This window comes from Schistocerca cancellata, chromosome 4 (assembly GCF_023864275.1).
Source record: "Schistocerca cancellata isolate TAMUIC-IGC-003103 chromosome 4, iqSchCanc2.1, whole genome shotgun sequence".
NCBI lineage: Eukaryota > Metazoa > Arthropoda > Insecta > Orthoptera > Acrididae > Schistocerca > Schistocerca cancellata.
The window spans coordinates 708,910,803-709,054,981 of NC_064629.1; the positions used below are offsets into that span (position 1 = coordinate 708,910,803).

Consider the following 144,179-nt stretch of genomic DNA (forward strand, 5'->3'; position numbering starts at 1 on the left):
GTAACTACGCAAACTGATACCTAAAAAAGGAGATATTTTGGTCTACTTATTGAAGTAGGCTACTTCATTTTTGTATGTGTTTTGGAGTCCTTTTGATTCCAGAGAGCAGAGTTTATTCCATACATGGTAGCAGGCAGTGTTCTGCCTGTCAATAAATTTTTTAGCTAATCAGGTACGTGCTAATATATCTCATATGAATATGTATTGTTGTTAGGTTTATGTATGAAAATGAATCATAAGTTTTATTTGATGGTGCCTTCGACCCCAAATAGGGACAGAAATGTTTCTCTTCAGTTTTGTGGAGTTAATTGATTATTTATCGATAAAGTATGTCTGTGACTCTCAGTAAGGTCTGCTTACTGTAAGCATATATGATTGCTCATGAAGTTTATTTGAGTTATCACAATTGGTAACTGAAGTAGAATTAAAAAAAACCTATAACACTTTAGCGACATACTTAAGGCATATTGAAACTGTAAGCAATTATTATAAATAACAAGACACATTTGCTGCAGCTTCTGCATTTTATTACAATTAATGTTACCTGTTAAAGTATTCTGCTAAAGAGGACATGAAATCAAACCCTCACTCTGAAGAGTCAGAGAAAGATTCTTCCCTTCTTGCCAGTATGTTTGTGGCTTCTTATCGATTAAAAAAATTATAGTCATCATACTTAACGTTTATGCACTATTGCACTCAGCTGTGTAGTCTGCCAGATTGCACTCACTACAGTAGCATTTAAAACCTATGCAGTGTATGAGACTCCTTACCTGAAACTGATTATACTGTCCTATTTGATCTCATTAAAATGATAATATTACACGTTTTGATGTCAAAGAACAAAACTGGCATATACTTTCACATTTCCACTTTGTTTGATGGCTATTCATTGATTCAGATTTATGTAACACTAACCTTCTTCATTTTACATATCTATTCCTAGTCACTTTATACTGCTATACTGATCTGAACATCTTCTAACTAAAACAAAAATTGATCATGTATTTATTCACGAATCAATATACTCTGATATAGTCAAAACATTACTTAATAGTGCATTGGTCTGCATTTGGAACTCAATGCAGCAGAAGTTCTGTGTGGTCTGGATTAGACAAGTATTAGGTAGATTTCTAGAGGTGTGTGTCATGAGATGACTATGCATGGACCACAGAGTAACCATACATTACAGGCTGGTGGTTGTCAGGTGTGAAGTTGGTGCCCAGTGGTATCCTAGATGCATTCTACCAGGTTCAGATCGGACGTACTTGGCGCCTAGACATTATAATGAGTTCACTACCATGCTCCTCAAACTAATTGCACACGATTCTGGCTTGTGACATGGACAGTTATCCTACTAGAAGATACCATCGCCCCCTGTGAAGACACCAGTCACATAGTGATACAGGTGGTCCACAATGGTGCTCACATATTCCACAGCTGTCATGGTACCTTCTGTTACTAGCACCATTCCCATGGACGCCCTGGTGAATATCCCCCAAACAATAATAATGCCCCCACCATCCTGTGTCAGTGTTGCAGTGCATGACAACACTTGTGATTTATCTGACCTGGCAATAAGTTTCTGTTGATCAAGCGTCCAATCTCGATAATCCCATGCCCATTGCAGTGATAACTGACAATGTTGTTGGGTCAGCATGGCAATCCAAAAGGTTGTCTACTGCAGAGCCCCATGATCAACAATGTGTGCTGAATGGCGCATTATGAAACATTTGTACCTGCACCAAACACTGTACTCTGTCATCAGATATACTACAGATCGCAGCCTATACTGCTTTAGAGAGCGGGAAAGCCTTCCAGCGCTCCCGTTATCTCATACGACATAGACGTCCAACACCTTGTCACCTACTCGTTGTTTTACTGTCCTTTATCCGCTTTTCCATAGGTGCCCACGACAGTTGCATGTGAACAGCCGACCTCTTTTGCACTTACGTCTGGGGACTGCAAATTGTGGAGCCATTCAGGTGAACTCCGCTAACTTCGGTTCGGTTGACTTCGGGTCTGCTGCATTCATAGTGCTTCTGGTGGCAGACGGTAAAAGTTTGACAGTTTACACTTTACAGTCCCTGTTACTTTCGTCTGTACTGATCGTTACCTCGCTTGTTTTTGTTGTTGTTACTGTGTTGTTCTTATTGTTGTTGTTATTGTTATTGTTTGGTCCGGTTCTCCTTAGAAATATGGAGCAATACAATTGCAACAATAGAAACTTACATCGCCACATCCGCTGCAAGCACCCGGCTGCTGTTAGTGACAAATTTACGTGTGATTTGTGCGGGTATTCCACTCCTAGAGCAGATTCTCTAAAGTGTCATGATAATGCTGTACATAAAACAGAATGCAAAAATATAGTACTGTGTGCTTTATGTGAGTTTGGCAGCTCAAATAGAAACGAAATGCTTCAACGTTATTCATTGCTCCATGATCTAGTTATCCGCGAAGAAAATCATGAATTTTGTGATCAAAGTAAATTTTATGAATGGAAAAGTTTATTAGAAAAAGATACTGTGAACGAATTTGTACATGCACGAGGACAATGTAATAAAAGTGCTGATGGAAGCAGTAAGTTGTATCTTAAGCGCCACGGTGATGGAAATTACAAACCCCATGGAAGCAATGAGCGTCAGTTTAAACTAATGGGCAGTAATAAAATTGGTGGTCACTGCTCATCTAGAATGGATGTGACACTTTATCAATCAGGCCAAGTGAAAGTTATCTTTTGTAGCACACATGTGGGTCATTAGCAGGAGATGGGCTGGTTGAGGCTTTCGAAATTTGAAAGAGAGGAAATAGCAAAGAAAATTGCTATGAAAATTCTATTTGATCGCATTCTCAACTCCCTTAGATACCCGATTCAAGGTAGTGGTTTGCAGCGTCATAACTTGCTGTCAAGAAAAGATATCCACAATGTAGCACAAAGTTACAACCTGAAGTCTGAGGCTATAAGACAAAAAACCAATTGTACTGGTGTGGAATCGTGGGTGAGGGAGATGTAGGAAACAGGATCTGTTGTCCAGTACTACAAACCACAAGGTGTGTAGGGTAAAGGGACACGAAAATCAAGGGCAAGTGTATGAGCTAATTAGAACATTAATGGAGTACAACAACCGAGAAAGTTTTCAGGGAATTTTAGAAGAGGCTATACACTACATGAAAACAGAACCGGACCTTTCGGAATGTGGGATGTATTTTGAAAAAACCTACAAGGCCTCATATACGAATTGGGCATATTGTTACCAACAGCACAACACTCCGAACACCAACATGCATTTAGAAAGAATGCACGGTCTGATCAAATACGTATATTTGAAGGGAAAGAAGCCAAAGCGACTGGATGTGGCCATCCACGCACTTATGCACTACTTGCAAGACAAGTTGGGTGATAGGTTGATTCATATGGACAAAAGAAAACTGACGACCAAATTATCAACCATTGGCAATGGCATCTATCATCAGAGCAGTTGAAACCTGGAAATGTTATTTGTGGAGATAGAGAGTGGGAAGTAGTATCAGCAAACAATGAGGAGACATACATTGTAAAAAAATTGCAAGACAGTCTATGCAAATGTGAGCTACGTTGCTCTGACTACAAAGTTTGCATTCATGAATGCAAACTGTAGTTTTGTTGATTCAGCTATCAAATTCAACATGTGCAAACATATTCATTTAGTTTGCACATTTACAGCTGAAAAAGTTGGCAGTGAACCTGAGTCCTCGGACACTGACTTGATTGTCTGTGAGCCAGGTAGTGGCGATAATCAGCACATCATAATAAAGGCGCTGCAAAACCCTGTCACATCGAAACACTTTTAAAGCCTGGAACACAAGCAAGAAAATCTTTTGCAACAGTTTAATCTATGTTTGAATGAAGCCACATCTGAAGAGGCATGTGAAGTCATCAGCAAATGTCTTTCCTCTCTGATGCCCACTCTTCAAGCTATGCTATCTACATCAACTAAATTACCTGTCCTTTCGTCAAGTAAAGTTTCTCAATTTGAGCCTCAGAATAGGTTTGTGCCCACCAAAAGGAAACGGGAAACAATGTATGAGCCAATCATGAAGCCTGACACCTCGGAAAGAAGAAATACTGTCACTGGAATATTAACAACACATCAACATGAGGGACTGAGCAGCGACTGATATACACTTTGCAGGAGGGGTCTAGAGCCTTTAATGTTGAGACTTGGAATGGAGACAATACACAGTTCTTGAGTGAATGTTTAGAACCTTATTATTCTTGAATTTTTTTTAATTGACTGCTGCACTGATCTTTTTCTCATATTTTGGAGATGAGGAGCAAGATCAATTACCTCCTTAGCCTCTCCATTTCTGATTGATGAAATACATATCAAAAGCTGGGTAATTCTTCATTTTATTGTATATACCAATACATACCTGCAAATTTTTACAGCACTCTTGGAGGTTTTTTAAAGAGGCACTCCATACGTAAATGGAGTGGGGGAAAATCTAATAATCAGTACAGAGGGTTTAACCTCTGTCATACACTTCACTGGCTTGCAAAGTATGGAAGAATGAAAATCAACTGAGAAGCTACCAAGTATACATTTGTTTTATCTACAGGGCCACACTACTGATTTTATTTCAAAATCAATCTCCTTGAACATAATTGTGGATGTATCAAATGTTGCCATTAAAGAATTATGTTGACAATGATATACCAACGTACCAAACTTTAGGCTTGTCATGCAATGCAAACCAAATTTCATCAAAATGGTAACTGATGAAATTTTAATAGATATTTGAACAATCTGATACAGAATGTCTTATGTGCAATTTAAATTGCATATCTGAGGCATTTAAGATTACAAATATTATCAAAGAAAGATACTATCTTCTACTTCACCATTGTTCAAACCACATAAAAATTGTAATTTGACGGTTTCCTTTACTTTTTAAAGCCTTTATCATTAACAGCGATGATTTTCATTTTTTTTTATTTATCATCAAAGAACACAAATGGCAATCAGAGCGCACAGGCAATTAATGTTGTGAACTTGCACTGTTATACTAAAATACTCGTAAATTCCTGTAAACACAGTTTGCACTTAACTAGCAATTTCGTAAAAATAAATAAATAAATAAATAAACCCGAAATATCTTTAGTGAGTAAATTTCCTATGTCACTACTACTGAGATTATAGAAACAGAACGCCCAATTTTTAAAATATTTCGTGTACCAACAGGTAATGAATAGATCTGACTCTAATAATAGGCTCATTACGCTAAATACCTTATTTCATAAAGCCTGCCAGTTGTTTCTGACTCTTCAGTCCAGTACAACATATTAATAAATACTTCACCTCAGGCTTATGAAATAGCGATGTCGAAAAGGCTTCCTTCGAATCAAGTTTTAAATTTAGGGCATTCCGAGAAGAGCAGACCCTAGGACAGCAATTGAGGACTGAATAAGATAATACTTTCTGATTAAAACTTGAAAATAAAAAGTAAATGAAATCGCTCAAATGTTTTGTGAAATGATTTATTATCTAAAAGTAAGAAATAAAAAGATTAAAGATACATTTGACATGCCATGAATGTCGCGTGACTTCATGTACAGCAAATGAGGCATATCAAATGTACTGACAAATATACTTTGAGATGCGCTCTAAAAACTATGGATAAAACTTTGTACATAGTATATATAATAAGGATTACAACGTAAAGAGTTAAAAAAAATTTTGAAAATGATCGATTCCGCACCAGAGCGCCACTTCAAAGTGCAGCACAGAATTTGCAGACGCTTCCCCTACGCTACCTATGTCTCGAGTGTAGTGTTTTCACATTTTTTTACTTAAACACTTAAGCGGTCTTATATATTTGTCGGCTATTGAGAGTTTGTGGTCAGCTAAGAAATACGTGTCTTCACTTCACTGACGAAATAGTCAAACGTTTCGGTGCACATTCTCATACATTCGCGGAATTTGTTTGTGATCCTCATGGTTGATGGATAAATTCAGGGGCGGCATTCTTTAGAAACAGCTGGTCGGCTATGGTAGCCATGTTGTAGCGGGAGCTCGTCGTCTGCAGACCCGAAGTCTGCCGAACCGAAGTTAGCCGAGTTCACCCGATCGGCTACACGATTTGCAGTTCCCAGACATAAGTCTCTTTCGCCAATTCTGAGATGCTCGTTCCCAGATGCAACACCACAACAATCTGCCCTTTGACAAACTCGTTTATGTCAGTGTATTTCCCTATTTATGGCCAATATCGTCACTATAATGATTCTCCATTTCTCTCTCCTTAATGCATCATGTGCCTGCAATGCCACCAGGTGACATTCAAACTCTTGGTGGACAATACTGATGATTTTGGCTTATCAGTGTATATATGACATTAAAGTGGCGGGCATTACTGTTTTACACTTAAAGGCAAATACATTTATGCAAGAAATGTGCTTAATGAGAATTAAAGGATCAATTAAAATGATATTACTGGTGGATATTCTCACCACATATGAAAAAATAAAAATACACTTATTACAAACGTCTTATGCCAGCTACACACAAAATTCTTCCATTGAAATTCCAGGTACATGAAATGAGATATGCGTTGCTACTTCAAAATTAAGATTACCGTGTGCACCACAGTTCGCGAAAACATCGTTCCCATGATATAACACGTCATGCATAACAGGGTTTCACAAGATTAGCTGTCAATAAGCAATGCATGAGACAAACTGACCACAAGCACATCAGGTGTCGCTGCAGTACGTAGATTCCATTAGTAAAAGTCAAATATGCAATTTAAAAATAACCATGATTCCAAATATACACATATAAATTATTCTGAAGTGTTTATTCTACTCATTAGATGATTTTTTGGATATAATCAGTGGGTAATTTGCCCACTCCCCACAAAAAAAATTAAAAATATTAAGTGTCATGTAATATTTTGTAAAATGTAATATCTTGTATCGGCACCTTTTATTTACCTGACACATTCCATATCATTACGAAGTGTTGTATTCATGATCTATGGAACAAGTACTACTCTAATCTTATCTTATAAAATATTTTTGGTGACTTCTTCATGACAGAATACTGCTAAAGAACCCTAAACATCATGTTTACGATACTTGGTTTATATCATTACAAAACTGCAAGTACCAATGCTTTGGCGAATTGTGGCGCACATACTAACTTTAATTCTGACATGCCAATGCATCTCTCATTTCACGTTTTATGTACGTGTAAATTCAATGGAATGATTTAGTGTGTAGCTGATATGGGATGCTTGTAATAACCTTTATGATGGTATGTCGTCATTTGGTTCTTATATGGGTTAATGTTCCATTATTTACATAACAATTTGTAGCACTTCTTGTAATTTTATTACAGATCTAAAGATTGTAACTTAGTTTTACCGAAACTGGTTATCTACAATGAAGTTTTTTGTAGTGATCTCAGCTAAGAAGTTCTTCCTCTCCTAAGTAAACACTGCGGATTGGCCCTTTGAGCTAAACATGAATAAACTAATAGTATGTTTTATGTTTACAAAACCATTCCCATACCACTTTCTAACACCACAAACAGCGTTACTACAAGTAAGAACAGCCCCTTTCATGAAAGGACTCGAATAAACTGATTTACAACAACAACAACAAAAACTGTACAAGAATAGCAGAAGTATAAATGTGATTTGGTGTAACAAAAGAATTATTTAACTTAATGAAACAGAAATAAGGACAACAGTCGGATTTGTCCTTAGGGGCATTATGGATATTATGGAAGGATAGGGAATTTTTAGCATTTGTCAGCAAATTTGATAATTATGAAACATGGTAAAGAAATTATTTAACTGTAGAAGTATATAGAAACTCTTCATTTCATAAATTCGAGCAAAAACAATTTCAGTGCATCTTTTGAGGTAACTAAAACACTTCATCATATGACTCTGAATGTACATAGATATACATATACGTAATTTGATTAAAATGTTTATGATATTTATATTTGTCTTAGATGCAAATATTTCTGTACAAAGTTCCAACCTGTAAACTATTTAATTAAGTGGTTAGGTGGATACCACTATTCACAACGATTTGAAGATGAGTAAGTATAATAATAATAGTAGAAAAAGTTAGAGATGTGTGAAAATTTGACAGTGGAAAAAGCAGAAATACCCAATGGTAACTAGAGGTTATAGTGACATGGAATAGATAATGTACACTAAGAACATTGGTCTGTAATTTATGAACATTTATAGGAGATGTCGTAATATTTGATCTTGTCACACTAGTAGTTGAAGAAGTGACAGAGCGTTATTAAAACATGTCTAAGATAAATTTTTATTTCATTGGCGACTATCGAAACATGATTGAATGTGTCCTATTTTATACAGTGTATTTCATTTATGTGTGATATGTATATTCTCATACTTGAGATGAGATATACGGCAAGTCAAGGAACTATATATTCCCATTTCGGTTACTAATAACGGAAATATCTTTTTTTGACAAAATAGTTTCGATGATGCCAATTTACTCTTCTGTAACTTCTAATGGCAATTATCACTGCTGTTCTGGCAATTATTGAAACCAAATTACTTCAGGTATCGAGTTTGTGTTTAATACTGCCCTCTGTATGAAGATCCGAATCCGTAATATTGTTCTTCTATATTTTTGAGGGACTTAATAAAGTTACTGAGCAAAAAAGAAACTCTGCTTTGCAATATCTGGCATACAGTCACCCTCGACGGGAAATGTACGCAAGAAGTGTCTCACATTACACTCGTAACATCGCTGCTGCAAAGACATGATTTGACTGTCAAATAATCAGTGACTAACAAGAATACGGACCTCACTAATAATGCAGATTAGGTGTAAAATTTTGAGTTAGTGGAGCATGATTTGTTTGTGACGTTTAAGAAAAATAAAGAAAGTATTTAAAAAATAGATATGTGATCACATTTTGCGTGTGCATGTTTGTACCCAACACCTACGAAAGATGAAATAGCTGTAGTAAGTCCTGCTGCTTATAATGTCATGAAAGCTGTCATATGGTAAGCTCACGACAGTTCTTATAATTACTATCTAAAGCTGGCATACAGTAATTTTCCACAGTTTAGATGTGCTTGATTATTTTACGTCATTTGCTACAAAAGTTTAGCAGATAACAGAACGTCGAAAAATGTAGGTGGTTAGGGACACACTGATGTGGGAATCTCGTCAGTGAGCAATTTATGCCAAGTGACACCTTTATCCTTGGATCATCGGTTTGATATGTTAATTCTGTGACATCAGCGTAGAGTGAAAAACTGGATGTACAGCTGCTACATATTTAATGATGATATTGTACGTATCCAATCAGAACTTAACTTGGATTATAGCAGACCAACCTAATATTTCCGAATTAACAAGACGTTTTACGTGTTTTATTAAGGGAAGATGCATGACGTTTGGTTACTGAAATGCAGGTCTGCTTCAGCTGAGCTTCATAACTATTCCTGTTGCCCGTATGCTAACTGAATCGTCCCGTTGTTACGCAGGAGAACAAGTAGAATACGGAAACTATATTTGGTGTCACTTAATTCATACCACTTATTGCTGAACCGTTAACTAGTTAAACACAGCTCTGAGTTATAAGAAGAACAAGCCACAGGTGACTGAAGACTTAAAGTATCATGTGTCACATGTTATATCTCACATTCAGCATAGCTGTTACATTGTTAAATGCCAATTGTATAAAAGCTACGTAGTACTTGTGAACGGCAGCATATTGAGTATTCACGTAAGGTGTGCGTTTCCAGAAATTTCAGCAAATAAAACTTTGGAAGATTTATTATGTAAAAACCTTTAGCATCGTGTGTGCCAGGAAATGAAAGTGACATGAGCGCATTGCAGTTAGAGCTTCCGTTCAGTTTCATGAGAGAAACATTTGTACTTCATTTTAATTTACACAATTTTTTTATGCCATACTTTATTACTTAAAAGTTTAGTAGTGTCTACTGCACATCAAGGACATTATTGTTACTGTTACCTTATTAACAGTAGGCCTATATAATTTCAAACTGAAATGTTTGTAAGGTGTTAAGTGGGGTTATACATTATAGGTCCATGTAGCCTAAGTGTATCAGTTGTTTTATTGGTGGAATAATTATGTTGTGCAGCTCAATGCTTACATGGAATGTTCATTTCAGAAAATGTGCAGCAGCTAGAAGTGTCTTATAGACAGTTTATGCATTGGCCTACTGACAACATCCTTACAACATTTTTACAAGGAGCACATATTTACTTTGAGGCGGCACATATCCAGCATTGCTGGTAGAAACAAAAATCAGGTGCAACACTCCTAGCTTTAGGAGCAATTGGTTTGTTCTTAGAGGTGGTATGAGTTGTTGGTTGGGTGAAGTTGTGTGTGTGTGGGGGGGGGGGGGGGGGGGAAGAGGTCATTTAACCCTTGTTAGGCACAGTTTAACGATTTTCTGAATTGGATTTTCTTGTTTTATTGTAGTGTAGTTACTCCTCTCTAATGTTATTAACAACTGCTCTGTTTAAAAACAGTGACATTCATAAAGGCATGGAAAAAATGTTATCTCCATAAATTGTAGTGTAACCAAAGATCTCAATTATGCAAATAAAAAAATTGTCACTCTTCCCCAACTGAGTAAAATTTCTATCAGACAATAAGTAGAGTTTTAAAATTACATGGAAATCTGTATGACAGTTCACAGTTCCTGCCACAATTCTTGGGTTCATTCATTAATTGATAATTATGTATGTACATGAGATTTCGGTCCAACTGCGTGAAAGGTGCATATTTCAAAATCTCCTCTCTTCACGTGTAGCTTGTCACTTCTATATAGACAAGCATGATTATCTCATAAATGTTCCATAACATAATACATATATTTCAATAATACTTATAATGAAACTTGGGATTTCTGGACTTTCAGAAAGTTAACAGTTGCCACCTGATTCCCTGAAGGAGAAACTGTGTCTTGAAATAACGTGTACTTGTATAAGGTTGTTGACAGACTGTCATTTAACTTCTGAAAATGTCATGGTTATTGAGTTTCTATGTGATTTGGATTATTTATTCGCCCAGGGATCATCTCACAGTGATATAGGATTTGTTGTTGTTATACAATGAAAATAAATAGATCAAAATAAACACACACAAATAGTATGTAAGTATGCTTCTATGAGGCAAGGATATTTAATTGGCAGTGACCCTGTTGAAGGAACCATCCCAGCATTTGCCTGAAATGATTTGCGGAAACCTAAATTGGGATGGCTGGACAGAGCAAACTCCATCCACTGTAATATGTCAGTGTCTTAACAAGTACATTGCCTAATTTGGTTTGTTTCTATTGTATAATGTCCTTTAATTTATGCACAATTTGCTCCTTATAACATAAAACAAAACATAATTTTACTGTGCAGTAAGAACATCCACTAATGACTGCTGGACCTTGGGCATGCTGCTATGCCCGTTCTATTAACTCCAGTGTATTTAGAAAGCTTGCTCTGGGCCCATGAACATGCAGCTAAGTCCAATGCATGTCTTCATGTCCTCCCAATAGGCTACCTGAAAAACTGAGTTGGCATATTCCTATGGTAAGTGGGATGTTGACCTCAGGAGAATTATAAGACATTACTGTTGCACATCATAGGTCTTTTATAGTCCCTTTTTTGCAAGTTTAAAAGTCATGTCCATCTTGTACCTTCAATCTCTAGTAAGAAGTCCCATGGCCAAGAATTGAATGTATATAGGAACGTTGCCACAAGACAATGACTGTTACAAACTGATGATAGAACTCCAATTCCTTCACCCGAAGAAATTTCTAAGTGACAGGTGTCTGAGAAGGGGTGGCATGTACTTCGACTAGGCATAATGATGCTTATCGCAGAACATTGGTGCAAAGAATCAGAAATTAATCATGTAATCTTAAAGGTTTACGATTTAGCACGTGCTTACAGCAGAACATCTAAGAAGTATGGGGGTAGTTGTATTTATGTAAAATAGAAGTGTCCGTTTAATTCAAGAGTAAATGTAAATGTCGTGTAACTAGGACCTCCTGTTGGGCAGACCGTTCGCCGGGTGCAAGTCTTTCGATTTGATGCCACTTCGGTGACTTGCACATTGATGGGGATGAAATGATTATGATTAAGACAACACAACACCCAGTCCCTGAGCGAAGAAAATCTCAGACCCAGCCAGGCTCCTTAAGATTGACAGTCTGTCGCACTGACCACTCAGCTACTGGGGGCGGACAATTCAAGAGTGATCTATGTGCAGTCAGTGAAGAGAAGCATTTTGAGTTGTCAGCAATAAATTAAGGGACCAATATAAGTGTAGAAAATTGACTATTGTATGTGTGTACAAATCTCCTAGCGGAGAGAGAAATATATTTTTGTTTAAACTAAATAGGGTCTTGATATGATATCTACTCCAAAGGACAAGATCCTCACATATGGAGACCTAAATATAAATACACTGAATCGTGATACCACCTGTAATTTATTCTTAAGCATCAGTCAGTTTCAATTTAGTGTCAATGGTTAGCAACAAGAATAACAGACCAATCAATAACAGTTATTGATCATGTTTTAACAAATTTAGACAAAGAAAACTGTAGTGTGGGTGTAGGAGAGCTAGGGTTATCTGACCACTTCAAGTCAAACTGTAAATATGGAAGTGGCCACAGCAAAAACATTGAAAATCCATATTTATAAATGAATATTTTCTAAACCAAAAAGGTATGACTTTTTCAAACAAATAGCAAATCAAACATGGGAGTAGTATACACAGAGGTAGATGCAAATGAAAAATTCAAAAATTTCAGGACACTGTTCAAACTAAAATTCAAAGAGACTTTTGCTAAAATTCATTAGCATCAGTGGAACAAAACATATGGACAACAAAGGGCATAAAAAAATCACCCCAAACACTGAAGTACCTCACGTCCATAAACAACAGCCAATCTAATACAGCTTTCTCACACTTTTATAAACAGGATAGGGAAACAAACATGAAAGTTCTGCTTACAGCAAAGAGGGCTCATAATTCCAAATACTCTCAGCTGAAAACAAAAACAAATATTTGGAATATTGTAAAGGAGGTCACAGGTACCAGAAAGATGAATAAGACAAACGTACAGATCCGATACAAGGGACCCTAATAGCTCCAAAACCTTTGCAAACTATATAAATAACTACTTCAGCAGCAGAGGAACAAAATTACAAGAAAAATTTCAAATAGCCCCGTATGTCAAAAAGTCCAAAGGCTGGTTTGATACAGCACTAAATGGTACTCTATCTTGTGCAAGCATCTTTATCTCTGAATAATTAGTGCACTCTACATCCTTCTGAATCTGCTTACTGTATTCATCTCTTGGTCTCGCTCTATATTATTTGCTTCCTCCCCCCCCCCCCCCCTCCCACACACACACACACACACACACTTACTCACTTCCCTCCAATACCAATATGGTGATCCCTTGATGTATCAGAATGTGTTCTATCAACTGATCCCTTCTTTTGGTTAAGTTGTGCGACAAATTTCTTGTCTCCCCAATTCCATTCAGTACTTCATCATTAGTTAAATGATCTATCCATCTAATCTTCAACATTCTTCTGTAGTACATCACTCCCTTCCCAACCATGTCCCCTTACTCTTATAACTGCCATCTGGTTTCTGCACAAGTTGTAAATAGCCTTTGCTCCCTGTTTTGTGCCCATGTTACCTTCAGAATTTCAAAGAGAGTATTCAAGTCAACATTGTCAAAAGCTTTTTCTAAGTCTACTAATGCTGCAAACACAGATTTGTGTTTCCTTAATGTATCTTCTATGAGAAGTCGTAGAGTCAATATTGCCTCGCGTGTTCCTACTTTCTCAGGAATCCAAACTGATGTTCCTTGAGGTCGGGTTCTATAAGTTTTTTCATTCTTCTGTACAGAATTCATATTAGTATTTTGAAACCTTGACTTATTAAAATGATAGTTCGGAATATTCACACATGTCAGCACCTCCAGTTAACAAACTGAAAAATAAAATTTCAGCAGGTTTGTATGCTGTTCCAGCTTGTCTTAAGGACTGTGCAGGGAGCCTAACATCACAGTTAGTTGACATTATAAAACATTTGTTCAAATAGGGTTGCTTTCCTAACTATTTAAAGTATGCAAAATTACTGCCTCTCTTCAAAAAGTGACATGGAAGATATACACTATTGGAGGCCACTTTCACTACTCTCATGCTTTGCAAAAATAATAAACACTATTGTGAAAGATAGATTTATTAACTATTTAAATAAATACAACCTCCTTTCCAATGACCAGTTTGGTTTCTCACCAGGAAAAGGTACCGAATTGACAATTGAGTATCTCTCAAAACATGTTGTAGAAGCATTGGGTACAGTACCTTGTATAGTCCTCAGTCTAACTAAAGTATTTGACACAGTCAACCACAAAATACTGTTAATTAAACTAGATGAATTGGGAATAAGGGGGCTGGTGAAAAAATTGTTTCAGTCATATCTATAAAATAGAGTGCAGTTAACTGAGGTTACACATTTATCAAGTAGCAGTGAAAATCTCATTCTGGAAACATCCCCTAGGGTGTGGCTAAGCCATGTCTCCGCAGTATCCTTTCTTTCAGGAGTGCTAGCTCTGCAAGGTTCGCAGGAGAGCTTCTGTAAAGTTTGGAAGGTAGGAGACGAGATACTGGCAGAAGTAAAGCTGTGAGGACCGGGCGTGAGTCGTGCTTTGGTAGCTCAGATGGTAGAGCATTTGCCCGCGAAAGGCAAAGGTCCCGAGTTCGAGTCTCGGTCGGGCACACAGTTTTAATCTGCCAGGAAGTTTCAGCTGTAAATATATTGAAGAACATACTCTTGACTCTAAATATATAAATATAGGCTTATCACAGGATAGTGTGCTAGGTCCAGTACTGTACCTTATTTTCATTAATGATTTATCACAAAGTATCAAGTGTGGGCAAACAATATTGTTTGCATGTATAATGACCATGAGTGGAAGCATGGATCATTGCCTCAAACTTTTTAAAATGCTGCAAATATTAATTTTTCCTTGTCAATATATTTTAGAGTGTTATGTAAAAAAAAATGACTACTATGTTAAAAATTGTTTGGTACATGATTATAAAACTAGAAACAAGTTATAATTTGCATCTGGAACAGAAAAAAATAAAGTTAAAGCTCAGCAGAGTTCATTGTGCATTGGCATCAAATTATGTAATAAAGTACCACAACATATAAAAGACATAGAAACTATTTGCTCTTTCCAAACAGAACTAAAAGATTATTTACAAAATAAAAGTTTTTGTGTCGTAATGGAGTACCAGAATTGAAACAATTACCTTATTTAAGTAGTACTGTATTATTTATAGTAATAATAATTAACTAAGGTTAAAAAACAAATGTAATTAGATTAAATGAAAAGTCATTGATGACTACTATATAATAGATTAATTTTAAGCTGTTAATTTTTCAATGTTTTGTATGATGAAATCCCTACAGTGTAAATTGTTTCACAGATTAATAAAGAAATCATTGAAAATATCATAACCTGCTGATGAGATTCTTTTTGCCAGTAACTTTGTGCGCTCATTTGACATTAATTGAATATCTATATTCACCCCTAAACACTTCGTATTTGTTACACAATATTTAGATTTATCATCTATGCTTAATGTCGCAGAGTTATTTCCCCTCTTTATGTAGGAGTACATACTCTTTAGTCCAGCATTAGTTTACTGCATAAAGCCCAATCATAAACATCCTTGAATGTTTTCTTTGCCTTTACTAGTAAGAGTTCTGGTGTTTTATCAGTTGCTGTGATGTTGCTGTCCTCAGCAAAGAGGATTGCGTCTTCATGTTTCAGACTGTCTGCAAAGTCATTGATAACCATTAAAAATAGAATTGAACCTTTGATATCCTCTGAAACCAGAATCGAACCCAATATGCTGGTACACCCATGTTTATACATTTCTTCTTTGACTGTTGTTTTACCAAGAATTTTTCATCAGCAGATGTGAAATATCCCTATCTTTTCGACCCTTTTTTCCAGATAAGACTGGAACCACTCTACTGAACTTTTGACAATTTTCCTTTAGTGTCAGGGAACACTAATTTTTTTACAAATAAAGACGCACTGATTTGCCAAAATTTAACGCATAAACAATCGGATTAGGTCTGAAAAGTTCATGCAACAGTAGACTTTGTTACGGTAATGAATTTTCTTGCATAATTTTGTGTAGCTGGCTTGAAATCTGAGCAGTGTATTGTCATCTTGTTATAAAGGAACTAACCCTTACAAAATTTACTAATTTCTCTTGTGAATTTAGTGCTTATCAGCTTCAAACACATAGTGCTACTTCACTTCTCTTATTGTTGTTTTTTTTAAATAGTAAAATGAAAATATTGAGTTATTTTTGGAGTAATGTGCTCCAAGCCAGCAATCCCCATTGATATGGATGCTACTTCATAAGTACAGTCATAAATTAAAATAAAAGGTGAATTATTATTATTTATTAAATAATCCTTATGATTGTAATGGACATTATTACTCAGTAGGTAAGCAAAATAGCGTTATTACTTAATGTACGATTTGTTACTTCCACTATATTTATACAAAGACACTATGTCAGTCTTTTGTTGAAACTTGTTACATGCTTATTTTTTTGTGTTTGCTTACCAGCTTCATAATAAATGTCAGTTATCCAAAGGTAGGTATGTAGTTTTCTCCATCTTGTAAATGACAAGCCTTATGACATTTACTGATAAACAGAAGTAAGTAGCAGTGATAGCCTGTCCTCTCTTACGGGGTCAGTAGTGGGGCATGTACACATTGTGATGCACAAAAAAATTGTTAGAATTATTCAGGAAACTTTGAAGTGACATTCAGCTATTCTGACGTTTCCTACAACTAGCCCAGTCAACGAAGGAAAATTAGGGGAAAAAAATTTGTGTAGTCGCAAGCTTTTATAGAATGGTAGGGCGAAGTGTAATGAAAAACATATTAAAAATCCTGAGCTGTAGGGTGTGAGCATTGTGGGGGGGGAGGGGGGGGATTAAAGGGCACTTGTTTATTTTTTCCTTGAATAACTCGAAACCATGGCTTCTAACAAAACTGTTTCCCAGTACAAAATTAAAGTACATTGAATTTCCTACAAAAAAACTCCTATTAATTTTTTCTCTAGGACTACTAGTTTCCGCATTACAAGGGGTGTAAAAGACACAATTTAAAAAAAAAAAAAAAGAAAAGAAAAGAAAACAGCGTTTTACTGGTGTAAATTAGTGTTTAATGCCTAATGAACTTGAAAATAACAGAAAACATACATTGGTTATTATAAAACATCATCTTATCTTCGATTTGTAAATTTCAAAGATCAACAACTGTATTGTTATCACCACCACCTTCTCCTTCTTCTCCTTCTTCTTCTTCTTCTTCTTCTTCCAGATCGAGCCATGGTGCACTATTTGTATGTGTACCATGACACATGCCAAAGACATCACCACATTCTTCTTTAACTGTTTTATGTCACCAAAATTACAACCAGCAAGACTCTGCATGGTTCTGGAACCAATTTCTAGGGCTTGGTAACTATTTATTTTTGAGTTTCCGGTTATCCCTGTCAAGAGAGACATTAGTGAATTCATTTTTGAAAAAGGAGGATGGTCACTGAACCACTCATAGACCTTTGCCCGGCCTTGCCCATCCCTAATTTGCCATGACACCCGGAGATCAACATGCTGGTTCCCACTTAATAAAGTCACTCCAGTAAACTCCTCTAATGCTGAGCAGATGGTGGCCGCTCCAGGAGATCCTCCAACCAACTTTGCTAGAACGGAGTTAGTTATGACTCCTCCTCATGCCAAACCACCTGAGCTTTTAATGGAGCATGTTAGTCTGTTCTATGGTTGTGTCTGACCAAACCCCTGCCCAAGAAGATGCAGTTCTATTTATGGTGAAATAATCCTTAGCTGCAAATCCTTGAACGCATCTGGCCGGCTAGTTTGTAATGCTATCATATCTTGCATGTAAAGATGTGCACATTTTGCATACTGAAAATTACCACTTGCGTGAAAGAAAGGTATCATTTTGTGAACACGTGCCAAATATCCATTCCCATTACCATGACATTCAAAATCGATTAACTTGTTCATTAATGAAACGTTATTGAAATACTCAACCCACAAAGCAGCAATAGGTCCATTGTCTGTGTGACGAGCCAGCTCATTTTTAAATTTATTTGAAAGTGATGCCAAACAATCATCTCCCTCAATTTTTTGTACAGTAAGATCTTCTTTGTTGCTAAAAATGCTGATAAAACTCTTCTTTCCTTCCTCTGAGACACTGGCATCTTCCTGAATGATCAGAGATAAAACACTTGAACAAGTAGGTGTTCTCTAATACCTATGTTGTAAGCATGTCCAGATAACATCTTTTCAACAGAATTTGCGGCGTAAACTAAGCTTAACACTTCTTTCAGCCCAGACCATGCCATTGTGTGATCAGTGCACCCCACAAACGATTTGAGTGTATGAAATCCTCCAAATCTCACGGATATTATCCCACACTGGATTTCTCGAGCCTGGTCGAAAGTAACGAGACAAATTATGGCACCTTGCAGCTGGCTATTGTTAGCAGTGTATTGTAAATCTGTGTACACTGTATTGTAGTCATTTGGTGGTGAATTGATGAACGTGAGGAAATTTTCTGCACTTCTTTCAACACTAATTGTGTTACTGAGAGGCTGCATAAATCCCTTTCACTGGGGAACTGTTGACACTTGTGGAGTGGTCTGCACAGAATGAAGCCATTTAACACACATCCACAGTATATCTGACGTGGTGGGTGTTAATATGTCAGAGGGAATGGGATCAATTATTTTAAAGTCAGGGGCAGTAATGTGCCATAATGCATTTCTTCTGGGGTGTTCAAATGTTTGAAGTTCCACAACACCAAGTTTGTCTACTGCTGTGGCCAGAGAGAGCCAATTTAACCTTTTGGACCTCTTTAGATGGTGGAAGAGCTGAGGCTTGGGTGATGCATTTCATTTGATGCCCTCCCCCCCCCTCCCCCCCCCCCCATGCCCAAATACTGTGGAAAGTATTCCAGCTATCGATAGTGGAGACATTGAAATTGGCATTGTCAAATACATACTGACAAAATGTTCCACTTGGGACAGGCTTTTCAGTGTGGCAGACAGCTGATAGCTCTAGCTTTGTACTTTCTAATATGTTCCACTGAATCCGAAAGCAGCTAGTAGAATGATCAAAGTTTTTGATCCGTACTTGCTGTGAATGAAGAGAGTGTCAGCATGTAGTATAGGTGATAGGAATGAATGAGGGTGAATGGCAGCAATGAGGGTATGGGATATAGGTGTCAGCTTTCTTTTAATTTTCTGTTTTGCCCCGTTTTTTTTTTTCACCAATATGCAGTCCGTGAAGACATGGAGTGTACGAGGTATCATTTCCTCAGCTTCACTACAGAATTTGTCACTGGGTGGAGAAACAGAAAATCATACACCATTAACTGAATATCCTCTAAGATTATAGTGGCAGCTGCCTTCACAGTTCTTTCCTATTCTGCTTGTTCATTTGGCACTTTGAAGAATACCATGCATCATTTAAAATTTTGTTGCCTGAGCTACGAAAGCACACAACAGTTTTTCTGGTGTGGACTGTGCTGAAAACAATAGCATCCCCATACTTTTCTCTCTGTCTGTCCTTGACTGTCTTTATGTGAGGTAATGTTCCAGAAACTAGCGCCAACAGCTCTTCTAAGGTGAACTGTCAGTCAAAATTCCCCTCTATGTAATAGAATATTTCCTCTATTGATGCATTAATTTCTTCATTCTCATGGCGTCCACTCTGTCTAGATTTAGGCACTGAACCGATGAAGAACCTTTTGTAGCAATCCTCATGATACTTTGCATTTGCAGTGTGTAGATCTCTAATGGAACAGATATGTCTTTGGATGGTATCTCCCCATTCATCCTTCCTCTTCTGTGCATGAACTAAAATTTTATTATAATAACTGTAAACCTTCCAATGCCATTTTTGGGTTTTTTCTTCTGTTTATCAAAAAAATTCATCAATTGCTTCTGCACAAAACAGACAGTTAGTTTTAAAATCAAATTTTGCTTCAGCTGAATGCAGTTGTTTGACTCCAGCTGATGTTGAAGGCTGTTCCTCTGAAAGAGATTCTCTTAAAAACCTTTTAATTGAATCACCTATAGTGTACTTTTTCCTGCGAGATGCATGAACAACACCGCTTGTTTCGTTTCTCAAACCTTCAGCTTTCCCATCTTTCCTCAAATAACTGGCATTTAGCAATCCACATATTCCTTTCCCAACAACATTGCATAGGTCTCCGACGTCATCACACTCACAGATCAAACACTTCTCTGCAATTGTGTATAGGAACATATTTCATGTACAGTCTCTCTTAATCATGGTAAGTAACTAATAACTTAGTAAAATGAATTCCAAATATAAGACAGTCTCTGCTAGAATATTTAATAAGGAATGACACGTTTCGTGCTCTTAGTGCACGATCATATAAACTGCAACAAGTAATTATTACATGAAACTTTTGATTTGTGAACCTGTCTAAGCCATTAAGTAGTAGTATAAACAAAAAGTGGGAGGTACAAACATACCTTCTAAAGGTAGAGGGAACCACTGAACTCACTCAACAGTAAAGTTGTTTTGTCGACTCACATGAAAGAAGTGGACATAAAATGCCATGTGTAAATTGAAGAGCGAGCAGTTCTCATGGTGGGGGAAGGGGTCTTTCCCAGAAAAAGCCGCAACAAATGTACAGTGTTCCCAGCAATCAGTTTCCCATCTACTGGTGCAAGGTGGCGTGCAGAGATGTACATAGATTCTTTTCAAATGTGTAGTTCTATTAATAACTAATATCTGTATTCCACTTACTGTTAATGCAGTTGTGGAAAATTAAACACTTCCTGCATGTGTCATCGTACAACGCATTTTGTGAAATATCAAAAATCTCCAGCTGTGTCTGCGCACTGCGTCACCAGTGATTTGCAAGGTGCGCTGTGGAAGGGTCAGTATAACTTGGTAAACACCCTGGAGTTGGTCCTTGGAACATAATGGTGTAGGTGGAGTGAGGACTCACTAACATGCTCTTTGTTTTGCAGACGCACAAATAAGGGAAGTGCTTAACATCGTTCCACGTCATGTGTTCCATCATCTTCTACCCTCCACCACCCATCCCCCTCCTCCTCTCTCCAAACCTCCACCCTTACTTGCTGCCACCTGTTACATCATCAGAGCAATATTTGTCCATAAGTACTGTTCTACTACGTAAATGAGTTAGAGCCATTTAATATCTGGTCTTAATCAACTTCATTTAACAATAAACATTAATTGTATACCATTAAGGCATTGTTTTTCTAAATTTGCAATTTTTCACCCCCTTGTAATGTGAAAACTATTGATCCTAGAGAAAACATGAATTGGACCATTTTTGTAGAAAATTCAGCATACTTTAATTTCGTTCTGGGAAACGTTTCCACTAGATAGAAGCCACGGTTTTCAAGTTATTCAAGAAAAACTTAAAAAGAAGTGCTATTTAAATGTGCCCCCCCCCCCCCCCAACAGACACACACGCCCTACAGATCAGGATTTTTAGTACATTGTTCATGACATTCCCCCCTTAACACTATACAAAAATTTGCGACAACATGAATTTTTTCCCCTAATCGTCATTTTTTTGTCTTCGTTGACTGAGCTATATGCTATTTGGCAAGTGCAAATTCCACAGATTATCAGTTATTGGATTGCTTATAGTAGTGTTAGTGAATAAAACAAAGTTCAACAGAATACCAGTCCCTATTGATAAAATTCTCTCTTGCTTCCAACTAACTCAAGTAGTTTAAAATTCATGAGCTTGTGACTGAGTAGTGCTTGGCTATTGTCAAATGGTGGCTGTCATGATGATACTGCTGCCATCCTTATACAGGGTGTCCAAGTTGAAATGGTCAGTACTCAGGAATATGACAGGAATGATCAATGGAAGCAACAAAGTAAAGTAAAGTAAACATGGACGACTAAATCGATTGTTTGTCTCCTTTGGAGCCATCTAGTCTTTCCTGTTACTGAGCCACATAATGGCAAAAATATGAGCTGCTTTGTGTCATCCTAGTCGGCCAGTGAAAGATAATACAGGCCTCAGAATGCCAGCATACCAAGTAGGTGTGGATAGTTTTGTGTTGGGAAGACTGTGCGCATTGTTGGTGTTTCCGCCTATGCTTTCCTAATAAATTGGTGGTAGCACTGTCTCTATTGATACATATCACTAAACTGAATTTTGTATTGTACTAACTGAGAGACCCAGTATAAGGATGGCGACAGCAACCGCACGGCAATCACTACTTGAGAATGGCTAGATAGTGCTCTTTCAAAAGCTCATGGATTTTAAATGACATCATTTTGCTGGAAGCTTGAGAGAATTTTATCATATTGCTGTAAAACCATGCATTCATATACCAGTCCCTTTATTTTGTAAAATAACTCAAGTAATCTTACTGCTTTATTGAAATGTGGTGCTCCAATTGCCAATTGTTTTGTACCAGTAGTTTTGTTACTGCGACTTCTTCCCAGCCAATTGAGAGTTATTCTCAAATGCTTTAAATGTTTATTCTGAGGACAGTGCAATTATATAAAAAATGTATAAATTCAGACACACAATTGTTGTCTGGAGTAAATAACCAACTACGCTGACATAACTAACTAAGCTGAAATTTTGTAACATTAGTTACCAGTCGATCAACTGATACTGATATTACATCAGACTTTCTGTAAAATTCTTGTACTTGCCCTCCATTTTGTAAAATGTGGGAAACTTCTTTGTCAGACTTTAAGATGGAGCTGAATAAAGAAAACATCCCTAATCTGAGGACACTTCTAGAGAATCTTCATATTTTTAACAGTGTCTGGCTAACTGAAGTTACAAATTGTCCTATTGATCTACAGTATCTTCAGTTCTATCAAAAAAATTAACTGTACCTTTTTTATGCTTATACCAATTACTGATTGCTTAAATTCTGGTTATCAAAGAATGAATAAAAGCAGTTTACCTGGATTTTTACTTGCACAGCCTCTTTATTTTATGTACTTTGTAAGTTATCACTACTTTCTTCTTCATCTCATCTCAAAGGTTAGAGTGTGTTCTCTGAAATACTGATCATGTTGACAGACCTATCTGTAGTGTAGCCTAAGGTGTAAATTAGCCTGGATGCTTATAGGCCTAATTTAGTGAGTTGGTGAAACCAGCAAACATTAATGCCAAACAAAGGTTATTGTAACGGATTGACCTGTAGCATAGCCTAATGTTTACATCTGCACCATGTTTAAAACACTTCGTAATATTTAACACTGCAAGGTTGATTCAGGAAACCTATATTAGACAATAGACAAGTTTATTTTGATGCATATTTTTTACACATCATACGTAAACTACCAAAAAAATCTGGGAGGGATTCCACATTGTAACTTTTGCTCATATTCAGCTGAATAATCTAGTTGCTGTGGTTCTGAACTAAATATATGTCTGAGAGTAAATTCATGGTAACACTCTTTTTAGGTATTTTTGTGTGTTGCTACCCACTTGGCCTTTATTCTTTTTATGTGGAAAGCAGCTCCTGATTTTCATTTTTGATGTGCTGACACGTATACGTATGTGTCTGCCATTAAACCAAACTGTTTCTGTTCCAGATGGAGAGGGTGCACAAACTACATGAAGTGCGCCCATCTCTCAGCCAGATCACACACACAGAGTTCCATCATGGCCACAGCCGTCGATATCTACGATGTTTTGTAGCATGTTTCGTGTTCTTATTCTTTCTGTTAATGCTGTATGTCCCAGCATATCATCAGACTCGTACACGTGAAGACCAAATACACATTGGTAAGTTCTTTGCATGATGTTGTCTTTCTAGGGTTTAAGGGTGGTATATCTTTGGAATATCTTGTCTGCATCTGGAGGATTTATACAGACAGACAACTGAAATCAATTCGCAAAGAGTATTTAAAGAGCCACATTGTTTGATCAGAAATGCATAGTACCTAAAATAAAAGATTTTCCCGATTATGACTTGAAGTTGTACAGTCTACTCTAAAAGTTTTGATAAAGTAATCAGGTACTTTCTATAAAGTTATGTGCACAGTGCATCTCCTCATAACATTAACTGAAAACTCCATGATATGCCTCCTTATGTATGTTGTTCAGGAGAGCTACAAAGAAACAAGCTGATTCTGTGGTTTAAAAGTCACTGGTCGGTTTTTTTTTAAATTGAGGGAGGGGGGGGGGGGGAACAATAAGAATCCATACAGGGTAAGAATCAGATTGTAAGGTAATAGCTGAAATGCCTGTGTTGAGGAAATCTCAAGAAATGCTTACATGTTTTGTTAGCCAGTGAAGCACATTGTCACGACACATTATTTTGTGCAGGCCCACAGTAACTTCCTGAATTCGTATTAAAAGGTTTGACAGTTGTTGTGCAGCTTATTAATCTGTGATTACTATCCTTATTTCTTAATGTAATGGTAACAATTCTGACCTTCAAGAAAAAAATAAATTGAGTACAGTGTGTGTTCTGATCCTTGACTGGACAATGTAATATCAACTAACTGCATTCCTGAGGTGAAGACTTTAGTACAAAATCTTAGAGGCATTAGCTGCTTGAATCCCAGGAGTACTCTATGTGTGTAGGTAAGGGCAGTGATCATTCTCCAAAACGACAAATGCGCTTTTTGCAGAGTGCCACAAAAGACAGTAGCTGTGGGAGGTGAAAAATCAACAAATGCACCCACAATCAAATCCGTATTGAAATCATAACAAAGGCATCACAGTCATGCTCCCACTTAATCTCTATGGTTGACTGTCATGTGGAATGTCACAGAGATAGAGATGATGATGATGATGATGATGATGATGTTGATGTTTTGAGGGGGGGGGGGGGCAGTCCAGCCATGCAATGCTTGTACAGAATACTACATATAATGTTGCTGTTGTTTGTTGTTCCTTAAAGTGAACAGTGAACCAGATTTCACCCATTTTTAAAATTTTTTGTCTCACTCGTATTAAACCAGAGTCAGAAATAAATTATAGTAATTTTAGTAAAAATGCTCAGCGTACTGTAGCCCTGAGACAGATAGAAATAAATCCAATTTCTCTTAAATTGAGTGGTCTTTTCTGTGCACAGCATATATTTCAAGACTGAGAATAATCAGTGAAGTGTAGATGTTGAAGATTTTCTAAGACTATGCACATACCAGTAGGCTTTAGTTTTGAGGAACAGAGCCACAAGTGAAATAACAAAAATCGTGAAATCTTAATAACTGAAGATCATGCAGTAGTACCATAAAAATCTTCTTGCTGTCTGGTTGTAACCACACTGAAGTCCAAATAAAAAAACAGGACCATCAATGAAATACAACACGCTAGAACTGACAGCAAGTTTATTACCAACACCAGCATACAGCAAGAACAGAATGCAGAGTGCAACGATTTATACAAAAACTGAATATTCAAGACTATACAAACATTACAAACATAATATATGTCAAGAACATTCCAGAAATGATATATACTAAATATCAAATAACTACTGGTGGTGGAGTTTGAACTGATGATGTGCAACATGCCAAACAGTGAGGATAACCACTGTGCTGCACTGCATGCACCACAGTGCATAGCATTGCTCCCTCTCCAGGAGAAACAGGAACCCACTGTTTCAGAAGTTCTCACTACATCCTGGATTTAGATTTTGCCAATGGCCTTCTGTATCATGGTGCTGGTATATTATAATGTTCTGGCCTTGATGTTACATCCTTTTCACTGTGATCAGCATTGAAGACCACCACTCACGCCAAAGCTTTATCGTTGAGCGGTTGTTCTGTTTCCTCGAACCTTCAACTGTAGATCTGCACCTCTCAGCTGTAGTAGGACTTCATATAGAGGACATGCACAGTGTCTCTGTGCTTTTGGTGTGAAGAAGGATCATAATCCTAGACTTCATATGTGACACCCAACAAGCACCTAAGGATGCAAAAAAACTCAAAGTAGCACTTTAGTAACTTTTGTGATAGCTCTACTTGTCGCAAAGGCATAAAAATCCATGCCAAGTCTCCTGGGCTGTACCTCACAGGCTGGTGCTGGCTGTTATAGTGCTCTCGGTCTTTCTCCTGGGTGTTCAAATCCCAATACTCATATCTGATAGACTGTCAAAGTATAATTTTATAACAAACCTTTCAAATCACTTCTTTGCATATGTTTGTGAAATGTATTCTGCCTCTGAAAACATGTATGATTGAATTATTCATAAAATAGTGATAACTTAACTTGTTATCCTCATTCAATATTGTTGTTGGCTCTGTAACTAGAAGTATAATCAGTTTTGGCTAAACTGTAGGTGTGACATAATTTGTTTGTTCTAATATTTTTGACGACACAATTGTCAGTATTGAAACATCTTTAGTGGTAGGATGTTCCACATAGTCAACATGACTATTGTCCAGTAGAACTGGGGACAGTGTAGCTATTGTCATAGCAGCTTCATGACCATGGACTGGAAAGAATGGTGTGAAGCCTGTAGTGTGTTGCTTCGCTGTGTTGTATGCTAATGTCACAGTGTGTAGCACTGTATACCAGTCTCTCTGTTCAACATCAATGTGTATTGAGAGCATATCTGCCATTGTCTTATTAAAGCATTCCGTGAGGGCATTCATCTGTGGATGGTATGCAGTTGTCATGCTGTGGGTGATGTCACAATGTGAAATTACCTGTGATACTAGTCTTGCACGGAAAACTTTCCTGCGATTAGATATTGTCACACTAGATGCTCTCTGTTTCAGAATGATATCTTCTGCAAGGAATTTTGCAATTTCTGGGCTTCTGAAGTTGGCACAGTGTTGGTGACAGCGTAGTGGGTGAGATAGTCAGTGCAGACTGTTATCCATTGATTGACATTTGTCAGCTTAGGGAACCTTCTCAAGAGATCGATTCCAATTTCAGGAATGGCACTGCTGCAGGTGGGATTTGTACCAGATGCCCTGGAGGTAATAGTGGCATGTGCTACTATCATTAGCACTCCTTACAGTGATTCGGATAGTGTATAACAGATCGGTAGAGACCAGGTCAGTGACATATTCGGGGCAAACGGTTTCTCGTCTGTTCAAATTCCCTTACAATTGTTGCAGGCTGTGTACCCAGCTGAGAAGTTGGCCCTGCTGGTACAACACCAACTATACTTGCTCCAGTGGCAGGGAAAACAGGTGTCATTCTGCTGGCTCCTCCTTTTTTATTCTTGCAGTCAGCCAACCTCATTCATCTGCTATATTGTTTTAGTTCCTTATACCCTTTTCCTCCTGTTTAGTCAGTGTTCTAATATTGACGCAATACTTCGTTCCGTGCTTCTGTGCGGGTACGCATATAGTTTTCTGACTTCTGTTACTTTTATTTTACATGCTGTTTTATACTCCTGTTTAGTGTATTTTACCGACACTTGTCTCAAACAGTTTTTGCGCGGACACTGAAGACCCGTACCAACATATCCACACACACACACACACACACACACACACACACACACACACCAGGCCAGTGATATCTGCATCTGAGTTTTTCTGGAGTATTCACAAATCCCAAGTGACCGGATGTTGGAGTGTCATGGAAATACTTAAGGATAGGTCACCACAGATGAACTGAGATGATGAGCAACCATTTCTGCCCCATCACATTGTAGGTCCTCTTGTATAAAATTCTGTTTACCAATTTTCATTTTCCTTTCGTCAGTTCCTCATTCATCAACACTTTTATAGTTTTCAACAATGCTGGATCTTCATTCTTTTCAGCAGCAGTGTCATTTAATGCAGTGATGACTGAGATTTCGTCTGTGCTGCTGTTTTCTGACAAAGAATTCTTTGAAAGGCAGTCAGTGTCCTTACATTTGCATCCCTTTTTGTATACTATTGTGACGACGTACTTCAGAAGTGGTGCCCAGCTCACCAGCCGACATGAAGGATCCTTGAGGCTAGTCATCCAGCAGAGAGTGTGGTAGTCCATCATAACAGTGAATGAATGCTTTGCTGAATAAATATGGAAAGAATTTTGTTGATGGCCCACCATTTTAAAGGCAGTCTTCCTCAGTTTTTGGGTAGTTCATCATAGACTTGTAGAATATTCAGAAGCATAAGCTATCATCTTTTCAGCGCCTTCCTGAATTTGTACTAGAACTGCCTCTATCCCAAAACTGCTAGTGTTGGTGTGAAGCTCTGTCTTGACATTCTCATCATATAATGCTATAATTGGAGATGATTGTAGCACTTCCTTAAGGACAAGGAAAGGTCTTTCTTGCACTTTGTTCCAGGAAAATTTGGTGTCTCCCTGCAGTAGTTCTTGAAAGGGAAGTGCCTTGGTACAAAAGTTCTTTATGAAATGCCAGTAGTACAAACAAATTTTGAGAAGACTTCACACATCATGAATGTGCCAGGGGATCGGAAAATCTATGACTGCTCTTATATTTTCTGGACTGGGATGGACTCCATCATCGTTCACTCACTCAAAGATTTTTGTTTTGTGAGTGATTTAGAGGCATTTTTTCCAATTTGGGAGAGCTGCAATCTGAGCACATTTTAACATCTTTGTCAGGCATTTTAAGTGTTCTTCAGATGTCTTTGAAAAAAGATGGCATCATGCATATAGCAAAGATATATCGTTCACTTAAGGTGTCGAATCAGGTTGTCCTTCGTACATTCGATGGTGGCTGGAACGTCAAATAGTCCAGACTGTGTAACTCCTGCTGTGTCATCTGAACAAGACACAGCCAGGGCAAAAGCTCCACAGGCACAAAGATGTGAGCTGATGCCAGTGCCACTTGCACAAGTTCCACCAGTGCCACGGGTGGTGCTGAGGAAGAAGACATTGACTTTGCCTCGGCCAATTTCTGACTGAGTGCAATCCGCTAATGACCAGACGACAACATACAGAAGCCTACTTGGAAGATAGAAGAGCAGCTCATGCTCACTGGGCTACAGACCATCGTCCAGGGCTGAATTAGACAGGGAACGTCATTTAGTGAGCTGTTAGATGTGAACAGACAGTTGTAAATTGTATTTGCTATGTACTGTGAAGCTTACCTACAATTATTTGCTCTTAGCCTTTGAGAGCCTTTTTTGTGTTATATAATATGCAGTGTTGCAGACTTCGTTATTTGACAAGTCACAGAGATAAGTAAACCTTTTTAACTCATTTGTGTGACTTTGTTCCGAATGTGTTGGAGTGTTGTAGACCTGTGTTCTCCTATCCTGTTACCTGACCCTGGGGCATAGCTATGTAATAGGAGCAGGGAGAAATTGTTGTAGCAGCATACTGCACCAGAAGCTGTTTCACGAACTCACAAACTGGCTGTATCGTAACAACAGTGGCGACTCGGCCTCCACTGCAGTAGCAATGAGGGTTTACAAAAACTTTGAACCCATAGAGGCTGTCAGTGTTGTCAACCTCTATTTATCAATAATGTCCATAGATTATATACTTTGCTCCTTTCAAGCAGTTGAGGGCGTTATCCATGCGGGGCAATGGGTAGATATTTTTCTTAGTGATTTTGTTCAGTTGTCATAGTTCAAACAGAGATGCCATTGCTGTCATCCTGCTTCACAGGACCACAAGGGAGGACCAAGGATCTGAGAAGGTTGAAAGATGTCGTCTTACAGCATCTTACCCATTCCCTTCTGGTTTTTCCATCATTCAGGTGGTGACACTATATGATTGCTGGATAATTGGTAAATAATCCCCAACATTGATATTGTGTTTTACCGTGGGCCACTTGGTCTGGCTTTTCTCCTCTCCAGAATTGAAAGCATCCATACATTAATGCAGAATGGCTATCACTCACTGACACAATCACTGACATTGCTCAGATTCAGGCTAGATCCTATTGGCAGTTCAATAGTAGATTCCTCCCCTACACTGTCTGTAGTGATATCAAAGCAAGATTCTTTGCCCATGACACTAATCTTCCCTTCCTGGTCTGGTTTGGCTGTCCCTATGCACACACCTTCAGGGCATATCTTGTGGCATATCTTGTGGCATAGTGGTGGTGGTGGTTTATATAGGGCACTCAACAGCTAGATTATCATAGCCATCCAAAAATCACTTTCTTTCTCAAGCAGTAGCGTACAATCTGTCCAATCTGTCTTGCAATACATGTCCCTGTCAGGTGGATGTACTTGCCATTTTTGATTATCAGTACAATCACTTTTGTATCATGGAACATAGTTTTCTTTAGCTAATGATCATAACCATCTGACATAACAGGAAAGGAAGCCCCTGCGTTGACTAGTGCCCAGATAGGCTGATCATTGATGATATCAGTGAGATTTCTTGACATTTTGGTGACTATAATCCATGCCTTTTTTGCATCGGTGATGGCCTCACTTCCATAAATGGTCACCTTATTTTAGTTTTCCTGAAGTCATAGCTAGGCAGCAGCTGGTACCTCTGTACAGCGATGGTAAATGGCTCCTTTTTGTTAGGGAGCGGCATCTTCTGGGGTACAGCAGTGGACTTCATCCTGCATGTTGACTATAATCACCTTCAGCTGACTGGCATGAATAGCACTGTTGTGATGGATGATATCTTGTGGCATAGTGGTGGTGGTGGTTTATATAGGGCACTCAACAGCTAGATTATCATAGCCATCCAAAAATCACTTTCTTTCTCAAGCAGTAGCGTACAATCTGTCCAGGGCATCGACAGTGGAAACAGACCCTTATGTTGTCCTCCATCCGCCAAATGTCTTTTCTTCTCTGGGACATTTTATTTGGTGGAGGAGTTGATTGTACCTGTATTGGTTGGATACTGGGTTGTTGGTTGAGGGTGATGGCATAAATCTGCATTGGCAAAGTCCACTCTTCCTAGCACATTCGACTGGTTGTGGAGATTGGTGCCAAACATTGGTAAAGCTCTTCAACATATTCTATCACCTCTTGAATTATGGGGGTCGATGTTTGATGCGCTCTCTCTCTCTCTCTCTCTCTCTCTCTCTCTCTCTCTCTCTCTCATATGTATACAGTCTGACCGCTCTGGCTGCCATAAAATGCTGTATCTCTTCTCCTACTCCCGGCCATTTGAGAGAGGCAGGATTATGGTGGTCTTCCATAGCTGCCATAGGGACCACATTCAGGAGATGATCATAGCTCCTTCATCCAACTCTTTTTCTGTTGCATTTTCTTGATATCCTGGCGCCACTTGATAATTTTTTCTGTTGTTGTGACGTCCTTTGTTAGATTTTGTCGGCTTCTGTCATATCCAGATTCACAATGTTGCAAAGGGTCAAAACATTCTGTGGGTATGACTGTGTCATTTTGTCGTGATGTTGGGCCCTGTTCTTTAATTGTTCTTCTGCGAAGTAGGCTTGCTGTTGATTGTCACCAAATGTTTTCTTCAGTTGGGGCTAGAACTTCTCCCACCTATTGAGCTTCTCTTTGTTCTCAAGCTGCTGCTGGACTGTGCTACTCAGGTAAAAGTATACATTTGTCAAATGCATTACATCATCCCACCTATTGTATTTGGCAACTCACTTCAATCCTTTCGGCCATTTTGTTAGGTCAATGTACTGCTTGTATTCTGGTTCCTGTCCATGTGGGTGACTGCTTTTATGTTGTCTGAGTGGAACCATGGTGATGTAAATGTTTTGAAGTATTCGGCATCTCCACCAGTGTCACATCATAACCACACTGAAGTCCTAATCCGAAAGCAGTCATCAGTGAATACAACACTTACAACTGAAAGCAGGTTTACTACCACAACAGTGTACAGCCAGAACAGAACTGTCCTCCTGGTTGGAGAGTGCAGCTATTTGAATAGCCATTGAATACTCCAGAATACACAAACATTACAAGCATTACAAACATTGAGATATTTCAAAAACTCCCCTGGAGCAGTGAATACGAAGTAACAAATACTTACTGGTGGTTGGGTTGAACCGGCGATCCACAGCATGGCACGCAGTGAGGTTAACCACTACTCTATGCTACACTACACTGCACTGTATGCATCACAGCTTGTGACATCCCCCTGCGGGTCTGTGGGATAGAATAGGCTCGAGGTATTCCCGCCTGTTGTAAGAGGTAACTAAAGGAGTCCCACACTTTTTGGCCCTATGAGTTCAGGTCCCATGCTATGGTTGGACCTGCCACTTTCAAAATTCTACAGAAGTGCGGGCCATATGGGGAAGGATGCCTTACGTCGTGCACGAGTTATCCATAATGCCCTTAGATTTGATCTCCTGAATCTCTTGTCATGGCTTTGCATCTCCACCAGCGATTCACCTATTTGGGCGAGGACACTTTCTGGGGTATGTCATCTTCTTCCATTGTCTCTTGTCCTCTTTCGCCCCCATGACAATATTGGATTTCTCTGCGCCCAATATCCAGCACGGTAGCCAGTCCGTTGTGGTGGGGCCATCGTGTACCCATTTGGTGGTAGCCCCCTGACAAAACAGGGATTGTACTGCTGATGCCTGAGCTGTAAACTCCCCATGTATATCAGGGAGAAGATGCCTGTCTTCCTGGGGCATCAGGACTCCTGACAATGGCCATTATGCCAGTTGGCCTTTGCTGTGCACCGAGCGAGGTGGCGCAGTGGTTAGACACTGGACTCGCATTCGGAAGGACGACGGTTCAATCCCGCGTCCGGCCATCCTGATTTAGGTTTTCCGTGATTTCCCTAAATCACTCCAGGCAAATTCCGGGATGGTTCCTCTGAAAGGGCACGGCCGACTTCCTTCCCCATCCTTCCCTAATCCGATGAGACCGATGACCACGCTGTCTGGTCTCCTTCCCCAAACCAACCAACCAACCAACCAACCTTTGCTGTGGCTTGGTGGTACCCATGGGGAGAGCCCCTGATCAGAGTGGGTGGTATCAGGATGGATGACCCGCAATGAAGCGGACTCATTCATATCTTGCTGGTGACCGTACGGCACCAGCAGTCTCTAAGAAGGGCAAGATTGTATACAATGCCGACAGGTACAACCCTAAATCATTTCCCTCCCTCGCTACACCGTGGGAGGAACGTAGAGCTACAGAACGGAGAGAGCCATATTCACCTCGGTTTTTAGTCTGTAGCAGAACTGATGGGGACTCCTTTCTACCTACAAAGCCACAGTTTTTCATGGAACACCTTAAGGATAAGTTTGGAGAAGTGACAGCGCTGTCCAAGATGTGGAACGGGGCAGTCTTGATTCAGACAGCATCCCCAGTCCAATGCCGAGCATTATTCAACTGTGACAAGCCGGGTGACATTCCTGTTTCTGTCACTCCCCATAAATGGCTCAACATGGTCCAGGGGATTATTTTCCATAGCAGTCTCCTCTTGCACTTTGACGATGAGCTCTGCGCCAATTTAGAATGGTGGGGTGTTCATTTCATTTGGTGCATTTACAGGGGACCCAAAGACAACAGGGTTGCTACCGGTGCCTTCATCTTGGCCTTTGGGGATGATTCATTGCCTGAAAAGGTCAATTTGATGGTTTACCGCTGTGACAAACAATACGTCCCTCCCCATATGTGGTGCTTTAAGGGCTGGAAGTTCGGGCACATGCCTTCCTGCTGCACTTCCAGCACCACATTTTGAGACTAAGGACGTCCACTGCACTCACATACTCCATGTGCACCACCTCCCACTTGCATCAACTCCCCTGCTCGCCAAACTGCTCAGTACCCTAAAAGGAGCCGAAAACCATGCAGTACAAGACCCTGGACTGGTTGACTTACACGGAGGCTAAACGTAAATTTGAAAGTTTACACTTCATTCAGTTGACATTGACATATTCTGCAGCTACGTCGTCATCTCTGTCCCAAGTGTCGGTGGTTCCTCTCTCTGTGCCATGAACAGTCGTCCCTCCGGGGCCACCATAATACATCTGCTCCCTTGGTGGTAGGGGGCAAATCTTCCTCCGTTGCTCCCAAAGCACCTACTTCAGGAGCAAGGCCTTCCAAACGCAGGGGACATTGGTCCCCTTGCCCCTGCCGGAGAAGCAACAGCCTCCTCTGGCTCCTCTCATGCGGAAGGGGTTCCTTGGGGCCCTTTCTCCCAAGGTCTCCACTAATGCCATGGCAGACACTCACCAGTGGCTCAAGGAGCCAAAAGCTGCTGGATGAAGAGCTTCACGGTCTTCCTGCCTGAAGCTGCTTCGGGGAAATCTTCCCAGCAAGCCCCTAAACAGAAGTGAGAGAGCAAGCAAACTAAGTAGTAGTCTGCTAAGCAACAGTACCCTCTGGTGGCCACATCATCACCACTCCCTATCAATTCTGCATCTAAGGATGCAGTGGGGATCTTAGCCTCCCCTGTGGACTTGGATCTCACTGATGCCTCATCCACTGTAGAAATGACTACAACTACTCCATAGGTGACAGCAGGTGCCTCTGAGGCGTAACCTGCCTCCTTGCGTGCTTCATGCCTTTCCAGCCTCACGATAATGTCATCTTCCAGTGGAATTGCAGCGGTTTTTTCCACCACCTGGCTGAGCTATGGCAACTCTTAAGCTTTACACCTGCTTTCTGCATTGCCCTTCAGAAACCTGGTTCCCAGAAATGCAGACCCCTACCCTCCATGGCTATAGGGGATATTACAAAAACCATAGTGACTATAATAGTGTGTCAGGTGGAGTTCGTGTCTATGTCCTGAATTTAGTATGCAGTGAACCTGTGCCCCTTCAAACCACTCTTGAAGCTGTGGCTGTCAGGATAAGGACAACACAGAAAATAACTGTCTGCAATGTATATCTTCCTCCAGATGGTGCAGTACCCCTGAACGCATTGGTTGCACTGATTGATCAACTCTCTAAACCTTTCCTACTTTTGGGAGATTTTAACACTCATAACCCCTTGTGGGTGGGTGGCACCGTGCTTACTGGCCAAGGCAGAGATGTCGAAAATTCACTGTCACAACTCAACCTCTGCCTCTTAAATCCAGGTGCCCCCCCCCCCCCCCCCCCCCCCCCCACACACACACACGCGCACACACACACACACACACACACACACACACACACACACACACACACACACACTCTCTCTCTCTCTCTCTCTCTCTCTCTCTCTCTCTCTCTCTCTTCAGTGTGGCACATGGCACATATTCGGCCATTGATCTCACGGTTTGCAGTCCTGGCCTTCTCCCAGCTATCCACTGGAGAGCACATGACGACCTGTGTGGCAGTGACCATTCCCCATCTTCTTGTGGCTGCCCCAGCTTCAGGCCAACAGACACTTGCCCAGATGGGCTTTAAACGAGACAAACTGGGAAGCCTTCATTTCTGCTGTCAACATTGAATCTCCCCGACATGGTAACATCAATGTGGTGGTTGAGCAGGTAACTGCGGCGGAAAATGCAATCCCTCATTCTTTAGGGTGCCCCCGATGAAAGACAGTCCCTTGGTGGTTGCCGGAAGTCACTGAGTCAATTAAGGAGCGTTGGGGAGCTCTACAGCAGCATAAGCTGCACACTTCCCTAGAGCACCTCATAGCCTTTAAACGGCTCCGTGCCCGCGTTTGCCAGCTTATCAAACGATGGAAACAGGAGTGTTGGGAGAGATACTTCTCGACCATTGGGTGCCATTCGTCTCCTTCCCAAATCTGGGCAAAGATCAAACTAGTTTTTGGGTACCAGACCTCAGCAGGTGTTCCTGGTGTTAACATAAATGGCGTGTTATCTACTGACGCAATGACGCAATTGCAATTGCCGAGCACTTTGCTGAGCACTATGCTCACACCTCTGCATTGGAGAATTACCTCTCCCCCCCCCCCCCCCCCCCCCCCCAGCCTTTCGCAATCTCAAAAGGCGGATGGAAGGGAAAGTCCTCTCGTTCAGTACATGCCACAGTGAACCCTATAACGCCCCATTTACAGAGTGGGAACTCCTCAGTGCTCTTGCACATTGCCCTGACACACCTCGTAGGCCTGATGGAATCCACAGTCAGATGATGTAACATCCCTTGCCTGACTAGAAGCGACATCTCCTTGTGATCTTCAACCGGATCTGGTGTGATGGTGTCGTTCCATCGCACTGGCGGGAGAGTGCCATCATATAAGTGCTCAAACATGTCAAAAGCCTCGTTGATGTGGATAGCTATTGGCCTATCAGCCTCACCAACATTCTTTGTAAGCTGCTGGAACATATGGTGTGTTCATGTTTGGGTTGGGTCAGTGGAAGTGCTGGCAGCACCTCAATGCCCTCCGCTGCCTGAGCGACACCAACTGCGGTGCAGATCGATCTACGCTATAGAGCCCTTGTTCAATCCCGCCTTAACTATGGGAGTGTGGTTTATGATTCGGCGGTGCCCTCAACATTGCGTTTACTTGACCCAGTGCACCACTGTGGCATTCACCTAGCGACGGGAGTTTTTAGGACGAGTCCAGTGACCAGCGTCCTAGCAGAGGCTGAAGTCCCTCCATTGCACATCAGGCGTGCACAGGTGCTTGCCAGTTACGTTGCACACTTTTGTAGTTCTCCGGCGCATCCAAATTACCATCTCCTTTTCCCACCGATGGCAGTTCATCTCCCGCATTGACAGCCCAGATCAGGGCTTAAAATTGCAGTTCACGTCCAATCCCTTCCCTCTGATCTGGAGTCTTTGCCTTTACCACCTATATCTGAGGTCAATTCGGGTTCACCTCTGTGGTGTACACCTAGGCCGCAGCTTCGCCTGGACCTTTCACATGGCCCAAAGGACTCCGCTGTCACTTCCTCTCGATTCTTGACATGTACCAAGGCCATGAAATAGTTTACACTGATGGCTCAATGGCTGATGGTCACATTGGCTTCACATGCGTCCATGTAGGACATATTGAACAGCATTCCTTGCCCGATGATTGCAGTGTTTTCGCTGCAGAGCTGGTGGCTATATCTCGTGCTCTTTAGCACATCTGTTCATGCCCTGGGGAGTCGTTTCTTCTGTGTACTGACTCCTTGAGCAGCCTACAAGCTATCGACCAGTTCTACCCTCGTCATCCTTTGGTAGCGACCATCCAGTAGTCCATCTATGCCCTGGAACAGTCGGTTGTTCAGTGGTGTTTGTGTGGACCGTAGGACACGTCGGAATCCCAGGCAACGAACTTGCTGACAGGCAGGCTAAACAGGCTACACGAAAACCGCTTATGGAGATCAGCATCCAGTAACTGACGTGTGTTCGTTTTTATGCTGCCAGACTTTTCAGCTTTGGGAGAGGGGATGGCATGGTCTCAGTATGAACAACAAACTGCGTGCCATTAAGAAGACTACGAATGTGTGGCAGCCCTCCATGCTGGCCTCTCGCAGAGACTCTGTGGTTCTCTGCCGGCTCCGCATTGGCCATGCTTGGGCGACCAACGGCTACCTCGTGTGCCGTGAAGACCCACCTCAGTGTCGGGTGCGACACCCAGTTGACAGTGGCCCATATTCTGGTGCACTGTCCCACTTTGACTGCCCTGCGATGAAATCTTCAGATGCCAGGCTGATTTAGTTTTACATTTTATTCGTGAGGGTATGCTTTATCATTTGATCTAAATTTTAGCACATGTCCTTTCTCCCTCTGTGTCCTCCATCCTAGTGCTTTTAGGGTGGAGGTTTTAATGTGTTGCAGAGTGGCTGGCTTCTCCTTTTTATTCTCATGGTCAGCCAGCCATGGTAATCTGTTTTGTTGTTTTAATTTCTTCTACCTGTTTCTTGCGTTTCTGTGGTTTTCTTCTCCGCTTTTATCCATTTAAGTGTTTGTTGCTCTTCCGTCGTTCTTGTGGTTTTTCCTTTCTCTTTGTTTGTTGTCAGTCTCGCTTGTTTTATTCTCACCCTTGTGGCATTGTTTTATCTGGAACAAGGGACTGATGACCTAGCAGTTTGGTCCCTTTCCCCATCTTTTAAACCAACCAACCAACCAACAGCTTGTGGCAGTATTTTTACACTGTCTCTCTTTATAACAACTTTTGCTGCAACTTGCAGTTACCACATATAACCTGTTACTGTTGGAAGTTCAGAAAACAAGCAAGTACCTTAATACAAACATTATTTTTCAAGCTTCTAGCAGATATAAAGCAAGACGTAGGGAACACACGCACTTTAAAAACTATAGTGTGAAAACTATACTTTACTAACCACACTTCCCAAGAGTCATCCAATATTCTGGAATCTCTGTTGGCTCCATCCAATAGACTACATCTATTAGAATAACTCCTTAGTTTCCTTTTGTGTGTAGGTTAAGTGGCTAGGTCAGTCTGTTTGAAGGTTGAAGGAAAGCATTTCTCTACGGGGTCCACGTTGTTATATGGGTTGAGGTAATGTTAATGACCAACATGATGCTCTTCCTCACCACCACACTCCCCAGGACAGAATCTGTGTACCTCACTTGTCTGTCTGGTGTAAAGCACTGCAGTGTTCAAACCAATCATCTGCTTCATGACAGAATAAAATTTTCATTTGCTGTTTCATCTATGCGTACATACAAGTAAAGTTGCAGTGTGTGATTGGACTAACACAGAAGATACTTGTATATAATTACTGATATAGTGCAATTAAAATAATTTTATAGAAGATAGATTGTGAGCTGAGAATGGTGTTTCCATCTGTTGGTTAGCATTCCACATGCTCGTTTAATATGAAACTTTTGTGGTTGTGTGTTCCTTGTAGCAAATAGTTCAAAAGACAAGGCGTAGTGGAAATCCTTGGATAACCCAAGTATTTAACTGATGAAAGGAGAAAATATAAAAATGCAGAAAATGAAGCAGATGAAAGGCAATACAAACTTCTAAAAAGTAAGGTTTTTAGGAAGTGCAAAATGGTCTAGCTGGAATGGCCTAGTGGACAAATGTGAAGATTTGTAAACATATATCACTAAGGAAAAGATAGATACCACCTACAGGAAAATTAGAGGCCTTTGAAGAAAAGAGAAGCAGCTGTGTGAATATCAAGAGTTCAAATGGAAAATCAGGCCTAAGCAAAGAAGGGAAAACTGTAATGTGAAAGGAGTATATACGGGGTATATACAAGGGAGATGAAATTGTGAGGGCATTATTGTAGAACTAAAAGAGGATGTACATGAAGATGAGGGGTGAGATTTTGTGTTGCAGGAAGAATTTGACCGAGCACTGAAAAACCTAAGTCAAAACAAGGCCCGGGAGTAGATTACGTTCCTTAAGAGCTATTGGTAGACTCGGCAGAACCAGCCATGACAAAACACTTCCATCTGGTGTGCAAGATGTATGAGACAGGCGAAATACCATCAGATTTCAAGGAGAATATAATAATTCCAATTCCGAAGAAAGCAGGTGGTGACCCATGTGTATATTACTGAACTATCATTTTAATAAGTCATGGTTGTAAAATACTAACACAAATTCTGTACAGAAGGATGAAAAAACTGATAGAATCAGACCTCGAGGAGGATCAGTTTGGATTCTGGAGAAATATAGGAATATGTGAGGCAACATTGACCCTATGACTTCTCACAGAAGATATGTTAAGGAAAGGCAAATCTACGTTTATAGAATTTGTAGACTTAGAGAAAGATTTTGACATCATTGACTGGAATATTCTCTTTGAAATTCAGAAGGCAGCAGGGGTAAAGTACAGGGAGCAAAAGGCTGTTTACAACTTGTACAGAAACCAGATGGCAGTTATAAGAGTGAAGGAGCATGACAGGGAAATGGTGGTTGTGTAGGGAGTGATACAGGGATGTGGCATATCCCTAATGTTATTCAATCTGTACAGTGAGCAAGCAGTGAAGGAAAGCAAAGAAAAAATTGGAGTGGGAATTACAGTTCAAGGAGAAGAAATAAAAACTTCGAGGTTTGCCAAGGACATTGGAATTCTGTCAGAGACAGCAAAGGACTTGGAGGAGCAGCTGAATGGAGTCGACAGCGTCTTGAAAGGAGGATATAAGATGATAAAAAAAAAGGCAAAACACAGGTACTGGAATGTAGTCAAATGAAATCAGGTGATGCTGAGGGAATTAAACATTTAAATTAGGTGAGTTTTGTTATTTTGGCAGGAAAATAACTGATGATGACCAAAGTAGAGAGGATATAAAATGTAGACTGTCAATGGCAAAAAAAGCATTCCTGAAGAAGAGAAATCTGTTGTCATCGATTATGGATTTAAGTGTTAGGAAGTCTTTCCTGAAAGTATTTTTATGTAGTTTAGTCATATATGAAAGGGAAACATGGATGATAAACATATTAGACAAAAAGAGAGTAGAAGTGTTTGAAATTGGTGCTACAGAAAAATGCTGAATTTTAGATGAGTAGATCACATAAGTTATGAGAAGGTAGTGTATAGAATTGGGAGGAAAAGAACTCTGTGGTACTACCTGACTGGAAGAAGGAGAATAGGTTTGTAGGACATGTTCTGAGACATCAAGCAGTGACCAAATTGGTACTGGAGGAAAGTGTGTGCAAGAGGGGGGGGGGGGGGGGGGTAAAAATTGTAGTGGGAGAACAAGAGATGAATATGAATATGGTAAGCAGATTCTGAAGGTTGTAGGTTGCAGTAGTTACTTGGAGATGAAGAGACTTGCACAGGGTAGAGTAGCATGTAGAGCTGCATCAAACCAGTGTTTGGACTGAAGACAACAACAACAACAACAACAACAACAACAGCATGATGTTCCTTGTTTTTTCTGTTCATTGTTGTGTGTTGTGGCAGCAACGTTTTTATTTCCAGTGTAAACACCAGCATTTCAGTGGTATGTTTAAAGGTGAATAGCACACAAAAAAGAGGGTTCAGACAAAGCCTGTGGGTCCAGAAAGTTTTGAGGCTGGATTAATAAAAAAATAGAGAAGCTGTAGATGGTGGTCTTAATGTGTCATGGAGACACATAGCCTCTGCCCACATAGCCTCTGCCCACTCAAATGCAAAATACTGAATGTTCAGACAAACCAGTGAAACTGTCATAAAAGCCATTCTTTGAGATTTGTTTGGTGTTAATCCAGGACAAACAATGCAATAGCTTAGGTAGTAAACACTGTCAGTCAGAGAAATGAAGGTATGTTTGAAGTCACATGTGTATGAGATCCTGGATCATGAAAAGGATTGCATTATTAGACTGGAGTAATCATACTGTGTTGAATCTTCTTTCTTCTTTTTATTCCATGCCTGTGGCCATTTCTCTACGGGGTCCACGTTGTTATATGGGTTGAGGTAATGTTAATGACCAACATGATGCTCTTCGTCACCACCACACTCCCCAGGACAGAATCTGTGTACCTCACTTGTCTGTCTGGTGTAAATCTCATATTCAAGTGTGAGAATGTTTTCAGAATGTTCGCGTAGTGTGTAATTTAGGTGAAACATGGCAACCAGCTCTGTATTCACCTAGCTGGATGTGGGGAAACCATCTAAAAAGCACATCCAGGCTGGTCGGGTCACCAGCAGAGTGATAATGTTAAAAGAACTCTTCCCACTTTTGCACTGAGGATAGAGAGTACATGGAATTAGACTGAAGAAGAAAGATTGTTCATGCACTAGAGCTTTTTTTTTACCAATAAAAAGAAAATTAGAGTATAAATGTTATAGGAAAGTTCTGGTAGGTTGTAAGTATTTTTGGATTAAAGGAGACCATTCACTGAAGAGCAGAAACATTTAGTAATCAATAGGCACACACAAAAAGAAAGAAAAAACTTGCTAGTTTTTGGAGTAATCATTTTCAAGCTAGAGTAAAATATATGCACACACACACACACACACACACACACACACACACACACACACACACACACACAGGAAAAAAAAAACCACCACCACCACATCAGTGCTGACCATACCTTTGTTAGTTTTATTGTGCCATTTAATACCTGAGAGAGATATTCAAAATGGTCAACTGTGAGTGCAAATAACTGTTAGTAATGTTTTATAATATGCACTTTAACACCAAGTTCACATTTGGAGACAGAAGAAAGCCATTATTGTTAGGGATTTGAACTGAACTTAATGTGCTCCTCAGTACTACCGGTATGTAGCCAGTGCTTGCAGACATTTAACTCAAGAGTGCAAAACTTTTGTCTGGCCCAGAAAAGAGTGGTTTTAAATACTTTGATACATCCAGATAATCTGTAACAAAGAATACCTGAATTCCATAAGTGCTCGCTTGAAGAGCATCCCAAAATTGAGGCTTTAGTAGATACAGTATAGACTTCGGGTTTCTGAATTTTTGAGAGCACAATGACAATTCAATAAAAAATTATCCACCTATAGAAGTACTCACTTTTGTAAGCTATGTACTTAACAACATTGGCTGAACCTGGGAAGATAATGGTTCAGGTTATTTTATCACTGCTTAAGAAGGCTAAATAGACACTGTACTCGTTGAAAGACATTCTCATGTCAAGAGTTCCTGGAATTTACAGTATCCCATGTGAGGGCATCAGCACAAGTGATATTGGAGAGACAATGGATAGTTTCATAGAGATGAAACATTTCATGTCAAAGTGCTGCACAGAAGACTGATTGCATGTTAAATACATAAATTTGGGAAAAACAGTGGTCTCTTAGCACAAGAATTAAATTATGTTTATGACCAAAATATATCCCAAGTATTAAGATTCTTTTTTCATGTAGGAATACCAGCGTTATTACCTTCATGTGGCGGCCAGTGACTCTACTTGTAAAGAGAAGGAAGATAGTTCTGTTTATGAATTTAACAAATGTAGAGAGGAGAGATTTTTCTAACTAGGCAGATACCATTAAAGGAGTTGCGCAAGGTTCAGTATTAGGTCACCTTTCAATCCCGATGTATGTAAATGATCCTCAATTTAATACATATGAAGGAGAATTAGTTTCCTTTTGCAGATGACACAGGTATCATAATAGCATCCAACAAACCTAGAGTAGCAGAAGAGATTAAAGCAATGCATGTAAAAGAATTATTATTGACTGTTTTTCTCCAAATTATCTCTTTCTTTATTAAACAAAAAATGCATATTCAGTCCTGCACTTCAAATGGTAGAGTACCCAGTTAACACAGAGGCAAGAATTAATAAGACAGAATCTTCAAAAATTTGAATTATACATATAAATGAGATTTAAAACTTGAATTATTTTCTGGCACAACTATATTTTAAGGAAGAACACTTTCTTTGCACAGAAGGGTGCCAAGAGAATAATTTGTGGTGCTTACACACGATCATCTTGTAGACACCCGTTTGAGGAACACATTGCATCACAGTACATATTTTATCTCACAAAAGTTGTTATAAGTACTCCGTTGGGGTTTAGAAAGAAGTATGAGATTTAAGATATCCATAATTACAGTGCCAGAAAAAAAGAGAGTCCATCATTACTTTTTATTAAAACTATCTTTAGCTCAAAGGCGGTGAATAATGCTGGTACCGTAATCTTTGGTCACTTACCCAATGATATAAAATGCCTAATTTTTAAAATGGCTTAAAAAGGTTTCTTCTGATATGTAGAAATTTGTACTTGTGTGTGAAAAAGTAATACATCCCTACTTGTGTTACTAAACTGAGTATTGTTATTTTTTCATATGGGTTCATCATGTGCCCATATATACAGGATGTTTTTAAGAGGAGATTCATCCAATTTCACAAGACTGTCTTCTACATTAACTTGGGGCAAATTTTAACTTATGCACTGAAATTAAAAGTTTTTGTTGGTGCCCTTTGTAAGTTGCTGTTTCATGTGGTTGCCACTTGGGGTCTCCCTGGTGCAGCTAGTTCACTCATTTACCAACATATATTAATTTAAGATGGTGATAATACAGCAAGTGAAGGTGTTTCACATTTTCCATTTCAACAGTTGCAGTGCAGTTAGGACTTATTTTCATTGAGAATACTGCCTTGCACCACCTACAGCTCAAAACATGTGATGATAATACCAGCTGTTTTAAGACACTGGTTGTTTATGTAAGGGAAATCCTCTGTGTGCATTCAACACAGCTTTGCACATAGTCTACAGAAGTCTACTCATTTTACCAGCCAAGCATGAGCCATTCCTCATGTGTGTGTTTTGCGACAAACGTTTTTGTTTCAAACTATGCAGGATTCAGCTCCTACAAGCCCTTCATGAGGGTGATAAACAATATGTAGAGTTTATTTTAATTCATTCTGCATGTGTAGACAGAAGATAGAAATTTCCTTTCACGTTTAGTTCTCAGTGATGAAGCTATGTTCTGTTTAAGTGGGAAAGCGAACGACCACATCATAATAATATGGTGAACGCAGCAGCTACATTCTGTAGTTGAGCATGAGAGAAACCCATTAACAGGGTTTTACACCATTTCCTGAGAAATAATTTATGCCACATTCATTTTCGTGGAAAATACAATTACAGGAATCACTTACCTGAATATGTTGGGGATTCGGCTTTTAGCAGAATTGCGAGAATATGCTGAAAATTCCATCTTACAGTGGGATAAAGCGCCACCATTCTAGCACCTGCATGTAACAACACTTCTTAACAGTAAGTGCCTCGGTGAAGGATCTTGAGAGCATTTTTTTTTTAAAGGCTCTGTGTACATAGGATGGGCAAAAATATGGAAACACCAAAAACACAATGCATTGCCAGACCTAGTAAGGTGTAGGAAACCCTCTGGCATTCAAAACAGTTTTCAGTTGTCTCCCAATGGCGAAATACACGTCCTGTATAGTTTTCAAGGGAATCTTACACTATTCTTCCAGCAGAATAGTGACAAGTTCAGGTAACGGAGATGGCGGTGGATAGTGATCACGTGCTCTTCTCTCCAAAGTAGATTACAAAGGCTCAGTATTATGAGGTCTGGTGACTGTGGTGGCCAGGGGAGATGAGAAAACTCATTCTTGTGCTCATGCTCACAAAACCAGTTCTGGACAATGTGAAGTGTGTGAACAGGGGCTCTGTTATCTTTGAACCCATCATCACCATTGGGGAACAAAGATTGTACCATTGGATGGACCTGATTGGCCAAAGAGGTAACTTAATGCTTGGCAGTAATGTAACTTTGCAGAGTGACTATGGGACCCATGGAATGGCTGCCCAATTCATCACCGAACCCTGACATGTTTTTCTCTTGGAATGTAAACTCAGCCAGTAGTTGGAAACAGTGTGAAACAACAGCCACCTGACAAAGTGACTTTCTTCTATTGCTCCATATTACAGGTTTTATGGGTTCAACACCACATTGTCATGTTATGGGTATTTGCATCACTGATGATGAATGGTTATAGAATTCCACCTCACCCTGCAATTCCCTGTTCTTAGTCCTCCCTTCGTGTTGTTTTGTTGCTCACAGGGTTCACGAGTGCGACATTCAGTTCTACACTGACTTTTGCAGCTGTCATCATCTTATTTTTCATCACGATCACTCAGCGCACACTTTCATCGGTATTATGACTTAGTAAATGATGATTTTCCACTTCTTTTCCACTTTCTTTGCATGTGGTATAAATCTTTGATATGGTGCATCTTGAAACACCAAAAGCTTAATATACATTGATTATGGAAGATGCTCATTATACAATCACCAGCTGTTTGCCCATGTTCTAATTCACTTAGCACCAACAAGTGCCATTCCTGGTCAAATAAAACAGCACATCCAGCAGGCTTGCATGTCATCTGCATGTATGTTCAAGTATGAATTTCCAGCAGTGTTTCCAAATTTTTATCCATCCATTGTGTGTGCCTCCCTTTCCAGCAACTTTGGATTAATTGTGATGCTACATTGCAATAGGAGGGAATGCAGTAACTCCAGGAATACTTCCAATAGCACGGAATGAGTTTGACTAGCATATGAATGTTTGTCATGCGTCCAATGGAGTGCACACTGAACATTTGTGATAGTTAAATGGAATCTATGATTCTAAATGTACTTGTAAAAAGTACCCCAAGGTTGTATGTGCTGCATGCAAAAGATATAGCCTCATAGAATCTGATGGTTCGTTAGTAAATAAAAGCTTTGTAGTACTGTGAACAAGTTCAAATTTAGGCAAAGCTTTTATCTTCATTTGGAAAGCAAATATAGTCTCAAGAAATATAATGCATCTTCTTGTAACACCGTATACTTGAAAATTAATTTAATAACTTGAAAATCTGTGACAATATACTGTACGTGTGACTAATAAACCCATGGAAACAAGAACTAAATGCTGGAAGGCTAAAGAGGGAACAGGGAAAATATTTGCATTAAAATAGATTTGGAGTAATTACTAGCTTCCCTGCATCACAAGTAGCAACATAATCTCACCTTGACTTTTACGACCAGTTATAGGTCAACTTGGGTTGTGAAAGGAGATGATACTTGCAGCCATGACACTCAGTTGCATCTGACAGTGTCAATGGCATTGGTAGAAGTTGTTGAAAGGTAGAATTTTTGTATTTGATATGGAAGTAAGGCCAAGAATATTTTGTACACATGTATTTTTATTCTTGAATTAGTACACCAGGAGAATCTGTGTAATGGAATCCCAAGATAAGGTAAAGAAGTGTGTGATTTTTAAAAAATTTATTATTGGTCTCATGAGTATATTCAGAATTTTGTTCCATGTAATAAAGAATGCTTTTGTGCTCATTGTGTGCTGTAAGGAGCTGATATATGATGGATTTCCTGAAAATGTTTGTTGCACTAATTTCTGTTTTATGTAACTCATATGCAATACCATTTGATTACAGTAAACATTCCGGGCTGGTCTCTAAATACAAGCAGAGATTTGAAGCTGTATGTGCTGCCAGAGAATTTGACAGCAATTATTCCTCAGCCAGATATATGTAGTGAAAAGCTATTCCTCCTCATTGTTGTGTGCTCAGCTGTTGGTAACTTTGAAGCTCGATCAGCAATCAGGCAGACATGGGCATCTGCACCTGTTGTTACTGAAAAAGCTAGTGCTATAAGAGTAGCATTCCTACTGGGTGAATCGGAAAACAATACTCTGCAGGTACTGTACCACATGATTGTAATTCATAATCCTATAAATTAAGTAATTTGGTTAGTTAGGTTACATCAGTACTGGAAGTGATTTTATTCATCAAGTGGAATAATTAATTTAGTGACAAATATAAAATGTTATACAACAACATGTTTACAAGTTCTACCTTGTGACATGAGTGGGGACTGAGAATAATTTTACAAATAATTGGGTTGTAGATTGCTCTCCGTACTTCTTTAATAAATATGTTGTACCAGGGTGCATAAGACCTGGAACAACTGGGAGATCCAGGAAAATCCTGGGAATTTTTTTCATCCGGGAAAAACCCTGGAATTTTTCATTGTTTTAGTTTTTAGTTAAATTTTTGTAATTTTGGCTGGTAAGAACCTATACCCTAACAAAGTGTGTCTGCCCCGAGTGGCAATTTCAGGGGTCTTCATAGTTAACGTGTGTTAGAGGTGCACATCTCTCCCTCGATTGATGATGATCTGTGCCACATTGTCACTATGTATAATAATCAAGTGAATTGTGGCTCCTCATCCACATAATTGCACTGACTCCTTTGTATTTTGGTGATACAAAAATTGTCAGTAACATTCCAAAGTTGTCACCTTTAACTTTCTTTCTTTTGATGAAGAGGTACAGTATGTTCATATTTTAGTGTGTAATTCTCCATGTGTGCCATTATTCATACACATTTGTGTGCTGTTATTCTTACACTTTTGAGGCAAATATTGTCGAATCACACGAGTTATCACTTTGAGATTATCATATACTTACTTTATAAATTTTGCACCCAAAACCCTGTTGTTTACCAATGTCACTCATTTTATAAATAACAACGTGTTTTTACACATAAAATGTGGTCTTGGAAAATAGATTATAGCTTTCGTCTGTTGTGAAGTGTTGTTGTTGTACATCAGAAAGGGAAAGATTTGGTTTTATAGAAATACAGGAAGATTATGATGTAGTATGGACTTTTAGGTTTTTAAAATATTCTTTAACAGTGTTTAAGATCATGGTGGACAGTTATTTCTTAGAGTGTACCCTAATTCTGTGTAGTGGAGTCCTGCAGTGTGGAGAATCTTCACTCATACACATGAAATAAGACTGAATGTGCGGAATTTGACTTAAAATCCACAAGACACCGCTAATAATGAAAATTTATGAACATGGTAGAATTGCAGATCTGTTATGACAGCTTGTACTCATATCCTTAAACTTTAAATAAAAATGTGTGTCTAAGTTTTTTTGAAAAGTGCTTTAATAAGCATTGTCCCATTAGAAGTAAGGTGTCCTTGCCTTTTTCTGACATTTGGACTGCCTTAACCAGTCAGATGTATGGGGACTTAAAGTTTAATGTGGGCACCAAACAAGGATACATTAGCATTTTTCACACAGAAAAATGATAGCCAAACGTGAAAGAAGCAATAAAAGCCAGAAAAAATCCTGGGAGTCATGGAGAATTGATCCCCAAACCTTTATTTTTGTAATTTGATACATAACTGCCTTTCCCATAAGAATGTAAAAGTTCAGACTTCCATAAATCCACAAATATTCAATTTTTTTATACCTGCTACAGGTAATGAGAAATTAGTCAGAAAGGTGATTTAGCAGTGAAAAACATTAATTAGGAAGAGCCAAGTCAGAGTCCCAGTACCAATAATACCGATTTAACTTCATCACAGATTTCCTGGAAGTCATGACTATTCTGACCTCAACATTGATAGAATTGGACCAGCATCGCCACTTCCAATACTTTCATTGCCAATAGGATATGAAATACTGATGAAGAGGAGACAAAAGGAGGAGGAGAAAGAAGTGAAAGGAAAGTTGGGAGGGGGGGTGGAAGGGGGGAGAGTGATGAAGAAGAAAGTAGTGAAGGGAAAATGGGGGTGATTAGGGGTGGGGGTTGTAGATTTTTGGTACAGGAATAATATGCAGTAATAAAACATTGTCGCTCTCCATGGAGATAAAATAGTGACTGATGAACAGATGGCAGAAACTAGGTTGACATTTCAGCCATTGAAATGAAGATCTCATTAAAAGTGATCTGCAAAAAGGACAGGACAGGGAAGGGAATAAGGGGTTGTGCAGGGTGGCACAGAAAATGGGAAAATTTTTAAGTGTATGTTGACAGCCTTGCATGGGTATCAGAATTGGGGAGGAGAGGCTTTGACAATTGTAGCAGTACCAGCACTGGAAAAGTGCATAACATGTGTGGTAACAATTTGAGAGCAGCAAGATGAAATTTTTGGCACCAGTATCAGATCTTGGCCCCATGGTCAAGTTCCATACTTACACACAGTCTCTATGTATGTCTGTAATTTTTGAGAGACTGGTTCAGTTATGAAGAAGTAGTGTAATGGTGTTGCACAGTTTGTATGTCCTGCGATTACTTACTTACTCCTTGGCACTATAGCCCTTGTGTAGGGTCTTGGCCTCTCTGATGATCAAAGCCCGATCTTGATCTTCCGCTTGTATCCTCCATCTTCTGCCTCCCATCTTTTTCAGATCATTTCCATGTCCTCCTCCCATCATTTCTGGGGTCTCCCCTTACACCTTCTACTACCTTGGTTCCTCTGTAGGTCTTCGTGACAGATCTAGTCTCAATCATTCACTCTACAGGGCCCAGCCATCACCATCTGTTACACTTGGTTTCTGTAACTAAGTCAGCATTACTATACAGTTCCACCAATTCCTTGTTTCTCCAGATCCTCCAATTCCCCACCTCACTCACAGCTCCAAAAATTTTTCTTAATATTTCCCTCTCTCATCTTCTCAAGTAATCGTCCTCTATTACCATCATTGTGCATGTTTGAGCCATACCTGCCCTGCAGCTGTTCGATAGACAGTAACCTTCGATTTTCTGCTCATGCTACATGACAGAAAGATCTTAATCAGGGCCCAGTAAGATCTATTTTCCACAGCAATCCTTGCTTTTATTTCTTCTCTTATACTGTTATCCTCTGTAACCAAATGTATTTGTCTTTAACAACAGTATATATCCTGGAAGCAAAGAGGTGTTTTTTGGTGTTATTTACATGGAGTTCAAATATTTGGCCTACTTTTCTAGTCTGCGAAATCTTTCTCTATATTCTTTCAGTCTTCTAAACAGCATACACACCTGATCAGCATATGCTAGATTTTGGTTCATGTGGTTAAATAGTGTGCCATATGGCTTCTCAATCTCCACCCTTTGTATCACTCTCTCCAACACAATGTTGAAGAGTAGTGTCATAACCCTTGGCTGACGTCAAATTCCCTATGAGTTTTCCTTCCCTTTTTACTTGGCATTTTGTGCTGTGAGAGTCATTCGCACCAATCTGATTATTTTACATGGGAATTCCATCTCCATTAAGGTCTGACACAGATTTATCCTTTTAACACTGTCATAGGCCTGTTTGAAGTCTACAAAGAGCAGATGTATATCCACATTGTATTCACAACTCTTTTCCATTATTTGCCTTTTAGCGAAGATTTGGACAGTTGTTGATCTGCCCCGTCAAAACCCATACTGGTACTCTCCAGGTACTACTTCTGTCAGTGGAGCAAGTCTCGTAGCAATGAATTCAACTAATACTTTGTATACAACATTGACTAAAGCAATATGTGGTAATTTTCACAGTTAACTTTATCCTTCTCCTAATGAATCAGGCAAATAATGGCCGAATTCTGCTGGTCTGGCATCACTTCCTTTTCTCATATTTCAGTAGTTAGTTGATGAACGTATCTTGCCAGATGTTCACCTCCACCCTTGATCATCTTTGCTGTAGTGTTAGCAGTATCTGGAGCCTTATTATTCTGTAGGGTCTTTACTGCCTGTCTAACATCCTCTGTTGTTGGTACGGGTACAGGTATTTCATCCAGACTAACATCTTTCATCATATTCCACCACCCTTTGATACTTTCCACAGCCCAGCTTTGTTTTGCTTCAAACTTCTTCTGCAGTTCTGATTAATACTTTTTGGATACTCCCTTCTCTTTTAATTTGGAAACATTGTATCTTTGTGGAGCTTTTCTCTTCCCTCTGTATCTAAACACAGCTATGCGTTGTCTGTATTTCAATCTTACCATATAATGATCCAAGTTGCAGGCAGTCCCCTTGCAACTCTGATACTCAAGGATGTCAGATGCATGTCTCCTGTCAATTACTATATGGACAGTTTGATTAAAAGTAGTGCCATTTGGCGAGCACCAATTGGCTTACCTTACTCTTCACTATCATAGCACTGCCCATGGCAAAGTCTATAAGTCTTTGTCGCTTTTTATTTGACATCTCGTGCAGACTTTCATTTCCTAGTGTTTCTTTATAAAGGTTTCTGTATAAAGGTTTCTTCTTTTCCAACTTTTGCATTCAAGTCACCTATTGCTATCTTCATAATTTGCGTTGGTATACCTTCTAATTCCTGTTCCAGTCAACCATAAAACTCATTGTTCACGTCATATGCATCATCTTTTGTAGATGTGTACACACATGCTTGAGTGATGTTGAAGAAGAGAGCCTTAATTCTCAAAGTGTACATCCTTTGATTTACAGGGTTAAAATTTATGCCTACTTCTTTACACTTACTGTCTACAAGAAAGCTTCTGCCGCCTACTATACCACTGTCCCCTTCGCTGTACAAAATTGTATAACTATCACTTTTTATTATACCATTTCCTTTCCATCTGACCTCTTGGATTGCTGCTACACCTATGTGGTATTTCTCCATATCTTGTTTGAGTCCTTGTAGAGTTGCTGGTTTGTTCAAAGTTCTTACATTCCAAGTAGCAAACTATCACTTTTCTGTTTACTGTTTCCTTTTTGTTGTGTGGGTCATTCATCAGTATCATCAGTCTGGCTTTCCCTGTCTTCGATTTTCATAACAATATGTTTTTTTTTTTTCCAATATGGGGTTGTTAGCCTCGTGATAAACACCCCAACATGAGGGACCAGGGTTTGTGTCAGGTGTGCTCCCTTAGGGAGACTGGCTTCAACATGCCTCTAGAGCCCTCCCTGCCTTATTTTGTTGGACACTCTTCATCTGTCAAGACAACTCTAGCTTGGGTGACCCAACCAGTAGCTGTGCTACCGCTGGTGCAGCTCTTGACTTCGTCGGAGCACCAAGTGCTTCCATCTGGCACTGAGGGTGCCTCCAACAAGGTGGTGTTCCCTGGGAGGTTTGTATGTACTGCTGATAATATTAAAGCTGTGCAAGCTGCCATTGAAACGGGGCTTCACTGTTTGGTACAAAAAACTTCCCATGTGATTGCAGCTCAGAAATTGGAGCCATGAAAGAACATTGTCAGTTTGTTTCATTCATACAATTTTCAGACTTAATTCTACTCACTGAGGATGCACATTTGTTCAAAATCATTGGATGTCCAAGTGAAGTCCATTTTCACTTATTTGATTAACTAAATAAGCAGAACTTCCATTAGTGACTTAAAGGAAACCCTGCTATACTTCACCATTCCTCTTGACACAGTACCAGAGTTACAATTTGGTATGGAGCATCATGTTGTGCAGTGATAGGCTTTCTTTCCCTCTAGAATGAGCAAGGTTGTGCTGTCACTTTGATGTCTGAACATTATCTCACTCTATGAGACACATTTCTGGCTCCCAAGGTTCCATATATTTTCAAATCATGACATTCAGCACCCACCTGATTTTTAACAGGTTAGGGCCATCGTGCACACTACCGGGCAGTTGATGGCAGCAGTAAAGTGTTTGTAGACTGCATAATTTCAAGGGATGCTAACTTTGCTTGTCCTCACCAGTCTCCGATCTTTAAGTCTGTGACATAGTTAATCAGACTAGACAAGAACGCAGGTTAGCTTAGCTCAAGATGTGTATGAAAGAAAAAATTGCCAGCATCCTGTGTGTCTTGTTGTGCTGTGCTATACAAAATCTACAGAGTAACTTAATGAATACATGTGGCAAGATTGACAGCATTAGAATGACGTGATTTTTAAAACATTCTACCTAATGCAATTTGCAGTACTATACAACATATTTTGGACCTCAAATAAAGTTATGTAATATTCCTCCATTTTTTGTAATTTCAAATTTTCCCCTTCTTCTGTGCCACCCTGTTTCACTAAACAGAGTTGCTGAGAACAGAATGTGAATTTACACTTGATATCAACAAAATGTCATGTAAAAGAACAGAATGTCATTGTCAAATGGCAGTATATTCGCAATAGGTGGGATGTCAGCATAGTGTCACATCACTTAGCTCAGTGCTTGAAAGATGGGAGTGAGGTTATAAGAAACTGCCTGTCTTAAAAAAGTTGAAGTATACAAAAGTACAGAGATAGTGGGATCAATTAATTATATCAGACATTACAAAAGGAACTAGCAATGATTGTAGAGATTGTTAATGACAGAAGCAAAATTCATTATGGATATTCTTCACAAAGATTGTATGGCAGAGATGTGAAAGAATATATTCCAAGACATCATTTATTTACTCACCAAATACTCTATCTGATCAAAAGTATCTGGACTCCCTTATGTAATGCAGAATCGATCACCAGATGTCACGAGAGGCAGACTCACCAGTATAAAATGAGGCAGAGAGTATTGTGTTGTCAGTAAAGGAGTAACAGCAGAATGGGTGCGTTAGGAGAACTCATTGACTTCAAACATGGACTAGTCATTGGCTGTCACATGGGTAACGAATCCATCAGGGCCATTTATCCCTTCTAAAGGTGCCCAAGTCAACTCTTGATGTGATTGTGAACAGGAAACATGAAAGAATAACCATGGCGAAATTGAGATGAGACTGACCTCATGTTCTGATGCTTAGATACGTTTGAGCATTGCAGAGGATGGTTGTAAAATATTGCCTGGGATAATTGGAAGGACTTATTTGTTAGTTCCAGAGTGCTACCAGCAGCCCAGCTAGCACAATGAATGTATGTAGGGAGTCAAAAAGAGTTTATGGTGGTTGAGCAGCTCCTCATAAGCTGCACATTTCTGTAGTCAATGCTAAGGAGCACTTGAGGTGGTGTAAAAAGTGATGTCACGATACAGTGGATTGTAAATGAGTGATTCTTAGTTACTGTTCACACATGTGGTAATCTGATGAAAGGGTTTGGGTTTGGCAGATGCCTGGAGAATGTTACCGGCCATCATGTGTAATGCCAACACTGAAGCACGGAGGAGATGATGCTCGTGGTGGAGATGTTTTTTGTGGTTGGGATGTGATCCACTTATTGCATGTAAGAAAATGCTGAATTCAGGACAAGAATACATTTTACAGCATTGTTTACTGTATACAGTACAGGAGCAGTTTGATGATGATTAACAAATAAACAATTTGGAGATGATGAGTGATGGTATCTCAGGGTTCCTTCCCAGAGCCCCAGTTTCAACCCAATGGCACACCATCATCACTACCTGGCTTCAGGTCTTCACGAACAATGGCTGCCATTCATCCACAAGCATTCAGACACCTCGCTGAAAGTGTCCCCAGTAGAGTTAAAGCCATCATAAAGGCAAAGGGTGTATACACCCCATATTAATGTCCACTAATAGTAGTCTGAACACCTTTGATCCAATAATGTATAGACATAAAAACATGTCAAATGGTATTTAGAAGGCAATTCATAGCACCTTTTTACTTTACCTGCTGTGTTTTGTCTGCCTTTTAGATACTAAATAATGTAAAAACAGGGTGTGTTTCTCTTACAAAATAAATGTGTTAAATGAAGGTTTCTTAATTGACATTTTCATCTGTGTTCTTCTATATTTACAGTGTAACCGTTTTCTTTAACCAGGTATTGTAAAATCTACATTGTTTTTCACTTTAATATTTGGCTTCTTTTGTGGAAGAACACTCAGTGGGAAAATGACTAAGACCTTGTGGAATGTTCACTTAATGTTACAAAAACAGAGCAGACAATAAAAATAAAGATTAAGAAGGCACAAAAGCACAATATCCCCTACTACACTATAAGTGAGAATAGTTAAATTCTGATGTTACCAGATGATGCGCCTCTCATTTCACCAGCGTCAAAACTCTCTTCCTGAGAATAATTGACATTGACATCTCATTCTGTTCCATTCCATTGTAAGTCTGTGAATGCTGCCATTTGAAATGCATAAAGGAATGTTTTGATGTTCTGTGGCATGATATCCAGTGTAAGTTGACCTTTGTGGTGAAGTGTCCCCTAAACCAGTTGATTTCACTGCCTTCAGCAGATGCCACATGTATCAATTATCCATTGCACCAAATGATGACCAAGTGGTGTGGCACAGTGGTTGCGATGTTGGACTTGGATTTGTGGGAAGTATGAAGTTGCAATACCTGTCCCAGTCATTGTGATTTAGATTTTCTGCGATACCCCTTAATTATTTCAAATGAAGTCTGGGATGATTCCTTCAACAGTTACAGCCTGTTGTCGTCTTCATCTTTGTCTGTCCAAACAATGTTGTGCCATTCCTCTGTGCAAATTATTGGAGAAGTAATGATGTATAAGCTACAGTAAAACAAATTTTTTATTGTAAAACAAGCTGTTGTCATTAGGAAGTCTGATACATAATTACTTAATTCCAGGAACAAGTTGAGGAAGAGAGCATTAAACACAGTGATATAATCCAAGAAGGCTTTTTGGACACATACAACAACTTGACATTAAAAAGTGTCATGTTACTGAAATGGACTGTTACAAACTGCCCGTCTGTTCGTTACATTATGAAAACAGATGATGATATGTTCGTCAATATTGAAAGCCTTGTACGCTTGCTTCGTTCTAAAGGTTCAACTGGTTTGTTGATTGGTGCTCTTATTTGTGGGGCACATCCAATATCGGATTCGCATAGTAAGTGGTATGTACATATTTTGCATTTTTATTAATTTACTTTGTAATGTGGTTTTACTTTAAGCTCCACTTTCAACAAAATAATACTTAGTCAGTAGAAAGAAAGATCTTAGTCCTAATATATGTTGCTAACCTTCAAATGAACTAAAATTCTAGGAGCTAAGTTAAAATATAACACAGTAAACTGCATGCAAGAAACTTTAACTGATTGGAATATGTTGCAGAAATATGTGGCCCCTTGTGTATTGTCTGTTGTATGTACTTTGTTTGTCATGTGTTTTATGCTTTTACATATAATAAAGTTACAGTGTTGTTGGGTTAGAACACTTTATCAATTTCCAATATAATCATTGATACCAGTTTTTGGGACTGAGTCCATACAGAAAACATGGGGCGCAATTTGGCATCAAAAATGTCTCATCCTCATTATGCCATTCTCTGAGCATTAGTTTCTGCCTTATCTATTTTGCTAAAAATTCCACCTCAGTTGATCAACTGGAAGTGTTCTTGAGCTGACAAATACATTATAGTCTTATGAGTAAATGTTGTAAAAATACATCTGTGAGCATTCTGAAAGATAGCCGAACTCTGTTCATTTTGTTTGTGTACCTATCGATGATGCAGTGCTTCTGCTTTTCGGTAAGTTGCCTCCTTTATTCCTAAATAATTTGTAATTGTCAAAAATTTAGGATTATGTAGCTGATCTGTAAGATGCATGAAATACTTCAACTGAGATTATATAAGGACACAAGTGACACATACTGTATAAAGGTATATGTAAATGTAGACTTGGTCAATAAGAATGTTAAGGTCAACATTCAGAATTACACTTCATTTTTTTTAATATCCACTAGAAATAGCATTAAATTTATTCTTTTGATACAAAAATGGAAAGGAGGTAATCATTCAGTGTAAAATAGACATTAAAATCTTTAAAGGTAAATCATTAAATAGATTGAAAATATTAGGAAGGTAACTGACATGGCATTGTTGGAGGAAGTAGCTACACATTAACATTTACTTAGTTAGGGAAAGCATAGGGAACCTGTATAAGGTTGGACAAATGGAGAATTAATATCTTGCATTAATATCTATTAACAGCATAAACGGCATTTGTTCTATGTTTTATGTATTTCAGACTTTTTACACTTCTTGGTGTAGCAGTATGTTGCTACAGTTAGTTGATTTGAGAGTATCTGAGCTGTTGTCATGGTAACAGAACTTTTCTTCCCCCTGGTGTGAGCTGCAATACTGGTACTGTGGTACCTACACAAAACAAATTTTAACAATTATGTGAAGAACTTGCAGCAGGTAAATTGAGTAATTGCAAACCTTTATGTCTGATAGAGAGATTTGTTGACTTTACCAGGTTGAATTTAATGCTAGATGTTATTTGAACTTAAAACAAGTTTGCTTGCATTAACAACAACTCAGAAACTGTACTTAATCTCCTATTTGCTTGGGATCCTAACATGGAGAGAGAAACAAAAAACTCTCCAAAGAACAAATACTCTGCTTTATGTGTGTTGTGAAGTGAACCCAGGATGTAGGGCCTCTTCCTTGCAGAGTTGGGTGGCGGTCTGACTTTAAAGCACAGTTTTTGTAAACTATCTACAACTAGTGACAAAAGACTAACAGGGCAAACAATATGAAAATTGTGAAGAAAAAAGTTTATAACATGAAAATGTGCGTAAGTTGTTGTTTGATCGCCAATCTGTGACCAGATGAGAGGAAACACAGATGCCAACCACAAATGCAAAGAAGTATTCCACTGATGATGCCTTAAAGTAAAAGGCAAATAAATAGTTGCAGCAAGAAAAGTTTTTTTTCAAAACGAATATGGTGAGAGTTTACATAGTAACTCAACATTCTACCAATAGTATGATGCACATGCTGTGTTCTGCCATTAGTTTGTGGGTGCAGTGGACTAGTTCTTATTTTCTAAACCCATAGCAAATGACAGTTGTTTAATCAAGTTCAAAATGAAATTTGTCCCTTCGTCAAAGATTACTGTTTTAGGCATACTAACTTGAGCAACCTGTTGTTGGTCATGGCCTGTACCACAGTAGTTGTCTGCTAATCTGAAATGGCTATCATTTCCACACACCATGAAAAATGGTCAATAATTGTTAAGACAAAATCCTTCAGAGTCCAATTAATTGGACCTAGGATATTCATTCCTATCATCTCAGATGCTGTAGTTGCCTCTGGTAACCTCTATAATAGTGTTTGCTTATGATTCATTTCCATTCCCTATGCACACTGTACACAGTTCATAATGTGTTGGTCAATGTCTTCCTACCTTCCTTCCCTTCCACTAGTACCATCTGAAACCCTCCATTTCATTGCCCTCTGACCTCCAAGCACAGACAGCATGTTGTCGTGTGTTTCCCTCAACACTCAATCCTTCAACCTAGCTGACACCACTGTATTTGGTCACAACCTAATTGTCTTACATAACAAGCCATCACACATGCTCAACTGTGAGATGCCTATTTGTACGGCTTGCAGTTCGTGTCAGCCCCTTGCACTGCTTACCATTTAGCAAGGCCATGACCCAGTGCCTGTATGTAATACTGATACCTTCCTGCTCAACTTGTTTGTGGTTCTGTGCTTTTTGTCTGGTTTATGTACAGCTTCATAATCAAAGATGCGTAGCCTCAATGCCCACCTCGTGTCCGTTGGAAGGGTCCTTCAACCCTAATAACCATTTCAGAACCATAAGATCAAAAATGCTTTTTTCTCCAATGATTCTGGCTTCTGGAGCATTACCCTCATATTTAATGCATTTAAAAGGCCACTAGAAAGAGACTATTTATGGTTTATTTAAACAGTAACAACCTAACCTTAATATTGAATGTATGATGCAGAAGTTACATTTATTGTCATGTAAGGTTAGCATGGTTTATTTAAACAGTAACCCCCTAACCTTAGTATTGAATGTATTATACTGAAGTTACATTTATTGTCATGTAAGATTTGCATGATTAAATGAACACAAGCCATGTGATGGCTTGCTGTGCAAAGTACTTGTGTGTCTTGCTTGCCGTGAGAGCCTGACAGTGCCCTTTCAGATCTATGTGCGTTAAATGGAAACTAATAGCATTGTCTGTGTAAATTATGCTGGGCACTTGTCTTCCCATGTACCTTTGTAGGACTAGAAAAAATCTGTCAGTTGACATATTTGAGCAAAGTTCCCAGTATAGGACTCATGTTGTTGTGCACATGAATAGAGCTGTATATACCTTCTTCATTACATGTCCTTTTCTGACATATGATGAGCCAGTGAGGTCAGTGCATGTGACTTCAAATGAGTTTGCTGGTGAGACTTGTTCAGCTGGCAATGGAGCCTTGGTTTGTTGAACAAAGTGAGCTTTCAATAGTAGTGCAAGACATGTTTCATTGACTGCCGAGATCTTAGAATCCAGAATTCTGTTCTCAGTTCAGATAACACTGTTTACTCCAAAGTGGTGTAGACGAATGTTAGTCTGCTGGATCAGAAAATAGGTTAAATGGTGCTGCCCATAGAGAAGAACTGGATGTCATTTCTCTGTGGATAATTCTGCAAACTGCAGATGTCCAGTGAGATGAATAAGATTGTAACCAAGAAGGGTTGAAACGAGCTAATTTAGAATTTTGTGGTAGAGACATATTGTTGTACAGAGCACACAATTTGAGCACAAACTGTTGCTGTTAAACAACTCGAATCCAATAAATATGTGCTTCATGCTAGTCTAATGTTATCAATTCTCCGGACATCTTATTTTCTTTCATTAACTGCTGTTTGAAGCGAAGTAGCCATCCTATGATTTGAAACACCTTATAGTTAATGTAGTATGTAACTGTTAAAACAGGGAGTGTTGTTTTTACCATGAAGTGTTGGTCTCTTTAATTTCTTCTCTACTGGCAAGCAATGATCTTTTATCTGTATAAATTGTTGCCACTGTGTTCGATTCTTTGTTAACCAAGCAGGCCCATGGAACCATTTAGTAGGACAATGAAGATTTTGCTGTGGTGCTTTTGGATAATAAATCAGCTGGGTTTTCCACATCGGGATTGTGTCTCCAATGTGATGGGTTGGTTAGTCCTTGAATTTCTGTAACATGGTAGGCCCAAAACTCTTCTGACAGTTAGCATTATGTCATATCCATCCTAAGGCTACAGTTGACTCAGTCCGCAATGTTGCACAACATATATCATAGCCCTGGCCTTACAGAAATAATGAAGTGGTCTTGATCTAAGAAGTGCTGCTAGAAGTTCCAGCCGTGGAAGAGTTATCTTCTTGATGGGAGCTAATGTGTTTTTACTGCAAACTAAATGAACTAATGTCATGTTGGAAGTGGTGCACCGTACATAAAGGGTTGCCTTGTGTATGTCAGAAAATTCGTGGATTTCTGATTTATTGTCTTTAGAAACTCTAACCCATTGGGGGATTTTTTATGTGTGAACATGATGGGAAAGTTGATAACCGCATGTACCAATATAAAGAGGTGAAATCTCATCCCACTCCACTCCCCTAGACCAAATTTCCTTGCAAATTAGCACCTGATACTACAGAATCATGTTATCTTCGACAAGTGACGTGGGTTGAGGAAAATTTGTTGTGTGCATTGTAGCAAGTTCTTTCAGCATGGCTGTGAGAAGAAACGGGCTGCAGGTAAGTCCGAAAGGTAGGCAGGTGAAGAGATTTATAATCCTTTTGGCAGTTGTAATATAGTTTCCTTGTTGACCTATGATTACTTTGTACCAGAAAACCTTGTGGAATCATTGTCTTTACTGTGAAGAACTAATTGCAGAAATACTTGTGCAGTATGAGCAGTTACGGCTACTATATATTGATGGAATCTCCTCATGCAACAAACTGTCAAATACAAACTTCCATTTGATGACACTTAACATTTCTTCTTTTTTTACTGCATGATTTGGCACACAAAATGTCCTGCAATGTCCATCCAGAAGAAATGATTCCCCTTCTCTCTTTTTGCTGTGGTCTACCTTTTGGCCTAGTAAATGTGTTTCAGGTTGCTGTCCTTCATACATTTTTTCCTCCAGTGCATTAAGTCTCTTCTCTGCTTGGTAAACATTATTAGATACAATAACATTGGGTTTTCTGGAGAAGGTCACAGCCCTTCTTTTGTTTTCGATGCAGTAGGATTTTGACAAATCTTGCAATAAGGCCTGTTACTTTGGATTTGGAGTTGTATTATGTGGTCCCCATTGTTTCTATTTCCAGAAAGACTATAGAATATTATCTGTTTCCATTGCTGTCCATAAACTGGTGTTTGCTATCACAAGGTTTGCCATAGTGCTTGATTAGCTCCCACTTAGTATCCAACCAGGAATGGAAGATCACAGTGCAGTGGATGATGTTGGTCAAATCTGAGGGGAATCTTCAGTGGTTTTGCAATAGTAATCTGCTCCGATAAGGATCTCCATGGGAAGATCTTCTATGTCATTCTGTGGATCCACTCACTAGAGTCTCTGGTGTGCACTAGGTTTCTTATACTGGAAGGGACAGTTGGGTATACAGCAAATGAGTATGCGATTTCAAAGGCAGTCACAGAGATTGTGTAACAAGTTCCATGATGTCTGTGAATTCTGCAACTTTATGGTGTGTAGAAGTTGGGGGATGACATTTCAAAGGTGCCGACAGATTGTGATGTTCAGTAGTTACTAAACTCAGCACATCGGTGACGAACTTGGAAATGAAGCTTGTGTGACTACCACTATCTGGAATGCAGCAAGTAAGTCAGCTTAATCCTCTAGGTCCACTGATGCAAACTCGAGCTGTATGGAGATATTTAAAACCTGCTGAACTTGTTAATTTTCCCTACAGAACTAGTGACATCTTGCTGATAAGATGACACAGAGGTAACAGTGTCAGTACTAATAGCTTTGTGATGGTGCTTATTGCACCTAGAACACCAAACCTTGCCCTTCTTATTGTAGTTTTTAGCATTACAGTGTCAGTTTGGACACACACAATCATGATTATCTTGCTTTAATTTATTGATACATCATTATGTTACAGCCTTTGTCCTAAAAAGTGTAGGCTTCATTAAAAACACAATATGGTTTTACCACTCTCAGATTTTTGCAAGTTTTTAGCTTGCTCTGAATTTGCATGAAGTGTCTCTGCAGTGGCTGTGAAGTTAGAGGAGGGCAGATATCCTGCACACATTTCTTGTGCAGTAAGAGCACCATGAACTGCTACTTCCAAAAAATTCACTAATTTCAATGCTTCCCTGTCTGATCCTTTAGTTCTCCTAGCATGAATAACCAATTTCTGAATGCATGCAGAATTTTTGGAGTGAGAACTTGATACCATGTACTGCTACGTCTTCTCCTAGAGCACACCGTATTTGATGAATATTATGGTTACATTCTAGGAATGTATTGTTCAGCATTTCAGGAGTCACTGACTGGGGGCCTTAGCACATCCAAATAATCAAGGTTTACCTGTATAATGCAATTGCTATCTCTGTACTGATTCGATAAAATTTTCTTTATTTCCTTGTACATGTTTGCTGTTATAAGTATTCTATCTACTAACAACTCCAGTTCGCCTAACAGATACCCTCATAGGAAAACATGTTTATTTACTGTAGAAAGGAATGAGTATTTATCAATACTAGATTCAAATTCTTCCCAAAAGTGGGACCACATTTTAAAATCTCCACAAAATAGCTAAAGTTTAATGATGGTAACTTGACAGAGTGGAATACAGCAGGGTGCGTGGACACTAGGCGACAGTATTCATCTGCAGCATTAAGGTTGAAAGTTTATAATCAGTTTCTTTTGTAGCCATCTGATAGCGTGTTTAATTTTGTCTTTATATTCCTCGCAGCTCAGCATGTGTGTGTCATATTCATCATCACAGAGAAAATTCTGAATCGCATCATTCAATGAAATGAGCTTCTCTAAAGTGTCTTGGAGACATTTCCTGTTGTGTTCAAAATCATCAAACAGGCCTTCTGTAGCAAGCGAAACACCTGAATAAAAACAGTGCACCATTAGTCCTAGCAAAATTGTTCACAAGTGGCCTTGGGAATATTTTTGATGTCTGAGAGATTGGGTACGCATAAACATAAAACGAATGAAACTTTTGTCAACAAATTAACTACTCGACGCAAAAGTTTGTGACATGCAATACAAAGTTCCTGAAACATTGTTTTTGAAGCAAGCAATTCATATGATTATATTATATTATATTGGGAAGGACTTATCTTGTAATGTGGTCCAACATAGGGGAGGACCTGGGGGAGGAGTGCTTCTGTGTGAATGCCTATGGGTATATTGTTGTTACATCACTACACTGAAACCCGGAGACACTCAAAAGTATTAAAAATGTTCAAGTTTTTGGTAATTGGTACATTATTCAAGCCATGTTTTTATTATTTCAAGTTTTAGTGATGTCATATGCGATAGAAGTGGATACAAGTTGTCGGAGCTAAGCTAAGCTCTTACGTCAAAGGAATGTGAGGTGCACAGAAAGCAGAAAGGAGAATTTTGTCCCCACTTTGAGTAGGGACATTAGAGGGGGAATGTTATGTCTGCTGTAAAATGGTGCATCTTTAGGCATGCATGCAGATAATCAGTAACTATGGTGTAAGTAAAAAGGTTATGTGGAAGAATATCAAAGAGGTGTTCATGTTCAGACACAATTGTTATGCTATCTGTTTTTCTGTTGACACACACAAACATAAGTCCACCACACTACTCTACTGCTACAGCTAGAGTTGGCAGCAGTCATAAACATAAGACAGAATACACAAGGTGTACCAACATGTGCCAATAACAAGTAGAGAGCCAAAGCTCACCTTAGCATCTCATCTTACAGGTATTGTGCCACTTTTCCCTGCTGCCTAACTTGGCAATCTAACAATCACTGTAAGTGTCCAACAGGCAAAATTTAATATTCATTACAAATAATAATTCCCATATTTTAACCTGAGTGACTTGAACCCCATTTAAAAAACTTAATGGTTCTGAAGGAAGGAAGGAAGGAAGGAAGGAAGGAAGGATGGAAGGGGGGCCGGGGGGGGGGGGGGGTTGCAAGTGTAGGACCACCTCCTCCACATCAACGCCACAGCAATGCATCAAAATGTAATTTGGGTTCTTCCCATTGCCCTCCTGCACAGTACCTTAAGAATCAATCCTTATTGTTTTTGTACCCAGCTTAATCGATTTGCTCCTTAAGTGAGATGAACCTTGAGACAGTATTTTTTGCTGACAATAGTTTCCCTTAGATAGAATGCCATCCCAGTTAAATTCCACCAAATGCTGCCAACGGTCAATTTTGAAATGATGATCTGAAAGAAAGTCCAACCCCAGTGTCATACAGTAGTTTTCACTACGTGGGGCACCACCAACACATGTTGTTCAAATGGAACCACCCCAGAATGATATTTTCACTCTGCAGTGGAGTATGTACTGATATGAAACTTCCTGGCAGAGTAAAACTGTGTGCCAGACCGAGACTCGAACTCGGCCCCTTTGCCTTTCACGGGCAAGTGCTCTAACAACTGAGACTGAAAATATCATTCTGGAAACATTTTCCAGGCTGTGGCTAAGCTATGTCTCCACAATATGCTTTCTTTCAGGAGTGCATATTCTGGAAGGTCGGCAGAAGAGCTTCTGTGAAGTTTGTAAGGTAGGAGACAAGGTACTGGCAGAATTGAAGCTGTGAGGACAGGTCACGAGTCGTGCTTGGGTACCTCAGTTGGTAGAGCACTTTCCCGCCAAAGGCAAAGGTCCCGAGTTCGAGTCTCGGTCCGGCATACAGTTTTAATCTGGTAGGAAGTTTCAGAACAACCCCAAACTTAAAATCTGATAACACTGATGCTAATGCTTTCAAAACAGTCTCTCCCACCCAACACAACCTATAACATGGCCGATTTAATTGTCTCTGACCTACGAGGTTCCAATTAACCATTGGCACATGTATCCCCTGCATCCAACAAGAACTGCAACTCCCACTGTACCATATACCAGACTTGGATTCCCTTTTTGCTTGTCCACTTTTCCCATATCTATTCCCATCTTTACTCCCATAATCTGATTTGGTCTGTACCCTTACCATTCTTACCCCATTGAGACCGGCTACACTGCCTGTGGACATGTCCCAATCATCCACACCTATAACATATCAAGTTAGTGGAAAATACTACTCACTTGTCCCACAGTCCTGTTGCTATGTAAATTTCTTCAAACTCAGCAGCCAATCTGCCAGTAGGTACAGGTGTTTTGGGGTATCTGCCCAAGTCCTTCTTAACATATCAAGTGACAAGCCCCTCATGAAGATGTCAAGTGCACTATACTCAGCTTCCTGGAGTATAATCTATTTGCCTCATCATGCTCCCCTAGTTTGTATGTTTGCACATTAATCTTGCGTATTCTGTCTTGGAAAACCTCCACCATTTCATTATGCCCCATTGTCACACTATTTAACTGCCTGCTGGAAAATCTCATAGTATTTTGCTTTTTGTATCACTGTAGTAGGCCTTCCTTCAACTGCTTAAACGTCTGTGAATCCCTCAACCTCTCAGTACACCTGTCAAACATTTTTGCCTCCCCAAGCAACTGCAATTACATTATTTGCAGCAATTGATTATCTGTCCAACCTTCCAACTTTCCTGGTGATGCCAGTCATCCGAGAAAGACATCAAGCCCTCAGTTCACATACCAGAAAAAAGGAGTAGTTAAGCCGGAGGTGGCTGGATCCATCCGCAGATCAGCCAAACTGACTAACATTAATTCCTCATCTTTAGCTAAAAGTTGCCCCAGCAACTGTGTCTTCTTTGCTCTCAGTTGTGCTATCTCATTAAGTAAATTCTGTGTCATGTCCTGTTGGACAGAACTCTGCATTCCAGACTCTTTCATTGTGGAATCTTTATCCGAATACATAAGTAAGTACGGTACAGTATCAGTCAACAATAACTCAAACATTCACAATTACAATACAACAATTTAAACACTATGTCTCATCACAAGCCATCTTGACTCCATGCATTGTCTAGCCATATGGCAATACTGGTGATAAGTAACACACACTACGGCCACTGTCTTGACACACAGTGCAATGTGATCAGACAAATTACACTGAAGACACCATATGGGTTGCAAATTCTGTTTCCTTGTATTGCTTCTAAACTCATCTGATTCTAAAGGCTTTATTAACATGTCCCACAAGTTTTTTTTTTTTAAACCCTCTGCCTTTGACCCCATTTCCTTTGCACATAGCAGTAGAAACAGTCAACTTATTCACTCACCCCACAGTTATGACAGTGTGAGCTATGATTGTGCCATTATGCTGTGTGGAGGTCAACTTCTGACACCAATTGAGATGTACCTTGAATGTAGGGCCACATCAGTGCAGAGTTGGGTAGTGGTGGTGGACTGTGGTGGGGATGCATGCCAATGGCAGCTGAGAGAAGCATCAAAAGTCAGATACAGGATGTTTACAATCAAGCTTTCACTACTTGAGAGGGTGTCCATGACAAACGAGTTGTTGTAGGACAATGAAACTTCACCGAGCAGAGTAGCACAGTGGCTAGCAATCTGGGCTCGCATTCTTGGGATGATGGTTCAAACCTGCGTCTGGTCATCTTGATTTAGGTTTTCCATGGTTTCTCTTAAATCACTTAAGGCAAAAGCTGCTTTCCTTCTCCGTTCTTCCCTCCTCCGAGCTTGTGCTCTTTCTCCAATGACCTTTTTGTCGATGAGACATTAAACACTAATCTGCTCTTCTGACAATGAAAATTTGTTGAAACATTTGTAACGGCATGCAGAAGAGAGACAATGAATAAGCTATTGAAATAAACACATCTTAATTTCCACATGAGAGGGTAACATTTGTTACTTGTGTACCATGTTTACATTCCAGGTTACAAACATTCCTCAGTGCGTTGACCATCTGCATCTACGACAGCCTGGAACCACCATAGAGTTACCATTTCACAATTGTTCACAGCACTTTGTGAATGGTAGACCATGGAATGTTCAATTAGCACTACACAGTTTTTACACTGCTTGAAGATCGCACGTTGTGTCCAGCATTCACAGCCATGGTAACAGTGTATTCTCCAACAATTTGTGGCGCAGTTGGCCATCAGCCTCTCCCAGAAGCAGATCCCAAATCGCCAGTGAATTTTGATCTGATGAATCATGGTCTTTGACCTCGGTGTGGAAACAGGACTACTCTGTATTCTTGTATCATGTCAATACTCACGAACAGCAGCAGTACTATTGCTGATGTTTTGATGAAACAGCTTTGTTAATAAAGTCCTGCTTACCCTGTCCAGACTCCTGTTGACTGTGTGTAATTGTAATTCACACTGATACTTTGTTTCAACCCTACATTGCCGTACCAGTACTGGCATCTTATGCCAAGTCATGCCACTACTAACAATGCCACTCTGGCAGTGCACAGTCTGAATGTCATTCCCATAAAGGTGTGTGCCCGTATGATAAGTAGTATTTTGTCTACAGTGGCTCAAGTAGTGAAAGTTTCTAGTGAAAGTTTAATTGTAACCATCCCATCTGCGAGCCCCCCCCCCCTCCCTCCCCTTCTCCACGTGATGAAGATGGTGCATGGTATGCTGAGGTGGCCAGCTGGCAGCCTGTAGGTCAACGGGTACATCGGCATCCAGGAATTCAGGCAATGATGTCTGCACCCAGGAATGCTCACACAATGAAGCCCGCTCAGCAACATGTTCCCCATTTAGTGCAGCATCACTGCTGATGGTAGACACCAGTGTCTCACAATGTATAAGCTTCCCTGTTGGTGCAAGTGGCATGCCGACACCTTGGTACCTGCCAGCTTCATATGGTTTCTGCAACTGCTGCAGCTGAGCTGCTGGTTTCTGTAGTGACACTACAGTTGGGAAGAGCATTGGTGCTCACTGTGCAGGTAGCCTCTGAGAAGATCGATGTAGGGAAATAAATACATTGTTAGTGATCTTCATACTTCAGTGCGGAAACCACCTCCAAGCTATTTGCCTGTTCATGTATTGATTTCCTCTTCATTATGAAATCCATGAGGGTTTGTTAGATTGCACAATAGCTCAAGTCTGTTGAACATGAGTAGAAAATAATTCCGGTATATGTGGCATCCTCTCTGATTAGCTTGTCATCGCGCCAACGCATGTAAATGAAGAGTTGAAACAAGTTATTACTGTTACATCTGTCACTGCGCAAATAGGTATTGCCCCGGTGTTTCCTATGTAACCTTTTAGTTAGGTAAAAGGACAGCAGAAAAACACTTCATGTAGAATAAAAGACCGAAAAGAGGAATGATGTACTCCCAAGAAGAAAAAGTGAATGTGTGGTGCAAAAGACTCCTTTATTAAACTGTGACCTTACTGACCGTAAACTTCCATATGATACCCAAAATTGTAGCTATATCTGCACACTAAATGTGCCGTAAACATTTTCTGTAAAGTTAAATGTTTTACTACACAGGAAAAAAAAGTAGAAGAAGTAGTATTATAGTAATAATGTTGATGAGCCAAAACTATGCCCACTGCACACCTTGAGATCCAGTGCTGCCTGTTGTTGCTGCAAACATGTGACATGATAAGGAAAAAATATAAGTAGAGCAGAGGTGAATGGGGAATCATTCTACTGATGATACAGGCTGAAAATAGGGAAATCCACTGACATAAGCAACTTTCACAAAGGGCAGATTAGTATGGACCAACTGCTGGGCACAAGCATATCGGAAACAGTGAAGCAGGTTGGCTGTTCGCATGCAACTGTCATGAGCATATGTGAAAAGTAGTTGAAGCACAGTGAAATCGTTAGCGGGCAACAAGGTGTTGGTTGTTGCAATTTCATCAAAGAACATTGAGTTTGGAGGCTTTACTACTTCATATAACAGGATAGGCAGGTGATCTGTGGCATATCTGTCGTATTGTCAGGGTATAATGCTGGTGCAAGCAAAAGTGTTTCAGAACACACTGTTTAGCGCACATTGTTGAACACGAAACTTTGCAGCAGGCATCCCCTACATGTTCCCATGTTGACCCAACATCATCATCATCAGTTGTGATTGCAGTGGATATGGGATTATAAAGAGTGGATCATGACTCAGTGGATGTGTACCCTTTGATTTGATGAATTATGTTTCTTTTTACACCAGGTGGATGGTAATGTCCAGATACACTGTAATACAGGTGAATGGGTGTGCAAAACATGCACCATACCACAGATGCAGCATGTTGAAGGCCATATTATGCTATGGAGGATGTTCATCTGTGGTAGCAATCAAAGGTGTCATGACAGCTATGGACTACATGAATAGTATTGCAGATCACCTGTATCCTTTTATGCTTGACATCTTCTCCAACATCAGTGGCATCTTCTAGCAGGTTAACTGTCCATGTCACAAGGCCAGAATCATGCTACAGTGATTTGAGGAGCATGATGGTGAATTATTGTTTGCAGATTACAGTGTGGTTGTTTCATTTCCAAGTTTTGGTGCCATTTCTAAAAGCTTATTTTTCATTATTGTTTTATATTTTTGTCTATATTTATTAGATATTACACATCACATTTATTTATAATACATAAGAGAAAAGTTAAACTTGTGCAACCTACATAACAAAGAAAGCTTTTGCAAAATCATGCTTATAGTCCTTCAACCAAACAGTGCTGAAAGTGTTTCCATGTTATCTTTTGGGTGGTTGTGCTGCTGATCCATCAGCACTGTAGTCAGAAAATAACCATTCACTATATATTTGAACCTGAAACCCAAACTGATTTCAGTGACACAACAGCAAATAATTAATTATTGAGTTGGCTACTTGGATGAAAAGTAGCTTTTCCACTAAAGAGGTTTGAATCCCTTCAGAATATCTACACAGCTGTTGTCTGTCATCCCAGATACACATACTTAGATCTGGGGCCCAAAGAGGAGTCAGTCTAATCAGAAGGTGTAACACAGTGTGTTTAATATTTCCTTTGCCTGCCTGAAGTATTTCTCTTCAAGACTTCAGACATCTGAATCAAGCTTATGGCCTTGCTTTTTCATCAGATATTTTTAATGTTGTGTATTTATGTAGCTATTCAGGCATTAGAAATGCAGAGAAGAAGAAAATTGTTTAGAATCTCTGATATTGTTGCATGTATGGAGAAAATTTTGTTCTAAATTCATTGTTGTGAATTATGTATAAAACTGGCTTTATGTAGCAGGCTATTAGTAAATTTTGATTTCTGAGGTGATGAAACTGGTAAAAGGGTGTGAAAAAGCTTGAAGATTGTGATTAAACTTAAAGTTCAGGAGTATTGTTAGTTTTAACTTTCAGTGACTGCTAAATAATACTTATTTTCATGCAAGAAAAAAATTAAATTTATGCCTCTTCTCCACGTTTTTTCTCCAGCTATGCATAGGATCTTAATTCTGATACAGAAAAGGAAAACCATCCACTGCCTGAAAATTGATTTAAATACTGCAGTGCTTTTACTAGATGTGGTCCTGCTGTCTGATGCATCCTTCTTTTCTTCTGAGCTTCAACCTGACTTATCCACTTTAATATGCACTCTATGCCCCAGTGTAACTACACATTTTTCATATTAACAAATCATTGCCAGAAGTGAAGGAAGTGATAAGTGACAGAAAAAAATCCAAGGATCGGCTTGAGATATCAAACACCAGATTTTTAGATTTGAAGCCTGGTATGTAACCACTGACCATGCTGCTTGCCTCTGTCTGAACATAATAAATTTCATGTTTACTAACAGAATAGTATTCTCAGACTAAAACCTGTCCTGTGGTATATGCAAAGTATACAATGCCACGTACTGTGAAATTCCATTCACTCTTTTGTTTTATTTATTGATGCCCGTTTAGAACACATTACTCGGTATCCCTGCACCACTGGTTGGCTTTGCTCCATCTAAATGACTGCCTGGTCTGTTAGCTCTAGCCCATGTCCAACTGGTTTGTCACCTCATACTGTTGTATTGGTGAGAACTAAGGAGAGTGTACTTCTTGCAAATTTTGAGTTAGGCACTTGCTTAAGACCAGTTTTAGTGTGAATTCATCAATAAGGAAGATTATTGCACTTCAACATTTTGGAAACTAGGAACAGCTAGAAAACTTCAAAATGAATAAGACACATTCATATTCCTAAACACAGACTTGGCTAATGTTTTTTCACCCTCACTGTTTACTGTTTATGGGAGCTTTTACCAGTTTAGGAATTAGCCAGCTAGATAGAATTGCTAGTCAGTTTGATTTTTCTACTTCATCAAAGATATCATCATTTACACGTCTCCATCTACTACACAGTGAAAATGAAATGTACTTTTTTCAGTTAAATGTAGAAAATTAATATTTTTCAAGTCAATCAAATCCTTTTTCTTTCCACATAAAATTGCTTTGTCCACATTAACCATCATTTCAAAAAGAAAGTAGCCACCTTACCACCCAAAAATTACTTAAATGTGAATACTGCCTATGGAAGATGAAATCCACCAATCAAAACTGAATTTCTGGGAACAGTATTGGAGTATATGCATGAATAACCACATAACATATTGGAAAATCAGTTTACAGTAAACTGGATGTGTGTATTTCATAAACATAGTGTATAGTATGTTTTATAGGACTCTGCTGTTGAGTTCTGGGTGACTGTAAGAACTGAAAAGAAACTTTTCTTTCATAAGTGGCTGGTTTAAATATATTTGGGTTGCATAAATTCTTCTTCACTTAAAATAGTTCGTTGATTCCAAAATCAACTTGTTGAACCACTTCCCCTGACTTTCCATGCCCTTATTTTCAAGTTGGTTTACCTGCTCTCTTTTCCGAGAGTGTCTTCTGTTATTTTTGTCTCCTCTATCATACTGGGTTTGCTCTTCCATCTTTCTAAAAAGAATTTGCATCTACATTGTTGTATCCATCCCATTACCCAAAACTTGTGGCTTTTTGTGGGTCACCACTACTATAATATTACTATGCCTAAAGGTTTGACACGGAATGACATGAACCTGACCAAATGAGGGTGGTGGGATTCTTCAGTTGTTCACTTTATTTTTTTATATATATTTCCTTTCTTGAATCAAAAAATTCCACTTCTCTGTTGAATTAGACTCTTTCAGGAAAATTAATCATCTCACATCAGATGTGCCGAAAGTATCATTTGTTTCGCGTTCATACACTAACTCTGCTGAACATTCTTAATAGCAGCATACTGCATACTGCAGAACAACAGAATCTATCCCAACCAAACAATACCACCACTTGAAAAACAACCCTACAAGCTAGAAAAAATAGAAATAGACTCAGCTAATAAAGACCAGTCAGTTACTAGAATTTACTGTGAATCCAGAATTTTCATAATTTTAAAAATATGCTTTACAAGTTAACTTCACTGTGAATCTTTGTGAAACTGTTGTGTCAAATTATAAAATGCTTAACTGTTATATAGATATAAATTGTGTGAGGATAGACAGACACTTGTCATAAACTTAGATTTGGCACATAAACTTAGATTTGTGTCATCACAAAGTATCAGTATGGCAAGAACACACACACACACACACACACACACACACACACACAGAGAGAGAGAGAGAGAGAGAGAGAGAGAGAGAGAGAGAGAGAGACTCTGTGTGTTGCTTGTTAAATTCATCATTTGTGCCGTAAATGGTAATGTGAGTAGACTAGCTCAAGTTGGGGAAGGAAATTTCTGTTACCTATTCAAAGGAACCATCTCAGCATTTGCACTAAGTGATTTAGAGAATAAAGAAAATCTTTCCATCTTCGTTTTGCTGCATTTGCTTTTGTAGTTGTCATACTACAAGACATAATAAATGGCTAAATGGCTGCCGGCATCAGAGTCCCTGTTATACTTCCGTTACATGCGTGATATTATATTAGTTTTTGTTGATTGCTTTTTGTCCAAAACAAATTTCTGGGTTTCACCTGCTGTGATATATTCCATCCAGCTGGATATTCTTAAAGTGTGTGCATCATTGTAAAAGCTCAAACCCAAGTAACTTGTCTCCAACTCGAAAGTTTTGATTTGTGTGCTATCATTAAGTGATGAAGATCATTAGTAATCTTTCAACAGTTTTTACTTCTTTTTCTTCATTCGATTATGAAACACGTATGTCCAGTGTGATTTCTTTCATTCCTATGCTTTTTAGCCCTGTTTCTTAGGTTTCACCAATAATTTAAATTTCATTAAACATATTGGTGTTTGTGTAACTGGGATACTCATTTCTGGTTTCACTATTGAATGAGATGGGGCATTGGTTAGACACTGTAGTCATTCCCAGGAGGACAGCAGTTCAAATCCCTGTTCAGCCATTGAGACTTACATTTTCTGTTCGCTTAAATAAGTTAATATAAACACTGACATATTTCCTTTGAACAGAGCATGTCTATTTTTCTTTTCTATCCACCAAAACCTTTGTTTGTCATTATTGAGCTCTAATATTCCTTCTTTCCTTTTTAGAAACAGTAACATTTAACTTTGTTTTTGTCTGATTGTTATCAGAAAAAGATGTGTGAAATATGCTGTTTTTTTCATCTTTTTATGCCTAAAAACTTTCTACAGTTTCATTATGTCAGGGTTTGTGTTGTTTGTTAAATAAGCATGGGTAACTTGGCACAAGCTGTTTTATAACCATAGTGAATAATACAAGTTTCACTGCTATTTAATTGCTGGGGTAGCTAGAGTATATATAATGTATCCACTAATACTTCGAAACTTTCTTTCTGTGCAGGTATGCTCCGAGATATATGTATCCTGGAAGAGTTTACCCAAATTACCTGTCAGGCACAGGATACGTAATGTCAAATGATGTTATGAAACGACTGTACAAAGCCGCTCTGCAGACACCACTCTTCCATTTGGAGGATGTATATGTGACAGGACTGTGTTCCAAAGCAGCAGGCATACGTCCACGTGATCATCCAGCTTTCACATATGCACGTCGTCGAATTGATCCTTGCTTGTTGCGTGATCGTTCAGTTATCACCAGCCATCGCATGGATAGTGCTCAGCTTCGGAAGATTTGGCCTCGCATCCGGGATCCAAATCTTGATTGCTCAAGTTTCACTGCATCGCAGAAACCAAGTTCCAGACCCAACAAGAAAACAGCAAAAGTGAGGCGTCCAGTAAATAAATGTGTTTAATTACCTGTATATGTGGACACGATTAGTCAGGAAATGTCTTGGTTGTGATACTGCTGAATTGGTGTGAACATGTGTGTTTATTTTGTGTGTGTGCTATCTTTCTTGTCATGCTACCATTAGGATTATTTGCGAAATTTCTCTTCACGTTTCAGTGATTTATTTGATTTTAAACAAAACAGAAAATTGTTGGCTGTATATGTTACAGAACACTAAGTTTTTTTAAGTATGAGATTACATATTTTTTATGCGAAAACCTAAGGTACTCAGTCATAAGCTCTCCAGTACTGTAGGAAGCTGATTGAGGGATTTTGTCAGATATGTAATTCAGTTTGCACAAATATTTTGGTCCCAGCAAATGATAGGGACAAATAGTATTAGTCCACTGTTTCTGTTGCATTTTGGACACCATTGCCTGAACTAGTCGTACAAAGTATGAAATAATGGATGCATTGACGATGTGTAACCAAGCAAACATTTTATAGTATTTATGCATTCATATTTTTTTACAGGAAGACATTGAGCATTGCAGTGAAATGAAGTGAGACTGGTTGGAATTAAAATTTTGTGAAAGAAAGAAATGATCAATTGATGCTTCAGTCTGCCATACACTCTGAGAGTAATTTACCAAATTAAATTTCGTATCAGATTTACTATTTAGCTAACAGTACCATATTATTGTTGTGGTTGTTTTCTTAAATCTTTTATATTTGACCTAAGCTCAAGCAACTGGCAATCACAACATAAAAAGTTATTCTCTTACTAACATTTGATTTTGCAATTATTTATTTATTTATTTATTGCTATTTTAGGCTTCTGTTGTTTTTTTTCCCCTGCATATCAGTAATTTAAAAAAAACGTCAGATATTAAAAGTAAGGTGACAAAAAATGAGAGTTTCAGAAGTCTTAAGAAAGATAACATGTGAAAATTTTTGGAATGTGGTACTGTAGAGCACCACTTTTATTTTTAGAAAAAGGGTGTATGGCAAATTTGTGGGACTATTGCTTTTTTCTTTCATTGTACTCTGACAATATTGTTTGCTAATTGTGTTCCATAAAAATAGAGTTGTGAATATACAAATGCAACAGTATTACTATTCCGTTGTTCCTAAGTATCATAGTCAATAATTTTTAAATTAACTGTGGCAGTTTGAACACAACTACGAGTGTTCCTTGTATACATTTTAATGCAAGTAATTTAAAACAATCTCCTTCGTGTTGCAACTGCGAAGTTGAATGATTCTCTTTGTTATTTTTCTGGTTTCTTTTTCATGTACTGATATTTGCAATTTCATCTCTTACCTTTGTGAATATATCTCTGTGAATCAGCTGCCTTGCAGAACTCGTATAATAATAATAATAATAATAATAAAAGTGTTGACCTTTTAGTGGTTGTGCATTTAGGAAAATCTTCATATTTCAAAATTTACATAATTATTTTGTTATGCTCATCGCTAAAATTGTCAGCAGCTGTATATTACTGCTCGACAGTTTTCTTGGAATTATTTTTGCTATAGTGTGTATTTAGTGAATTGTGGAGAACTTGGTAATAAACATATCGGAAAATGTGTTGATCTAGTACATTAAAAAAGTTTAATATATAAATGAATCCAAGAATAAGATCATTTATTAGGCTGTTACAATACCTTACATTCTGATTTTTGACATTCAGTGATCAGGTGCTAAATGTACACTATTTCTGACAATGAACCACCAGATTTTGTAAATACCCATCTTGAGTGAGTGTCCAGTTAGCTTTGTAAATGTATTGTTGTCTTGCCATTATGTTGTTTATCAATTCAGTTATAGTAAGACGCTGTATTTCAAGAGTTCTGAGTTTCTTTGATTTCTGTTTAACTGAAATGTTCAGTGGTTTCGTCAGTGGTAATTTATATAGTCTTTATAGTGAACCTAGAGTTTTGTTACCAATATTCTTACTACTGTCTAAATTGCTTTTGTATATTAATACTGTAAACTACCTAGAAGATGTTATTGAATTTACTGTAAGTTATTGTATCGGACTGGTGCTTGTGTGTGCTGGCGCACATTGCCTTTTTCCCCCTCTGTTTTTTTAATATGGTGAAAGACATCAACTCTTAATTGGGGTGGGGCAGGGTACTGTTGTTTTTATTGAGTCTAGTTTATGTGTGTTTAAGAAGGAAAAGATGTTTTAGCGGGCATTTAAACATCATATTGCTTATCCAAATCAGTTACTTTTTTTATTAGAGTTTAAAATAAGTCTTGCTTTTTCTGTATTTCCCTTCAATAGTTTACTGCTCTTTGGTGTATGAGATATTTTGCTCTGTGATACATTCATTTTATTTTTATTCTTCACAAAATGTAACTACTGCTTCTGTAAACCTGATTAGTTTATACTGATTGCTAATACTGAAAAATTTATATACCAATTTCTCTGAATGCATTGATTGAATATATTTTCATCTACATTATCAACAAAAAAATTGTGAAGCTTCATCATGTGTGACAGACTGATGGGAGTGCTAAAGAATACTCATATTTAATAATTTTTTAAAATACTGTGCAGAAACAGTTAATTTGTAGTAGAATTGCACAACCCCAGCAACATGTCAATTGTGACTGCACATTGACGTTAACGAAACTTGGTGCTGTGCTTTCACTTAGTTCTGATGATACCTTTGATTGTCAGGAGCTGAGTAGTAACTCTGTAGGTACATGACCATTCACATTTCTCTTTTTACCTCATACTGAAAGCTTCATAGTCAATTCAGTAGTCAGTCACAAATAATGAGATATATTTTTGAATATGTGCAATAATAAAAACTTCTTCAACTGTTTTTATTACAGTATAATTTACTTGTGTGTGCCCACAAATGGTGTAACTAGTTTGTGAGCAAAATGTGGATTGCTGAAATTATCAGGAGCTTTAGCTTGGTCCCTGTCTCTTCAGAGTGATTGACATGTGCTAGTAATTTAGATATTGTTTTTTAAGGTCATGTGCCATGTGTGTGTGTTTGTGTGTGTGTGTGTGTGTGTGTGTGTGTGTGTGTGTGTGTGTGTGTGTGTGTGTGTGTGTGCGAGAGAGAGAGAGAGAGAGAGAGAGAAAGAGAGAGAGAGAGAGAGAACAGGGTATCATGCCATCGCCAGCAGCCCCCAGGTTTTAGTAATTTTAATCCATTATTTTATTTATCAGATCATATCTGCATATAATATATTTTCAAACCAATAGTTTTGGTTAATAGGAATGCCAAAATATTTCTCAGGCCATAGTTCAGAGACAGATCTTCATGGTGCTATATTGTTCTTATATTTCAGCTGGATCAGTAGTAAAAATTTGCTTGCTTTAAGTTTCCAAATGTCAACTACTTTGAGTTGGAGGATAAACAGTGAACTGTCTGAGAGTAATGTAAATATTAGACTTGTATTGTTGTTTCTCTTTTTCATCGTTGAGAATGCATTTTTTCTTACCAATAATGTTCTTGTAGGTGCTTCATTTGCCCATCCATGTTTAAAAGAATTGTGGTAAATATATTTACAATAGTAGTTCATGTCACATTAAATTTCCATAATGTCGCTGATGGAAGAGCATTAAGATTAGAGAGACACTGATTTATGTGTATGTGGTCATTTTACCTCTTCCTTTGATTAGACCTCACTTTGTGTGTGTGTGTGTGTGTGTGTGTGTGTGTGTGTGTGTGTGTGTGTGTGTGTGTGTGTGTGTTTCAGCACCTTGCATATGCATGTGCCCGCACTTGGCTGTGCAAATTCGTGTAGCTTGCACATGTAACTGATACAAATGCGGCAGAATGAAATTAGAGAGGCACACTTTTCGAACAGGTTGTGAATCTGCAAATCAGTATATGTGCTTAATATATTTTTATCATACTAAAAATTTGCATGTTTATAGTGTTGAATGTTGATGTAACATTTTCAGATTTAATATTTTGTGAAAAATTAAATTTGCTTTTTCGTGTCCATATTGTGCCATAAATGATTCCTAAGATGCCATTGTTTTCTGATAATAAGTTTACATATTGCACTTCTTTCAGCTGTTTGAAGGTGAAATCTTCACTTTTGGTGGCAGAAAGAGTAATGTATGTCATAAAATTAGAAATTTGTGGGCCTTTTCTAAGGAAGAAAATCAAAGAACACTAACTTTCAAGCCATCACTGTAGAGTGCTAGAGTTATTATAAAAGTGGGGGAAGTACGAGAGTCATATTCTGTAAATGGTATAGTAAGGGATGATTGCTCTATATTCCATGAGACTTTTTCATATACTTCCTGCTAATTGCATAGGAACAGGGTAGGACATTTTTGCTTATGCTGTTGTGCTATCTTTGCCATAAGTGTGTAGTGCACAGGGAATTCTGTTTTCACCTTTGAAACATTTAAAAAATGCATTGTGTTTGTAAGTGATAAAGCAACTGTTCTCATCCTAACACTTTTCCTTCACCTGAAGGTGTTTCCTTCTTTTTGTCATTAAAAAGGTAATTACCAAAATGTCTTCTTAAGACCTGTTCTGTTGGTTGATTTATTCAAGCTAGGATCATATTCAGTATACTAGAGACTCCTTTCCTTCTACAGATCTCTTGTATATTTATGTTGTTCAATTTATTAATACCACTGTTACTTGTAGCCTGTTTATACGGCAATGTTAGTTTGTTATTTACAGTATTCATATTCTGTAAAGCTAAGCCCTTAAAACTCGGAGGGGGGGAGGGGGCTTGAAAATGTATATCACTTGAGATATACTATTGTTATGAAAAAAAAAAGAAAGAATCAGTTCACCTGAAATATAATATTGCTGTAAAAAAATTAGACTCATTTTCCTTACTGGCAGTCTATTGCTGCCATAGATACATTAGATTTTATGAAATAGTTTTTTGTGCAGAAAGAATGAGGGTAGATGTATTTAATGTCGAATCAAGCTAAATACTTTTAGAATTAGTTTCTACTTCAGTCAGTATGCAATATATCATACTTTCAGTTGGCAAAGTTTGTCCAGTTCCATCAAAAGAAGAGAACAGCCGCTTGTCTGATATGAATCTAAAACTGTGTGTTGAAGATAGTATAATTAATATGCAAATATTTAACTATCTAGAGATTTCTTTTCATCACAGCAACATTCGTGGTACAGTCTCTGCTAGCCATTTTATATGTATAGTTTTGCAATATAATATTCTTTTCTTTGTAGCCCTGGTGCCAATATTGATTCCAACTCATGAGTTATCATGTTATTATTTCATTGTTTATAACTGTACAATATTGTGTTTTTACAGCAACTTTATGCCCAATTTTAGTCCAATCTTTGTGTGGGATTTGGAAAAGTACTTAATGATTAATAACTGAAACTTGACTCGAAGGCTGAAACTTTGTAACTAGATGACTTAAAGGAATCTGGTTTATATTTGATAAGCTCTATAATTCTCATGGATGAATAATGGTCTACTTTAGAATTGAATTTGTTTTTACACTGACAAAACAAAAAAGCCAAGTATGCAGGAAGTTTATGGGATAATCTCTTGATAGACATGCATTTAGTGAAGCTCCATAGGCTCTTTAATGCAGCAATTAGTAGTTAATTACAGTAAAATGTCTATCAGTACCTAAGTAAATGTTGGCAGTCACAAATGCCTATGTATCATTTAATGTAACTTACTGGACACAGTTGCTTGGCATTGTTGACAAAAGTTTAGTGGTTTTATATGTGTGTTTCGTGCAAGGCAACAGAAAAATGTACCCCACTGCTCATCCATACCACCACAGTGCACTTGTCTCTTGTATGGTCCCTCCAGATGCTTGTCTAACTTAAAATGTATCCTTCCGTGGATACTTTTGGTCCTATAATGTTGAAGTTCATAAGTAGTGATTGAAAACATTTATAGATGCAGTGCCTGAGTGTGCAGAGTACAAGCATTGTAACTTCATAGCCCATGCTGTCTTTTTCACAAGACAAGAATAAATATTTAGCCATTGGTTACCAACTGTCCTCCCTGAGGGATTGCCTTAAATTGAGTTATGTACTTGAAGTTGGCACATAACATCATATGAAACCAAGATTATATTAAGGGGATGATGGTTTTCTGAGATTACATATTCTGTGGAAATATGTAATATTATGTGCAAACATTTTGTTATGTTGTATCTATTCAAATAAGAAACATCAGGAGCAAAAACGACACGTGGTTCCTGTGTATTATCTAGGTCAGTAAAAATGAAACTAATGAAGAGGTACAGAGTTATATTCTGTTTAAATTTTTAATAACTTACTATTGATGATTACATCTGCTAGCTTTAACACACAATTTTTGACTGATCATGACTTTCAGATTTATTTAGTATAAGAAGTGGTTTGCAGTTTTACATTATGAGGAATATCTTGTCCTTTTTTTTTCTCAATAGCAAGAAGCATTGAGTCAGTTTCTGTCTAAGATAATGCAACTGTTATAGTGTGATTCTATGAATCATCAAAAATAACTTAATAGAGATGTTTTGTACTGTTCATGTAATCAGAGTTTCTGTAAAGGCACATTTTAGAAACTTGAATATATGGATTGATGATTTCTCACTACCTACATTGCAGTCTCAGTGAAACAATGCGGGACATGTATTATTGTATCAATGTATTTCTCTCTGCTTATTCGTGAAACATTCAGTCAAGGTAGAGGAGTATAGGTTTTAGTACAGAAAGAGCTCAAATATATCAGGTCTTCCATTTTATGGGATTTTATCATACTCAGTGTCATCAATTCATGCTGCTTGCATCATGGGTTCTTTTACAAGGCAGTCTCCCTAATGTGTGGAAGGAGAATGAGATTTCATGTTCCCTGAAGAACTTTATTTTACCTGACCTTTTAATTGCATTAAGATGCATGCAGTCCTCCTGTGAGTTTTCAGTGCTTATATTATTATTTTAACATTAATTATTCAGCTCTCTGATACTTTTATGTCTGATTTTAGATAGAATTTTTTGCGTACAGGATATCACTGGTTTCCTCTGTATGTAATTTTGTTCTCCTCTTATTTGTGATATGGCAGGCAGAAATTGCATATCTGCTTCCAAGACCAAGATGAGCAAAGTATGAAAATATGTTTGAGTTTTCAGTTCAGTTCCATTTAATTTATGTTGTATGGAAACTATACTCTGTGGTGCTGTTTTCATCATCAGTGCTAATGGAAAATGAAGTAATTATTAAACAATATTGTTATGCATGTTAAATGTAAAATAATTCCTTTGGTGCCACTACAAAAAGAAAACAATGTCCTTACAAATTGTGTTTGTTGTAATACAAATGAGAGTCAATTGCAGAGCATTCCTCCTTCGATGGCCATTGTCATGACTTTAGCAGCAGCTCTACTCAAATTTCCATTGTTTGATCCCTTTTATCCAATGCCAATAAATTACACAAAAAACTTAGATATATAACGTTCAGAAAGTGGAAACCACTGGAATTAAGAGAAGAGGATGGGAGGGGGCAAGCTCACAGTGGAGTAATTTTTTAAGCACAGTGTGACCTTGATAGGTAATGTCATTCATGTTTTCAGTTATTTTAGATATAGATGCACATGAAATATCACTGTAATCTTTTTTTATGTATGTCATGCATGATGTAACCATTATCATATTCCAGTAACTACAGTCTTCAGTTTTTCAAAATACACTATTTGTCACAGTTATTTATCTTCAGTGTTACATTTAGAAAGGTACTGTAGCATGCCTATAGAGCATACTATATAAAATTTTTTAGGCTCTATTTTAGTGTCTTTCTATGAGTAATGCTAACATTAGCCAGACAGCTTTCATTGGTATCATTTCTACACACATGTAGTTCAACATATGCCATCAATTGCCTGAAGTGCTTACTACAGAAAGTGCAGAACTATACATAGCAGTGCACTTCTTTCTTGTAATTGTCTTGTAAAGTTAAAATTTTTCAGGTTGTAATAATTCTGTGCCAGCATACTTTTCATACTTTTGTATGTAGTTTTAAAACAGTGTAAATTAATTATTTCTTGTTTTGTAATGTAACTGTAAGGGTGAAAGCTGTTGTTACCTTTAAAACTATCTTTGCCATATGTTTTAGAAAAGCTTACAGTATTTTTGATACAGCTACAACAGCATATAGGGTGCTATTTTGTGTGAGTGTGGGGGGGGGGGGGGGCGTGCATGCACGTTTCATACAATTATTCCCTATTTTAATTCTGGAAATTTAACTGAAATAGTACTCTTTCACATTGTGCAAAAAAAATTGAGACATTTATCTGTGTGTTGTAAAACCACCTACACACAAATATATGTGTGTACATAATTGATAAGTTTATTAATGTGATTTTGGTGCAGCAAATTGGTTCCCTGAATGTACTACACATGTAAGATTATTTCACCACTCTGATATGCTTGGGACATTTTTGGAATATTAAAAATGAGAAAAATTAGTTTTGTGCATGTGTCTAATTTTTACATAAAATTTAGTGATTTTATTTAATAATGACTTTCTGCTGACTAATGTAAGATGCCAGATGTATTTGTTAGATAGTGCTGAGCATAATATAGTTAAGAGTTGCAATTACATCCTAATTATTGTCATATCTATTTATTGCACATTGCAAAAATAACAGGGCCAATAGTCTGTAGACCTCTGTTAAAATGTCAGATTTAATATGTTCTTTGGCAAAGTAAGTAATTCTATCTCCAATACACTATGTGGAGAACTTCTATAAATTCTGATAACTTGTATTTCTATGTCTCCAGTGTGCTGCAGACACACTGATGTGTATCATAGCTTTTCATGCATACCATTTGTTTTTCATTTCTCAGAAAAAAAAGTTGTAGTGAGTCTTATAGATTGCAAATTATAAATGGTTTTATCACACTTTCAATCTTCATGAATCCCATATGCTGTTTCTAATGTTTTTATTCGCATTGTTTCCTGAAATTTTAGGAACAACATATTTTTGGGTAGTGTGACTTCTTTTCCATATAATGGGAGTCTGAAGAATCCACTGAGACCTTTATACATTTAGCCTATTGTTTCCTTCCAATTTGACAGGTAAACACATAATTGCTGCTTTACACTATTAACTATAGTAACTCCTCATGTCATGTGACTATTATTTTTACTTTAATAAATAAATCTTTTTGGGTCATTTATTATAATCTCACTATGACAAAAACATTTGCGTATTGGCAGCTTACATGTACAGCTTGTAAGCTGCTGTGTCACCATGTATGAATATGAGAGAAAATACAGTTACAGAAGTTGTTAATGATTCCTGAGAGAAGTAAAGGAAAACTTTGTGGAGAGTCTTACATTGTAGGTTATTCAATATTATAACTACCTCTTGACATTCCTAATCTATGTTGGGAACTGTTGAGAAATTTATTAAAAGCAAATGTGTGGAAATTGCAAAGAAACTGGGCTGTTTTACCATAAGAGTATGTTTCTATAATTCTTTTATACCATTCGTGTCTCCCATACTGCATGGGGAAAAATATGGTATCTATACATTTTCACCTCTGGTTATACTAAATTCTATACTTTTTAGTTACAGCTCAGTCTTTTTTTCCATTTTCTTTTTAAAAATGAATCTGTAATTTTTCCATTTCCATTTGAAACTTTCTCTGTATGTCTTCCCTATTTATAATTCTGATAGTCCTCTAACTGAAAGATGAGTGAAAATTGGAAGTATGCTGAGTTTCCAATATCCGGAGCACAGGTTATTTCATACAGTGTGATAGAGGGGAAGGCAGGAAAGAGTTTAGATTGGACAATGTGGTCTGGGTTTCTTTCATGCTTATGAGGAGTGCTCTTACTGCCACAGGTTGTGAGCAGTTTCCACACTTTTTTCCAGTCTTGTAACAATTTCTACACTTATTTTAAACAAAATACAGCAGCCTGTGTTCCAAGAGCTATCTGTGTTAAGAATTTGTCATCTTAAAGCTTGACCTCTAACACTGTGTTCGTAGGTTCTTCTAACTACTTAACTGCCCTTTTTTTGCATTTCTATTTGAATTCTGTCTTGGGAATTACAATAACCAGGTAGTTGCATTTCAGAGAGCTTTGTAAACATTCTGAGCAGTACATGCATTTAAAAATCTCTTCCACAGTTAAAAACTCCAATCTTACTCACAATTAAATTGTCTGTTCAAAAGAATTATTTTAGTTGTTTAATGCTTGTTGTGTTACTGAAAAAAATTAAGCCTCAACATAAAGACTGTTACACAATTCATGTAAACATTTATTTTTCACTATAAGCTGTCCATCATATTTACAGGACATTGTCACTTCTGGGTGTGATACTTCCGTTGTTCTTTTTGATTAGTTACTCTATTTCCTCGGTAACTCATACCCAAATATAAGTGAATTAATTTTTAAAGGCAATTCATTCAAGTAAGTGGTGACATAGAGAAGTCTTTTTTTACTATACATTTTTAAACAAAGTGCCTATATTGTAACTCCATGGTATTTGGTAATAGTAGCCCAAACAGTAGAATTCATTAACTTCTTACACTTAAGATTGCTAAACTGATAATAAATATAGATGGAGATGTAAATTGTTCTCATTATTTTATAACAATCCAGTTTCAAAGAAACGGAATTTAGTTACTTGTGCGTACTGAGAAGACAGGAAAATTGGTGTTTAGTGATCCTGAACCATCCACTTAATATTACACACTGAACTTTTGCACTTGGATAAATATTACCAAATACCATCTAATGAATCAAATGTCAAAATGTGTTTCTTTGCCAATAGTAGTTGCAGAGTGTGGAGGTATAAAATGGTGACATGACAGAATTCAGATTGTAGTGTACAAGTAATCATAAATGTGTATCAATATTGGTTTAAGCAGTCTGTTTCAGGATTGTTGCATATAACACAAATTACAAAAGAAAGACAAAACAATGTTATTACACATACATAATCCTCGGACAAGTATTATTATGCCACATTTCAGACATTCACGGAGATTCCTTTCAACATTGTCTTGAAGATACATATCATTTCAGACATTTTTATCATTACGATTGTGATAAATGGTGAAAAAAAGAAAAAAGTCACTCTCTGGAAAGACCCTCAACTGGCTTTTGGGTGTTACTTATACTTCATTTGATGTATTAGTTACTCACAGTTCATAGAGATTGATCATATAGAAAGACAATGGCTTCTGTGCCACAGGCAGTGCTTAAGTGCTTTCGTAGAAGATTGCAGAAGTTTCTGATAGATGGATTCTTTGAAATTTGTTGCACTGACATTTGGATCAGTTTTATATTTAATAAGAGAGTCTAGTTATTCTCTCTAAGCTAAGGCAATGTTCCCAAACATTTTACATGTCTATCCAGTTGTATTTTTGACTATGTTAAGAGTATATTGTAAAAGTGAAAGGATTGCAAAACATATTGCTGGCTACCCTCAATAAAACTGTAATTATTGTTAACATCAGGATAATTTATTGTTAACATCAGGATTTTGGAGAGTAGTGTGATGAGAAAAATGTTGCACAACTATGCAACAAGTTTGTCCTTTCATTCACTCTACTGTGCTGTAATATTGCTTTATTAAAATGTTTGTCAAATTTTTAATGGTTCTTATCATTGTGTTTCTACATAGCTCATCTCTATCATAAATTGTTAATTGCTTTCTGACTCCAAGTCTCATTTTATTATTTCTTCTGTGTATTACATGTAACCTTAATGTTGAGAAAAGTGGAAATCTTATATTGCAAGCCCATGATGACAAGCAATTACTGCTATATGTTTTCCACAGAGTTGCTATGTTCTTAGTACAGCTGCCTAATTTTTTTTTTGTATTAATATTTATTTTTGTAGGGAGTTTTATATGTTTTGCATATTAAAAGATTCTCAAACTCCACAAGAATAGACTGTAAACAATGTGTTGTTTTCATGGATATTTTGAAACTGAAATAAAATCTATAATGTGATATACATATTTTGAATACTTTCCAAATAAAGACTGTTTATGAAGAATTAAATCTGCATTTTAATATTTGCTCATTGACATACCACATTATTTTGTTACTTCCAGCAATAAATGAAAAGGAACCTTGTGAGACTTGGTGTCTCATTGCAATTATTTCATTTTAAGGAACAAGTGTGTTTTATCAGTGTAGACTTCATTGTTAGTAGCTAAGTCAAGATGTCATTTTAATGTGTTGTGTTTGAATTGAATAAATGATTGCTATATTGTAAGTTGAAAATAACTGTAATGACTGACCAGCTGACCAACATTTGGAAGCAGCATAAATAATCAAATGCGAGAATTCACCAATGCTGTTAGCCAACATACACTGAAGTGCCAAAGAAACAGATAAAGGCATGCGTATTCAAATACAGAGCTATGTAAACAGGCAGACTGTGGCACTGTGGTCAGCAATGCCTATATAAGACAAGTGTCTGGTGCAGTTGTTAGATTGGTTACTGCTGCTACAATGGCAGGTTATCAAGATTTAAGTGTGTTTGAACAGGGTGCTACAGTCAGCGCATGAGAGATAGGACACAGCATCTCCAAGGTAGTGATGAAGGTGGGGACTTTCCCATAAAACCATTTCACAAGTGTACCTTGAATATCCTTTGGCTAATCATGGTAGGCAGATGGAAATCAGACCCCATTATCTTGCACACTGTTCTGTTTAGTAACAAACCACTCCCATATAATTCAAACCTCTTTGCTGACATAAGCTTTCCCTGCTTGAAACAACTAGCCACTACTTCCATCTTGTCAGAGGTAGAGTACAACCAATCAGGCCCAGAACTAGGGGATGAGGGGGGGGGGGGGGAGACAAACTGGGGTATCAGCAACTTTTTGGGGGGGGGGGGCAAATTCATGTTCTTGAAGAAAAAACCTTGTTTCACAAGGCGCCTACCATCCAGTGCACATTGGTCTATCGAATATTCATACAATCTTAAAAAAAAACATCCCAATTTGCTTTCATATATTTTTGAGCACATTATAACTTGATTTCTGAACGAATCATAAGTTGATTTTTGAATGTGTGCGTACTGTACGTGATGTCTCTGCCAGGGAAATCCCCGCTGCATCTAGAAATAAAAAAACTTTTCCACAGACAAAAGAGGACGTGGCTATACAAGCTGGGCCGAATAAATCCGAATGGGTAAATGCCAATTGCTGTTTGTTTATGTGGTTGATTGGAGGTGTGAATGATCAGTGTTGTTATAATTACAAGCAAAATCTGTAGATCCAGACTACCAGAGTGGAAATAAATAAGTAACAGCAATGGCAGATAAGGAAGATTACATATTGTCTTCTCACTGTATCAAAGAAAATGAACAGAAAATTTTTGCCAGAAGGCTACACTGCCAAGGGCCAGTTGTACAGTCTGTAGTTAACAGCCAGTTAAGTTCTGTTCTTGGAATAGTGTGGAAAATGTGTTGTACAAACACATAATAATGCCTAACCAGAGAATAAATGCAGGATAACTGAACTAATGATTCTGGCAGGGCTAGTGTATTGAACCAGAGAATAATTTTTGACAATGGCAGGAACAGTTACAGAATTTATGATGACAAGATTGTTAGAATGAGGAAGGAGAAGAAAGGTGGACATCAGACAAATTACACGGAAAGATTATGATGATTTTAAATGTATATAAAAATTTTGTACTACTACTATTTGATCTCATGCGTGAGAAACTGGAGTGTATGAATGAAATGTGAAACTGTTTCCTAACATAAAACTTTTTGCTTGTAGTAGACCTAATAGGCATTTGTTATTGGTACTTCATGAATTATATTCTGCCATGTAATTTATTTAAATGAGGTACATAAAACTGACCATTTGTGTTAAAACAGTCTCACTTATTTGGCATGTGTTTCAATTGCTGCAATGTTAGAAAGGCTTGTTTTGTTCTATCTAGGAGACAGTGTCAAAATAGATGTAATCAGATTGAGAAACCACACTAGTCTTTGGTACTATTCGTATTAACAGCTTTTCACTATTAGACAATGACATTTTGATTTCTCATATAGCAAAACTTTTGATGAACTTTGATGAGGTAACAGATTGTTTCGCAGAAAGGAAAACATGCTGTGTAAAGCTGTAGCATGATTAGAGAGAAAAATGGAACCTAAGTTTTGAAGAAATGCACACTGTCTTGCTTGTCTGTACTATTTTTATGTTTAGTATATTTAATTTTACGTCACACAAAAGAGAAAGTTATTAGCTAACAGGCAATAAAGAGTACAAATTTCCTGAAGAGTTCCTATTCCTCTGGTCAAAAATAATCCCACCCAGTATTAATTGTGTGGTTTTTTTTTTGGGGGGGGGGGGGGGGGGGGGGGATGGCAGGCTGTCAAACCGGCTGACTGGGAGCAGGAGAGGCACCACAGGACATTTTTATTTCCACTGCCCTGAATATAGATTTGATGGCTTCCATTACAAAATATACACGTTTTAGTTCCACAGAGTGAAATGCAGTGACATGCGATAGACGAATGCTGTGTGAAGAGGTGTGGCACTGCACTTTGGCACACTTAAGACCAACGTATCTTACATGCCTTGAACATTTGTTTTATATATCAAACTCTTCAGAAAGAGGTGCACTACCAAATGAACATATTTTTGAAAAATTGATTTCTTTTTTTGAATTTTTGACATCCTATCTGAAACGCTCGAGCGAGAGGGGGAAGTGGAGGGGGGGGGGGGGGGGGGTTGCCACTATCAAGTTTTTGCCCCAGTTCAGAAATATAGTAGATCTGGGGCTGTACCTCAACTGCTGTACAGTTCCAGTTCGATCACTTCTTTATTACGTTCTTTTACCTCCTTTTGTGCCATTAGCAATTTCACTGCACTCTCTTATTACCGTATTCGGAAAGACTGTAATTTTTGTAACTTTGTTTCCTCCATTTCTACATATCTTCCCTCGTCTTTTGCAATTAATAATAATCACTGTGTTTTTACTGGTACAAATTTCTTCAGTATCCTGCACTTGACAGGATACACACGAACTATGTACCACTTGTAACATACTTGTTTCCCTGCTACTGGTATAGAAATGGAAATGTAAGCTTTCTCTCCATCATATCTCACCAATACTTCGGCTACCTTTACATAAAAAGGTAAGTTCGTGTGCTCCTGTTCTCAAACCAATTGGCAGTAGTTCCTTCTGTACTTTCCTTAGAACCCTCTAGACACTGCTCTGGAGCCAACAAGTTTACCCCTAGCTGACCTCTTACAGCCTGCTGCATTTTACAACCATGTACTACTTTGTATGGTGATAATCCCGTATTGTATGCTGTTTTGAGTTGTAGGTGGAGATGATGTATTTTGAATAGACTTCCCAGTTGGCATGATGTAAGTCAACATAGTATTCAAGCATCTTCCTGATAGTCATATGCACAGCGCACAGGAGATGAGACATGAAGTTTGTTTCCTGGTCTGTTGCTATTCTTTCAGGCATTCAGAATTCCAGTGTCCAATAATTCACAAATGCCTGTGCCACTGTTGCTGGCGGCTAGTTTGGCAAGGTGACCATTTCTATGTGTCTTGAAAAATAAACTATAATTGTGAGTACATTCTTACTCCCTGCAAGTATTTTATTGAATGTACCTGGTAGCCTCTGCAATGGTACTCTTGTTTGACACAAATCCACTCTCTGTGTGCACTGTATGCAATTCCACAGATACTGATTTACATCTGACTGCCTATTCCTCCACCAGTAAATTTCTGCTACTCTTCTGTTGGTGGATCTGCAGTCTTCATGACCCACTAATATATAATCATGAGCATCTTGTAGCACTCTGTTCCTTAGTTTCTCTGGTACCACTACCCACGGTCCCAATTTGGTTTCTCTGTATAGCAACCCACCCTGCATACAAAACTGTAACTGCTTAAAATACTGCTTGCAGTCATCATCCGCTCTCTGTGCAGTTTTCCATTCTTTATTCTCATTACCTCCAAAATGTAATACTGCTAATTTTCTACTTAAGCCATCCGTATTTGTGTGCTTCTTTCCAGGTTTATGAGTGACTTCAAAATCAAATTCACTTACTCTTACTGCCCATTGAGTCAATCTACTAGAAGAATCCTTTAACCCCAAACAACCATTTTAATGCTGCATGATCTGTTATTAATCTAAACCTTTTGCCATACAGATAACATTTGAAATATGTGATTCTATAAATAAGACTTAAAATCTCTTTCTCTGTTGTGGAATAATTTCTTTCTGCAGAATTTAGTTGTCTTGGTGCATAAGCTACTGGATGTTCTATGCCTTCTATCTCTTGTGACAACACAGCCAAGCTCATGGTTTGATGCATCATATGATAAAATTAATTCTCTATTAAAATCTAGGAATACCAATATCAGACTTAATGTTAAAGCTCCTTCTAGCTCCTCAGAAGCATGCTGCACTCTTATGACCACACAAATTTAGTACCTTTATTTTAGCAACTGTGTCAACAGTCCGGCAATATCTGCAAATCCTTTTATGACCCGGCGGAAATATTTCATAACTCCTAGAACAATTGCAACTCCTTTACAGATTCTGTTACAGGAAGTTCGCATACAGTTATAATTAATCTTGGGTCTATCTTAACTGCATCTTTACTTATGATATGATAATGGTATGTTACCTCTTCAATCACAAAATTACACTTTAATGCACTCAGTGTTAACTTTGCTGCTTTTAACCTTAGAAATATATCTCTTAATTGCTGCATATGCTGTTCCGTATCACTCCCATAGACAATTATGTCATTGAGATACTGTAAGCACTGCTGTGGTTTTAAAGCTCTGAATACTCCGTCCAACAATCTCTGAAACATTGCAGGTGCATTTTTTAATCTATATGGCATTCTTCTGAATTGTTAGTGTCCTCAAGGTGCAGAAAACACTGTTTTATATCAATCCTGCAGTTCAACCTCTCTGATAACCACTCATCAAATCCATTGTCGAAAAATATTTGCAATACCCTAAATAGTCCAAGGTTTCTGTGATGTTTGGCAAAGGGTAGGCGTCTGTTATGGTTTTCACATTTAAATGTTTATAATCACAACAAAACCTATATTTTCGTGTTCCATCCATTGATTTTTTTGTTCCTATTCCTGCCCTCTCCCCCCCACCCTGCATGCACTATTACTTTCTTCAGTTATTCCATCTTTCAGCTGTTGATCAATAAATTCCTCCAAACTTGGTTGTAAGTACCTAGGTATTCTGCATGGTTTGTGGTAGACTGGTGATTCATTTACCATTGGTATGTGATGGTGTGTAATATGCACAGCTGGTAATGGCCCATTTGGAAAAAAATAAATCCTTACATTCCAAAAATAATTTTTCCATCCATTCTCTCTTCAGGCTTCACTTTTCCTCGTAATGCAGTTTCAGTGGTGTTCAGTGATTGTCCGTGGCTGACACCCCTCGTGTGTCATTCTTCTTCCTTCAGTGTATCCATATTATTGATTAACAACCCCTTTGTTAATCCTATGTCCTCTGCGCTAAAATTATCTATAAAACAGGAACCTTCCTTTTATTCCTTATTTCTTGTACACATACAGTACCCTTCTAGCTAAGCAGCCCGTCTGATCTAATGCTTCATTCTCTTCTAACAGTTCCACCACTCACAAAATTCCTACTGGCAAGCTAGACTCAACACTGACCCAAAGTGATTTCCCTGTAGCCTTAGGTACACAATCGTGCGAATCAAGTCTTAGTGTAAACATTCACAGTTTAATTGGTTTGCCTTCCCCGACAGACACACCCCTATGACATCGCTACACTGGCAATGGCTTTATCAAGTTCCTCCCTGTGTTACTGAAGATTGATTGTGGCAAATGCTGATATAAGAAATCTTATCCTAGGATCATGTTGTAGTCCTCACTCATGAGTGGCATATTCTCTAAATAGTGTTGAAATTGAACTATATCCAGGAAAAGTCTGTGTCCACTGATACTAACGATGTGACTTCTTTATCCCCCACTCCATGCAGTCTGTACTGTGGTGGGCCCCATAGCTTACATTTCATCAGATCACTACCAGTGACTGACACATGCACCCCTGTATCCAATAATACCTCCAACACCTCTTTTCCTATGGTTCCTCATGTTGCACAATCCACCTCTGCATACGATTTTGTAGCATCCAATCTTACTAGAATGACTGTAGGTGGAACTGTGGTTCCTGTTGGCATTTTAACACCTTATTCTTCCTCAGTCCTCTACTTCTAAAACTATTATTTCTTCTCACTTTATTCACATCACCCTGAGTTTGGAAACACTGCCTCCTTACATGCCCCATTAATCCACACCGGAAACATTTTATATTAGTTGTAAACACTATCTGTTTACCCCGCATTCCAATTGACAAAGCCATCTCCTCAGACTCTACAGCTTCCCACACTCCTGTGCACAAAGCCATTGGACCTTCTGTCCATACACGTTTCAACATTTCTGCATGCAACCCTCACAAAAAATTATTGAGCAACCTCTGCTCAGCATCTTGCAAAATAATTTCATTGACTGCAGCATCCTGTCTTAATTCATAAGTACATCCATTAATTTTCCTTATTCTATCCACAAATTGTTCCACGGTTACTGGATTTCTCTTAGTTTTCACCAATTTTTTCCTATAGTGTTTGACACTATTTCATTTCATGTACTCAACCCTTCTTTAAATTCTTCAAATGTTGTGGCTTCCTTAAGAGGTTTTGTATACATTATATAAGTTTTAGCTTCCCCTATCAGTCTCAATTTTGCAACACTCAATAACTCTTTATCAGACTAACCTTCCATCTCGACCAGATTTCTAAGGCCTCCCACAAAGGTGTGCACATCCTAAGTTGCCATACCAGAAAGAGGAGCAATTAAACTTATGACTGACAAACCTGCAACCCATTGTGATTATCACAACACAACCAACCCACACAGTTCTGCATTACCTACTGTTAATTGTGCTGCCTTTTCTAACAATTCATGTACTGCTTCCGGCTCTGACATACCTTGCATCCCTATTTCCATCGAAGCTTTATCCTTGGCGACAGTCATTTTGACAATTAACATTCACAACACAAGAAAACAAAATTCCTTAACTTAATTACTATATCTAACCATGAGCCATCTCGAATTCTGGCACTGATTGTCCATATGCCCCTGATGATTACGTGTATAACATTTTATCGGATCAGATTCCGTACATGGCAATGAGTGGCCCTCAAGGTTCCACTTTGTGCATCTAACAGGCACTAACCAGTCATGACTTCCATTACCTCTAAAACTAGACAAATCCACTGGTTTTCTACTCACAATAAAATCTACTTTACAAAATGTACAACCATCAAACCTTTCCTCCATGACTAAAATACAATCAGAATTTTTAGGACTCACCATACTGTAGGCTGTAGGTTCAGACATTGCACTAAGAAGGCAACATCAATGATCTGACACCAGTGTTAGATGACCCATGGGTTGTCACCCATGGAAAATGAAATGAGATGACAGGACGACAGTAGATTTGTTTAATTAACTTCTTTATTCCAGCCCTTAGCTATAGTACATCAGGAACAGCTTGGTGAAGGTATCTTGGTGAAGGTGCCAGTTGCCATGTGAAATAATAGATGCCCAGCATTTCCGAGAGTGCAAAGAGTGGTGCCAAGCAGGGCATCATTCGAATGCAGCTGTCAGTGATGTCTCCCGCTGCGATTGTGATGACAGTGCAGCTGATGTTACTATGGAGGTGGTTGTGACCTCCCTCCAGTGAGTGGGCAGCTCTCTGCTCCAGTGGCAGCTCCTATCATGACTCTGGGAAGGTGCCCTGTCTCATGGTCGAACAGCGGACTCCATACTGAATTCTGGGATATCTCTCTGGGTGTCACAGGCTCATGGTGTTGACTGTGATACTGGGATGAGAATATCTTAGTACACAAATGGCTAAGTACTTACATGCTCTAGACTATGTTCGTTCAGGGCTTACAGCATGTATCCTAAACACTCTCATGGTGGCAAGTGAGGAAAGGCTCCCGTCCTTCTGCCAGTGTATTGCAGCATCGGCTGTTGCTGTACCAATCTCAGTTGGCTCTGCTTGGCAAAGCCTATCATTCACATTTTGTTTTGCAGGCTCTGTTGCAACTCACTTCCACTCTGGCATATTTTTTGACCAAATTTGGTTGATACGCTACATAGGTAATAAAAATGTTGTTATATTCAAATTGAAATATTTGTATAAATTTTGTATATACATCAAACTCAAGAGGTACAAGACATTTTTGAAATTCAAAATAAAAATTTTGGAGACCTGAGCAAATGAAATTGAGATTAGAATAGACTCCATGTAGTTCAGCTGCCCTTTAATCCCTTCAAAGAACTACTTGCTGTGTTTCAGAAGCTGAAGAGTTAAGTTCATTTAATTTCATTTTAAAATTTTATGTGTTAACAACTAGTAGAACATATATATACAAAGTCAAACATTGCCATTTGTGAAACATAAAGCACATATTGGAGGCACCTTGTTTTCAAAGACACAGACTATACTGTCAAAAAGTGAATTTCAGTGACTCAAGAGTTATTATTTTATTTTAATTTATTATTATAGCAAAGTTATAAATTACCGGTTATGGATGCTCAATGGCGGATGTGAAGAACTAGAAGTGTGAATGTTGGGAGGAGTTTGAAATTGAAGAAAAATGGGTGAATGCAATGAATGAAAGTAATTGCAATTCAATACTGAAAGCCGGTCGTGGTGACCAAGTGGTTCTAGGCGCTTCAGTCTGGAACCGCGCGACTGCTACGGTCGCAGGTTCAAATCCTGCCTCAGGCATGGATGTGTGTGACATCTTTTAGATTAGTTAGGTTTAAGTAGTTCTAAGTTATAGGGACTGATGACCTCAGATGTTAAGTCCCATAGTGCTCAGAGCCAATACTGAACAAAGCACAGTGAAATGAGAGACCACCCGAAAAAGAATGAGAATTAATAACATAAGGGCATAGCTATTGACATTGTAGTGAACTTCACAATATCCAGACAGGTGTGCCAGCTTGCTGCCTGGGCTCCATGTGTAACGAGAAGTTGCACCTTTTCATAACAATGCCTGGGTGTTGCCCATATAAATAATGGCTACACTGGTCATACAGTATCTATTGTTGCCTGCCGCATGCGCCAAGAACACCTCTGTGCCAGCTGGGGGGACAGTGTGGGTCATCCAGGCTCATCTACAACTTGCTGCAGTGTCTGTTAGACACCAGTCTACAGGCCTTGCCTAGTCCTGATGCTGCTGGGGCCTAAGCTGGTGCCTTAGCTGGTGCCTTCCAGCTAGGGTCTGCTGCAGGCTGCAATTCACTGACTCCTGAGTGCCTCCAAGGGGTCTTTGACTCACATCGCAATCTTAGGTGCCTCCCTAACCTAATGTGAGTTGCTGATTAGGCACTACATTCATGTCTAATGGTATGAACAGTCCACCCACATGGCTGCTGACACTGCGTCTGAAATCTGCAGGCCTGACATAACTGCACATCTGCTGAGGTGCTGATGCTTCTCCTTCATTCTGGCTGCATTTTCAGCCAAGCTTCCTTGTTCTGGTGGTGTCTCCTGCTGCTGTGCGCTGAGATGAATAAGCACCACTGCCCAGGATCATTGCACATCACTGGAACATTGTGTACTTCAATTGCACATACTCTGGTGAATAGATACATTGCTGTTACCACCATACTTATCTTTCCATGATGGCTGAGGAACTGGTTCTTCATATTTGCTGCCTCATCCACCATCCTGAACCATAATAACTGGTGTCAGAAGTGGAATTGGCAAAGGTGCTACAGACATTGCCACTGCAAGTAATTAGCAGCACATGTTAACTGTTACTGATCATTGGGTCTTTGTTTCCATTTTTCCTGGTTTTGTGTCCAATCCCTTTTTTCTTTCTGTGTAGGATATCGCTCCTGCGGAACGCAACTCACCCTTTTTTCACATATCTTGTGAAACACAGATGAAGGGTATCAGACGGATGCCATATTCCTTGACTTCCAGAAAGTGTTTGACTCGGTGCCCCACTGCAGACTCCTAACCAAGGTACGAGCATATGGGATTGGTTCCCAAATATGTGAGTGGCTCAAAGACTTCTTAAGTAATAGAACCCAGTACGTTGTCCTCGATGGTGAGTGTTCATCGGAGGTGAGGGTATCATCTGGAGTGCCCCAGGGAAGTGTGGTAGGTCCACTGTTGTTTTCTATCTACATAAATGATCTTTTGGATAGGGTGGATAGCAATGTGCGGCTGTTTGCTGATGATGCTGTGGTGTACGGGAAGGTGTCATCATTTAGTGACTGTACGAGGATACAAGATGACTTGGACAGAGTTATAGATGGTACTGTAAATTGTAGATGAGATTAAGTATTCCCGAAGAGTCTTATTTAGTAGATATGTGGTTTGGCATCAACAGTGCCTGAATTGTATGCGAAGCTTTTTGTTTTCCACACCTGCACTGCATGACCTCTGCTTAGTCTGTTCTCTAGATGATAGTTGTAAACAGTGATACGGCGCTGATAATGTGAAACATAGATTAGTGTTGCAACAGTATCATATAATTGAGGATTTTTGTCATTTCATAAAGTGACACTGGCTCAGAGGAACTTAGCAAGTTGCTCAGATTCCACTGAGGTGAAGTGTTTGCTAGTGTGACAACATCATTAAACTGCTGTATTTCCCTTGGGTACAGTGAGCAAATAGCAGAAAATCCTTCTAGGGTAACTGTCGGAGTCAGTGTAAAGGATAATGTATCAGGTATTAGGAGGTTGTGATGAAGAATTATGGAGTATTGTTGAGTGCTATTAAAGAACACAGATTGGAGCTGGGAGGTGCCTGTGGTTAAATTCACCAGTGGGATCGCAGGTCTCATATATATATATATATATATATATATATATATATATATATATATATATATATATATATATATATATACAAAGATGATGTGACTTACCATACGAAAGCGCTGGCAGGTCGATAGAAACACAAACAGACACATACATACACACAAAATTCAAGCTTTCGCAACAAACTGTTGCCTCATCAGGAAAACAGGGAAGGAGAGGGAAAGACGAAAGGAAGTGGGTTTTAAGGGAGAGGGTAAGGAGTCATTCCAATCCTGGGAGCGGAAAGTCTTACCTTAGGGGGAAAAAAGGACGGTTATACACTCGCACACACACACATGTCCATCCACATGTTTTTGTTTGAACGCATTTAGGAATTCTGAGATTCTGATCATTGCATTCTAATCCATGCAAGAGGCTTGCATGGGAGCAAATATGTGATTAGTTAATATATTACAGGAATTTCCAGGTGGAATTTCTGTTTTCAAGAAATGTCTAATGTTGTAAAGTGTATAATGGAAATGTGTTGATCGTTTTGCAAGGAGCGATAGCTAGGTTAAAGAATGTAAGTGATATGTTTCTAAGATTAAGTAAAGTAGCAGTTGGAAAGGAGTGGTTACATAGATTCATAATGTTGTAGGATGGCTCCCAGATCTTCATACTCCTATGGTTATGAGATGGTTTAACACACAGTGAGGTGAAGCAGTGCTTAGCACACTGGACTCGCATTCGAGAGGATGACAGTTCAAGCCTATGACCGGCCATCACGATTCCTTAGAAAGATCATGGCCAATTTCCTTCCCATCATTCTCTAATCCTATGGGACCGATGACCCCACTGTTTGGTCCCCTCCCCCAACCAACCAACTAAGCAATAGATTGTTTAACACCACTAGCAAATGAACAAGTGACTGTTGCGGACTGTAAGTGGTTTAAGGATTAGCTTTGCCTTGAGAATTAGTGGGAGAGCATAGAAAATGTGAACATTGAATAAAGTGTGAATGGTGTGGAAAAAAGTAACCAATGCACTCCAGTGTAATAACACAGTCAGATACACTGATCATCCAGAACATTATGACCACTTGCCCAATAGCCGGTATGTCCACCTTCGGCAGAAATAACAGCAGCAGTGCATCATGGCATTTTTAGAACACTGGAGGGAGTTGTCACCACATCTGCACACACAAGTCACTTAATTCCCATAAATTCTGGGGAAGGGGGCAATGAGCTCTGATGCTACGTTCAATCACACCCCAGATGTGTTCAATCAGGTTCAGACCTGGTGAGTTTGGGGGCAAGAACAGCAATTTGAACTTGCCATTGGGTTCCTTGAATCAGTCCATCACACTCATGGCCTTGTGATATGGTGCATTATCTTGTTGAAAAATGTCACTGCTATCAAGAAACCTGATCATTATGAAGGGGTGTATGCAGTCAGCAACCAGTATATGGTACTCCTTGGCTGTCATGATGGCCTGTATGAGCTCCAATCGACCCATGGATGCCCAAGTGAATGTTCCCCAGAGTGTAATTGGGTTGCCACTAGCTTGTCTCTGTCCTGCAGTACAGTTGTCAAGGAGCTGTTCACCTGGAGGACGACAGATTCGCACCCTACCATCGGCATGATGAAGGCAGGATTGTCAGACGGTGCAATGCTCTGCCACTGTGGCAATGTCCAGTGCTGATAATCACTTGCTCATTTCAGTCATAGTTGCTGATGTTGTGCTGTTAACACTGATTGGCACATGCATGGGTTGTCGACTGCAGAGATCCATTGTTAGGAGCGTGTGTTCAGACACACCTGTACTCTGCCCAACATTAAAGTCTGATGTTAGTTCCACCACTGTTTGCCACCTGTCCTGTTTTACCAGTCTGCCCAGCCTACAATGTCCAATATCTGTAATGAGGGGTGACCGCCTAACCCCATGATGGCTGGACGTGGTTTCACCTAGGTTTCACTACGCATTGAAAACACTCACCATAGTGATCCTCGAACACTGAACAAGTTATACAGTTTCCAAAATGCTCATGCTGAGCCTCCAGGCCATCACAATCTGCCGTCAGTCAAACTCAGATAGATCACACGTCTTTCCTGTTCTACACACTGACAGCACACTCACTGATACTACATGCACTGTGAGTGTGTCTGATTAGCAGTCATTCCTCGCCACATGATGCTACTATAGCCTAGATGGGTTTATATTGATAGAAGGTCAGTGGAAGTAATGTTCTAGATGATCAGTGTACACTTTCATCTGTGTAACAGAACTTGCGCGTATTTTTCTGAACCAGCCAGTGGCTAGAACTATACAATCTGTATAGGTAATTTTCATTATTAATTGTGTTTGTTTTAGACAGCGTTCATTGGTGCAGCACCAAACTAAATTTAGGGACTGAATATCTCCAAAGAATTCTGCATCCATGTTCTGACACCAGAATGTAGCAGGTCATGTTTGCAGTTATGGAGGGGTGGAAGAGCCATTCTGCTAGTTGTCAGCTTGATGTTCAACTCTTCACACTTGGGGTTGTGGGTATGATGGATTGGCAAGGGCTGTGGAAGTCTGTTGGATGTGAAAGTGGCTGCAGCAAGACAGGTGGCATGTACGTAGACTATTTATTGCTCTCCAACAAGCTACAGTTGCTACAGGTATATACTGCTGTTTGGTGGCACAGCCTAATATTGACCCATGGTATCAACATTCCATGAGACTGAGGTGGGAATGGGACTGACCTGAAGGAAATGATGAACAATTATTTTTTAGAAGTCTCTCTTTGGTTCTCCCACTCAGTTTAGCAAATCATTCCTTTGGAGCTGTTCTTTCACAAACAACCACCTGCACACTTGACACAGTCCCTCATCTCACTCAAACTGCAAACTTAAAGAAACAAACTGGGTTCATTTCGAACTAGTTACTAACAAATTGAGCAAGCTACAATACTATTTGCACATTTGACAACACTTTTTTTGTTTGCAGTTATCAACAACTTTCAACTTAACAATTAGGTTTTTGGCTACAGAGCTTTCTGCAGTCTTAATATGTCCTTGCATCATTTAATTTTATGAATATGAATTCACGGTGTGGATTTAACTAGTATCAGTTACAAATTAATTAAAAATCATTGAAGAATCTAAAGCACTGACTTACAATTTGCAGTAAAATATGTACTGCATATTTTGTGAGAGCACATTTGGTGACAGCATAATGAACTGAATCAAATTGCACCCAAATAATTGCAATAAAATTATCAGGACGTATGACAAACAATTATCAGTATCCTCCGGCATGGCTCATAGTGGGACAGAATAAGAGGAAAGTTGACTCTGGATATTTTGCTCCCTACCCAGATCATCTAATTGGATCCCCCTCTCAGTTGTGAAGAGTAATAACTGTACAAGAAGCATGATGATTAGATTTTGCAAGGGAACACTATATTTTTTTCAGATGTTATGTTCTTAGACAACATGGCATGAGATATAATACTGAGCCTGAAACTACCACTGACCACAACTGAGCCTCAATTTATGAAATTGGATACGAGGGCTCACACAGTGACCACCCAACCACCAGTAATGTAATTACTAATTAATTTTACAATGATTAATGACTAGTTATAGAAAGCAAACACATTTTGAAACAAATCAACTAAGCACTTAGTAATGAGGCACAATTAATTGTCAATTTAATACATATACACTAGACTCTCATTAATCCGACCATTCCTGGCACATATGGGTGCCGGATTATTGAGTGTCTGAAATTTATTTTATTCATTTATTTTGTTTTTTATTTTGAAAACATAGGGGATGTAGTGTACTGTACTTTATTAAACCAAAGGATACAATTTTAAAACATAAAGGATATACTTTATTAAATCCACAAATACATAAATTTTCAAAGAAAACTTAGACCTTGAGTGGATACTGTACATAATTATACAATCGTATCACTCCCTATGAAACATTTCTCTAATTTTTAACTGTCACAATAATGATGCGCAACGGTGGCATGCTTTATCACCCAACTGCTTTACAAGCATTACATTGATACAGAATGTATCTGGTTGTTGTTGCATAATGTACTGCAGGAAGACCTTGGCAGCTTCAGCACCATCAGTGTGAGAAATCTTTATGCTCTCTCGTCCTGTGTCCTCTTCTTCACCACTTTCATCATTACTTCCTTGCACGGTTTTGATTATTTCTTCACCTGTTAATGTTTGGTCCATATCACAGTTTTCCTCATTCAGTCACTTAGTAACATCTTCATAATCAATTTCTTCTCTTCCTTGAAGATTGTGGAACATGTCAGTGTACGAAGCAATTGATAATCCCGAACTGACTGGCTCATCGCTGTCACTCACTACTGGATCCAACTCGGCATCAATGGATGGCCACAATTTTCTCCAGCTCTTCATGATGGTAGTGCTCTCCACTTTATCCCATGCTTTGGCTGCTTGGTAAACAACATCACATATGTTAATTGCTTTCCACACCTTCTGCATAGTCTCGATAGAGTCGTTTCCACTTTCATTCAGCAAGGAGATGAGAAGTGAACGTTCATGATGACGTTTAATTGATTCCAAAATTCCCTGGTCCTTTCAGAGGAACCATCCCAGAAATTGCCTGAAACGATTTAGTGACATCACAGAGAACCTCAATCAGCATGGCCATATATGGGTTTGAACTATCAACCTCCTGAATGCGAGTCCAGTGTGCTAACCACTGCACCATCTCACTCTGTAGTGATTTCCTGAACTTGTCAATTTTTCCGTTGCTCATTGGCCTAGTGATCACCATTTTTGAGTTGGCCAAGGCAACACTAAGATTGATTGACCTGAACCTATTAAGAAATATTAAGGACATTGATTTGTGGTTAGAAAAGGGGAACACCATTACTTCACATTAGTCTTTGGAACATTTAAAATTTGCACATACATTGTCTAAGGATGCTAGTTCCCCAGTTTGTTTATAGTTAACACACTGTAGATTGAATTGCCATAATAAGTTTTTCAAATCACTAACAATTCACTTATCAGTTGATGTGTCAAAATCAGAATTATTATAATGTCATAGTTGATACGGATATGCAATTTTTCTATGACTATACTAATAATACAACTGGAAGACATGTACAATGATGCTACTATTAGTTTCATACTGCTAATAATTATAACAGTAGCTTCAAAATTCAGTTCTTTACACCAATAATCTAGATCTAAGATACAAGTTGACCAATTTATTGATCTGCCAACATAAATTGCTACACCACCACTCTTGCAAACTCTTTAATAAACTATAATTTTCTAACTTACAAACCAAAAGATGATCTTCAGTGGCTCAATTAGATAGATTAGACAAGATTCATTTGATGAGATGATTCTTGTGAGTGAGCAACATGTCAGAAATAACAACATAAAACATCTGAAAACAATACTTACTGCCATGATCATTTGACAGGAGATTGTCAAAATAGATGGTTACAGTAAACTGGAACAGTTAACATTTACAGAATTAATACACTGTCAGAATGAAACATTGTTATGCAATTTTAACATATTTATCATACACAAAATAACTAATCTTGACTGTTGTGTCAAAGTGCTGTCAAAACTGAAATATAACAGACAGTTTTACTTAAGCTGGTCTAACAGTCCCTGTTAAGATATTTATCTATAGAGTAGATGGAGTTGCCTATCAAAAACTCTTCCAAATTCTGTTTAAACTGTAATGCATTGAAATCAAGTTTTTAATGGATGCTGGCAATTGAAAATGTGTGTTCCTGAATATTGGACCCTTTTTGGACCAAGGTAAGTGATTTTAGGTCTTTATGTAGATTGTTCTTATTTATAGATTGGTACTATTTATGGAGCTATTGGTTGGAAAAAGAGATATATTACTTGCAACAAATTCCATCAAAAAATAAATGTACTGAGAAGCAGTGGTAAGAAAACAAATTTCCTTGAACAGGTTTCTACATGATGTTCTTGAATTTACACCACAAATGATTCTTATTCCATGCTTTTTCATGCTAAAAGATTCTGGGCCATTTGATGAGTTACCCCAGAATATAATCCTGTGTGGCAGAATTAAAGTAGGGATGGTATGCAAGTTTTTTTTGTATTTATGTCTCCTACACCTGATATCATTCTCACTGCAAATACAGACTTGTTTAGGCACTTCAGCAATTCTGTGATATGTCCTTCCAAACTAAATTTATTATTGAGTTGTAATCAAAGAAATTTAACACTGTCAACCTCTTCAATATGCTTGTCTTCATATGTTATACACTTGCTGGAAGAAATCTCTTACAGGTTCTCAACTGCAGATAGTGGGTCTTTTCAAAGTTTAATGATACTGAATTAGCTTTTAAACCATTTATTAATGTTAGTAAAAATTTGATTAGCAGCTATTTCTAAATCTGCACTTGACTTGCTACTTACTATAATGTTTGTATCATCTGCAAAGAAAACAAATTTAGCATCTGGCAATGTAACAGACGAGAAGTCGTTAATGTACGTAAGAAAAAGGAACACCACAATGTTCACTTAAACACAGAAGGTCAAATTTATTCTATGATGAAAAGTCATTCATTACCACTTCCTTGTCATCCAACCCTTGGATGTTTAAAAGAACAATTTTTATGTCTATATTCTGCTCTTCCTCGTTTTTTGGATGATACTTATTTTTTAGCTGATTTAATCAGTTTTTCACCTCCATCTAGCCATTTTAGTTTCTCTTGTTTCTTTATTAATCTGCAGACATCCTACTTAATGTTAGAGACCCCAATCTATTTGAGCAGTTTTCATTTAGGAATTTATTTGGCTGTATGAACACTGCTCCAGGCCTATCATGCTATTCTTTTACCATTCAGTTTATTTTACAGATATATTTATCACTTACAGATCATCTTTTTATTATTTCACTGATTATGAGCTAGGAACCTGCATAGACACTTCTTGCTGAGTGAATCAAGTTTATTGTCTCATTCACGTTTGCTTCTCCATTTCTACCTTTTATTGAATTTGTCCCACTATGCACTAGCACACCACTACCGTTGTGCTTAAGTCCATTTGCTGCAGTACTCTGTTTTGAGTTTCCCATATTTTTAAAATGCTTATTTAGCTGTTGTATTTTAATTCCAGGTCACACATCTATGACTGTGTGTTGCCTATTTTTGTGGCAGCTGCTGTAGTCTAGTTACCTCACTTTAACATAGAGTAATATTGATGTTTAAACAACGTATTTTGGCTCAGTTTCTTGTTATTTCTTTTGGTTTGATAGTTTCATTTGTGAAGCAATAATACCGAGATGGTATCTGATCAGGAAAAGTTGTCATTGTACTTGTCAGGAAATGTGGCTGAGGTGGCCACTGTTCCCAACACTTCATTTTAATGTGTTTACCCCAGTACAGGTTACTCACTTTCATACATCACATATAACACCACACAATGACTTCTAAGCCCTTTAACATACAAAGCTGTCACCATTATTCTATCCCTTTGTCACTAGTTTCGATTAATTAATTAATGTTATTTAAAACCATCTTTGTTCTGTTATATTTGTGTGTATACAAAAATTAATTTAAAATGGTTTGCTGCAGCTTCATGGTATTCTTTCAGATACTCAGGCATCAAGATGTCTAGACAATAAGTCCAGAAATCCGGGCTACAAACATTGGACCCAGTTATGGTGGAATGTGTGACTGAGGCAGTAAAGAATGATAAGTTGCCTCCTGCTACAGCAGCAAAGTAATTCCCTGTTCAACACAATACACTGAAAGAAGAGTTCTAGTAAAAAACAGAGATTCAGTTGATGTTAACAAGATCATGGGAAGCTTATTGATTGTGTTCAACAAAGAACAAGAAATCGCTGATTATGTTTTTGAAATGGAAAAGTGATTTTATGGATTTACAGTGGACAATGTATGGAATTTAGTATTTCCATTGGCAGAGTGGAACAAACTGCTACATTATTATAACAAACAGTCAGATATATCAGATGAAGAGGAGGAGATTAGTGTTTAACATCCCATCAACATCGAGGTCATTTAAGATGGGGCACAAGCTTGGGTTAGGGACCGATGGAGAAGGAAAGCTGCCGTGCCCTTTCAAATGAAATATCCCAACACTTGTCTTAAGCAATTTAGGGAAATCACAAAAAAAGGTAAATCAGGGTGGCCAGCCATGGATTTGAATCGTCGTCCTCCCATATGTGAGTCCAGTGTGCTAATCTGCTTGTTATCTAGCAAAGACAGCACCCTAATTAGTCTTAGGAAGCCTAACTTAAAGGGAAGAGGACAAGCTTCTAACAAGGTCAACATCAAGAAGTTTTTTGATATTACACTTAAAGAAAGATGCCAAGATAGAAGCGTTACTTCAGGTGAAAGATGGTTGCTGTTCACTTTTATAGTACATATGTCCACACTGGCCACTTTACACCATTAGGTTGGTAAAAGTGGCCACTATGCAAGGCTTCAGGAAATGGCTATAGGGCTTAATCATCATATATTTCTTACTAGTAAATATGCTGTGTGACAACTTATAACATATAAATTCAAAATGTGTAAATGGAAAGCTTGAATCAGTAATCACAATTTGTAGGAAATTCAGTTTCCCTTAGGGCGGCCACTTTACCCCACCTCCCTCACTCAATTTTTTTTTTTATTTGAAAAATTTTGTAGCGGATTTACTGGTGTGGTGAGGACTGTATACATATTATTGCAATAATTTGTAAAGGGTGGTCAGAGATGTTCCATTGCAGCATCTACAGGAACTGATAGACCCACATTTTCAGTAACACTTATGAAATGCATGTTTCAAAGTTTTGTAACGCTACGTACATCTGCTACCAAAGTATTGTTTACTCAAAAAGCTATGTGTTATTCTTCATTTCTGGGGCTACCAGTCTCTACCTTTACTATATCTCATAGTGTCTTCAGTTTGTTATCTGATATGACTAAGTTTTTTCCATAACACTTGTAATACCCCTTTCTAAAAAATCACTTTTTATGTAAAATTCTTTGTACAGATTGTGACCAAAGAGCCAATGTGTTAATATTTGCATTATCTGTGAAAATAAATGAAAGCAGTACCTTCAGTTTTTTTTTAGGGCAGCTAGGAGATGCCGGCTGTTCGCCTTTGGCTTCTCACTTCCATCATGTAAGCATCCTAGTCTGTATGATATGTAATATATTAAGCTAAATATCAATCAAAATGTGTCTGAATACTTTCTTGCCATACCAGTTTACATATTTATGCTAACTATGAATGTATTATCAATTTCATTTTTGAGCCATTTGTGAGAGAGATGCTACATATCAATGTGGCACAGATTCGTCATTGGTGTAACTTTATTACACATTACACAATGTCTTTTTTTTCACTTATTGTATGATCTGAACCTGCTGTCATTTGGAAAAGAAGTGCAAGAGTTTTAACTAATTACACAGCATAGAGCAATTACCAGATCATGATATGCAATTTACGTTTCATTGCGCAGCTCCAGACACCAAATTAGGACAATTACTTCATGCATTCAATAACAGCTCCAGCAGTTATTTAGTGAGCAGAGGTGGAAGCCAACTCAAAACTTTAGCTATGATGTCTGTGTTACTGTCTTCAGTATTTCACAGTGTGCCCCATAATGCACTATAATATCAACATCAGTGTGGTTTCTAAGATACATTTTTATTTTTGTCCTGCACTTTATCTTTGTTCCTTGTGTGATCCATGGTGTTTTAGTATAATTTGGTCTAATATGGGTTACTTTTGAGAGAACACAGTTTTTAATTACCCAGGAATGTCATCAATAAATGTGTTGTGTTTTTCATTCATGTCATAAGCTATGTATACATACCTCCAGTTCATGTCTTTGAGGAGTTTCCTAAAATAATCAATTTTTGCCTTACTGACTACACTCCTAAACTCATATTTTGTATCTTCATTAGTATTAACATCTGTGCAGGTTACCTAGACAGTCTGATTGGTAGCTTGGAGCACCAGTGGATGCTCTCTCTGACTCTAGCTTCCATCCAGCAATGACATGACTCCTTTCCTCCTCTTTTTTCAAACTTTATTCTGACATAATAATAACTTCATAATGGACTGCCATGGCATCGCAAACCAACCTAGGTCAGCCAATTTTGACTCCAAAGAAGGAAAAAACTTCCTCTTCATTCATGATAATCTACACTTTCTAATTCATTACCCCGTAAAGGATACCCACACCATGCTCATCCCGACCAAGTCCCTTCTGCACCTGTACACATTTATCATCAAGAAGCGCATGTCATTGTTTATTGGATCTATCTATAGTTGTTATTTTGGAACAGTAAGCTATCCTAGTTCATATGTTAAATAACAGGAATTAAGTTAAACGATATTGTTACCAACCACAATAAATTATTTCTGCAAGATGTCTTAAAAATCCTCTATTAATGGCACCAGTAACCACTATTTCTTTCCATTTTCTACTGTTAAATAGGTCAATAGAGCTTCATGGTGATTTATAAACCATTATAAACTCTTTTTTTTTATGAAATTCTGCTACTATTGCAAATGTCTCCATTAGCTGCTACAAACAAAATTTATTTATGTCTATGTACTAAAATGCATGACAATTCCTAATGAATGTGGTAATGCTTCCTTTCTCCATTTCTGCGGCACAGAAGTGAGATTCTAACCTAAACCCTATGCTACATAACATACCTATACCAGTGGTCGCATGATGTTCAGAGTGACAGATTATGTCAACTCGGTTTGACAACTCTGCTTCATCAATGCAAAGTAGTAGTTCATTAATTTTACTCCTCAGTCCTTGAAAATTCTGATGCAATAATTACTGGTGGCAATTTACAGTGACCAAAATATTACTAGGTGAGAATAAACTTCCTTGTAATTTTCAAAAATTTCCTAGTAATTGCTCTTTCTATGGATGCAGTATCCTAAAAATACACTTTTTATTGCTTTCTTAAACTGATTGTTTGTTTGACTTCTAACCACTCTTAAAGCTTGGTTTCTTTTAGTCCTTCCTCCATATGGGAGATGCTGCTCTGGTACCTGTAGTGACTGTTGACAATGACCCCATCATTAGGATTTCTGCTACTAAATCAGCCAGTTACCTCTTCTCTTTCATATTGGTGTGGAGGACATGTCTTGTATAATCCCTGACAGAAGCAATGCGATCCACACCAATGTGTAACCCTACAACTACCAATTAGCTCTCCTAAGAAGAGTTCACATGAGTTTGTTCATACCTGCACTGAACAAATACAAATTCATCAGTGGTACACCTTTATGCTCATGCTACCATGTGACATAACCATAACAAGGTGATCTTAAATCCCAATAACCCTATACAATGCAACAAAAAATTACTGTTTGACAACAGCACTGTAAACTGGTTTGAGTTACTATCAATGCAAAGTTTAATTAAATCTCAAGCTTTGAAATTTCTTAACAATACTCCCAGAAAAATTGTGTATATTCACATAATACTGACACTACAGTTTGTCTACACTTTCTTCAGAAATTCCCATTTCTCTCCTAAAATCACATTTATCCATTTGAATGATATTAATACATATCTGACACCATCTGGCCAAACATGTAACTCCATTCAGGATTTTCACCATAATTCATCATTTGTTTCAGTGACATGGGGCCACATTTTACAATGAATTATTAGTTTACAAAATAAAATATGATCTAGATTCAAAATTGTAAGTTATAATTTAAAACTCAGTCACACTTTGGACGGTTTTGTACTAAATATTGTAATATCCCCCCACCCTGCCCCACAGGATATGTGGACATTGCTGTGGCGGAGTGGCTTGTGTGCGTCAACAATACAGATAGCTGTACCATAGGTGGAACCACAATGGAGAAGTATCAGTTGAGATGGCAGACAAATGTGTCACTCCTGAAGAAGCGCAACAGTCTTTATAGTAGTTGCAGAGGCAACAGTCAGATGATTCACTTATTTTGCCTTGTAACATCAGCCAACATGGCTTTACTACGGTGGTATCGCAAATAGCTGAAAGCAAGGGCTACAGCTGTAATGTTTTCTGAGGGCATGCAGCTCTACTGTATGGTTAAATGATGATGACATCCTCTTAGGTAAAGTATTCCAGAGGTAAAATAGGCCTCCATTCAGAACTCTGGATGGGGACTACTCAGGAGAATGCATGTTATCAGGAGAAATAATGCTGACATTTCGCAGGTTGAGCATCAAAAGCTGGATCTGTTAATCGGACAAGTAGGTTTGAAAATTTAAAAAGGGAAATGGATATGTTAAAGTTACATATAGTGGAAAGTAACAAACTTTGATGGCTGGAGGAACAGATCTTCTGATCAGCAGAGGACAGGGTTGTACATAAAAAATCAGTTTGGGGTAATGCAGGAGTACATCTAATAATAAATAAGAAAATAGGAAAGTGGGGAAGCTACTATGAATAGCATAGTGAATACATTATCATAGCCAAGATTAACACAAAGCCAACACCCACCACAGTACTATAAGTTTATATGCCAACTAGCTCCACAAATGATGATGATATTGAAGAAATATATGATAATTTAAAAGAAATTATTGAGATAGTTACGGGAGACGAAAATTTTATTGTAATTTGATAGTAGAAAAAGGAAGTGAAAAATAATTGTTGATCAGTTCAGACTGGGGAAAAGAAATGAAAAAGAAAGAAAGAAGAAATGAAAAAAGGAAGAAGAACCATGACAGTTTCAGAGGGAGCTTTAGCCAATGATTGACTACAACAGGGAGGGGGAAAAAATACAGATGATGAAGAGGTAGCTTTAACAGATGACAGAGTGAATGCAATAGAGGATCATCTAGATAAAAAGTCAAGTGCTACCAGAAATCATTGGATATCACAGAAGATACTGAATTTAACTGATGAATGGAGAAAATATAAAAATGCAGAAGGTAAAACTGGCAAAAGGGAATACAAATGTTTTAAAAATGAGATTGACAGGAAGTGCAAAATGACTAAACAGGAATGGCTAGAGGACAAATGTAAGGATTTAGAAGTGCATATCACTAAGGGAAAGACAAATACCACCTATAGGAAAATTAAAGAAGCCTTTGGAGAAAATAAGAGCAGCTGTATGAATATCAAGAGAAAACCAGTCCTACACAAAGAAGGGAAAGCTGAAAGATGGAAGGAATATGTAAAGTGTCTAGCAATGGGTAATGAACTTGAAGGCAATATTGTACGAAGGGAAGAGGACATAGATGAAGATGAGATGGGAGATATGATGCTGTGAGAAGAATTTGATGGGGCACTGAAAGGCCTAAGTCAAAACAAGACCCCTGGAACAGACGACATTCTGTCAGAACTGCTGATATCCTTGGAACAGCCAGCCATGGCCAAACTGTTCCACCTGGTGTGCAAAATGTAAGACAGGTGAAATACCCTCAGACTTATAGAAGAATGTAATAATTAGAATTCCAAAAAAATCAGGTGCTGATAGTTGTGAGTGATACCAAAGTATCAGTTTAATAAGTCATAGTTGCAAACACTACCAGGATTTCTTTATAGAAGAATGGAAAGAGCAGTAGATGCAGGCCTTGAGAAATATCAGTTTAGATTCCAGAGAAATGTAGGAACATTTGAAGCAATACTGAGTCTATGACTTCTGTTAGAAGATATGTCACAGAAAGACAACCTATGTTCATAGCAGTTGTAGGCTTAAAGAAAGCTTTTGGCATTGCTGACTGTAATACAACCTTTGAAATTCTGAAGATTGCAGGGTTATAAGTTGAACATCAACAAAAGCAAAACCAGGGAATCAGTTGTAGTTAAATTAAATCAGTTGATGCTGAGGGATTCAGATTGAGAAATGAGACCCTAAAAGTAGTAGATCAGTTTTGCTATTTGGGCTGTAAAATAACTGATGATGATTGAAGTAGAGAGGATATATGAGGATGTACTTAAAAGTAGTGCCTACCCATTTTTTACTCAGTTCTCAATATTGGTTGAGGTATTACATGCAATGCATATTACTTGGTCAACTTTCCTGCATTTTTCACCCAAGTAGCAATCCTCTGCCATTAGAGGGCTCAGAATTTTAATGTGTCACATGGCAATTTGTGATGTAACTATGTTGGTGCATGAGAAGCAATGTGTTGTAATCAAGTTTCATGAATACAAAGAGTTTGTCCACATATTGAGCATCCTCTTCTGCAGCATTACAGTGCCAAACCACACACAAGCACTGCAACAATCCAACATCTTGCGTTCACTGTCATCGATCATTCTCCACACAGTCCTGACTCGGCCTCATACAAAATTCATATGTTTCCAAAACTTAAAGGACAACTTTGAGGACTTCATTTTGATAGTGATGAAGTGGTACAGAGGTGAGATTGTGGCTACATCAACAACATCAAACAGCCCACAGTGACAGTATCAACAAACTGATTTCTTATTCAGAGAAATGTGTTTATCCCTGGGTTCACTATGTTGAGAAATAAATATGTAGACATAAAGCATAAAGATTTATAGAATGTTTATACAGTTTGTTTTATTTGAAAAGCTTAAAGATTTTTCACATACAAAATTCTGAGTTATTACTTTTCAGCACGCCCTCATAAAATGTAGACTGGCAATGGCAAGAAAAGCATTTCTGAAGAAGAGAAATCTCTTAATGTCAAATACAGATTTAAGTGTTAGGAAGTCTTTGTGAAGGTGTTTGTCTGGAATGAAGCCTTTTATGGAAGAACAGCTGAGACAAGGAGACAACAAAAGCATTCAAAATAAAGTAGTACAGATAAATGTTGAAGATTGGATGGATATTGGTTGCTAGGACACATTCTGAGACATCAAGGTATGAGAAATTTAGTACTGGAGGGAAGTGTTTGGTCTAAAAATTGTTGAGGGAGACCAAGAGATGAAAAGATTAAGCAGATTGAAAATGATGTAGGATGCAGCACTTATTTGGAGATGAAGAGGTTTCCCCAGGAATAGCATGGACAGCAGTATGCAACCAGTCTTCAGCATGCAACCAGTCTTCAGCATAAAGACCACAGCAACATAAATCATAACACCTTTTTATTTAAACACACACACACACCTTAAAGGTTGTTCAAGTCATCCATAAAAGTCTCTCAGAGAACACGGGAAATATAACTACTTTACTGCCACTTACCAGGTTACAGGACACTACAAAACTGAGTTGTGAAATTTAGGATTAAATAAATGAGTCAAAGTAGCTTCATAACTATCATCACAAAAATTCATTTATTAGGCTTCAAAATTATAGATCACATATTTATGAGTGTGTATGAGTAAGTAAAATTAAAAACAAAAAGAAGAGAAAAATCAGTAACTGGACTGCACACATCTCACATTTACCACAGAGTAATCAATGCTGAGGTCAGTTTAGCATGAACACAAGGGAAAGGAAAGTGTTAAATAATACTGCCCCTTCTCACATTCTGGTTCACATATTTATATACAACAATGCAGGCTTCTTGTGCGTGGTTGGTCATAAATGTCACAGCAGCAAGGTAGTTCATGTATATCAATTGCTGTTATTATAATGATTCTGAACAGAATTGAAAAATGTAAATGGTATAATTTGTTGCTCCATAACCAACAATATTATTTATACAAACACAAATACTGCAGATGAATAGAGTCAATAACATATTACAAAAGACCAAGCTGATTAAAAAATGAAGGTCTTTCTGCCACAAATGCTCCCCATGGACAGATTACTCCAGAAAATGGTCTGCCCATCATACGAAGTGGGACCATATAGTGTTACACCTCTAGGTAGAATGGATATTGTGTAATAGTAATGCCATGGTAATTGCACATTAAACATACAATATAATCACAGTTTAATGAAATAGCTATTCTATAACAATTTAGTCATGAAATACTATCTACATTATACCATCTACTAAAAACAATATAAATATCCATTTTGACTGCTAATTTTTTTGAGTGACAATGTACCAAATGAGAGCTGACACTCCTACTATGTTACAAAACTCACCAGTAATTTTTATAATGTAATTCCAATACAGAAGTTCACGCTGTGCCTCCTTAGATACACTCATAATAGTGACACATGACAATAGTGTAATATTTAACAGATGTATAGGTAATCATTTGCAAAATTAGTGTAAAGTGATTATTTTTACAAAAAGAAGTGAGAAAATTAATTTTTTTATTAATTCAACTGGTGTATGATCTTTAAAAATTTTTACAATTTTAATGTGGTTTAGGAAATGGGCTGGAACAAAATTTCCCAACTCTTTACAATCAAACCTTATTACTGGACTTTCTGCTAGCCTTGATATTCAACTGGGCCATTCACTTCCCAATATAATTACTGAGGAAATATTGTAAATTATGTTTTCCATAATAAGAAGGTATTTTGTCTGAATTAGTAACAACAAGAAGGTATTTTGTTTGAACCAACACCTACTATGAATAATTTGCAAATGTTTTACTGCTTCAGAGCAGTGGTCAAACAATTTACACTGGAAAAATAAGTAATACTGAATGGAACAGATGTATGACTTACACTAGTTAATTGAGAAGAGTAAGCCAACACATATGCTAATAATACAGCAGTCTATAGAAATAGAATACCTGTATAAATTAGTGAAAAAAGGCACACACACACACACACACACACAATTCTAGAAAAAATTATGTACTAAGTAAAAAACTTCCATATTCACAATAAATTATCATGATACAGGGTGTCACACTCAAATCTCCCAGTTTCAAAGACCCAGGGAAAAAATCACAGTAGATATGACAACAAAAAATGCACCACATTGTAGAGCATCTCAAAGAATTTATTTATTTATCATCAGTACACCTCTACATGTGAACCATATGTAGCACAAAGAATATCGAGTCTATATTCAATTTCTTGCCAAGTTCTTTGTAACATTTCCTCTGTTATTGTTGCAATTGCATTAGTGATACGATGTCACAACGTAGGAATATTATCCACTTTGGTCATATACATGCGGTCCTTCAGGAATCCCCACATGAAGAAATCAAGCGGCATAATGTCAGGTGAACATGGGGGCCAGGCAATGGGTCCTTTGTATCTGATTCGACGATTGGGGATTTCCTATCCAGGAACTTGCGAACAGGCGTTGACCAATGCGGCGGAGCTCCATCTTGTTGAAAAATGATGCTGTGTTGAAAGTCTAGTATCTGAGGATACACAAACTGCTCCAACATGTCCAGATACACTGACCCATTCACTGTTTGTTCCACAAAGAAGAATGGTCCAACAATCCTGTTGTGCATTAGCCTACATGAGACGTTTAGTTTGGGGCAATCACGAACATATTCAATGACAATGTGCAGATTTTGCAAATCCCAAACCCAAACATTATGCCTGTTAACACTTCCTGATAGATGAAAGGTTGCCATATATGAGAATAAACATGTTTCCATATCAATATGCTGCAGCATATCCACAGCAAATTGTTGTCGATGTGGTTTGTTATTCAGCATCAGATGTTGCATAATTTGCACTTTGTAAGCATACATACGAAGACGCTGGTGAACTACACAATGCAATGTTGATCAAGGTACACCAAGTTGCCTAGATGCTTGATGAATTGAATTATGTGGGCTTCTGAGAAATGTTAGTCTGATGTCCTGCACTGTCTCTTCTTAAACTCCATAATGTGCACCACCAGAATGTTTCAGAACACTTCCTGTTGCCAGCAACTTCCTATGCCATTTCTTAAATGTTTTCACATCAGGTGGATCACATTCATACACACGACGATAATTTCCTTGCACAGTAATCGGTGATTTTGTTTCTGCAAACCATACTACTGCTTGTGTGCGCTGCTGTGGAGTTGCCATTTTCACTTCATGCAACCATGCTGCACTCTGGAGATGATACTTGGCACTTCTGACATGGGAATATAAATTCTTTGAGATGCTCTACAGTGTGGTGCATTTTCCATTGTTGTATCTACTGTGGTTTTTCTCTCCTGGGTCCTTGAAATCAGGGAGGTCTGAGTGCGACACCCTGTAATACGCCTGTAAGAAAAGTACTTACTATGAAAGATACTTAGATTACTACATACTTCCAAATTTTCATGTCATTTTTGTATGACTACTGTATATATAAATTTTGTTGTTTGCATTACTTTGCATTTCTTTGACAAAAATACAAGTCAATACATTTATCATGGTTGTCATGCCATCTACTCAAAAGCCAACACATTGTAAAACATGGACCACTTCATTATAACAGCTATTTACAAAACTGTCAGTGAACTTGCTGCAGTAGTGCCACTGGTTCCTGTCACATCACCATAGTAAAGTGCAATCAGGCTTGGTTAACACTTGGAAGGGTGACCACCCAGGTCTGCCGAGTGCTGTTGGCAAGTGACAGCATTCAGCCCTTGTGAGGCCAATTCAGGAGGTACTTGAATGAGAATTGGTAGATCTGGTCTTGAAACCTGACAATGGCTGGGAGTGCAGAGTGCCGATGACATGCTTTTCCATAGCCACTTCCAGTGACACGTATTGGCTGAGGTTCTCAGTGGTTGATCGGTACTATTGGGCCTTCCAAGTCCTGTTTTTACAAAATTCACACTATAGGATACTGCACACAAATACTCAGTCCTTTACACTTGAGCGTTTTAACGAGTCCACTACATTTATTGCAATGCACAGAAGTATTTTTCCTACTACTCAGTCAGCCCTTATGTGTTATTAAACAGACACAATAAAATACATTTCATTGGCACACAACTGTAGATAAACATAATATTACTGGCTGCTATAGAAAAATATATATTGTTTATGTTAATGTATTCACTCAACTTGTTGACTACACTAGATATGTCAAGGTTGAGTGTCTAACGCTACATTCATCTGATTAATTCACCTTGATGCCCAGATTACATCCACCTCTCAGTGATTTTAACATAAAAATAGTAGGTGCCTGATCCATGATCTTCTTTGTCCCATGTAATCATGATTAAGTTAAAGGACTGTACATTGTCCCCAGCTGTTTACACACAAATTCAGATTTGAACTCTTTGGTAGCAATTTGAATGATTTTTGAGTTGCATTCAATTAGTTATTCCTCTGTCCACGGGCATGATGTCATTAAATGGCTTTCCTCGTTTACACATATCATCAGATTTCAACATTCAGAACTAATCATTTCTTTTTTTTTTTTTTACTATGTTTTCACCTTTCTCAACTTGATACATTCTTTGTTAGGTTTTGACTACTATGTCCAGTGGTTCCATGAATGCTTTGTTGACAATGTCACTATTCATAAGGCCGGCCGGCGCTTCAGTCTGGAACCACATGACTACTACGGTCGCAGGTTCGAATCCTGCCTTGGGCATGGATGTGTGTGATGTCTTTAGGTTAGTTAGGTTTAAGTAGTTCTAAGTTCTAGGAGACTGATGACCTCAGATGTTAAGTCCCATAGTGATCAGAGCCATATAAATATTATTTTTATATTCAGCCATGAGACATACAAGTCAGGTCTGACTTACAGTCATAAATACTCGTTAATGATATGTAATATGGAGACACATATTTATGTGAAGTCAATTCTGGACTATTGGTGCTAATATTCATGCTTTTCCTTGCAGTAAGAAACCATCACTTTTGTATTTATTTCACAGTATTTCTGTAGTCATTGACTCTGATTTTTGCTAGCTTGTCAGTAACATCCCAGACATCAGTTTTATTTAACACTTCACCTCATTTTGCAGGGCTTAAATACACTCTATGATCCAAACCATTTAGGGTGTTCTTGAAGCTGATCTCCACTGCTTTCTTCTCCATAAGTCTGTGGTTCAACACTTGGTACAGGCTGTTGATCTGATACAAATCGAAGTATTATCAGCGTTATATGAAAAATTGTTGACATAAATTGGTGCATTCCATGTACTGTTTGAGAGACTTTCACTTCTGGAAGACTGTGTTAACTTTGGTTGCTGCATGACATCATGTTGTAACAAGCCTGAGAATGGTTGACTACTGAAGGTTGCTACGATTTAACATTTGGTAGACCCTGGAAGTTTAGGTTGATGTCTCCTTCATACTGCCTTGTGTTTTCACAAAAATTTGCTTGGGTTGAGGACTGTCATGGTCACGGGAATTTCACATCTTTTGAAATGCAGACACAATAACCCACTGAGAACCACACTTGATGGGCTTTAGGGCAGTCAGAGTAGGATACAAATATTCCTTGTAGACCTTTAAATGTTCTTTGTTCTTGACAACAATTCCATGATCCACTGTATTCTTCATATATCTAAAATTTCATTTCATATGATTAAACCCTTGAGATGTAGTGTGTACTGGGGCTTTAGCTGCTTTGTTTACTGCAAAATCAATGTTCAAACATGAGACTATAGTCAAATACATTAGAAAATTCACTGCCTTGCTGTCAGAACTGTGGCTGTGATCTTCTCTTTGACAGTACTTTCTTCATGCCCAATTTCAGTGGAAACTTCATTACATTCTGTCTTTCCAAATCTTTCCAGAATTTTGTTTTGTATAGTCATCTTGGTTCACCAATGTTAACCCATCTTCTTTTTGCTTTATCTTCATGCCCCAAAATTTGTTGAGAGACAATCTACTTGTACAAAATGCTAGCTACAACACTTTCATGAACTCTTCAATATCTGCTGTGTTGCTGCTGACAACTAAACCTTCATCAACTCAGATTGTAGGACATAAATAATTACTGTTGCTGTACTGGTGGAAGAGACATGGAGCACCATCACTGTTTTCAAATCCAGCTTTCATCATGAAGCCTAAGACACATCTGTTCCAACCATATCATGCCCACATGAGAGCATAAAGACTTTTACTCAAGAAACATGCATGTCCAGAATCAGCTTGAAAACTTTCAGGTTGTTCTATGTAATTGGTCTACTCATGATCCATGAGTAGGCCAATTAGAAATACTGTTTTGGTGTCAAACTGGTTGCACTTCATTTCCTCTGCAACAGAAACTACCAGCAGGTTTCAAATAGTATCAGTACATGTAACATTGCTGAGTGTTGTATCATAGCCAGTCCACTGCCTCTGTACACATACTATGCCCACAAACTGACCCTTAAAGTGAACTTCCCAATTTTCTGCAATTTTCTTGTGTAAGACCCATCAAATTTGTAAAATCTGTGCACCACTTGGATGCTCAAAGAGTACTCAAGTATTTTTCCACTTTAAGGGACTTTAGTTCTTCATGAATGGCCTCCAGTCATTGATTTTTATCACTAGACTGCAATGCTTATGTTTAAAAGCTTGGATCCTTGTCCCTTATGATGCTAGTTCCTTCCATATACACACAATCTCCAGTGGTCTCCCATCTTAATTAACTCTTTTTGCATTTCTACATTCCTCACTTAACAGTTGACATCATATCAAAATCTTCTTAGTCTTCACTTGCATATGAAAAACTTTTTTCCTCTTGTTGTGACTGACATTTCACGATTCTCTTTTCTCATTGACGTTCTGATTCAGTTAACACTGTCAAACGGTTTCATGACAAGCAACTTAAAATTCAGTAACACTGATGTGCAGATTCTGTTCAACTTCAGCCTTGAATTTTACACTGTATCTTACTACAACCTTGCTCTAAGATGCAACCAGACCCTAGAACTGTCACTGTCAGTCACATGCCCAACCAGGCATACAAGCACATTCTTGTCATCAAATTTTTAAGAAAAATTCATGTTCACATGAACATTACAGTACAAAGATTGTAAGGTAATTCAAGGTGCCTAATGGTCTTAAATTCCACAGTTCAAGAGGAGGCTTCTTTTCAATAGATGACTTACTGTGATTCAAAAAGTATGTAGCAGTATTGCACACTTCTGCTCACAGTTCAGGTTTCAACATGGTTGGATGTAGCACTGAACACATTGACTGGACAACAGTAATACAGGTTACAGAATATCCAGAGCACTCATTTGTGATCACATAAATAATATTGTTTCTTTGATCGCTCACTTGAGCACGCCAGTGGTCCAACCCAGATAGCCTCTATAAGCAGGCCTGTGAACTGTATGAACATGTGCACTCACAAATCACCACTTTCATGAGTGGAGGTACATCATCAGCCATTCCAAAACTTTCCAGAATTTGCTTTGTATAGTCCTCATGGTTCACTGGTGTTAATCCATCTTATTTTTGCTGTATCTTCATGACTGAAAAATTTGTTGAGCGACCCTCTACTTGTACATAATGTCTGCTTCAACATTTTCATGAACTCATCATACCTGCTCTGTTGCTGCCCACAACTAAACAATCATCAACACAGACTGCAACATATTAATAGTTCTTGTTGCTCTTATTGTGGAAGAGACACAGACTGGCATCACTGTTTTCAAATCAAGCTTCCACCATGACACCTACAAAAAATTTGTTCCAACTATGTCATGCCCATTTGAGAACATAAAGACCTTTATTCAGGCAACATAAATGTCTAGTATTATCTTCAAAATATTCAGGTTGACCTGTGTATATATCTCCTCTGAGTAGACCATTTATAAATACTGTTTTGATGTTAAACTGGTTGAGCTTCGTAGCTTTTCTCACAAAAATTCATTTGTTTGACTTCAAAATTATAATCACAAGTTTGTACCCATAACTGGATTTCACACATCTTACATTTACCACAGAATAATCAATCCTGAGGTCAGTTTAGCACAAACACAAGTGAAAGGAAAGTGTGAGATAATACTGCCCCTTCTCACATTCTAGTTCACATATTTATATACAACAATGCAGGCTTCTTGTGCGTGGTTGGTCATAAATGTCACAGCAGCAAGATAGTTCATGTATATAAATTGCTGTTATTAATGATTCTGTACAGAACTGAAAGATGCAAATGGTATAATTTCTTACTCCATAACCAACAATATTACTTATACAAACACAAATCCTAGAGATGAACAAACTCAATAACATGTTACAAAAGACCAAGCTACAAGCATTATGCTGATAAAAACAATGAAGGTCTCTCTCTCACAACTCCCCATGGACAGACTACTCCAGAAAATGGTCTGCCCCTCATACAAAGTGGGAGCATATAGTGTTACATCTCTAGGTACAAAGGATATTATGCAATAGTAATGCCATGATAACTGCACATTAATCACAGGATGTAATCACAATTTAATGAAGAATCTATTCTATAACAAGTCATGAAATATTATCTACATTATACCATCTACTAAAAAAATATAGAAGCCATCTTGGCTGCTGATTTTTTTGAGTGGCAATGTAGCAAATGAGGGCTGACACTCCTACTATGTTATGAACCTCATCACTAACTTTTACAGTGTGAATACAATACAGAAGTTAACACTGTGGCTCCACAAATAGACTCATAATAGTGGTACATAACTATAGCATAATATTTTACATATTTATCAGTAATCATGCACAAAATTAGTGTAAAGTGATTACAACATAGCTTCAAAAATTAAAATTTTTATTATTTTAACTGGCATATGATCTGCTTTCAAAATTTTTACAATTTTTATGTGTGTTAGAAATGTGCTGGAACAAAATTTCCCAACTTGTTACATTCAATCTGTATTACTGGATTTTCTGCTGGCCTTGACATTCTTCAGGCACTGTATTTCAATACAATTAAAGTAACACATCATAAACAGATTACAGTACTCAGATTTAACATAGTTTCATAAGCAGTAACTGTGAGGGTAATGGAAAACATAACATTTTCAACTGGGCCATTCACTTCCCAATATAATTACCAAGGAAATATTGTAAATTACATTTCACATAAGAAGATTACTATGAATAATTTGCAAATGTTTCACTGTTTCAGGTCAGCAGCCAAACAATTTAAATTGGAAAAATAAGTAATACTGAATGAAACTGATTTATGACAAACACTAGTTAGGTGAGAAGAGTAAGCTGACACACATGCTAGTGATACAGCATTCTATAGAATATCTGTATAAATTAACAGAACAAATATGGGGAAATTCAGCCACCAGCATAAAGATCTTTAGGATGCAGAAAAGAGCAATCAGGGCTATCTGCAACCTAAGAAAACTGGAAACACGTAGACCATGTTTCATCCAGATGAAAATAATGAGCCTACCAAACCTTTACATATATGAGTGTATCCTGTTCACAAATGAGTATCTTTTAAACCAAACTGGACATCTTCAACAAAATAAGCACATACACAGTCACAACACAAGAAACACAAATAATATCCACATGTCACAGTGTAGAACAGCACTGTACCAAAAAAGTGTATCACAGAAAACAGTTCAGCTACATAACAGCCTACCCAGTGATTTAAAATCGCAGCAACATAAAATTTATTTTAAACATAATCTTAAGTCATTTCTAGTGGAAAAATGTTTTTACTCTGTAAAAGAATTTTTAAATTACAAAAAAATAGCCTTGTAAACAATGATTATGTAATAATGGTTAAATTGAAATTGCTATATTTGTCACTTGTAATTTATGATTGTTATCTGTAATTAATTTTGTCATGCTCTCTCTCTCTCTCTCTCTCTCTCTCTCTGTGTGTGTGTGTGTGTGTGTGTGTGTGTGTGTGTGTGTGTGTGTGTGTATGTTTTTCTGCTCCTTTCGCAATTTTGACTTGTCCTATATTCAATGTACTGTTTAAGTATGTAATGAATCAAATGGACCAATAAATAAATAAATAAGATGCACCACACACACACACACACACACACACACACACACACACACAGAGAGAGAGAGAGAGAGAGAGAGAGAGAGAGAGAGAGAGAGAGAGAGAGAGAGAGAGAGACTTCTAGAAAAAAAATATATATATTAAATAAAGAACTTACATATTCATGATAGACTGCCATCACACTTCATGACTGTGAGAAAATTACTTAATGTGAGAAAGATACTTAGTTTACTACATACTTTCAAATTTTCGTGTCATTTTCATATGACTACTGTATATATAAATTGTGTTGTTTGCATTACTTTGCATTTCTTTAGCAAAAATACAAGTGAATACATTTATCATAGTTGTAATGTCATCTACTTAATAACCAGCACATTGTCAATCATGAACCCATTTATTACAAAAGCTATTTACAAATTTACCAGTGAATTTGCCACAGTAGTGCCACCAGTTCCTGCCACATCACTGAAGTAAATCAGGCTTGGCTAACATATGGATGGGTGACTGTCCCTGTCTGCCAAGCACTGTTGGCAAGTGAGCAGCTTTCAGCCCATGTGAGGCCAGTTGAGGAGGTACTTGATTGCGATGTTATGGATTTGGTCATGAAACCTGACAATGGCTGGGGGTACAGTGTGCTTTCCATATCCACTTCAAGTGACACGTATTGACTGAGGGCGACATTGGGATCAATCAGTACTGTTGGACCACCCGAGTTCTGTTCTTAATTAATTGCACAGCACACAAGTACCTCTCCTACTATTCACATAGTACTTACATGTTATTAAACAGACACAATAAAATATACTTCATTAGTATACAACTTTAGATAAACATAATATAATAGGCCACTATAGAAAAATTACATTCTTTATTGTCATTGTATTTGCTTAACTTGTTGACTACACAAGATATGCCAGGCTGAATGGCTAAGACTAAGTTCAACTGATTAATTCACCTTAATGCCCATTTTACATTCACAGCCCAGCGTCTTTAGAATAAAACCTGGAAGACAACTGATACATAATCTACTTTGTGTTATGTAAAAATGAGTAAATTGGAATACTTTACAATGCCCTCAACTGTTGACATACAAATTCAGATTTGAACCAAATGGTAGCAGTTTGAATGATTTTTGAGTTACATTCAACATGATATTCCTCTGCATACCTGAATGATGAGGGCAATAAGTGATTTATCTCAGTCTACACATATCAGCAGATTTAAACACTTAGAACAAGTTGTTCATCTTTTTGACTAAATTTTCATCTATCTCAAATTTGTAAGGTTCCATCCTTTGTAAGGTTCCAGCTGCTATGTGCAGTTCTTCTACGATTGCTCCACTGTCACTGTCACAGTTCACAAATGTTATATTTATATTCAGGCACAAGACATACAGGTCAATTCTGGATGACGGCCGTGAACACTCTTAATGATGAGTAATATGGTCACACTCATCTCCATAAAGACAATTATGGAATATTAGTGCACTTATTGCTGTTTTTCCTTAAACTAAGGAACCATCACTTTTGTACTTATTTCACAGTATTTCTCTACAGTCATTGAGTTTGATATCTGCTTGACCATCAGCAATATCCCAGACTTCATTTCTGTTTGTGGTGTCATCTCATTTGTATGTCGTAACAATCTGACCCACTTGGGGCATTCTTGATGCAGATCTCCATTGATTTTACTCTGGAACTGATCATGAATTGTAGTTCCTTCTCCATCAGTCATATGAAAAATTATTGTCAAAAACTAGTGCTTTCCATGAACTGTTTGGGAGCCTGCACATCTTGGTTGCCCACTCTCTTCTGGGAGATTCCATGAACTTTGGTCAATTGCATCTATGTTTTGTTGATGTACTGACATCTTGTTTTAAAAGCCATATAATGGTTGGTCAGTGAAGGTGACTATGATTTAACATTTAGCAAGCCTTTCCCCAGGGTTTAGATTGACGTCTCCTACATACTGGCCTGTGTTGTCTTCACAAATATCCACACAAATCAGCTTGAGTTTTCAGGACTGTCATGGTCAAGGAACTTCACATCTCTTGAAATACAGATGCAGTAACCCATTGGTAATCACACTTGTGTGCAAATTGTATACAACTTCAGTCTTAATTTTAAATTGTATCTTACTACAACCTTGTTCTGAGATGCCAATCATACACCTAAAGCTGTCGGTATCATTCATGTGCCAACCAGAAATTCAAAGAAATTCAAGCATAGCCTAAAATTCAAATGTTTAACAAAAAATTCATGTTCAGCTTCAAAAAACATTCTGATCCAGAGGTTATGAAGTGATTCGAGCTGCATACTGGTCTCCCATTCCATAGTTCATGAGGAGGTTTTTTCTTTAATAGAAGACTTAACATGATTCAAAAAGTATGTAGCAGCATTGCACACCTTTGGCCACAGTTCAGATATCAACAGTTGTAGCTAACCTTTTTTTTTTCTTTTTGACTATATTTTCAACTTGATACATCCTTTGTAAGGTTTCAACCACTGTGTCCAGTGCCCCATCTTCTTTTTGCTATATCTCCATGACCAAAAATTTGTTGAGGATAATTTATTTGTATAAAACACCAGCTTCAACATTCTCATGAACTCTACAATGTCTGATCTGTTGCTGCCCACTACTAAACCATCATCAACACAGAGTGCAACCTCTAAACAATTCCTGTTGCTGTGATTGTGGAAGCGACATGGATCAGCATTTCTGTTTTCAATCCAGCTTTCATCATATACTCAAGAAACATTTGTTACAACAATGTCGTGCCCACTTGAGCCCACAAAGACTTTTATTCAGTAAACATATATGTCCAGTATTATTGTAGAAACCCTCAGATTGTTCTGTGTAAACATCTGCATTCAGTAGAAGATCGTGAAATACTGCTTTGATGTCAGGGTGGTCGAGCTTCATTTCCTCTGCAACAGCTATTGCCAAATGGTTTTGAAAAGCATCATTAAGTGCAACAGGAATGAATGTTGCATTACAGTCAGTTCACTGCCTTTGTACATCTACTTTTCCCACAACCTGGTCGTTGAAGTGAACTTAATGATTTCTGTAACTTCCTTGTGTAAGATCCTTCAATTCTGCAAAATCTGTGTACCACTTGGACACTCAATGGATACCCAATGATTTTTCCCTTTCAGAGACTTCAATTCTTCATAAATGGCCTTCAATCACTGGTTTTTATTAGTAGACAGTAAAGCTTAAATTCACATACTGGGATGTTTTTCCTCCATGATACTAGTTCCAGCCATGTACATAAAAACTCCACTGGTCATCAATCCTTGATGCTTCTTTTCACATTTCCTTCTTCATTCATCGCTTAATACTTGATGTCACATCCAAAACTTCTTAGTCTCCACTTAAATCTTCCTTTCTCTTGTGCTTGACATTTCATCATTCCTTTTTCTCACTGGAAGTTTGATTCAGCTGACTCTATCAAATGGTTTCATCACAAGTTACTTCTAATTCAGTAAAAATTGTGTGCAAATTGTATACAACTGCAGCATTAATTTTATATTGTATCTTACTACAACCTTGTTCCGAGATGCCAATCATACCCTAAAGCTGTCAATGTCATTCATGTGCCAACTAGACATTCAAGCATAGCCTTGAAATCAAACTTTTAACAAAAAGTTCATGTTCAAATGCACATAACATTCTGTACCAGAAATTTTCAAGCAATTCAAGTTGCATACTGGTCTCCCATTCCATAGTTCATGAGGTTTGTTTTTAATAGAAGACTGTATGTAGCAGCATTGTAGATCTTCGGCCACAATTCAGATTTCAACAGTTGCAGCTAACCTTTTTTCTTTTTGACTATATTTTCACCTTTCTCAACTCAGTACATCTTTTGTAAGGTTTCAACCACTGTGTCCAGTGTCCCATGAATGCTTCTTGGTCAATGTCAGTGTTCACAAGTATTATGTTCATTCTCAGCAATGATACAAACAAGTCAGGTCTGGTGAACCTCTGTAAATACTCTAAGTGATGAGTAATATGGGGGCACATGTTTCCAAGAAGTTAATTCTTGGATATTGGTGCTGATGTTCCTGATTTTCCTTAAAGTAAGGAACCATCACTTTTGTACTTATTTCACATTGTTTCTCTGAAGTCATTTACACTTTATTTTCACTTTCTTGTCAGCAATATCCAAGACATCATTTATCCTTCTGATATCATCTCATTTTGTATACCTTAATATCACTCTACAATCTGACCCATTTAGAGCATTCTTGATACAGGAATCCATTGCGTTTATATTGGAACTGATCATTAATTGTAGTTTCTCCTCCATCAGTCAGTGGTTCAACACTTCATATTAGTTGTTCATTTAAACAGATCCAAAGTATTATTAGCTTTACCGTATGAAAAATTATTTTCATTAACTGGTGCTTTCAGTGTATTGTTTGGGAGCTATGGATCTTGGCTGGACACCCTCTTCTGGGAGACTGAATGAACTTCACTCCACTGTGTCCATGTTATGTTGTTGCACTGACATCATGTTCTGAAACCCTTAAAATGGCTGATCACTGAAGATGGTTATGATTTAACATTTGGCAGACCTCTGGAACCCTCATTCCTGAAAGTTTAGGTTGATGTCTCATTCATTCTGTCCTATGTTGTCTTCACATAAATCCACACAAATCTGCTTGGGTTCAGGACTAGAATGATCAAGGAACTTCACATCTCTTGAAATACAGACCAAGTAATCCAATGGTAACTGCATTTGATGGGCTTTAGATGCATTCAGAATGCAATACAAACATTCCTTGGGGACATTTAAATCTTCATTGTTCTTGTAGACTGTTCTACATCTACATCTACATCTACATCCATACTCCACAAGCCACCAGATGGTGTGTTGCAGAGGATACTTTGAGTAGCTCTATCACTTTCCCTTCTATTCCAGTCTTGTATTGTTTGTGGAAAGAAAGATTGTCGGTATGCCTCTCTGTGGGCTCTAATCTCTCTGATTTTATCCTCATGGTCTCTTCACGAGATATACATAGGAGGAAGCAATATACTGCTTGACTCCTCGGTGAAGGTATGTTCTTGAAACTTCAACAAAAGCCCATACCGAGCTACTGAGTGTCTCTCTTGCAGAGTCTTCCACTGGAGTTTATCTATCATCTCCGTAACACTTTCACAATTACTAAATGATCCTGTAATGAAGCGCGCTGCTCTCCGTTGGATCTTATCTATCTCTTCTATCAACCCTATCTGGTACGGATCCCACACCGGTGAGCAGTATTCAAGCAGTGGGCGAACAAGTGCACTGTAACCTACTTCCTTTGTTTTCAGATTGCATTTCCTTAGGATTCTTCCAAGAAATCTCAGTCTGGCATCTGCTTTACCGATGATTAATTTTATATGGTCAATCCCCTTTAAATCACTCCTAATGCCTACTCCCAGATAATTTATGGAATTAACTGCTTCCAGTTGCTGACCTGCTATATTGTAGCTAAATGATAAAGGATCTTTCTTTCTATGTATTCACAGCACATTACACTTGTCTTCATTGAGATTCAATTGCCATTCCCTGCACCATGCGTCAATTCGTTGCAGATCTTCCTGCATTTCAGTACAATTTTCCATTGTTACAACCTCTTGATATACTACAGCATCATCCGTAAAAAGCCTCAGTGAACTTCCAGTGTTATCCACAAGGTCATTTACATATATTATGAATAGCAACGTTACTACAACACTCCCCTGCAGCACACCTGAAATCACTCTTACTTCAGAAGACTTCTCTCCATTGAGAATGACATGCTGCATTCTGTTATCTAGGAACTCTTCAATCCAACCACACAATTGGTCTGATAGTCCATATGCTCTTACTTTGTTCATTAAACAACTGTGGGGAACTGTATCAAATGCCTTGTGGAAGTCAAGAAACATGGCATCTACCTGGGAACCCGTGTCTATGGCCCTCTAAGTCTCGTGGACAAATAGCGCGAGCTGGGTTTCACACGATCGTCTTTTTCGAAACCCATGCTGATTCCTACAGAGTAGATTTCTAGTCTCCAGAAAAGTTATTATACTCAAACATAATACGTGTTCTAAAATTCTACAACCATTGTTTTCTTCAAGTACCTAAAATTTCATTTCACATGATTCAACCTCTGAAATGTCAGATAATCATACCTCAGAAACATTTGTTACAACAACATCATAAAGACCTTTACTCAGTAAACATATATGTCCAGTACCATTGTACTAAACTTCAGGTTTTTCTGTGTATACATCTCCTTTCAGAAGACCATTGAGAATTCCTGTTTTGATGTCAAAGTGGTCACACCTCATTTCCTCTGCCGCAGCCACTGGCAATAGGATTGAAATGCTGAATGCAGCATAAAAGTCAAGTTACTGCCTCTGTACACATACTTTCCCCACAAACTGGCCTTTTGTGCAATTTTCTTGTGTAAGACTCTTCAATTCTGCAAAATCTGCCCACCACTTGGATGCTCAAAGAATACCCAAGTACTTTACCAATGTCAGGGACTTCACTTCTTCATAGATGGCCTCCAGCCACTGATTGTTACTACTAGGCTGGGAAGCTTAAGTATATGAGCTTACATCCTTGTCCCTCATGATACCAGTACCAGCCATGTAAACACCATCTCCACTGGTCACCCACCTTGATTACTTATTTTCACATTTGCTTCTCCATTTTTCACTTAATAATTGACATCACATCTAAATCTCCTTAGTCTTCACTTTAACCTTCTTTCTTCTTGTCATGGCTGACATTTCCTGATTCCTTCTTCTTACTGAATATCTCATTCACATGCTCCTCTGCCAAATAGTTCCATCACAATCAACTTCAAATTCAGTAACACTGATGTCCAGATGTATGCAACTGTGCATCTTACTACAAGCTTGCATTGTGATGACAACCACATCATAAAGCTGTCTATATCATTTATGTGGCAGCTAGACAATCAAGGACAGCCTTGTGAGCAAATTCTTGACAAAAATGCATGTTCACATACACATAACGTTCTGGTACAAAGACCCTCAGTTGATTCCAGCTGCGTACAGGTTGCCACTCCACTGTTCAAGAGGGGAGAATGTTTTCAATGGAGGACTTAATGTGATTCCAGTGCTATGTAGCAGTGTTGTCTGCTTCAGCCCACACTTCAGATTTCAAAATTTACAGCTAATCTTTCATCTTGTGTACTATATTTTCACCATTCTAAACCTGATGCATCTTTTGAAAGGTTTCAACCACAACATACAGTTGTTCCATGAATGCTTCTTTGTCAGTTTTACCATTTACAAACATTATGTTTTTTATTCAACCATGAACACTCTTATTGATGAGTAATATGGGAACACAGCTCTCCATAAAGTCAGTTCTGGTATGTTGGAGCACTTATTCCTGTTTATCCTTAAGGTCAGGAACCATCACTTTTGTACTTATTTCACAGCACAGTCTTTCTCTGCATTCATTCTGTCCGATATCTGCTTGCTCATCACCAATACCCCAGGATTCATTCTGAATTGTGGTGTCATCTCATTTGTATGTCGTAAATCCACTCTACAATCTTACCCAATTGGGGCATTCTTGATGCAGATCTCCGTTACTTTCACGTTGGTATTGATCTGAACTGTAATTTGTTCCCCATCAGTCAGTGGTTCAGTACTTTGTGTTTCCATTTGATATGGTATATATCTGAAGAATTATCAGCTTTATCACATGAAAAAATTTTGTCATGAACTGGTGCTTTCTATGCATTGTTTGGGAGTCTGGAAATCGTGATTGGAGACCCTCTTCTGATAGGTTCCACTAACTATGGTCTGCTGCATCTTCGTTTTGTCGGAATCAAGGAATTTCACATTTCCTGAAATCAAACACAGTAACCCTCTGGAATCCACACTTGATGTTCTTCAGACATGTTGAGAACAGGATTCAAATGTTCCTTGTTGATCTTTGAATCTTCTGTGCTCTTGTAGGTAGTTCCATAATCCATTGTTTCTTTTTGTATTGTTCATTAGAAAACCAATGTTTAGACATGACACTGTAGTCAAATACGCTAGAAAATCCACTACCTTCCTGTAAGAACTTTGGCTGTAATCTTCTTTTTGACAATATTCTCTTCATGCCCAATTTGAGAAGAAACTCCATTACATTCAACCATTATATATCTTTGCAGGATTTTGTATTGCATAGTACTCTTGGTCCATTGCATTTAACCCATTTCCTTTTTCCTGTATCTACATAGCCAGAAAATCTACCTGCACAGGCCCCAGTTTCAACATTTTCATGAACTCCTCAGTTTCTGTTTGGTTGTTGCCCAGAGCTAAACCAGCACCAAATAAGATTGCATCATACAAATAATTCTTGTTGCTCTGATAGTGGAAGGGAGATGGATCAGCATCACTGTTTCCAAATCAAGATTTCATCATGATGCTTAAGAAACATTTGTTCCTACAAGGCTGCACCTATTTGAGAACATAGAGACCTTTATTCAGTAAACATACATGTCCAGTATCATTGTAGGAAACTTCAAATTGTTCTGTGTATACATCTTCTTTCAGTAGACCACTGAGAAATGTTGTTTTGATGTCAAAGTCATCAAATTTAATTTTCTCTACAGCAGCCACTGCCAAAAGGTTTCAAAGAGTAGCATAACATGTAACAGGACTGAATGTTGCATCACAGCCATTTCAGTGTGTCTCTACATACACCTTGCTCACAAGCTGACACTTCAAATTCAGTAACATAACAGTGGTGGGCAAATTCTATACAACTTCAACCTTGAACTTTCCAATTTTTCGAAATTTTCTTGTGTAGCACACTTCAATTATGCACAGTCTGTGCACCAATTGGATGCCCAAAAAATACTCATGTGGTTGTCATCTTTCAGGGACTATAGTTCTTCAAAAATGACCTCCAGCCATGGATATTTAGTACCAGACAATGAAGTTGAATTATACAACCTTGGAACCTTGTCCCTCATGATACCAGTTCCAGCAATGAACACACAATGTCCACTGGTCACCCATCCCAATTACTTCTTTTCACATGTGTTTCTCCATTCCTCACTTAATACTTGACATCATACCCAAATCTCCTTAGCCTTCACTTTCATATCCATACCTCCTTAGTCTGCACATAAATCTTAATTCGTCTTGTAATGGCTGCTATTTCCTCATTATGTTTTCTGATTGGAAGTCTAACTCAATTGACCATGTCAAAAGGTTTCATCACAAGCAACTTCAAATTCAGTAATATAACAGTGGAGGCCAAATTCTATACAACTTCAACCTTGATTTTATGTTGCATCTTGCTACAACCTTCCTCTAAGATACCAAACAGTGATTCAAGCTGTCTACTGGTCTTCCATTCCACAGTTCAAGAGGTTTGTTTTCAATAGAAGACTAATGTGATTCAAAAGTTCTGTAACAGTATTGCAAGCTTCTGCCCACAGCTCAGATTTCAAAATTTACAGCTAGTATTTCATCTTTTTGACTAAATTTTCAGCTTTATTTGCTTGATATATCCCTTGAAAGGTTTCAATCAATACATCCAATTGTTACATGAATGCTTCTTTCTCTATGTTACTATACACAAATATTTGTTTCTATATAAAGGCATGACATCATGCAAGTAAAGTCTGGCTAACAGGTGTGGATACTCACAATGATGAGTGATGCGGGTCACATTTCCATGAAATCAGGTCTGTAGTGTTTGTTGGTGCTATTATTCCTGCTTTTCCTTATAGCAAGGAACCACCACTTTTGTACTTATTTCAAAGTGTTTCTCCCCAGTCACTTAGTCTAATTTTTGCTTGCTTGTCAGAATGTCTCATACATCAATTATGCTTGTGACATTATCTAATTTTGTATGGCTTAAATACATTTAATGATCTGACCCATTTAGGGAATTTTTGATGCAGTTATTCACTGCTTTTACACTGGAATTGATCATTTATTATAGTTTCTTGTCCCTCAGTCAGTGGTTCAACACTTAGTATTGGCTGTTGGTCAGGTGTACATCAAAGAGTTATCAGCTTCATCAAACGAAAAACTGTTGCATAAACTGGCACTTTCCGTGCATTGTTTGGGAGCAAGCTCATCTTGGTAGGACACCCACTTCTGGGAGACTGCACTAACTGGTGTGCTGAATCCATGTTTTGTTGTGCTGACATCATGTTCTAAAAATTCTTAGAACTGTTGATCACTGAAGATGGCTATGATAATAAATAAATAATTTTATCATTTTCAGTTCTCCACTTTATTATCTCTGATGATGCTTTAGATGAAGCTGCCATGCTGCCAATGAGGAGGGTAGGTCCAAAAGACCATTTTCAAAGGTTAGAAGTTGAAGAGCAGTACAAAGGAAAGTTATGACAACTATATTTACAAGTTGTGAGTCATGGCGTAATCTGACACTGGTGCCTCTTCAAAGACAACAAATAACATGCACAGCTTCATCAACACTAATTTAAGCATTGTGTCTTAGGCATCACAGCATCCTCACTGTAACTAGGGCTCAACCACCATATCCCAGAGATCCAGAGTACTGTATGGCTTTTACAGTCCAGAATGCTGTCCAAGCACGCCATGAGTGGAGTGAGGGAACTACAGTGATGTGCAGGTACACAAGCACAAAGTACAACAGTTGTGAGTAGTGACACTCCACACTAATGTGGTAGTTTCTGCTACTGTCACCCAATTTCTTACAGCTTAATAAAAGTGAGAGATAACCCATCGACTGCAACGATATGGAGATTATAGGAATAAATCATTAGAATGTTTTTAGGTCAAGCCAGCATCACAGTTCAGCAGCGAACTAAGATCTCTGAGATCATCATGCCAGGAAGGCACTCCTTCATCCTGATATAGCAGTCAACAAGATCATGATAAATTGTATCAAATTTAAGAACAAAGACCACACGTATAAATAGAAAGTACTACCAAATAATCTACTTGAACACTGTAGGCCAGCAATGGAAGCTCTGAAGAAGCAAGTTAGAAGTACTGTGACATTTTAGAAAAATGTGAACCATTTGCAAGGGGGCACTTCAGTTAAAACAAAAAGTGTCTTTTTTTCTTGAGAATATCACCACGAGTCATGCAAGTGTGGCTGATACAGAGCCAACATTGAACACATACTTCCCTGTGACATATTAAGAGTAAATCCACACAATCAGGGGTCTCCTTTACGCTCTTACACTGCAAGTTGTAGCCACAGCATATCTAATTCAAAACCTACAAAACTATATAGTGACAAGTTGTCACTGTATTCAATAAATGATGATGACTTCTGAGCATTAAAAGGGCCAAACTACATACAGATTCAACCTCTCATCCTGAGAGTATAGAGTGACTACAGTTTCTCAAGAAAAATATATGAATAATGAGGTTGCCCCTCTGCATAATCACAGTCAAAGGCAACAACCAGTTAAATGGCTATGAAAGGATAAAAATACTGGACCATAGGAAATTGACAGCCAAAAGGATACAAAGCCACCAGGACTAAATTGCAGTGTATCAGAGTTAGGTATGGTGTTTGTCAGTTCACTGCTGAAACCCACATCCATGACCAGACAATTTACAGACAACTGAAGTGTTCCAAGCACTTTCATTAAAAGCAGCCACCTATGTATTTGTTCCTTTCAGTAATTCAAATACTCATTAATGACTATGAAGTCTGCAGCTCAGTCAATGAAATCTCTGGTGACCTCTTTTAAAAATACAAAATTGTACACACAGGTTAAAATTTATAGTCTGAGCCTCTACTGAATGGTTTTATGTTGATGGAATAAACTAGGAATTTAATATTGAAGGAAACTCGAACCACATCTGTTAAAGAGTTAGTTTGTGTTTCAGAGTATTCTCTGTTTCAAAAGATGTTTTTTTTCTCAAATTTATTAAAAGAAGTGTGAATGTGAGTCTGAAATTGTCAGACTTAGAGAAATAGTTAACAATTGATAATGGGAAATGGATTTGTGCTGTTTTTTGTGAATGTACCACCGCTCTAGCTTATCTAATATCTTAATACTGTATTTAAATAGTTCCCTGGGACTTGTAATTTGATTTGAGGCCAACACAGATACAAAGTGTTCAGCATTTGTCAGGATGCACTTAGCATGTGCAGAATCCTCTTGTTGTTGTTGTTGTTGTTGTTATTGTTGTGGTCTTCAGTCCAGAGACTGGTTTGTTGCAGCTCTCCATGATACTCTATCCTGCGCAAGCCTCTTCATCTCTGAATAATTACTGCAGCTTACATCCTTCTGAATCTACTTAGCGTATTCATCGCTTGGTCTCCCTCTACAATTTTTACCCTGCTTCCCTACAGTACTAAACTGGTGATCCCTTGATACCTCAGAACGTGTCCTACCAACTGATCCCTTCTTCTGGTCAAGTTGTTCCACAAATTCCTCTTCTCCCCACTTATATTCAGTACCTCCTCATTAGTTATGTGATCTACCCATCTGATTTTGAGTATTCTTCTGTAGCACCACATTTCAAAAGCTTCTACTCTTTTCTTGTCTAAACTGTTTATTTTCCATGTTTCACTTCCATACATGGTTACACTCCATAAAAATACTTTCAGAAAAGACTTCCTGACACTTATTCTATACTCGATGTTAACAAATTTCTCTTCATCAGAAACGCTTTCCTTGCCATAGGCAGTCTACATTTTGTATCCTCTCTACTCCAACCATTATCAGTTATTTTGTTCCTCAAATAACAAAACTCATATTTTACTACTTTAAGTGGCTCATTTCCTATTGTAATACCCTCAGCATCTCCTGATTTAATTCCACTACATTCCATTATCCTCATTTTGCTCTTGTTGATGTTCTTCTTACATACTCCTTTCAAGATACTGTCTGTTCTGTTCAACTGCTCTTCCAGGTCCTTTGCTATCTCTGACAGAATTACAATCTCGTCGGCAAACCTCAAAGTTTTTATTTCTTCTCCATTTATTTTAATTCCTACTTCAAATTTTTCTTTTGTTTCCTTTACTGCTTGCACAATATACAGATTGAATAATGTTGGGGATAGGCTACAACCTTGCTCACTCCCTTCTCAAGCACTGCTTCGCTTCCATGTTCCTCGACTCTTATGACTGCCATCTGGTTTCTGTACAAATTGTAAACAACCTTTTGTTCCCTGTATTTTACCCCTGCCACCTTCAGAATCTGAGAGAGAGTATTCTAGTCAACATTGTCAATAGCTTTTCCTAAGCTACAAATGCTAGAAACATAGGTTTGCCTTTCCTAAGTGTATCTTCTAAGATAAGTCGTAGGGTCAGTATTGCCTCACGTGTTCCAACATTTCTATGGCATCCAAACTGATCTTTCCCAAAGTTGGTTTCTACAAGTTCTTCCATTCATCTGTAAGGAATTTGTGTTAGTATTTTGAAGCTGTCACTTATTAAACTGATAGTTCGGTAATTTTCACACATGTCAACATCTACTTTCTTTGTGATTGGAACTATTATATTCTTCTTCAAGTCTGAGGGTATTTTGCCTGTCTCATAAATCTTGCTCACCAGATGGAAGAGTTTTGTCATGGCTGGCTCTCCCAAGGCTATCAGTAGTTCTAGTGGAATATTGTCTACTCCCGAGGCCTTGCTTTGAAATAGGTCATTCAGTGCTCTGTCAAATTCTTCACGCAGTATTGTATCTCCCATTTCATCTTCATCTATGTCCTCTTCCATTTTCATAATATTGCCCTCAAGTACAATGCCCTTGTATAGACCCCCTATATACTCCTACCTTTCTGCTTTCCCTTCTTAGCTTAGGATGGGTTTTCAATCTGAGCTCTTGATATTCATACAGGGGGTTCTCTTTTTTCCAAAGGTCTCTTTAATTTTTCTGTAGGCAGTATCAGTCTTACCCCTAGTGATACATGCTTCTACATCCTTATATTTTTCCTCTAGCCATTCCAGCTTAGCCATTTTGTACTTCCCGTCGATCTCATTTTTGAGATGTTTGTATTCCTTTTTGCCTGCTTCATTTACTGCATTTTTAGATTTTCTCCTTTCATCAATTAAATTCAATCTCTCTTCTGTTACCCAAGAACTTCTACTAGTCTTCTTTTTACCTACTTGATCCTCTGCTGCCTTCACTATTTCATCTCTCAAAGTTACCCATTCTTCTTCTACTGTACTTCTTTCCCCTGTTCTTGTCAATCATTCCCTAATACTCGATCTGAAACTCTCTAAAACCTCTAGTTGTTTCAGTTTATCCAGGAACCATCTCCTTAAATTCCTACCTTTTTGCAGTTCCTTCGGTTTTAATCTATAGTTCATATCCAATAAATTGTGGTCAAAGTCCACATCTGCAACTGGAAATGTCTTAAATTTAAAAGGTGGTTGCTAAATCTCTGTCTTACCATTACATAATCCATCTGAAACCTTCCAGTGTCTCCGGGTCCCTTTCACTTATACAACCTTCTTTCATGATTCTTAAATGAAGTGTTAGCTATGATTAAGTTATGCTCTGTGGAAAATTCTACCAGGTGTCTTCCCTTTCATTTCTTATCCCCAGTTCATATTCACCTACTACTTTTCCTTCTCTTCCTTTTCCTACTATCAAATTCCAGTCCCCCATGCCTACTAAATTTTTGTCTCCTTTAACTACCAGAATAATTTCTTTTATTGCATTGAACATTTCATCAATCTCTCCATCATCGAGCTAGTTGGTGTATAAAGTTGTAATGCTGTGGTAGGCATGGGCTTCGTGTCTATCTTGGCTACAATAATGCATTCACTATGCTGTTCATAGCAGTTTATCTGTGTTCCTATTTTTTTATTCATTATTAAACCCACTCCTGCATTATTGTTATTTTATTTTGTATTTATAACCCCATATTCACTTGACCAGAAGTCTTGCTCCTCCTGCCACCACACTTCACTAATTCCCACTATATCTTACTTTAAACCATCCATTTCCCATTTAAAATTTTCTAACCTACTTGCCTGATTAAGGAATCTGACATTCCACACTCAGATCTGCAAAATGCCAGTTTTGTTTCTCCTGATGACGATGTCCTCTGGAGTAGTCCCCACCCAGAGAGCTGAATGGGGGACTATTTTACCTCCTGAATATTTTACCCAAGAGAATGCCATCATCATTTAACCATACAGTAAAGCTGCATGCCATTGGGAAAAATTACGGTTGTAGTTTCCCCTTGGTTTCAGCTGTTTGCAGCACCAGCACAGCAAGGCCATTTTGGTTGATGTTACAAGGCGTGATCAGCTAATCATCCAGATTGTTACCCCTGCAACTACTGAAAAGGCTGCTGCCCCTCTTCAGGAACCACATGTTTGTATGGCCCCTCAACAGATACCCCTCCATTCCAGTTGCACCTACAGTACCGTTATCCGTATTGCTGAGGCATGCAAGCCTCCTCACCAACGGCAAGGTCCATGGTACGTGGGGGAGGCAGAATGCCGTATCACAAAGTAAATCAGTTAATGTGAAAAGTGGTAATGTTCCTAACAATTTTTTATTTCAATAATGTTAGAATATCCTCAAGAGCTAGAGGAAATTTTGTTTATAGAAATATACTCTAATTGCCAATGAATGGAAAGTGTAGTTAGCTTGCAGTGCTCATGTATACACTAACATGAATTGTTATCACATGGTGTATAAGTGGACAAGGAAAAAAAATTCCCGAATTAAAAATACACTTTCTCCCGGGCGAAAATACACTTTTTCCATCTTAAGTGACAGTATACTCTTCCTTGACACTGTAAAACTCATCAATCCTGTGTATGTTTATGGTTTTAGTACCGGCGTAGAATTTCCCGGCACTTTAGAAAACGAAACTCAGGGGGGAAAAACATGTTTTGAAAGATCTTTCATGTGCAGTAACATGTACGCTGCATATTTTCGTATTAAGAAGGTATAAATTTGAATTCCACTAAACACCGCATGTCACTTTCCGAAGCATTGAAATTGAGATTGCAATGCGCTTTTGTAAGCCAGTCATAGCTCATGTCACGTGATCTCGCCAGCCGATGACAGGATACGACATGTGATGTAGTCAGTCAATAGCAAGATCACTCTTAAGTTCAAATGGTTCAAATGGCTCTGAGCACTATGGGACTTAACTTCTGAGGTCATCAGTCCCCTAGAACTTAGAACTAGTTAAACATAACTAACTAAGAACATCACACACATCCATGCCCGAGGCAGGATTCGAACCTGCGACCGTAGCTGTCGCACGGTTCCAGACTGTAGCACCTAGAACCGTTCGGCCACTCTGGCCGGCCACTCTTAAGTAGCGCGAACACACAAGTAAGAAAAGGTAATGGTTTAAATTAATATACATAGCATTCACGTATAATATTGGTCTCGGAGATTAATAAGCTAGAAGAGAAGCTGAGCTTCCACATATAACGTTGATCTTTTTGGGGCGTGTTACACTTTAAGATACAGCACACAAATGTGCCAGTAAAATTTTTAATAATGACGTAATGTCTGGTCTCCTGGGCTCAAAATTCTTCTAAACTGGCGTCCTCAAAGAGGAGATTTTTAAATGAGAGCCAAACACTTTGTGAACCGAGCGGGGTGGCGCAGTGGTTAGACACTGGACTCGCATTCGGGAGGACGACGGTTCAATCCCGCGTCCGGCCATCCTGATTTAGGTTTTCCCGTAATTTCCCTAAATCACTCCAGGCAAATGCCGGGATGGTTCCTCTGAAAGGGCACGGCCGACTTCCTTCCCAATCCTACCCTAATCCGATGAGACCGATGACCACACTGTCTGGTCTCCTTCCCCAAACCAACCAACCAACCAACCAACCACTTTGTGATTTAAGAAATTCATTGTACATTCTCGCACATGATTCATCTTGCATAAAAGGAAATTTGCTTTGGATGTAATGCTTTTCAAACCACCATTCGCAATATTTTCCCGCAACCTGTTAGAAATAGGTTCGTTTCAGCAGTTGCAAGAGAGCGCCAGATAACAAGCGTCACCACGCTTGCGAAGCTACGATGACACAGGAAGCCCATATGTTCGGACATGTAAAACATTAAAAGATCTTACATTATGTCATAAGAGAAACAAGACATCAGAGGATACTTCAAGAGCATCGGAATTTCGTGAACCATACTAAAATTCATAATTCGGCTTAAAGTGCACATTCGTATGTCCAGATTCTGATGTAAATTTTCTTGGAGCAGCAGTACTGTTTTATCTCATGTTTGGTTCTTTATTATGGCTTAATGCCATATGTGCACTTGAAATGCAGTGAACAGTTGAAAGTAGCCAATAGTGTGAAGTTTAACACTTTGTTTCAAATAAATTGACTGTCAGCAGAAAAGATTAATAAAAGCCAAATCTCTTCAGCAAACCAACAAAAATATCTTCGTTGTTCTGCAAGGCGATTAATGCTTAGCTGTCAGAAAGGTGGAAATAAAATCTGAAACTAATAACATATTTTTGCCTTCTGTAATTATGCGAACATATTTTAATTCATTTGATAGCTCCCGGCCACAGAAATCCATTGTGTTTTCATTTAATGTGACAGCAATAAATGAAGAGGAAACAACAAAATCACTGAACGTAAACATAGGTCACGTGGAGATGACCCACCTCCCCACCACAACTCGGACTGCTCTGTGCATCAGCCCCAGATTTACTATATTTCCGAACCGGGGCAATATTAAGTAGTGGCGTCCAGCCACACTCCTGTAACCAGAAGTGGGTGAAGGTACTACTCATACGTGACTCAACTGCAAGTGCAAAAGCCCGCCGCAACTGCTCAAACGAATCTGATTTAAACAGTTGTCACTTCACGCTCATTGGAGACAATTTGTTGTTATGAAGCATTCCATAGTCTTCCTAAAGCCTTTGACACACTTTGCTGTTGGCAGACGCTTGTATGAGCACTGTCTTTTGTTGTTGTACATGGTGCATTTCCTTTGCAACTAGTTTTATTTTCGTCTTTTTTTTATTTTTCTCTTGTTCATGTTTTGTTGCTGCAGTATTATTCTTCAGTAGCAGGATACAGTAATATCTTTTGTTTAGAGTATTGGTTCTTACCAGACAAAATTAGAAAAATTTAACTGAAAATGAAAACAATGAAAAATTCCCAGAATTCTAAACAATTCCCGGGTTTTTCCCGGTTTTCTCCTGGATGAAAAAATTCCCAGGTTTTTCCCGGATCTCCCAGTTGTCCTGGGTTGTATACACCCTGTATCAAGTTACCAATGACTATATCACAGAGGCATTACTGGTGGAACCAGTCATTGTTGCCAGCACTTTGTCGCCAATTCAGTAACATTATGAAAAGTGCTTCTTGTGTATAAACATGTTTACTGACTGTATGATACCAACAGTTATAAACATTATTGCAGTATTAGGTCCCAAAAATATTCTTAACTTACTTGTGCAATATTGAACAATCAATAAATAGTCCTGGCCACTCAAGTACAATTGTTATCAAATATCTAGTAAAATTGATTATTTTCAATGATGGATTTTCAGAATATACCCAAGTGTATTTTTGAGTTTGTGATACCTTCACGTATGATCTATTACACTGGGGACAATGAATAATTGCAGCCTATGTGCTGTCAGAATGTTTGTGACTGATTTAACTATCACACACTGCTGAAACATTAGTGAATATCCAAATGCCCCACGCACATTAAATTTCATAACATACCATGTACGAGTATGTGTAACATAATAAAAACAGGAGCAGTATATAGAATGGAGTTTGAAAGCCTCTTACACATTTAACAGGGAAAGTAAAATGTTGAACTGTATCTTCAGACTGTGATGGTAGTTGTTCTTTGCTACCAAAAAGACAAATTGTGTTGTATGCTTGAGTGGGTTGCATTATACAATTTGCTCTTTAGAATTCAGTTCATTTATGCCTATTTCATTTGTAATAATTCACTGAAATCCACATACACAGTGAAAGACTCATCTGTTTTCGTAAGTCATTGTTAATCATTCCATGCTGAAAATATATCTTTGACTCCTAATTTGAAATACAATGAGTCACTTTTTATGCTATGTCCTTTGGCTGTCCTGAGCATGATATCGGAAAATTATTTATTAAGTAACTTGTGATAATTATATGAATGCAAGGAAACAGTAGCTGAAGAGTGTTCTACAAATACAATGGTTAGTGTGCACTGAACTAATAATCACCAAAATCATTATTAATTATTACATTTAATATGGGATAGTGTGAATATGAAGCCATCTGCAGCACAAAGCCTTAATAATGGTCAGGAAGCAGCTCCCTTCCTCCCTCCTTCCTCACCAAACCTGTGGCTAGATTCAGGATCTAACCAGCACATAACCAATCCTACTGACAGCTGTTAAATATCCTTGGAGTACTATCTAAAGTATAGCAGATTCCATTCAATACCTCACTAGAGTAGGCCCCTGAACGTGGTAGGATAACCAATATGTACATTAACTAATGCCACACTACCAGTCAGGAGGTTTCCTGCAACAACATTACTGGTGATAGAATCCTTAGGGCAATGTGACTGTAGATTACAAGATGAAATGGATAGTGTCATCAACCACAACTGCTTGAAAATGATGTACTCAAATTTGGAAATTTGTGGTAAGGTCTTATGGGACCAAACTGCTGAGTTCATCAGTCCCTAAGCTTATGCACTACTTAATCTAACTTAAACTAACTTGCACTAAGGACAACACAAACACTTATGCCCGAGGGAGGACTTGAACCTCCAACAGGGGGGAGCTGCCCGGACCGTGACAAAACACCTTAGTCAGCGCGGCTACCCTGCGCGGCGATGTACTCAGTTTCATTATGTATTACCAGAGTCATGTTAGTTGACATTCTACTGAAGACTAATGTGAAATGCTCCAAAATATCTGCTAAAAGCCATAGAATATATCCAACAGACCTACATTTTCAACAATTACAAGGTGCAGAAAGAGCTGCCCCCTAACTCCAAACATCATTGCCCAATAATTGCACTTGGTACATTACAACATTTGCTCAATCCAAATAAGAACTCCAGACAGGCACATAGCTTTTACTGCCCCACAGTCTGGCCAACCTTAACATGGGTGAGGGCACTGCAGTGGCAAACATTTACAGAAGCTAAGGTATGGTCATTTTGGGTAATGTCTCTCCATGTCTGCCTACTGCTGTCATCATGTTTAGTACTCTCCTTCCAATTACAAAAACTTGATAAAAGTAATAGCCACATATGATGAGGACTGAATAAGACACTCTGTATTCTGTGACACAAATGCTGCAAACACTTGAGGATGCAAAGTGTTAATGGGGCTAAACTGCATGGTCCTTCATTGTTTTATCTTGAAAGGATAGATTAACTAGATTTTCTCACTATATGTATTTGCAGAAACTTAGTGTTCCCCTACACATTCAGAAAAATTAGAATGCTAATAAGAGGCAGCATAGACGTAAAACAATCATGAAATGATAAAAATAGCTTGACGTAGGTGTTGCTAGCTAAAATCAGGCAAAGGACCCATGCCTTTATGTAAGGAAAGAGGTGCTAGTTCTGTGCCCTACCTTATGTCTCTTCTTTACTAAACATTGCTGTTGTGTGTGAGTTATCTACTATTATTTTTTATAAGTAAAAGTAAGTTTATAAGTAAAATATTATAACTTAACTGCAGAGAACCCAGCTGAAAAAATGTATTCCATAATTTACAGACCTTCATTCATCAATCTTGTAGGCACCTCATCAAGTTGTAACTTGTGTTATCAATTTGCCCTTTTCAGTACCTCAAAAGCTCATCAGTACCAGAGAGTGAAACCTCTGGTATCTGCGATGTCAGCAGCAAAATGCATCCTGAGGTAGAAATTTCCAATCTAGGACTGTACTGTATGACATTAATTTGATGGAGAACCACAAACTTAGTAGTTGAGAAAACTGTAGTCTCATCTAAGACAAATAAAATTGAATACTGTTGTTAAAAATAAATGCGAATTTGAGTGTGAAATTGTCAGGCAGAGAAACTTTGTTAACACTAACAAACACGAAACCTGGATTTCCACCACACAATTCACTGAGGAAGGAAGATGTTGATTTTGTACACATGGATTGGTTTACTTGTTGTTCTTTGTTACCAACATGAACACATTCTGTTAAACACTTTATTGGTCTTACATTGTGCAACAAGTTATTAGAATTTAATTCATTTCTTTCTTAATAAATTTTAAATGAAATGATTTTCTCAATTGTTTTGATGATGCGTTTCATTCTTTCCATATTCTAAACGTGGGAATGCAATTTAAAATTGAAGACTATGCAGGTGCTGCCTTTGATGACCAATTAAATGATTCACTGTTTGATTTAGTTTGTAATAATTTCATAATTCAGCTTAATATAGGCAGTCTATCAGTAGGAAATTCAGCCAGCAAAATGTAAATAAATTTGTCCCAAGACTAAATGAAACTTTCTGTTCATTCAGCAACTGGTATTCAGTAAACACAAACTACAATGCTTTTGTATCAGAATTCATGAGTGTTTTCAATGAATGTTTCCCATTTATAACAGCACGTGATAAAAACCATAAAAAAAACCTCATGGATAACTGAAGGCATGTGATGCAGAGTTTGTCAGATAGGTAAACAAATATAAATCAATAATTGGCAGAGTAGTTAAACAGGCAAAAAGAATGGTAAACAGTAAATACATATCAAATGTCACAAATAAATCAAAAGCTGTATGGCAGATTGTCAAGACTGGAATACATGCTAAAAAAAAAAAAGTTTTAATGCTAAATTAGAAATTGATGGAGAAATCATTACAAACTGCAGACATATATGTGAAGAATTCAACAGGTATTTTATAACTTCAAACAAAATTGATGATCTCCCTCTTCCACACATAAATTCAACACACAGGTCAGGAGAATTCAAATTTACTCATGTATCTTGCTATGAGGTGGCTAATATTATAAAACCCCTAAAAAATCTTAAATCTGTGGGCTGCAATAAAATACCAATAAAAATAATAATGGCAGGATGTGATAACATTGCACCCCGACTCTGTCACAATAGTTTGATGAGGACTGCTCTCCAGTCAGGCTGAAGTTTGCAGAAGTTTGACCTAGCCACAACAAGGGTAGACAAGAGGAGATGGGAAATTTTTGGCCAATATCAGTACAACCAATTTTTTAAAAACATTTGATCAAATAGCTTATAATCAATTAGAATAATATAGCACAAAACATTAAGTTATTCTGAATAATCAATATGGATTTAGGAAAGGGTGAAGTACTGTGCATACTATTAATGAAATAATAACTAAAATGAGCAAATGCCTTAATAATAAGAAGTACATATCTGGTATCTTCTGTGACACCACTAAAACATTTGATATGGTAAACCATAAGAAGCTGCTCCTCAAATCAGCTTCTTACGGCATCCATGAAAAATCTTACAGCTGGATCTCATCCTATCTCAAAAGAGGGAAACAGAGGACAGTTATACAACATAAGGGTGAGAAAGCTTCCTCTGGATGGAAGGAAATACAAGTATGTGCATTCTAGAGGTACATACTAGACCCATTACTGTTTCTGAATTATATAAATGGCATGTCAAGTAAAGTAATTTCAGATACATTTCGGTATGCAGATGACTCAACAGCAGTAGTCTGTGATAACACTGAGGCATTAGCACAGTAAACACAACAAACTCTTCAAGAATTAGAAAATTGGATAAATAATAATGCTATGAAACTAAACCTAACACAAATTGTGCACTTCAGTATGAACTGTTGAATATATAATACAGGTAAGTTATGAAGGCAGAGAACTGATCACTGCAGATTCTGTTAAATT

The 144,179-nt window shown here is 38.0% G+C and overlaps 1 protein-coding gene across 1 annotated transcript; it reads left to right on the top strand.

Moving 5' to 3' along the window:
• Positions 1-8,805: 8,805 nt before the first annotated feature.
• On the top strand, positions 8,806-85,835 carry LOC126183699 (beta-1,3-galactosyltransferase 1-like). The gene is made up of 6 exons (XM_049925880.1): positions 8,806-9,036; positions 23,742-23,934; positions 46,657-46,919; positions 55,457-55,728; positions 73,455-76,834; positions 76,964-85,835. Exons 1-5 carry the CDS (start codon positions 9,034-9,036, stop codon positions 73,864-73,866), a joined length of 1,143 nt encoding a protein of 380 aa, XP_049781837.1. The 5' UTR covers positions 8,806-9,033; the 3' UTR covers positions 73,867-76,834; positions 76,964-85,835.
• Positions 85,836-144,179: the final 58,344 nt, after the last annotated feature.

Bases quoted from the DNA above. Each gene is read 5' to 3' on its own strand.
- LOC126183699 (XM_049925880.1), top strand. The intron at 23,935-46,656 runs GTAAGTTCTTTG...ATTTGATTACAG, and splicing joins TGAAGACCAAATACACATTG to TAAACATTCCGGGCTGGTCT. The intron at 55,729-73,454 runs GTATGTACATAT...CTTTCTGTGCAG, and splicing joins TCGGATTCGCATAGTAAGTG to GTATGCTCCGAGATATATGT.